The sequence below is a fragment of the Onychomys torridus genome, chromosome 16 (genome assembly GCF_903995425.1).
Source record: "Onychomys torridus chromosome 16, mOncTor1.1, whole genome shotgun sequence".
NCBI lineage: Eukaryota > Metazoa > Chordata > Mammalia > Rodentia > Cricetidae > Onychomys > Onychomys torridus.
Genome location: NC_050458.1, coordinates 7823494 through 7967672, shown reverse-complemented (window position 1 = coordinate 7967672; position 144179 = coordinate 7823494). Strand labels below are relative to the sequence as shown.

Sequence of the window (144179 nt, the reverse complement as noted above, 5' to 3'; positions counted from 1 at the left end):
GTACAGATTTTAAAGTATGACTCAATGAATCTTTGGATTTTCTAGGTGTCTTTTGTTAAGTCCCCCTTTCCATTTCTGATTTTGTTAATTTAGATGTTCTTCCTCTGTCCTTTAGTTAGTTTGGATAAGGGTTTGTATATCTTATTAATTTTCTCAAAGAACTATCTCTTTGTTACATCGATTCTTTGTATTTTCTTTGTTTCTATATTATTTATTTCAACCCCCAGTTTGATTTATTTCCTGCTCTCTACTCTTCTTGTGTCATTTTGTTGGGGAATTGAGTCCCATTGATATTGAGATATATTGATAACCAATGATTGATAATACCTATTATTTTGTTGTTGGTGGTGGTAGACCCTCTCTGTGTCTCTGTCTCTGTCTCTCTGTCTCTCTCTGTCTCTGTCTCTGTCTGTGTGTGTGTGTGTGTGTGTGTGTGTGTGTGTTTCTCTTCTTTTGGTTTTACTGGTGTGAGATTATTTATTTCCTGTGCTTTCATGGGTGTAGTTAACTTCCTTGGGATGGAGTTCCCCTTCTAGTTTCTCTTGTGGGGCTGGATTTGTGGATACACATTGCTTAAATTTGAATTAATCACAGAATATTTTGTTTTCTCCATTCATGATCATTGAATGCTTTTGGGTATAGTAGTCTGGGCTGGCATATAGTAGTCTTTGGTTTCTTAGAGTCTACAAGACATCTGTCCAGGCTCTTATGGCTCTTAGAGTCTAGTTTGAGAAGTTGGGTGTAATTCTAATAGGTCTGCCTTTATATGCTCTTTGGTCTTTTCTCCTTGCAGCTTTTAATATTTTTTCTTTGTTCTGTATGTTCAATGTTTTGATTATTATGTGTTGAGGGGATTTTATTTTCTGGTCCAACCTCTTTGGCATTCTATAAGCTTCTTGTACCTTTATAGGCATCTCCTTCAATAAGTTAGGAAAATTATTTTCTATAATTATGTTAAAAATAGTTTTCTGGGGGCTAGAGAATTGTCTCAGCAGTTAAGACCTCTGGCTGTTTTTTCCATAGGACCTCAGTTCAATTCCCAGCTACCACATGATGGCTCAAAACCATCCATAATGAGACCTGGCACCCTTTTCTAGCCTATAGGCATATATGCAGACAGAACACTGCATATATAATACATAAATAAATCTTTAAAAATATTTTTATGAGCCTTTGAGCTTGAATTCTTCTTACTTTTCATTCCTATTATTCTTTTGCTTATTTTTTTGTAATGTTCCAGATTTCCTGGATGTTTTGTGTCAGGAATAATTTAGATTAAACATTTTCTTTGACTGAGGTATTAATTTCTTCTATTATATCTTCTAAGCGTTAGATTCTTTCTTCCATTTCTTGTATTCTGTTGGAGATGCTTGCTTCCCAATCTCCCTTATGTAGATTTTCCATCTCCAAGATCCCTCTGTTTGTGTTTTCTTTATTGTTTCTAATTCCATTTTCAGGTCTTGAACAGTTTTATTCATTTCCTTCACCTGTTTGTTTGTTTGTTTGTATTTCCCCTTAGCTCTCTTAAGAGGTTTATTCATTACCTATATTTTTTTGTTTGTGTTTCCCTGGCTTTCTTTGAAAGATTTTTTTCATTCACTCTTTAAGGACCGCTATCATGTTCATAAAGTGGTTTTAAGGTTGTTTCCTTGTGCTTCAGCTGTGTTAAAATATTCATCGTTTACTGTAGTAGGATAGCTCTGGCGGTGATAAATTTCCCTGACTCTTGTTGATTATGTTCTTATGTTGGCCTCTAGACATCTGGGTTGGGCGTAACTATAAGTTTTAGGGGCCAATTTCTGAGTTTGCTTTGTTGTATAAGTGTTTTTATCCCTTGATTTATGTTTGCTTTCTTGTCTTCTGGCCTAAGTGACATGTGTTTCTGGTGACCAGTGAGTCCTTTGGTTCAGAAGGTTGCCTCTGCTAGAGTTCTGGTGGTCTGAGTGACCTCTGGGGTTCTGGGAACAAGGTAAGGGGCTGTTGGGAAAAGGATAAAAATGCTCTGAGAATGTCTTGGATGTCTGTGGGCTGGTGGGGGTAGGGACATACTTGGGGTCTGGGCAGCATCCTGGCTTCTGGTAGAACAGGGAGCTTCAGCAGGAGTTGTGGACCAGGATATAGTGATGAGGAAGGGGGCTGTTCTTCACAGATTTCCCTAAGAAATTTATTCATCTTCCCCTTTAAGGACCCCTGTAATAGGTCAGGCCCATAGGGTCAAGAAAACTGGCTCAAACCAGCTGCAAGGGTATGCATAGAACATACTTCCTTATGGGCCAACCTGGAGTCTGCCTGAGGACCTAGCAACAGGTGCTATCAGAGGTCCTGGTCACTGTCAGAGTTTCCTCCCAGCCAATGAGGGACAACAACACAATGCCACCAGATTGGGACACAGCTTGGGTGCTGGGAGGAGGGTATAGAAGGTCTTCCCCATTATTGAATAAATGAGTCTGCTGTTTGTCTTCAATTGACTCCTGTTGTCTGTGTCATTGACCTTGGGCCTTCTCATCCCACCCCACAAGGGAACTGTTAGAATCCAGCAACATTGGGACATGTTAGGAACCAGCAACAGACCCCTATCATATTCATAAAGGCTGTTTTAAGGTTTTTTTTAAATTCATTTATTTATTTACTTGTTTTTTTGTTTTTATTTGTTTATTTTTCTATTATCAGCTTGATACAGTACAAATTCTTTTTCCCCTTTTCTATTTTAATAAAAGGAAAAAAGTTATAACTAATATAAGAAAAACTATATACAAAAGTACAATAACTATATACCACATACACAAGCAATAAATACCTAAACAGTGTCTAGTCCATTTGTATTTGACAAATTTGGAGAAAATAATTCCATTATTTATCCTATTTTGGTAAGTCCAAAATGTACCTGATTTACTTTCTATCATAACTTATATTACTAACAGAACTATCTTATGACATCTTTCAAATTTATACACTTACACTTCTTTAGTGAGTTTGTTTTCTGAAAATCTTAACAAAGAAAACTATAACTATAACTATCTAATCTTCAACTATAACTAACTAATCTTCAACTCCCTCAGAGACCCAAGAAGGAAATAATATTACCTAATAAAAAATAAAAACAGGAAGGGCTTGCAAGCAGCTTTCAGAAAAAAATGTGAGTTGACAGAAACAGCCAGCTGCCTGGACAGTCACCTGAGGTTTCTCCACAGTGTTGGGGCATCATCTTCAGCCTATAGGCTTAGCAAATCTGACAGACTCATTTGTGAAGTAGGATGTACACAAGGTCAACAGTTTGACCTCACATTTGGTGATAGCAGTGCATGTACCAGAAACACATGAATTCCACTCATGTCATGTCATGATTCAGGATTTTAAATTCTGGAAATTGTTGATTTTTTTTTTTAATTTAGCTGTCCATTATTAGCTGTGTGTGTGTGCATCTTCATCTCAGCATCCCATTTTTCTGCATATCCCTCTATTAAAATGCCAGTCTACCATTCAGAGGTGTGAGCTTAGTTACTCTTCAAGAATAACTGTTTCAGCTGCTGTTCCATTGCACATCAGAAGCCATTGGCCCACTGCCTGTTCAGCTGCCTTCGAAGAAAAGGGCACTATACCTTTTTCGGATTGCAAAGGCCACTTCAGGGATGGTGCCATGTTGTTCTGGCCTCAGTAGATGCCTTTTGTTAAAGCCACAATCACACTTGTTTTGGCAAGAATTGGTAGTCCTTTGTTTCATGTCCTGTCTGTCTTGTTTGTCAGCAGTCAATTTGAGAATACTTTGTTGTTCAGTGGCTAACTTTTGCCACAATGAAAGTTAACTCCATATGCAGTTTCTTCAATGCCCATATTTTCTCTGAAGTAGATTGGTACTGCCAGGAGCCGATATGTCTCATAGTCATAACAAAAAAGAAAAATTTTCTAAGTTATTAAAACATTTTAAATGTCATATTCTATAGATCTCTGAAGGGTTTGAAGATGACCTGTCTGTCTAAAATATATCTGTTCGATCTTGAAAACACTTCTAATATGACTACAAGTTCGATTGTAATGTTTAATTATTAATTTTCATTTCTTTATGTCCTAATAGTTGGTAATAATAACATTCAAGGATCAGCAAATTGCATTATATTGTTTATTTGTGATTTAAATACGTTGGAATATTCAGGGCCTGCTATGATAGGGTTACTGGACTCTAGTGCAGACATATTCTCCTGGCTGTTATTGATTGTGTTTGTACATGACATCTCGGCATCTGGGTTTGGAAAATTTGTAATTTGGGTACTGATATCTGGTCTTGTCTTGGTTGGGTGGGTATTTTGTTTTTTGTTTCTGTTGCTGTATCTCCTTCTTAGAAGAGTGTGGTAGCTTTGTTTTTCCTGGTAAGAAATTCTTCTGGGATCCTTATAGACATGGCCACTACAGGTTCCAGGTAGAATGTGTTTCTAGGTATTGGGAGCTGACACTTAGGAATGTGGATAGACTGTGTGGGGTGGGAGGTTGTGCATATAGGTCCACAGGAGGAAGGAAAGCAGAGTATTCCACCAGGGGGTAAAGAGTGAGGAGAGGCAGCTTCAGGTAGTCTGATAAAGAGCTTGAGATGAGACTTGAGGATTGTGTAAAGAGCTTGGGATGAGACTAGGGCATTGGACTTGCAGGAGTGTAGAAAGAGGTAAAGATGCAGTTAACCTACTTGCTTAGCTGGCCTGTGTGGCCTATGGGTCCTCAGAGAATACTTATTGGAGTTGGGTGCTGGGATATAGCCATGGGTGGAGATGGTGTGGAGGAGAGATGGTCAGCTTGCATCAGGTGGTCTGTTACAGAGCTGAGGACTTGTAGTAGTTAGTTTGGGAGGAGTTTAGGGAGAGTGAAGATCTCCAGTTAGCCTACATTCTTCCTTGGCTGGAGTGCCTAAAGTTTATTTTCAAATATGATATGAAATCAGAATGTTGTTTTTTGAGTTTTCAAGACTTTTAAAAACAATCCATTTCCTTTCCACTGACTTGCAAAACTTTTTATGACTACATTTTAAAATTATGTCTAGTTATTTTGAATTGGGTAAATCAAAAGGCACATAAAATTCATTGTATGTTTAAATATAGTTGGCTAAAGAGCCAGGACTTCCTTTTTTGTGGTTTAGACCAATCATGGATCAAAACTGGATTAAACTAGGAAAACAAGTGCCTGTCTAATAACCTTAACCAGACCCTTCCCCTTCTACTTCTTCCTAAATAAATCAGTGTAATAACTGATTATATCACCTTTGCATCGCATTATGTCTTATGATTCATCTAGAAATGATGTAAAGTACATGAGTTGTTTACAATCAAATAGAGTGTTTTGTATAAGGAAACTGTGTGTCACCACTTGTTGACAACATACAGACACGAACCTCTAGAACCAGTTTCCCACAGTTTTCTACAGATGATGCATTCAACACATTAATAAAATGTATTAAGATTGTGGCATTTCTAAAAGTTTCCCAATGAAATACTATTTGCTTTTGTAGAATTTTTACCAAGAGTATGTGAATTCAAGAGTTTTGTTTTGTTTTTTGTTTTTTGTTTTTTTTTGAAGTAGTAGGTTTCTTGTGGTTTAACCTGAGTTAATCACCTTTAGAAAGCCAAAATATTCTAAGCATTGTGGCAAAGAAGGAAGTGATTGCTGCTTTAAATTGTGTCACTGTTCTATCATTATGATACAGAGATTATAGTGTGTTCCTGTATCAGCTCTTGAATCACCTGTTGCCATGATTCTTTGGTGTAGTGGGTAGCCATTCCAGTTTTGATCTGCAAGTACCATACCCATTGAGGCTTCGGTAACTGTCATGCCTACAAGGTAGAGCTGAGAGAGGATGATGAAGACCAGAGATTGGGATGCATGGGCTCTCTTGGTGCCCAGACCCTGGGCGCTGGAGGTAGACTGAGCAGAGTTCTCCAGAGAACACTGCCAGACTGCACCATACCTTTGCCAGACCCTACAACCTACCTATCCCTTCATTTGTAAGTTATGGCACAAAATAAACCTCCCTTTTAACTATGTGGAGTGGCCTTAATAATTTCACCAATACCTGGTGCCCAGCGTGAGACACGAACCCATGACCCTGAGATTAAGAGTCTCATGCTCTACCGACTGAGCTAGCTGGGCAATTGCCCTTGCCTCAACTGCTGAAAAATATGAGTGCTATCCTTCTGGACAAGCAAGACACAAGGAAAAGTGACTTCTGGACTCTGCCAAGGCACGGTAAGATGGTCTTTCAGAATTCTTGCTTCTGAAAATGGTCTGTCAGATACTCTAGGCCTGTAGCCAATTTGAATGTACCAAAAATACTGAGAAACATTAGGTGACTGTCCAGCTGCCAGCTGTCTCTGTCTACTTTTGCAAGATTCCTGAAAGTTGCTGGCATCCATCTTCCATTTCTCAGGTACCATTATATTCCTTCTCAGGTCTTTGATGGGATTGAAGACTAGCTGTTATAGTTACAACTTAGTGTACATATATAATATCTTAGATAGAACATATTAAGTATTAGATTCAGGCTCTTTAGGATAGGACACCTGTTGGAATGACCTTTGTAACATGCCATTTACCAATGCTCTAGACTTCTCTGGATTTTAGTATGTGTCTCTTGCTTGATATTGTTCCCATTGGTTGTAGTTCCATCTTATCTAGGTCATTATCCCTTATTACTCCTGGACAATATTTGATAATAATTTCTATTGTATATAGTATTGTATTAGGTTAGAACCTTCTTATTTAGACAAAAGGGAGAGATGTAGTGGGTAGCCATTCCAGTTTTGATCTGGAAGTACCACACCCATTGAGGCTTCAGTAACTGTCATGCCTACATGGTGGAGCTGAGAGAGGATGATGAAACCCGAGATTGGGTGTATGGGCTCTCCTGGTGCCCAGACCCTGGACACTGGAGATAAACTGAGCAGAATTTTCCAGAGAACACCTTTGCCAGACCCTACAACCTACCTATCCTTTCATTTGTAAGTTATGGCACAAAATAAACCTCCCTTTTAACTACGTGGAGTGGCCTTAATAATTTCACCAACACTTTAGTACCATAATGTGTAGACAAATAGAACTCTTAAGGCAGTACCTGTCAGCAAAGTTGCTTATCTGAGTCTTAGGAAGTCAAAATTTATCTCTTGAAATTAGGTTGATTGGGCCAGGCAGTGGTGAAGCACGCCTTTAATCCCAGCACTTGGAAGGCAGAGCCAGGCAGATCCCTGTGAGTTCGAGGCCAGCCTGGGCTACAGAGTGAGTTCCAGGACAGGCACAAAGCTACACAGAGAAACCCTATCTCAAAAAATAAAAAGTAAACAAAACAACAACAACAAAAAGAAATTAGGTTGATCATGGTCCATGTGTGCATAATTACAAACTCTGGAATCCTTTAACTTAGGCAAGAGGTACAATGATGCACACATGTATGAAGGTAAATAGAGAAATATATAAACACAGAATCTTAAAGCCCTTATTATGTTGCCTGCCTTGTTATATGCCATTTATTTATTATAGCCCATTTAGTCTTTGTAATAATCTTATAAGAAGAGCATTATTGTTATGAATTTTTGGTAGTTCAGGACACCAACTCTCAACAAATGCTGGTAATTTCCCAAGACCATATTCTTATTAAATGCTGAAGTAAAGGTGTGAAATCATACAACATAACTTCACATTAATTCTGTAGGTAGATTACTGCCTATGTTGAACATGAATGTTTGGAACAGAATGTGAAGTCTGTCTTAGATTACAGTGTTTATAAAGTATTCAAAGATATCCTGACATTAATTTCAAGATTTCCCTTTGCAACTGTTTTGCACAAATATTCATTGCATATTTTTAATGCTGTGAGTCTTTATGCTTATATTCCATGGGTGTCACTTGTTCTTGCCTGTTTCATTTGTGCCTACTTTTCTGACAGCATCATTCCATTTTTGTTTGAGATAAATTTATTACCCAACATAAAGAGAGCAACAACAAAAACAAATCCCTCTGCTGGACTCAAATGTGTTTTAAACTGATTTAACAGGACACTTCTCTGGATATTGACTGGAATGATGCAAGATTAAAAATCATCACTGATTCTAATATATGTCACCCAGATTTCACCCATTTCTTCTGCATTGTAGATCACTGTTGCTACTATATCAGCAACCCTTTGCTTTGTGGTCCCTTGGGTTTTTGTTTGGCTAATCCATGTCCTTTTGGTCATTTCCTTTATTTGGTCTTGTTGGTCTAAGTGCAATTGTTGCTTGTAAGCAAAAAATGGTCATCTTGTACAGATTGTAATGCCTACCTCAAAAGTAGATATTTCCCATTACTCACTGGCTTTAATGGGACAATTTATACATACAAGCTTTGAAGTAGACCCTTTAACAGTTGAAGCCAGATAGAAAACTAGCTTTGAAGGTCATATCATGAAGGACTCCTTAAGATTGTTCTTGGAGTTCTGCTCAACAAAAAATATAATAATTTAATGGATGTTATCATAAGCTTTCAGTCAATGCCAATGGTATAAATTCTTAATAGTTATCTAACATAGTAACCGAAGGTTGTAATACAGCATCTTTCCAGGCAGAACATAGTATATAATAATCTGTGAACCTGAAGGAAAAACTATAACCTGTCTTGTATCTAATGTCTTTGCCCTTCAAAGACCCAAAAGGAGGAGACTAGGAGAGCTAAGACCCAGTGAAGGCAAACAATGGATAGTATTGACCCAGAGAATTGAGAGATTTGATTTAGATACTTAGGTTGAGAAGTAACAGCCAGTGATTCTAAGCCTTTTAAAAACTATGGTAGACAGAAGGACAATTATCTATATATTTTAAGGGGTGGCTGATACCCAGGATTGTCTGAAACCCAGAATTGAGCACCACTGATAATGAAGAAAGATAACAAACTGAGAAGGCCAGTAGTTACAGTAAAATAATCAGGGAGAATAGCCAATAACCATTGGGACAGAAGATAATAAGAACTCTTAGATTTGAGTAACTATAAAATAATAATTTCCCAATGTATCTCTCTCAGATAAATTGGATGGCTATATGATCACTGTTGACTGACAAATTGATAACATTGAGATTAAAAGAAATATTAACATAAAAATCAAAAGGAAAAAGAGCACATTGTCTTGGCATATTATTTGAAATGAGACACATGAATATCCTAGACAGAAATCCAAGAAAAAAAAAAAGAAAGACCAAAGACAGCAAGTTATCTGCAAATCAAATTAATACAATTGCCATCAGACTTCTCCTCTGCCGTATTTGAAGCTAGAAAACATTATAAGTAATGTGAGAAAAGCTGAGTCCAACCATGACATCAGTTGCCTGTGAAGTTGAAGAGTATTTGTGAAACTTCAGAGTTACAGAATAATCATCAAGACTTGATAGAAGGGCACCAGGTAAGGAAAAAGAACACCAAAAGCCACAAATCCAAGAACCAAAAATCTCATAATGTAAGATGTTGATAAGAAGTAATGATGATTAATAAACTTAGCTTACTATAAATAGTTGTTGCTAAATGTCTGGTAACTTATAACATGACTTAATAGGCCTATGCTGAAATGGAATTTTTGATCCTGAAGATATAAGTCTTACATTCTTGGAAATAAAGTTTTGAGGTAGTTGAATCTAAATTGTCTATCAACCTCTATTCATTCTTTCCTTCTTTTCTCTTCTTTTCTTCCTTCCTTCCTTCCTTCCTTCCTTTCTTTCTTCTTTCTTTCTTTCTTTCTTTCTTTCTTTCTTTCTTTCTTTCTTTCTTTCTTTCTTTCTTTCTTTCTTTCAGTGCACTGATTTCTCCTCTAATTTTGTTTGGTTGTGATTTGATTTTTTTCCATTTTGTTTGAGATTAGCCCTGCTGGACTTGGTCTATTGCCAGAGTTATCTACAAACCCAATGAAATCCTCCTGCTTCAGCCTCCAGAAGTGTCTGATCAACCCCTGGAAGAGACAAGAAAATTGCAAAACTAGTAAGAAAAAAGAAGGGAGATTATAAAATACTGAGTAAACATGCTGGAGCACAGCCAAAGAGGGAATTCTGGACAATGTATGGCCTCACATGGTGTATGATGAAGTTGAAGAAGCAAGAGGAGACCAACTTAAGAATTAGGTTGACTGTTTGGAAAACAAGAGATAAGTGGAGAATGCAAAGTGCAAATTCAGACAGAGAGAGGAAAGCCAACTTCAGAAGGGATTGCTGGGATGAACATAGGGTGGAATGGAAGAGCTAAGAAAAGGGCAGAGGATGGGGACAGGTTGGACAAAAGGTACCATGGAAAGAACGCAGACATCAGAGACAGTGGAGCAGCATACAGACTTCAAAGGTGATTTCCTGGTGACCAGACTCCACATGCTATAGCTCTAATCGAACTCAGTGAATGACTTGAAATGTCATTTTGTCACTACCAAAAATATCTCTAGAAACTACCAGTGTATCTGACTTTGGCAAACTGTTGTAGATAAAATGTCTGAGATAATATGTCATTTGCTGTAGTTGTTTGTAGTCACACTGTAGGGTTAAGGAGATCCACTGCAACCCTTATATTCAATTCCTCGTTCATTTATCTTATATTTATTTATTTGTTTGTTTGTTTTGCAGAGCAGTGCAAACATTGTGAGAGAAGTCTGTTTAGAAGAGACAACATCATTAGGTTTCATTTTGTGTTCTTCCAGTAAGAAAGTATATAATAGCAGTAAGAGGAAATGGTGAAATTTGGAAACATTGTGTTAAATAAACTGGATTTTTTAAAATAATGCCTTCACATTGTAAAATTGCAGGATATAGGGGTACTAGCCAGCTCTTTAATTTTTATTAGATAACTATCTTAAGACCTGTTGAACCATTAACACACCCTGAAACCACAAGTTATTCTAGAAGAAAAAAAATGAGCAAAATGATTATTATTATCATGGTCCTATCAACAAGAATAGGGCAGTAGTTAAGCAATTGTCCCTCTGTTCCAGCTCATATGCTCCAGTTGACTTTCTGGTACTTGGGCTGATACACTGCAAAGGACATTTCTCCTTTGCAAGCCACCTCCCTGTTAAAGCCAACCATTGTTTGACCATCAGAAGGAAGTTTAAAAAAAAGTCAACGAATAATCTGCTCAATTCTCTTGCTTGCTCTCCTTTTAGCCTCTCTCTACCAATGCTTCTTTTCCTTGTTTACAAAAATTATTTGCTACAATTTTCAGCTTCTGTGATTACCAGAATTCACTTCACTGGTCTATGGTTTTAGGTGAAACCCCACCACAGAGTCTTGTCACCCTCTTAGAGGTCTGCTCAGACTGCCCAGGGTGCTCCTTTAGTTAGTCTTGAGGATTCTGGTAGTCCCAGCCACCCTTGCTGATGAGCAGGCTTAGGGATGGCAGCTGTGTTCACAGGTCCTCTCTGATTGCTCCAGTGTTCTCATTTTCATACCTAAACAGTACCTGGCCTCCAATTTCTTATATAATTTATTTCTGATAAATTAACTGGCTAGCGTCTACTCCTGAGTATATGTTGACCAATTGAGACATGCCCAGTGTTCCTGCACTGAGTTTTGTAGGAAACATCTTAACATTCCTTCTAAATGGACCTCTTTCAGGAGTGGTCTACTGTTGCAGTAGTTGAAAATCAGGCCACTTGTGACCCAGCTGTCCCAGCTCATGTTTCTCTTCTGGGAATCATCACCTTCCCTAAGCCACTGCACCCACCCCACGTAAGAATTTCAGAAACACAACTGCATGACTTTCTCATGCTTGGGAAGCCATATGAGAGGCATTGTCTACCTTTCCCTCAGAACATTTTATAACCTTTTTCCCACAAGTTATCACCAAGAATTCTAATAAAAAATAAATCGATCACCTTGTTAAACCATGTGAGGAGATCTTTATGGTCTCCCACGGAGAGAAGCATGATATGTGTTCATGCTGCATGAAGTCTTTCCTTTTGTATTTTCCCCCTTCTTCCTGTAAATAAGGCTCTTTAGAAAGCACAGCTTCATTTCAAATGGCCCAATAGCATCCTTCTGAGCTGACACATGAGAATTCGCATCGGCATCATGATTCCATCCCCATATTTCTGCTCATAGTGAAATACTGTTACTAAACAAACCTTTAACCTCCAGTAAGGGCTCGAGTCCACCTGAACGGAAAATGTGAAATATTTCAAACTGAATATCCAAGAAGTCCAATATTCTGCTAAAGAACATCTTCCTACATGATAGGAGCACAGTGGAGAGAGATCACCCCATAATGAACTTCCAGTTTTTATATTGTATTTAAAGGCATAGAAATTTTTCATCTTAGTTATTTACTTATTCATTTGTGATGACTTTAAAGATCTTGTCTGAATTCTATTATGGAGCAAGAAAAAAATCTTTTATGGTATAAAAGAGAGACTGTTCTTATCTTGATAGAAATGAAGAACAAGCTGTCATATTTCTGTGTACTTAATCCTTTGACTTTGAATAAAAGGGATAATTCTTCCCTGATTTTTTTTAGTCTAAAACTATTGTGAAAAACAATAGGGTTGAGGAGGCAGATTGGGAAGGATAAGATGAAGATCTTAGTGAGATTCCCCCCCCAGTACAATAAGAACCAATTGAAAATAATGTGTGTATATGGATTTCTCCTTAAATTCTCTGATAATGTCCCAAGGGCACATAGGAAATAAAAAGTATTCATTCCAGAAATTTTGATATAATAAAATCTTAGAAGACTGAGAACAGTTGGTATATATACATATCAGCACCTCCTCCCAATATCCAGCTCAATGAAAGGAAATGTCTAGTCTTGGCAGTTGTTTCCCATACACAAGGTTCTCTGTGTCCTTCTTATTTCAGCTGAGAAAAGTGATGGATCAGATGATGGTACCCAGCATTTCACTTTCACATGTAGATGTTCTCTTACAGGGGAGAGATGGTATGTCCATGGGATGTATAGAAGTTTTACTTAGTTGTATCAGAGAAGATCTACTAAAAGTAGGCCAAGAATTCTGGACCTTAAATCATCTCTCTGTAAGCTTAGTTTGGGGTCAGAAAAGGTGATTGGAGAAAGTTGGTGAATATTGTTCTTCCTAGCAGAGGTGTTATTTTAAGAGGACTGAACACTAACCCTCCTCTAGCTTTGGAGCAGTGGATCAGAAGTTTTATACACAAGAAATTCCTAGTATAAGAGCAGAATTTTTTTAGGAGATTCCCAGAAGAACTGACTTTATTTGAAACAAAAAGGAGGAAATTTGAACTGTAAGATTGCCTTCAAAGCAATAGATGTTTTATGGTAAGTAATTAAGAAACTGGTATGACTATGCTACCCAAATCAATTGTAGACAAGGTAAAGGTTTAATACAAAGAAACAGAGTCAGCTAGACATACTTCTGGGGCCAGGACAAGATATAAAGATTAGCTTTAAATACTACCTCTACCAAGGGCCCCAAATTTAATTGGATTAGTCTATGAAGCAATTTGTTTCCCCAGGCATTGTCAGAACAAAAGAGCAATGAACCAGCAATTAGTGGAGTCAAATTTGGTTTGATAATAATAGACACACACTAGCTAGAAGCTTAATAGTAAGAACTGAGAAAGAGAGGGACAGATAAAAGCCATTGTTAGTACAGGGAGCTGTGCACATGCCCAAGGCCAAATCCTCAGAAGAGCATCAGAGACTGTGGAAAAGTAGACATCATTGATGTGGTGCAGACAAATAATTAAACAAACTAAATAACAATAGCCCAGGGCAGGAGAAATTATCTAAAATGCCCAGTTTCTATAAGATAAGCAGAGAGACAAGAGTGTGAGATCCAGACAATAGAAATTGCCTATATAAAGGCTCAGATGTCAGAATCAGAAGATAAAGACTTCAAGGCAACTATTTTTCACACATTTCATAACCTAGAGGAAACAATGCTTAACAGGTAAATGAAGGTAAGATAACTCTGTATCATCAAATAAATATCAGTACTGAGATAGAAGTTATTAGAAAAAGCCATGTCACTATCCTGGTGTGAATAGCACGGTAGCTAATAATTTCCTACAGAAGCTCACCAGCAGTGAGAATTTGCAGAAGGAAGAATCAACACACTTGAAGTTACCACAAGAAAGCTCATACAACTCAAAGAAAGAAATGAAGAAAAACTTATAAGGCGTCAGGGAATATGAAACTTTGCTAAACAACTCAGCATACTATATGGGTTAATGAAATGCTGAAGGGCAGAGGAAAGGCAAAAATTGCCCCAAAAAGTCAAAATATTCCAAAATTTGATGCAAAATATAAATCCACTTATCCAAGGAGCTGAGTTAATATCTAGGATCATACAGTTAAGAATGTCACAGATGTATATGGACTACCAAGTGTTAAAGACACAGAAAATCTGGAAAGCAGAGAAAATGTGTTTATAGTGTACAAGAGAGTGTATGTAAGATTAATGGCCAAGTTTTCACCAAAAGCTTATGGAATTCAGAAGGAATGTGATGACATATTCAAGATTTGTAAAAATGTACTATAAATCATGAATCACCCATCTAGAAAAATCTTTCAAAAATAAAAAATAAAATCACTCACAAATAAAGAAAAACTGATAGAATTTAGGGTATGAATATGATTACCAAGAGGAGGAGAAGACATTCTTCAGATTGAAAAGAAGAGTTAGTGCATGCATATAAATGCACACAGACACACACACACATACACACACACTGCACAAATGAACATCCATCAGGTTGGTTGTACAGTTACCCCAAAACAAAACATGCTTAATTTCCATAACAACTTTTCTCAATGGGATTAAAATTAATTGTATAACATAAGGTGGGTATAATTGGACTATTGTTGCTGTAACATATTGAAATGTAATGCAGATGACAACAATGGCCCAAACAAATAAATGAGAATAAAGTTGTATTAAAATGAAGAAATTATTAGACAATAACTCAAATCCAGGAACAAATAAGGACAATCAGAAGTAGCATCTAGAAGACAAATATAGCAAACTATAAGTAAAACTTGTACTCCTTTATAACCAACTTTATAAAAAGACAGAAAATATTATAAAATAATAATTAGTACCATGCATCTTGATGTGTAGCATATACAGATATAATACATATAACAAAACCAGCTCAAAAATAGGTAAAAACACAATTATACATAAATATCTTCTTATGTACCACTAGAAATAAGACAGTATATATCTGAAGCAGACCTGTGATGAGGTAAAATTGTAGCCGTAACCCTTAGCAAACATTAGGAAAATAACTTTTAAATATAATGAGGAAGGGCATGCAGGGTTCCCAAGGCCATTTGACACATCTACAATGCAGCCCTTATTATTTAAATCTCAGGGAACATCACCACAAGAGTGGATGGAATGATTGTAAGGATGCTTGCTGAGGGATTGTGTCTTCTAGAGATTATGGAGAAGCAGCATGCATGAAATTTCACCAACATGATTACCTAAACAAGATCTGCAAGTGACACCACCAGCTGACATACCAACACAAATGGGAAAAATTTCACAAGGTCCTACACCTAGATGAAGAGTCACAAACAATCAATGGCTGCTGAGAGAATTTGCAGTATTTTTCAGGGATGAGCCCCCAGATACATTATCCAGTCCCACATGGTCAGCCCCAAGCACATGTACACAGGGACTCAGTATGTTGTAGATGGATTGTATCTATGTAAATATACATGTGTCTATGTATATGTGGGACTATAATAACTAAAGAAGTCATGAATTTGAGGAGTTGGGGGATGGAAGGAGTTGGGTGGGGAGAAACAGGAAATGAGATAAAATAGTATTCATGTATGAAATTTTTAAGAAGTATATATGTACTATATATACATATATGTGTGTGTGTGTGTGTGTGTGTGTGTGTGTGTGTGTGTGTGTGTATATATATAGTAATTGTGCTGTTGCCTTAGAGAGCATTCATATCATGAAGGAGAGCACTCACTTGCATTAATAAAACCACAACAGAAAGAACAGATGTAGCAGCCAAGGAGAAATAAAAACAATTAGGAAGCTTCAATCTCTGTGCAGCCATTTGAGCCCTGCTTAGTTGATTCAGTGGGCCAGCAGTTTACCCTACTTCCTCTGTGCATATGTCATGGCTGTTAGCTGGTGTTCTTGTGGGACTCTTAACAGTAGGGATGTGTGTCTGACCTTTTGCCTGCTCCTGTGACGCTTTTCTTCCTATTGGGTTGCCTTATCCAGCCTTGATACAAGGTTTTGTCGTGTTTGGTTGTTGTCTCTTGGAGACCTGCTGTTTTATAAAAAGGAATGGAGTGGGGGGTGGGTCTGGAGGAGAGGGGAGGTTGGGGTAGCTTAGAGTAATGGAAGGAGGAGAAACTGTGATTGGGATGTGTTGTATGAGAGAAGAATCTATTTTCAAAATTTTAGAAAAGACAATTATGAAGAAATGCCGTGTACAACCACATTCCAGTAGAACAAAATGGACACATTCCTGGAGACACAGAGATTCATAAGGATTTATATGTGCAAAGACCTATAATATATGAAGAGGTTGGCTAGTTATGTGATTTTTCAATGAAGAAAAGACCAAAGTATAGGATTGTTATATTATACAAACTTTTGAATGTTAAGTAAATTCTTCTTTTAAAGTAGAAGGAAGGTAGTTAATTCTAAGAAACCCATATTAGACTGACACTCAAGGCAAACAAAGTATAAGAAGTATATATGGCAATATCTTATGATTATAGAAAATATTACCAAACAAAATACCAGAAAAACAAATCCAGGAGAATATAGAAAATAGTTTGTCAAGTAAAAGTAAGATTTTTTTTCCCTCAGGAATATGAGTTAAATTTAATGCCCTAAATTAATTAATGTAGTACATCATATCAATAGAATTCAAGTCAAATATACGCAGTCTTCTTAAAATAAAAAAGTAAGTCACTAACAAAAGCCAACACCATCTTATGATGAAAATACTAAAACTGCAAGAAAGTGTAGATTCCTCGGGTGATAAAAGGCATCTGTAAAAGCAAGAGTGAAGCTAGGTAAAGACTGAGAAGTTTCTCCATCGCTGGTAACCAAGACAACATCGTCTGCTTTGGCTGCTTCCGTGTACCATTACTGTGGATGTTCTAGTCAGAGTTGTTGTTAAATGCATATGTCACTCAGGCTGGAGAGAGAGAAACTGTTTTCAGATGACCCGATCTGTATCTAGAAAGTCTTCAGACAGTGTTGAGGAGATGCTAATAACTGCTGAAGAGCTGGCCCTACTTGTGAGGATCTGCATTCCATCCTCCACATCCATGCGGCAGTACCTGCCTAGGTCCCAGAACTGGGGAGGTGGAGACAGGAGCGTCTCTTAAACTTGTGGGCCAGTCAGTCTAGGTGAATCAGTGAGGTCCAGTGAGACTCTGTCTTAAAAACTGAAATGGAGGGCATTTGAGGAAGACACTTGATGGAAGTCAACTCTGGCCTCCACATACAAACACACATGTATACACACACACACACACACACACACACACACACACACACACACACATACACACACGAGAGAGAGAGAGAGAGAGAGAGAGAGAGAGAGAGAGAAAGAGAGAGACAGACAGAGACAGACAGAGACAGAGAGAGAGAGAGAAATGAATGCAATAAAAAGAAAATTCTGAGCTATGCAGAAAGAAAATCCATTCTGACTACTAAGCTCAAGAAAGCCCCAGAGTGTACAACTGTATTTATGTATGCTAGCAATGCAAACTAAATCTGAGAATTAAAGAAAGCAATTACATTACAACATCAAAGAGAATGAAGCACTATACGTTAGAAGGTTAATGAAAGAAAACGATGTCCACCCCATAGAGTCTCTTGTTAAACTTGTTCTCAGCCCAGTTACCAGATCACTAGATGCTAACAGTGGTCAGTTCCAGTCTCACGCAATGAAAAAAATTTCCCAACTAGTTCAATGTCTGATTCTTAATCTTCTGACAAAAGGTTGAGAGAAGTGTTTTGGCTCCTATCAGTATATGTTTTAAATAAAATGAAGAAATGCATATTAATCCCCAGAGCATCAGCTCTGGGTATTAACATATCTTAATAGCTGGGTAGGTTATACTACCAGCTGTCATAGACATGGAAAATGTTGAAGGCTGAAGAAGATGCCAAGGAATGATAGAGACCCTTTTCAGCACATGTCCCATTCATCAGGACTGCCAGTTCCCTGCTTGACAACTGTTCTCCAGTGGCATGAGGCTTCAGTTGGTGAGGAAGAAGGATGTTTACATTTCATTCATACAATTCCAAGGAAACAGAAGGCAAAGTTCATTAAATAAATGATATCTGATTTTTTTAGATTTTTTTTGAGCTGAGGATCGAACCCAGGGCCTTGCACTTGCCAGGCAAGTGCTCTACCACTGAGCTAAATCCCTAACCCTAATAAATGATATCTAGGTAGACCTAACAGACAGTGAGAACTTAAATTACCATGTTTCAGGCATGGTTCTTGCCTATTTACCTCAGCTAATATGCTTTTAGTGTAAAATACTGTGAAATGCCCTTGTTTTCATATTGCTTAATCATTTTTAGTATTTTGTTATTTGTTTTGTTCTTTCAAATTAGGATTTTATATTGTGTGAATGTGTTAAGTTCAAAGAAAAAAAACAACTCTAAATATTTTTTAAAGATTGGATTTCTAAAACAAGTAATGAAAGAAAGAGAAGGGAGAAGGAGAGAGAGAGAGAGAGAGAGAGAGAGACTAGCAAAAAACTTGGGAAATGCTGTAGGTTTGTCTTAATCTTATAGAGTCTACAATCACGAAACACGATGGATTGCATCATCCCAAGAATATGAATTATTTTCTGATGGTTTTGGAGACTAGGCTTTTAAGGCAAAGTTGGCAACAAGACTGGTTTCTTCTGAAGCCTGTCTTCTTAGCTTGCGGATTGCTAGCATCTCCTTGCATCCTCACATGGTCATTTGTCCATGCACACGGGTTGCAGTCTTTTACTATGTTTTCTAATATTTCCCTCTCATAATGACACCAGTCTACACCACAACGTAATTGTAACTTAAGTCCTTAAAGCCCCTGTCTCCATATACAGTTTCATAAGGAACTGTGTCACTGCTTCAACATATTAACTCATGGAACTTACAGTTCAGCCTGCAACATTAGAAAAAGCTGCCCACATCCTTGGGAAGATAAGCTGCTGAAGAAATTTTAAGATAGCACTACCAGTGATATCAGCTGCCCAAGTACCAAAGTGGATGTTCTCCAGAGCTCTGGTCAGCCACTGCAGACCTCACGTCTGCTGTCTGCAGTTCCAGGAGCTGCCTGCCTGCCAGTGTCAGGGCTAATGGGGGCTTAGTCTTCCTTTCATCTTCTGTATCTTATGAAAGAGTTTCTTTTTAGAAGAATGTAAACCTAATCTTTGCCGGGAATGTACTATCAGACATACAGTTTCCAAACATCAAGCTTGTATGACATGAGAGACAACTTAGAAAGACTTGTAGGCTTTATGTTGCACATCCATTATTTGAAAAATCAGTGTCTGTGATGGGTTTCTATCTCATAAAGACAGAATTGTGCCTTTACATAACATGATGAGACTACCCTTTGTACACAGAAGTCATATAGTCTATCTCTCAACAACAAATTGATACTAAGGAGGGCTCCCTCAATCTGTTTCTGATTGATGGGTTTTTTTGTTTGTTTGTTTTTTAATCTGATACTCTACATATTTTAAGCACATGTGTATGCTCAAGTGAAAGCTAATTTTTCATTTTTGGTATGCATTCAGGCTTATGCTATGTAAAAAATAGTCATAAGCCTTTTGAATACAAACATTTTTTTTTTAATCTGCCTATTTGGGTCACATATAAACACTGTCCTAGTTAGGGTTACTATTGCTGTGATGAAAAAAAAAAACAAACATTACCAAAGCAACCTGTGGAATAGAGCGTTTATTTGGCTTACACATCTACATTACACATTTTTATCACTGTTCATCACTGAAAGAAGTCAGGACAGCAACTCAAGCAGAGCTGGAACCTGGAGGCTGGAGCTGATGCAGAGACCATGGAGGGGTGCTGGGTCCTCCCACATCAATCATTAGTTAAGAAAAGACTCAACAGGCTTTCCTGCAGCTGTATCTTAAGGAAGCATTTTCTCAGTTGAGGCCCCTCCTCTCAGAAGACTGGAGTTTGTGTCAAGTTGACATAGAACTAGCCAGCGCACACATACATGTGCATCTTTTAAGCTGCTATAACATAATATCATAAACTGGCTATCTTATAAGCAAAGAAAATGTGTACCCCATAGTTCTTGATGGCAGGAATTGTGGAATCAAGATTCCTGCTAAAAACCTGTGGTTCTTATGAAGCCGCCTATTCTCAGTCATCATGTAGCAGATAAACAGAAAGAGCTCAGAACTCTTTTATAAGGACAATAATGTCATTACTGAGGATAGGACCACCTCCCAGTGCCTCCACCCACCTCTAAGGGTTATGATTTTAATATCCCCCAAAGAACCCCCACAATTCTCAGGTACAGGCATGAGAGGCAATACTGAGGAGAGACATCTCTAGTTATCTTTTTTTTTAAGGACCTGCCCATCATGTGCTAAGTCTTCAAAAACAGTCTGCTGTTGTTTTAAGCTAACCAGTTGGGCCTAGGTGTTGTTAACTAGTCAATGCCATAAAAAGCTAGACTGAATTCATTTTATGATATGGTAAGTGTGTTGATCAGGAAAAATGCTGATATGGAAGCTACATTAATGGCTAAAGCTATGTGTGTTCATATATAATGTTAATGGAAGAGTTTTAATTCACAGGAAAATAAACTAGGAGATTAAAGGTCTATTTCATAACAAGGAACAAGTGTTTCAGAGTCTGTGATAGACAAGGTAAAGTGTGGCTGATCCCCCATTCATGGCTAGCCATTTGATCTGTGTATGAAATCTTAGAGGGGATTGGATGTTGGTAGAGAAGTACTCATCTAATATCATTGTCTAATTATCCTTGATGAAAGGAAATCTATGCAATTGAGCATAAAGACATTATTCATCCATGTCTCTACAAGACCCAAGTTACCGATTACTGGGAAGAAGAGCTGATGAACATGTAAGTTGTTCCACTAAGGTCCTTGGTGTGAATCACAAACGTGGCAATGTCCTGGGACTATTATAAAAGATCCAGTCACACACACACACACACACACACACACACACACACACACACACACTGCAAACTTTCATATTACATCTTATTTAAATGAAAGCAGGGAGGTGCAGATTATAATCAAAAGGTTATAACCTGTTCTTGAAAAATTCAGTAGATATATGTGGGAACTGGGCTTGAGGATATTTTATTGATTCTCACTGAATAACCATAATGTGTGGTAGTTTCTAATTTCTGTGTTCTATGTGTAATTGTTGAGAGCCCTATTTTGATTAGAATTCATCGACACTCAGCCTCGATGTAATAGTATAATATGCCATTATGTAATAGTACAGTACACCATGATGCAAGAGTTGAAAAAAAGTGTCAGCTCAGATTCTCTTCCCTCTAAAGTGAAGGCCAGTGATAAGTTATGTATATACTCAAACACAGCTCACAAATATCTCTGCTGTTAATTAACTGTCCACACAAGGCACTTGTTATTCCTTATTGATAAGAACTTGTCCATCTGAAAAAGATAGGCTTTATCACTGATAAAGTCTAAAATATAAATATTTCATCAAGATCTATAAAACTCTTTCAAAGTCATTTTACTCCTGAGAGTTCTGCCAAGTGGAATATGTCCTCAGTGTGTTCGTTGTTTTAAATTCTTGACATATATAACTTGATAATATATAAGATCCTAATTTTTAGTGTTGGATTCACTCTTTTTGTTTGTTTGTTTTTCGAGACAGGGTTTCCCTGTGTTGTAGCTTTGCGCCTTTCCTGGAACTCACTTGGTAGCCCAGGCTGGACTCGAACTCACAGAGATCCACCTGCCTCTGTCTCCTGAGTGCTGGGATTACAGGTGTGCGCCGCCACCACCCAGCCACTCATATTTTATTAAAATACAAATATACTATCATTTAAAGTGACCTTGAACATACATTCTATTAGCATCCTATGTTACAGGTAAAATAATAAGGTTTTTCTAGAAACAGAAGTGGCAGATCTCAGATGATATCCCCAAATGTCATTATCCATAGATTGTCACACTCAGACACTTTTATTTATATATGCAGACAGGATGCAACATGTCACGTGTTTGAGTGACCATGCCCCAGTGTTCTATATGTTCTGAGGTTCAAAAAAGCAGAAAATATCTGAGCATTTAAGTGTAGGTGTTTTGAGATATGTGGGAGCGGGCCATAGGAAAACATAGGACTTTGTACTGACAGCAATTCAGACAAACTTTAAACCAAACAAAAGTTTAGTTTGATAGACCTACTTGTGAAAAAAAAATCCCTCACAACATACTGCAATCCAGTGTGGTAACGGGACTATAATATAGAAAAGGAGAATGTCAAGAGAACGTGGTAAAATTATGGCCTTCAGTTGTCCTGAGGTGTGCAAGACCAGCTCTGTAGGGGCATAAGTGAAAATCTGGAGCCATATTGCTGTGACTTTCCATGTTTGTTTGCTACAAATTTGACTGTTTCAGCACAACAAATGTTTGTGTTTGTAATGACATAACACATATATGACAGTGGTCCCAGGTGGTTATTGTGGTGGCATCTATTACCTAGTGACATGCTGGGCAAAGGAGCCCAGTAGTGTAAAGTATTATTCATGTGTCCAAGGCAGTACTGATATAATGCACTGCCAATAACATACAAGTCAGATATACATCATAGTGTGTGTTATATAATAGTGGTAGTAAATCATTATGTGGTGAATATACATTTCTTAGAGTATTCCTGTTGTTTCAGAGTTTACTTCTCATTATAATGCATGAAGTATTTCAAGATTCTTTTGTGCTTAAGCATATGATACTGGAGATCAAACCAGGGCCTTATGTAGCTTAAGCATGTTTCCTGCCACTGAGTAACATTCTCACATGTTTTTGTTTTGTCTTGTCTTGTTTTTACTTCTCAATATCTATATCTATTTTTTTAAGTCAGAAGTGTAGCAACAAAATGACTCTTGATGACATTCTGCTATATCTATAGATCACTGTCTCACTCAGCCCTCAATAGAGAACCTTCTTCCTGCAATAGGAAAGGAAGAAATCAAAGTATCATTATTTGCAGATGATGTGATAGAGTACATAAGTGACCCCAACAATTCTGCCAGGGAACGTCTACAGCTGATAAACACCTTCAAGTAACTAGCTAAACACAAGAGTAACTCAAAAATCCATCAGTCATTCTCCTGTACAAATGACAAATGAACTGAGAAGGAAATCAGGGAAATAACATCCTTTACAATAGCCATAAATAATATAAAATATCTTGGGGTAACTCTAATCAACTACATGAAAGACTTGTAAAAAAAAATGTCAAGTCTTTGAAGAAAGAAGTTGAAAGAGATGTCAGAACATGGAAAGATCTCCCATGTTCATGAATTGGTAGGATTACATAGTAAAAATAGCCATCCTACTAAAATCAATTTACATATTCAATGCAATTTTCATCAAAATTCCAACACAATTCTTTTCAGACATTGAAAGGACAATACTCAACTTCACATGTAAAAACAAACAAACAAACATAGCTGAAATACCCCTATAAAATATAAGAATAGCCAGAGGTATCACCACCCCTGATTTCAAGCTGTACTACAAATAAAAACCATGTGGCATTAGCATAAAAACAGATATGTTGATCAATGGAATGGAGTTGAATACCCAGATGTAAATCTCTATAACTATGGACACTTGATTTTTGATAAAGAAGCTAGAAATACACAATGGAAAAAAGAAAGCATCTTCAACAAATTGTGTTGGTCTAACCTGATATCTGCATATAGAAGAGTACAAATAGATCCATATCTATCACACTGCACAAAACTCAAGTACTATTGAATCAAAGACCTCAACATAAAACAAGATACTCTGAACCTAATAGAAGAGAATTGAGGAATAGCCTTGAACTCATTGGCACAGGAGATATCTTCCTGAACAGAAGGTCAATATCAATAGAAGATGAAGAACAACCATCAATAAATGGGATCTCATGAAACTGAAAGGTTCTGTTGTGGAATAATGCTCTCGTACATTGGTTTAATAAAACACTGATTGGCTAGCAGCCAAGATGGAAGTATAGGCAGGGTGAGCATACTAAAGAAATGCTGGGAAGAGGAAGACCAGAGTCAGGAGTCACCAGCCAGACACAGAGGAAGCAAGATGTGAAGGCAGAACTGAAAAAAGGTACCAAGCCACATGGCTAAACATATAAGGATTATGGGTTAATTTAAGTGTAAGAGCTAGTCAGTAATATGCCTGAGCTAATGGCAGAGCAGTTACAATTAATATAAGCCTCTGTGTGATTCTGTGTCCCAGGCAAGACACAGCAAAACTTCTGACTATAAAGATCTGTAAGCAATAGTACAAAACAGCAGCCTACAGAATGAGAAAAGATTTTTACCAACTCCATATCTGATAGAGGGGTAATATCCAAAATGTATAAAGAATTTAAGAAACTAGACATCAACAGACCAAATAATTCAATTTAAAATGGGGTACATATATAAACAGTGAATTCTCCACAGAGGAATCTCAAATGACTGAGAAACACTTAAAAAATGTTTAACATTCTAAGCCATCAGGGAAATGCAAATCAAAACTACTTTGAGATTCCATTTTACACCTGTCAGAATGGCTAAGATCAAAAATGTAAGTGACAGCTCATGCTGGTAAGAGTATAAATCAAGGGGAACACTCTTCCATTGCTGGTGGGAGTGAAAACTTATACAGCCACTATAGAAATCAATATGAAGGTCCCTCAGAAAATTGGGAATCAATCTACCTCAAGACCCAGCAATACCGCTCCTGTGCACGTATCCAAAAATGCTCCATCTTACCTTAAGGGCACTTGCTCATCTATGTTCATAGCAGTTTTGTTCATAATAGCCAGAAACTGTAAACAATCTAGATGTCTCTCAACTGAATAATGGATAAAGAAAATGTGGTACATGTACACAGTAGAGTACTACTCATCCGTTAAAAAAAATGACATCATGAAATTTGCAGGCAAATGGATGAAATCAAAAAAGATCATCCTGAGTGAGGTAACCCAGGCCCAGAAAGACAACATGTTATGTACTCACTTAAAAGTGGACATTAGCTGTTAGATAAAGGATAACCATGCCACAATCCACACACCCAGAGAAGCTAAGTAACAAGGAGAGCTCAATGAGGGTGGAGGGATAAATGGATCTCCCTGGGAAGGGGAAATAGAATAGATTTTGCTGTTCGACTGGGGCTAGGTGATGATGGGAACAGAAGGGATCAAGCTGGAGATGGGAGTGTGGAGGGAGAGAGTATGGAGAGAGAAGACTAGAATTGGAGGGCATGTGGAGGATGATGTGAAAATCTAGTGCAATGGAAGTGTCCTTGAACCTATGAAGGTGACCCTAATGAAGACTCCTAATAATGGGGGATAGGGGGCCTGAACTGACCCTCTTCCTTAACCAGGTAAGGCGCCCAGTGGTGGGACTGGGACACCAACCCACCCACAAAACCTTTGACCTATCACCTGCCCTGCCTGCAAGATGTTCTGGACCAAGGGTGGCTCAGTGTTTGTGAGAGTGGCCAATCCCAATCGATGACTAACTTGAGGCCCAGGCCACAAGAGGGAGCACATAGCAGTCACTGCTTGCTTGGATAGACAGGAACCTGAAGCTGAATGGCCCAGATGTAGGGTAGAACCAAAAATGACTGGCAAAAAAAAAAAAAGTCAGTGAAATGATTCTGCTATCCTCATAGATCTGTGCCTGCCATCAGAGAGAGAGGCTTCCTCTATCAGCTGATGGAAGCAGATGCAGAGACCCACAACCAAACATTAGGCAGAGCTTCAAGAATCCTGCAGAAGAGGGGAGGAAGGTGTAGGAGCCAGAGGAACTAAGAACATGGCCCACAGAATCAACTAAGCAGGGGTTATAGGGACTCACACACACTGAAGCAACAATCACGGAGATTACTCTATGGGTGGAACTAGGTTCTCTGCACACATGTTACGGTTGTGTAGCTTGGTTGTTGGGACTCCTAATAGTGGAAGAAGGGCTGTCTCTGACTCTTGCCTGCTCTTTGGACCCTTTTCTTCCTTCTGGGTTGCCTTGTCCAGCCTTGATATGATATTTTGTTCTTAGTCTTATTGCACCTTGTTATACTGTGTTCAGTTGATATTCCTGGGAAGCCTGTCCTTTTCTGAAGAGAACTGGAGAGACAGTAGATCTTGGGGAGAGAGGTAGGGGGAGGAGGCTAGGAAGAGTAGAGGGAGGAGAGGATGCAGTCGGGATGCATTGTATAAGAAAAGAATAAATAAAAAGAAAAAAGAATAAATTAAATAATTTTGGAATTATGGTGTAATGATGAAGCCTCAGAACCTAGAAAATTTCCCAGAAATCAGGTAGAAAGCAAGTGTTATTGTGTACACACACACACACAGAGGCATATCTAAGAGAGGAGAGAGATGCACAAGTTAGTTTAAATGAGCCAAAGTCATATTCCTGAATAATTAATAAGGATAGGGATTATTTTGACATCATTACAGAATAAGAAATTATCAAGTATCTATGATAATAAGAAATAATTGGCACTATGTTGGGACTGATTTTTTTTTTAATGCTTTGTATATCAACCAAGGTATACATTAGAAATAAAGACAAAGCCTGAGAAGTTTCTGCTTGCTTGCCAGACTGCACAATTACAGGGTATAAAGCATGGTTCAGAAATGTGTTGGTTTCTATATGATCTTTATACAAGAATATTACTAAACTGCTAAAACATTTCATGATTGGCATACAGTCATGAGATGAGCATTGCAGGCTAAGTGGACACTCACAAGAAAAGAGAAACTCAGCTTCCCCCATCCATATTCCATTTAGTTTTCTGATATATACAAGAAGTTGTAGGGGGAAACCTGCAACTCTTTGGTATTTCAGTGGATTACATAATCCCTGCCTTCTCTTGGCTGATTTTTACTCTTCACTATCTACAAAGCTCCCACCTTTGACTGCCTAAGGGCAGGATTCTGTCAAAACAAGAAGAGGGAGCACAGGGTGCTATCTGCCGCCAGCTGGAGTGTGTCTATGCTTGACACATAGTAGTCTATCCAGAAAATAGATCTCCCGTCTCGAAAATGGGTAAGGTCTGATAAGTTTGAGGACTATGCATATGGAGTGCTTGTTAGAAGTGTGGTTGACAACAATCGAATTACATATGTGCTCAGAACAGATAACAAGGGGAAAAGCTTGGGTGGCCATAACAGCTCACTAAGATTTCAGCATTAATTACTGATAAGGATGTAGGAACAGAGATGCAGATGTACTTCTCTCCTGGCTTCTCCCCAAGGTCACTGATATTATCTCCAGAGATATAGCCGTAGTTAGTTGGGAATTCCCAAGAGACTACTGTCTATATTCTATGAAGGGGGATGGATGATAACAAAGCTGTCTTCCAAGTTTACCTTGTTAGAGCTGTCCATTTTCTTACCTTTGGCAAGTAGTCAGTTTCTCATTTGGGTGTAGAAGTGTAGAGAAAGGTATAATTTCTTGACCCCCTTTGACTCAAGGGGGTCTTTAATTTGTTTTTATATTGCCCTGAGATCATTTGTATGCTGTCTGTGACTGCCTGAGCATGTGTGCTCATGAGTGCAGGTCACTGTGGAAGCCAGAGGCTGGAGTTACAGCTGGTTGTCGACTGTCCAACATGCGGGCTAGGAATGAAGCTCTGCTCTGGAAGGGCAGAGTCACTCTTAACTGAAGAGCATCTCTCCATGCTCCAAAGACATTCTTAAAAGGAAACTACCAGGTTCTTTGGTCTAATACCCTCATTCTTTCTGCATGGGCATTTATGTGAAAAATTGGAGCTATACATAGAGAAGGCTAGAAATTGATTAGCTGAAGGTTAAAATAACAGAAATAAGGTTACTTGAAAGAATAATTGTAGTCCTTTTTAGACTATTTCAGGGCTATATTGTAGGGAAAGGAGTTTTTGAAGTACTTCAGAAAATGAGAGTTTGTGGCAAGCTAACAGAGGTTGTGAATTCTAAAATATAAGCCTGTTGAAAGTGTTTCGGGAAACTTATGATGTAAGGTTTTTGTACAACTGTATAAATACGATAAGTATGTTTAAATGACCTCCTTGATTAAAATGCCATGAGGCATGCTGTATATGTTAAAGGAGGTCAGTCAGTGTCTAATCCAACAGTTCAATAACGTCATCTTGAAGGTTTGTTAAAATGTAACTTCCTGGTCAGGTGGTAGTGACAGTGGCACACGCCTTTAATCCCAACTCTCACTTGGGAGGCAGAGGCAGGCAGATCTCTGTGAGTTCGAGGCCAGCCTGGTCTACAAAGAGAATTCCAGAACAGACAGAGCTACACAGAGAAACCCTGTTTTGAAAAACAAACAAACAAATAAAAAGAAACTTTTTAAGTGTAACATCCAGAGATCCAGAGTTTCCTGAAAACTCATAACTATAACTAAGTATATTCCTGTGCCTCACATCCATCAGAAATAATCTTTCCTTTGTATGTTTTTGTTGTTTCAAGGATGAAAATAAGTCATCAGTAACAACCACCTCAAGGGTCCTATATAACATGCGATGTGGAAACCTTCTATTTAAAACATGTGGTGAAGTTTGAATTAGTCATGTTTCTGTTGCTGTGATAAAGCACAATGACCAAGGTGACTTCCAAAAGGAAGTGCTGCACTGGGATTATGGTTGCATAGTGTTCATGTCTGTGATGGCAGAGTGGAGGCACGGTGGCAGGTGGCTGGAGCTGCAGCAGAGAGCACTCATCTGATCCACAGGCAGAAAAGAAAAACTAACTGAAAATAGCCAGAGTCTTTGGAAATCTCTCTCCAGTGACATACCTCCTCCCAAAAGGCCACACCTCCTGATCTTTGCCAAACAGTTTCATCAGCTGGGGGCCAAGTACTGAAGCATGTAAGCCCATGGGCACATCTTCACTCAGACCATGACAATGTCTTAGGCCTGTTGCTTGTCCACATCTCATTGTTGTAACCATCCTGTATTGTACAGCACTCTTTAATAATGAGTGTACAGAAAAGTCATTATAGACCACATCGAAATCCCAGGCTGTTCAATCTTAAAGTAGAAGTTGCCATGCACTGTGCTACTTAATTTTCTGGATGGATTACTATACTTTGAAAATGTGTCTATATTTAATCAGTCTTCTCAAAGTACATACTTAGAAGGTTTTTTGCCCCTGTTTTACAGAATGAAGATATTTATGAAAATACAATTTGGAGACTTATAGTTGCATGAAGATGTAGTAACGCGTGCCCCCCCCCTCCCAGCACACCTGCAAAATAGCTTCCCCTTGTATATGACTAAGGAAAGAATTATAGGAAGTCCTTGAATTGTTGAAAGAATGTAGGCTTTCAGGGGACCATAAGGACTGAGCATCAGTATGCCTATGAGTCCCCTCTGCTTCTGCATTGTGCCCTATATATCCTAGACAAGGTACTATGGAGGACCCCATACCTAACTTCCAGGGTTAGTGGAAGCCAAAGTCATAAGAGCAGATGCCATTACCAATGCAGTTCAGCTGTTAAGACACTTGCTAAGAACTTTAAAGTAGTTATCATTGTGTTGCTTAATAAAAAAAAAATTGTCTGAAGCCAGGTGGTGGTGGTGCACGCCTTTAATCTCAGCACATGGGAGGCAGAGTCAGGTGGATCTCTGTGAGTTCAAGGCCAGCCAGGTCTACAGAACAAGATCCAGGACAGGCACCAAAACAACACAGAGAAACCCTGTCTTGAAATACGCACCCCCCACAAAAAAAAAAAAAAAAGAAAAGAAAAATTGTCTAGAAATAAGAAATAAGCAAACCTGAATGGGAACAGAAATTATTTTAAAACCTCCAAAAATAAGAATAGATTTTCATGCAGTTGTGGGTAAATAAAAAATGAGTTAATATCGTGTCATTAGTATTCTGGAGAGGCATGACAGAGAAGGGATTCAAATAGTATTTGTGGAATATGAACCAAAACCCCTTTACTTTGGTGGAAGACATAAATCCAAAATTTCAAGGAACAAAAACAAGCTGTAAATATCTTTTTAAAAAAGAGAAAATCATTAGATTATACCTTTAGAAGCCAAGGCCAAAAGTCACCCTGAAATGAGGCAGTAAGAAATGTAGTAGTCAGACTTCATCTTACTATCAAGTCATGAAGACCAGAAAGAGAAAGTATTAGAACATTTTTAAGCAAGAAAGAAAAGAATCACTAGCTTTGGGTTCTGTATTTGGCAAAAACGAAGGTGAAAGAAAGAACTATGATAATTTGATTTTGGAAGAGCAAGCTTTAAGGTCTGGCTTGTGGTGGTATTGTGTTCCCTGAAATACTGTGCACTCTAATAAACTTATCTGGGGTCAGAGACAAAACAGCCACAGTATTAAACATAGAGGATAGGCAGTGGTAGCACACGCCTTTAATCCTAGCATTCCAGAGGCAGAGATCTCCCTCTATCTCTGTGTGTTCAAGGATACACCCAAGCATGGTGATTCATGCTGTTAATCCCAGAAAGTGAGCCTTTAATCCCAGGAAGTGATGGCAGAAATCAGAAAGTTATGTAAGGCATGAGGACAAGGAGCTACAGCCTGGTTAAGCATTCAGGTTTTGAGCAGCACAGTTCAGCTAAGATCCAATTGGATGAGGACTCAGAAGCTTCCAGTCTGAGGAAACAGGATCAGCTGAGGAACTGGAAAGATGAGGTAGCTGTGACTTGTTCTGCTTCTCTGATCTTCCCCAATAACTGGCACTGGGTTTGATTTTATTAATAAGACCCTTTAAGATTCATGCTACATCTGGCGCCCAATGTTTGTGGTACAAATTATCGGAAAAGCTACTTGCCTGTGGCAATGCAGGCCCCAATTTAGGCCTGAGCTACACATTGCTGGTTGTGGTGGCACACTGGTTGGATTTACTGAAGGAAGCAGAGGCAGAGGATCCTGAGTTTGAGTCCAGCCTAAGAGGCTTCCTAAGGAGAAGCTTCAGCCAGGACCTATCTACAAACGTTTGTGGAGGGACCCTGGAGGCAGTGGTTGTTGCTCCAAGTTGCTGGCTCCTTCTCATCTTGTTGGTGACTGCAGAGATGTTGCTACCTGGGATGAAGGGTTTACTAATGCTTGTTCAGAGAAGAATTTCCTGGACCATCATGTTCTGAGAAAGCATTGGCAAAGGTCAGTTTGGAAAAGTTTGGCAAGACAAATGGTGGGGAGAAATTGCTGTTAAGATTTTGTCTTCTAGGGAAGAACATTTATGGTTATGAGACACAGACATTTATCACACTGTGATTGCTCCAAACCACAGAGGAGGAAAAAAAAAGTCTAAAGGGAACCGTGACCATGCTTAACAGTGACTTTGAAATCTTTAAAAAGGTGACAGGATCCCACAAAGATAATTCCAAATAGACTATGGTAAAGCCACTAAGCTAATTAACACCACAGAAAGATCTACTCTGGACTACAAACTACTCAGGACAATTTTGAGATGGCTAGCTGAGAACTAGCTAGCCCTGCACTTTCTCATTATGCAGCGACTGGACAAATGATACAGGACTTGACAATTAACCCCCAAAATTTTCTTTTCAGGATTCCATAAATATGTCTTCACCCCATAAAACAGGAAGTAATTTTAAGAAAACAACGCCCACATTCCCAAGAGGTAGGGTGGATGTTTTTCTGGGTGTTTAATGTGTTATGGATATTGTCATTGTTTATGATAGTCAGTTACAAGTTGTTAATTGTTAATGGTCAGGAAAAAAGCTGAACATGGAGATTAGATTCAGAGGTTCTGTTTTAAAAAAAGGAAAAAGAAAGAAGAGAATATAGATATGAGGTAGATCATTGACTCTACTCTGAGGAAAAGATAAAGAAATAATAGGATAAATGGGTAGATCACTGTACCTACTCTAAAAAGAAAAAAGGGAAGATATAAAAATAACAAAAGGTAGATTATTGAATCTATTATGAAAAAAGAGAATATAGATATAAGAAGATAAAAAGGGAGATTATTGAATCTACTTTTAAAAAGGAACTACTTGTTTTAAATAGGATAAGTAATGAACATTTTTTTGTCTGAGTTTATCAAATGTTACTGGACTGGACATTGTTAATATATATATATATATATATATATATATATATATATATATATATATATATATATATATATAATGGAGTTTTTATCTGAATCTGTCAAATGTTAATGGACTAGACATCATTAATGTAATTCTTGACAGTATATATTGTATTTATTTATTGGATATAGTTTTCATGTATTAGTTATAAGCTTTTTTAAATTTTAGACAAAAAAGGGGGGAATGTGGTGGTATTGTGTTCCCCCAAAATATTGTGCACTCTAATAAACTTATCTGGGGTCAGAGGCAGAACCAGCCACACTGGCTAACAGAAATTCTTCAAACAGAAAATAACAAAAGAAGGTTTGAAACTCCAAAAAGTAAATGGGAGTACCAGTCTCCATAAACATAGAAATGAAGAGGACAACCCTAATCCAGTGAGTTTCTTAAATCATGAGGCTGAAACAAAAGCTTTAGTAATTGAGATGGTGCTATATGTATTAAAAAAATATATTTAAAGCAAATGGTTTACAATATGTAGAGAAAAATTATCCAAGAATAAATACATCACTATCAAACCTTGAATTTTAAAGCATCAACATAGGATATAAAGGTTTTCCTTGTCATGTTTACTGGTTTTAGAATTACCCAGGAGATTGGTTAGGTACATCTATGTACATGTCTTTGTGATCAGTTCCCAAGAGAATCAATTGATGCAGAAAGACCTACTCTGCATGTGAGTGGTGGCATTCCATAGGCTGTACCCAGGTGAAATACAAGCTGAAGAAGGAAAAAATATGGTGGATCATTACTATATCCTTCTGCCTCCTTGATGGCCATGATGGAAATTGCTCTGCTCCACTAGTCTCCCCACCATGAAGAAATGAACCTTTTAAACAGTGAGGCAGACAAATCTTCCCTCTCCTACATTCTTTGTCTTTTGGTCACAGAATGACAACATTCGCTGAAATGCCAAAGAACTGTAATCTACACAAGTGTACTGCAATATCTCATGCAACCACTAAGACTGGGATACAAAGCAACATCCTTAAAAATATTTTATATAAAGAGTGGTTTGTAAAAATGCACCCAATTTACCTACAAAAAGTTAGGAAATGGTGGAAGAGGAAAACCATGAAGTAAATAGAAACTAAGAAATTTGAGGCTTAAGTAAAAAATATCAATAATTAGCTTAAATGTATACCTTAAATATATAAAAACTTAAAGAAAAAGGTTTACATGATAGTAAGAAAACACAATAGAGTAATATGCTATCTATAGAAAAAATGTATTCAAAATATGACATGAACAAAATGAAATACAAAGAGATTGTTGTTTATGAAAACAGTAATTTAAAATAAAAATTGAAGTGACCAAAGAGGTATGACTTAAGTATCCTTCAAGTCAATCAGTCATAAGATCATACCAACTGATGGAGAAAAAGTACCTCACAAAAATTCAATATCCATTCAGAGTGGGAAAAAAATGAGACGCTGGAGATATGGCTCAGCAATTAAGAGTACATACTGCGTTTTTGGAGGATCTGAGTTCAATTACAGCACCCATACCAGGCAACTCATAACAACATGTAATTCCAGCTCTAGAGAGACCTGACACTTCTGACCTCTGCAGACACCTGCACTTACATGCATATACTCCCTACACACTTGCCCCATGCACACTCACAGAGTTAAAACTAACAAAAAATAATTTCAAAAACTAAAAACACTCCAGCAAGATATAAGTGGAATGTAACTTCTATAACTTCATAACTTGATACTAATATTATTCATAAAACACAAAATCATCACACTTGGTGGTAAAGGTTGAATGTTAGTCTCAGATTGAATAAAAGACCAGCCTGTCAATTGTCATCAGTTTTATTCAATAAAACACTGAAAGAACAAGACAATATAAAATTAAATGGCAAAGGATTGGAAAGGAAGGAATGAAATTAACCATTTTTTTGTGAATGATGTGATTTTTGACATAGAAAAATCCAAACCTCAAAAAAAAAAAAAAAAAGAAAAAGAAAAAGCATAAAAGAGGGGAAAGTGTGAAGGTCAACACTTAATATCTAGATTTTTGTACACTGAAAAGAAGCATGCAGAACCCGAACCTTGAAACATGATAGCATGTGTAATAATGCCACCAAAGCAAAATAGTTAGACTGTTTTGTTTAAGATCTGTATGGTAACAATGGCAAAAAAATATGATTAAGCATTCTAAAAGTTTTTAAAATATGTTTCATGCACGGAGAGGCTAATAGAGTCAAGATCCTAACCTTCTCTAATAACTTTAGTGTTTATTTGTCAAAATTTCTGAAAACATTTTTAGAAATAGACTTTATCTGCATAAGTAAACAGAATATGAGCCTACCTAAAACAATCTAACAAACAATGGAGAATGAGAAAACAAATACTACTCAGTTTACAGTTTGCTATTTAGCAACAAAAATCCAGACAATGTGATGATATTAGTAGAGTAATAGACATGTAGACCTAAACATGTGGGAAAGAACAGAGACTAAGGAAATGTAACAATATGAGGTTTTTTCCCCTAAAAGATTTTGACAAAGATGCAAAATAATAATTATTTAAGAGTGAGAATAGTTTTTTTCAAGCAAATGTACTTAAGTAGTCAATGAAATCTAAGCACCCCAGAGGAGATGCTTGATTTAAATTTTTTACCAGATAAAATTAACTCAAAATGCATTATTATATAATACAGAATAGAAACCCATCCCAAAGTGGGTTTAATCTATCTCCAAAATTTAAGATGCAAAGACTCCACCACTGTTCAAAAGTTCCTTTAAGACTCAAAGCACACTTAGCTATAAGTGACTGTTTAACAAAAAGCTAAAGATTTCTTTGAGCTGGTGCCGACCTAGAGTCTTCACACCTGAGTGCTGGTGACTTCGGTCCAGGAAGGTACTCTGCAGATTACCAAAGGAGAAATGTAAGCAGGAACCCAGGAATCCTTTGATCAGAGATGATGTCTTGCATGAAAGATATACTAGTGCAATGGTGGCACAGATCTGTGGGAGTGATTAACTGATGTCTGATGTGACTGAAGGCCCACTCCATGACTCAATACTGCCTTAGTGACCAAGAATCTGAGACTGGGAAGCCCAGGGGACGGGGATAAAACAAAATATTATTGTTGTAAACAAAACGAAATAAAACAACAGTTGTACTACAATGACACCTAATGACTTTCTACTATACTCATAGATCAGTCCCTTGCTCAGTCACCATCAGAAAAGCTTCCTTCTGCAGCAGATGAGAACAAGTACATCTAGGACCCACAGTCCGACGTTATGCAGAGAATGAAAGATCTTAGAACACTCAACCCTACGTGGGATGTCTCCATCAAATTCTTTCCCTTGGGGCTCAGGGAACTCCTCGAAAGAGGAGGAGGAAAGACTGTAAAAGCTAGTGGGGTCTAGGACGCCAAGAAAACAAATCCCTCTAAATCAACATGACTGATGTACAGATGAGCTAACAGACACTGAAGCAACAAGCTACATGTTGTTATTTGTTTGTTGTGATACGGATTCCATAGGGTTTGGACAGCTCTGTCCTTTGCATTGCTGTTTTCAGCCCACATAGTCCTCCTGGCTCCACTTACCACCTGCTGTGTTCCTTAGCAGATCACCTACATTCCTCATACCACCAGGATCATCCACGCGTCTTTGGGCTCTGTCTCACAGCTTTATATGTAGCTCCTCCTGTTAGGAGCTACTTGGTCCAGCTCTGATTTCATGTGCCTTCCTTTGAAATCGATGTGGAAGCATCTATGACTATGGAAGTCCTGCATGCCCCCAAAGCCAGCATTATGAGGATGATGACGAGGTATTCCACCAAACAGAGCCAAGCACCCCAGGATTATTGCTGTAGTGACCTCTGAATTTCTGGATGACTGGGTAGAGTGACATGAATCATGGAGAAACAATTTTCCTGGGCTGTCCTTTGTTATTAATATGTCCAGGGGTTCTTTCTTCTCATGGGAAAGTTTGTTCTTTTATACTATTCAGCCTGCAATGCACGTGGTCTATCCAGATCCTTAGACGACCTCCAAGATGGCCTTCCATCATTCTGCTTAAGCAGTACATGTAATTTTAAGGTGTCTCTGTTTCTGCTACTTTAAACAACCCTTTTCTAGACAAGCTACACTTCTAAACATATTTCTAACTCTGCTTTCCCTCTCAGTTCTCATTGTAAACCAGACTAAAAGCAACCAGTAATATCCATGCCAAAGCCTGCAAGCTAAATTTTGACATTTCCTCTACCAAATTAATTGACTCTTATTCTCTCATTCTCTCTCTCTCCCTCTCTCTCTCTCTCTCTCCCTCTCTCTCTCTCCCTCTCTCTCTCTCTCTCTCTCTCTCTCTCTCTCTCTCTCTCTCTCTCTCTCTCACACACACACACACACACACACACACACACACACACACACTCCTCTGTCTTAGAGAAAAGGTTGTACTATGCAGCTAGAATAAATACATAGCCTAAGTTTTTCAGTTCTACTGCTTCTATCGCCTGCCACCTGGTCTGAGCTCATAAACATGAAACACCATACCTCACTAATAGTTAATTTTAAATCCACCCTCAGTCAAAAATCTAGGTACATGGTCAAAATATAGGTAAATTCTTTCCAGGATGTAACATGAATGGCCTCTAGTTCAGTTTCCAATAATGGTCTCTATTGCCCTCTGAACCCTCGTGAGCTTGGCCTTCACCATCCACACTCCTATAGGGATTCTAGTCTTCTGAACTTCCACCAAAATTGCCCACTAAGCACTGCCACTCTGTTTTAGAACTTCTGCAATCTGCTTGCCAAGTTCCTCCAGTTCCTCTTGCAGGTCTGTTCCGAAGGACTGGGAACCAGGTACACCCTGCAGAGAAATGGAGCAGTGAGTGGCCTAGGTCTTTCAGTTAGGCTCCACTCCCTAAATTCTCCAGAATACACAATCCTGTACTGTGTATTTCATATTCAAATCATAACACAAGCTGTGTTAGGGAACTTTCAAAAAGTACAAGTGGCCATTGCCGCTGATATAGATAAGCATACAAAAAGTCATCAGAACCACTAACTATTAATTAAATGCAAATTAAACATAAAAATATATTGGTGTACACTTCTAAAAATTGGTAAAATAAAAATTATGATACACGCTAGCAATGACATGAAGCAACAAGATCACTCATTTGTGCCTGGAGTGAAGAAATCACTTGAAATGCCCAAGGTTCATATCTGTAGAGTATTTCCTTGTCCTTCACCATCCACACTCCTAAAGGGATTCTAGTCTTCTGAACTTCCACCAAAATTGCCCACTAAGCAATTTGTGAGAGGAACGTTTGTCTCTTCTCCATCTAATGATCTCACTAATTCACATTTTTGAATATCAATGAAATATTTCCAAAATCTATAAATTCCATTTCCTATATATATACACACACATCCCCTCCAGAGTTAATCTCCCCAGCAATGCTGGATCCCAACCTCCTGTCTTCTTAGGAACTTCACTCTATCAATTATCCACTATCTCTCGGTAGTTTTAATTTCTTTTCTCTAATAGCTTTTAACCTACAACCTACCCGTTTGCTGAAACCTTCCCATAAATTGTGTTCTATCCTCCAGCTGCTTACTCTCTCCTACTTACAGGCAAGCCATGTAAGACTAAGATCTACTTTTCCTCTCCCATGTCCCTTCTGTGTGGTAACACTGTAACCCACAAACTGTCTGCTTTTTGCCTTCCAACACTGCCCTGAAACTGTTACCGCTTAGGTCCCCTATAATCTCTTAGTTGCTAAATTCAACTCTTCATTCTTATCTTTCTTAACTTTTAACCCTTACTGAACAGCAGAATTTGACCCATTGACCACAGTCTTTTTCTTTACCTTCTCTTTCCTTGGCATTTGTTATCTCTGCTCCTTCTCCTCTTTTTAAAAATTTTAAAACCTATTTGTCCCATTCTTTCTCAGTTTTCATCAAAAGCATCACTTCTTTTCCTTCCCATTAATGTTGATATTTTCCAATTATTTATGAAAGAACCTTCTTGCTCTCTTATTTTCTCACCTTATCTACCCCGTTGTACTATGTTCTCACTTCTGCTGGGAGTTCTCAAACACGTCTTTCCAGACCAGATGTCTCCTGCGGCTTAAACCCATGAGGCATTTTGGTGTTCCTTCCAGATCTTAATCTCAAATTCTCACATTAAATCCATCACTTCCAAGCTGCTCTTCTCTCATATTCCATACTCTAGCTCTCAATCTTGTATTCCTTCCCAGAATCTTAGAAATGACATGATTTCTTTCTTCTTTCCTTCACATCCTGTTATTTGCTATACATTTCTTGATCATCTCAGACCTCCTCCTTTCATTTCCAACATTCATCTTTTCATGGGAGCCACCACACCCATTGCTATTTCCTTTCTTCTCCATTAGTTTTGTCCCATTTCTTTGATGTTTTAATGTTACAATGGCTTTAGTGTTATTTCTCAAAAATGGACTCCAGCCCTGTTGTTCTTTTGCTTTGAATCCTTAAACCCTATTTTTTTAAAAACATAAAATCCAAGCCACTTAGGAAATAACACCAAAATCTTTGTGACCCTATTCTTACTTTTTCTATCAGTTGGGAACACTTTGCAAGTAAAATAAAGTCAATTCACAAGGATAAAACACAGAGATTTGTTTTATTCACATAGCAATTTAAAAAGAGATAATGCATAATCTGCCCAAAGCTGCCATGGTTTTCTCATTGCTGTGAAATATTTGACAAGAGCAAATATGGAAAGAATGGTTTACCTTGGCTAACAGCTTGAGGATACAGCCCATTATAGCAGAGAAGGCACGGTAGCGGGAGTGTGAGGCTATTGGTCATATTATGTCTACTATCAGGAGGTGGGGAGTGGATAGAAAGTGGGGATTGGATACCAAACCTTAACTCCTGCTCCCCAGCAATCTATTTTCCCCAGAGAGGTTCTACCTCCTAAAGATTCCACAGTTTTCAAAAATATCTCCACAACTTGGAGACTAAATATTCAATCACATGAGCTTCTGGGAGATGTTTCATGTTCAACTTATAGCATGGGGAATCCCATAACAAGGGAAGCTGGTGCAGGGGAATTGCAAGTTTGAGGATAACTTGGGCTATACAGTGATGTCCATCATTGAAAGAAAAAACAATTCCACTCACTATCCACAGTGTTTTGTCTTTCTTCTCCATCTACAGTCTGCTGGCATTCCACCCGAGGGTTTCAGCAATTACATCAGCACCAAAGGCTAAAACACGCAGAAAATGGGTAGCTGCACCTGAGCATTCTGTCAGGAAATGCAAATGGCTTGCTAAGAGCCTCGCCAGTGTTCTCACCATTACTGAGTTATATACTTCCTAGTTGAAATAAATTCTGAGAAAATCACTTTAGCCTTTCCGATCTCATGGAGCGAGCAGTCAGGGAAGGAAAGAACTGGAAACTGGTAAGGCAGCCAATTCCTCCTAGTTAAGTGATCTCCTAGTGCCCCTTTGTTCTTGTACATACTCAACCCACTCCCCTTGCCTTCTTGAACCCTTGGCACTTTTTACTCTCTGCCTAGAGTGCCCTCCCAAATCTTTTCTGACCTCTACTTGGCTATCCCCTGTTTATCTTACCCATTTCCCTACATACAAGAGTTTCCTGGTGTTTCCTATCAGATTAAGTCTCTAATAGTCTCTGGTAACACCACTGAATTTCTTTTAATGTTTGGATCATCTAGCTGGTTCTTCCTCCCTAGGATAGTTTTCCTTAAAGTTATCTTCAAGACTGATTGCTTTTATACTGTGTTAAATGTCTCTCTCAACAAGCTTGTGACTTTAGGGTTTCAAGTATACATTGAATGATATTTATTATGTTCAGAAGAGTCACTACTATTTTCTAAGTATTTTTACCCTAAAACACAGTAACTCTCTTTTATTTGCCTTCAAGCCCCTGATAATCTTTTATCTACTTTCTGCTTCTAGAATAAAAAACATATTCCTTATGTGTCGTGTTTTATTTAACATGATATTTTCAAAATTCATCCATGTTATATTTTATATTGGGTTTACTTTTATCACTGAGTATTTTGAGCCTTAGAGCCAGAGAAGGACGAAATTATTTAGAAACTTGTTAAACACTTCATTTTACTCAGACCTCATTATTATTTCCTTTGCTAAATTTTCTTATGTTTAAGTCTTAGCACAAGACATACAGATCATCTAGGTACTCACTAATATCTGTTGAATTAATAAATTCCAACTTGCTTATCTTGACAAAAATATATGAAATATTCACTTTAAATAAAAAAGTAACATTAAAATATTAAACACAAAAATAAGGTGTGAATGTCTATTATACAGAAAACTCAAAATATGAAACTTCAAGAAAACAAACAAATCAATTATAAATGGTTTTATTCTTTGGAATTCAATAGAGAGTTCTCAAAACATAATAATGACTAATGAACACTTTATAAATAATATATATGATAAGCTTATTTTGTGGTTTATTCCATGTTGATGGGAATGTAAATAACTGCAGACACTATGGAAAACAGTACTGAGATTCTTCAAAACCTGAAAAGGACAACACCAATAGATGTGTTAACACAGAAGGGGAAAGTCTCATTGGGGCCCTCTCCTAGACAAAGAACTAGGCCACTAAGGAATGCTGAGAGTGGGATAAATTGGTCTTCCTCAGGGATAAGATTCTTAATTAGTTGTCCAATACCAAGTAGTCAGCCCTGAAATTATAAATCATATAAGCCACACTAAATAGACTGTGTAGAAATTATATATTTCATATATAACATCTATATGTATCATATAAATTACATATATGGATATATATTTCATATGTATATGAAAAGGATATATATGTATGTATATATGTAAAAGAGCCCAAAATTTGAGGAGTGAAGGGGACATGATCATTCTTGATAATAAAAAACACTATAATTCTAAATATATTTAATATGTTTAAATTTTCTTTAACTCTCTTCATCATAAAATGCTATCTTGACTTCATGCTGATTAGTAAGGAAAGAAATGAGGGTGACACATTTGCATAATGCATCACACTAATACAATTTGTTCTTCCTGAGGAATTGTTAAGAGACTCAATCAAGAAGGCTCCTATCAGAGGACCAGCAAACAGGACCTGACAAAAGAACTTCAAGCTATGATGCACAGTAGACTGGGTATTCAAATGGATTTCTTCTCTCTTTGGGCCAAAGGTTAAGGAGGGGATGACTGTGAATAAATGTTTGGACATTTATTTTAAACATTGATTCCATAAAAGCTAAAGTTACCTTTTTTTTTCTTTTTGTGGAGCTGAGGATCAAACCCAGGGCTTTGTGCTTGCTAGGCAAGCGCTCTACCACTGAGATGAATCCCCAATCCTCTTTTTATAAGCCGGGTGGTGGTGGCACACGCCTTTAATCCCAGCACTCAGGAAGCAGAGGCAGGCGGATCTTTGTGAGTTCGAGGCCAGCCTGGTCTACAGAGTGAGATCCAGGAAAGGCGCAAAGCTACACAGAGAAACCCTGTCTCGAAAAACCAAAAGAAAACAAACAAACAAAAAAGCTAAAGTTATCAGTCAGTGTTCAAGTAACCATCTACCATGGCTATTATTTCTCCTCTTAGCCAGGTTCAATACTGTCATCCTTAGTGTCCTCTTCTATTCATACAATATCCTGCTTATTTTAATGACAACTCTTTATCATACATGTTCTTTGACATTTTTCAATTCATACCTGAATCACTAAAGAGATTCTCAATGAATTCCCTGCATGCCATTGACCTATCTGAGCTTCATCACTTTGGCACTCAACCCAAGAACATACTTTCTACTTCTTGTGTGATTAAAAATATAACCAATACACATCACCCTGCTTTATCTCATGCCAACAACTAAATTTTATTTTTTTCCATGAAATAAATCCTCATAGCAGTCATTCTCTGTATCTTTTCCTAGCATGGAGTTTCTTCCGATCAGAATCTCATAGCCCAGATGACGGTATCAGAATATTTTCCTTCATCTTCTCTGGAATCTATATTTTGATCATTTGATGAGGAAGTCTGTGATTTACTTAACATATGACAGTGGTGGACTGTATCCCAAAGGAATATGAGAGTATGTTTTCTTTAGCATATCCAGCCATTATTCAATTATAATATGAAATATAAGCAAAACCATTTATAAAATATGGAAGGATTGAAAACAAAATAAAAGGTTCCCCTTGATGTTAAGATGTAAGTTCATTAAAATGGCTATGTAAACTTGAAAGCCATGTGTGTCCTTTTCTCACATCTGGATCATTACCACAACTTGGACATGCATAGCAATCATGGTTTCTTCATTTCTCTGTAACTAAACTGGTATCTGAAGGCCCACCTCCCCACAGATTAATCAGAAATAAAATCATCAATGAATTGCACTAACAACCATTTTAAATTATATGTGCTGTTTCAGATAATAAGAACATACAGGGTTATAATTGAGGCTCAGAACATGTGGCTAGATAAGTCATGGGCCTGAAGGGAGAGCCTACTATTATTCTGCTAAATAGATAGAGCCATAAAATGACACCTAATGACTTAGTACTATATTCCATAGATCAATGCATTGTTCCGCTTTCCTCAGAGAAGCTTGTTGCAGTAATAGCCATTAATACAGAGCCACCCAACTGTTCAACCTGTAGAGAATAAGAGACTTCAGAGTAGGTAACCCTAAATGGGATGTCTTTATCAGAAAGGGATGTCTGCAGAAGAGGAGGCAGAAAAGTTTGTAAGAGCTGGAGATGAAGGATGCCTTCCATGAAGCACAAGGGAGTAGATTCATGTATGAGCTGACAGAGACTGTGACACAGGACCAGCACAAACTCAGGCCAGAACAAACAAACAAAATCCACGAAGGAAGGGAGATGGGTACAAAGTTCTTGGCCTTTGATGGCTGGTGGGAGAGAGTCAGTTTTCCTTAATGGTGTGATCCTAGGTATTTTGGACACACTCCAGGTCAGATCCCCATGCCAGGGAGTTGTCAACTTAAACAAACTGAACTCATTGGGAGGGTCAGAAGATGGGAAGAAGAGAGACAAGGGAGGGAAGTAGGAAGGAAGGGAGGAAAGGGGGAGGGGGAGAGGGAGAGAGAGCAGTTGGGTGTGTAGGGAGGCGGCAGATTTAGGAGGGGTGAGAGGGGGATGGATATAATCAAAAGACATTGTGTGAAATTCATCACATCAAAGAAGAAAGGACCTCTCAGATAACATCCTTTTGCTGCTTTTCTCTCTAATATGATGCCTTGAGTCTCTGATGGAACCTGTGACCTGGCCACTTGGTAATTCTTGGCCTTGGATGTCTTCCTGGATGACTGACGTTTCCCAGTTCTGAGGGACAACAGTACAGAATTCTCTAGAATGCAACTGAGATCACATTGGCCCCAGCTGCTCAGCTTTGTTAGTCAGAGGCTCTAATCCCAGCTCCACTCTCTTATCTGGAAAGATGACTCATAGCTAATTCTGGAAACAAGCATGGGGATGACGAGGTCAGCATTTCAGGGTCTCTTTCCCAGCCAAATCATAATCAACTTGATATAATGCAGCCTTTAGAGGGTCCTCCTATTAGACTCTTAACTAAGAAACAAGGGTTTGGAATGAGTGCTCATTGTACCTTAAAGCATTTCTCAGACTTTTGTATACAAGGTTGAAAGGTAAAAATCAATTATACTTATTAATTAGGTACATTTGTACATTCTTTTATCTTTTCTTACTTCCACTGAGCTCAAAGTTTGAAGCGATAGCTCTTTCTCTACTTATCCACTTTTTCCAAATTAAAACTAAGCTGTAATGGTGGCCAGCAGTATCTCCTCTTGTTGGTGAACTCTGATGCACATGAACCATGCAGCCTTGACTGCTAGTGATAACAAAAGAAATAAATCCAGGAAGTTGCTTTTCTGGATAATAATCATCCTTCTCTCTTAATTCTATTCTTACTTTCAAAAGCTGGGCTCATCTTGTTTCCATCTCTCTTTGAATGCCTCATAAGACATTTCCAACACTTCATCCCCAGCCACAATCCCAGACATGGCTGCCTTTGGCCAAGAGAATAAAGGTCATGTACCTAGAAAGTGGCGAGTGGGGGGAAATCACATTAAAATTTAAAACTATTATCCTTGGAGGAAGGATTTAAGAATGCAGTATATAATTTCCTACTCAAACTTTTAAGATTGAAATTTCCCATACTGTACTTAACTCTAAAAACAGCCTTCTATTTCATGCCCATTATTTAAAATCATCTCTCTCAAATCTTTCCTCAAACTTTGTCTGAAACCTTTTTTTTTTTTTTTTTTTTTTTAAGGGAGACCGAAGATCTTTTCTTGAAGACAAGAAAGGAAGCTGAATTTAATGAAGGACATAATAAGATACACCAAGCATATGGGAAGAAAAAAATTAATAAGCTCACCTCTTTCAAGTAGCTTCCTCCACCAGGTTTGTACATTTTAACTCCTTGTTTTATTGTTATCTCTAGAAGAGAAATATTCATGGATTTTTAATGCTTTCCATTTTGAAATGCGTCAAATTCATTTTGGCCTCTTCTAATAATAGCTAATTTAAAATAAAATACCAGTAAGTGTCACATTGAATTTCCTCCTTTCTCAAGTGGAGATGATAATGCATGTCTAAGACCTCAAGAAATCTGTGAGGACAAAATGGATAAGGTTTTAGGATGATTTAAGCTTATTAGGGAAACAATATGGAGTACAATAATTCACATCTCTTCAAAGTCCATACTTTCCCCAGACCACTTTCTAATTTACTGTATTTGGAGGGACTTGGGGTCTATTCTGTGTCCACAGACATTTCATTTGAATTTGTAAAATGAACAAAGTAGTTTGGGTGGTAAATAGATTTATTAAATAGTTAATACGATGACAGCAGAAAATAGAGCAAACAAGTACAAAATTAAAGACTGCATGATCTTTGAATTATTAATTTTATAGCTGACAAAATTATGTTTGTATAGAAATGTAATTTGTGATATTTGGATTTGTTCTTTTAATTTTTAATAGATGTTTTTGTTCAGAAATAAATGTCTATAACACTTATGTAGCTTATGGCAAAATTTTAAGTAAGTTCCATGTTATCACAGCAGGTTGTACTGCCTCTCAAGGTTACTAATTTTAGGCCATACAAAGGCAAGGATGATTTTCAATTTCAAGTTTGCTAAATCAGTGGTACTATATATGAATTACATCTTGCTTTTTTGTAATAGAGAAGTGTGAACAGTTTGCCTAATGTATTTTATGATACCCTTATTATGCTGTATCCCAGGGCATTTTAAATAATTTTTAAAAATAGATAATGTTCTTTCAGCATCTTAACAACTTTGGGAACATCGTGGTCTTTCTACAGAATGATAGAAGATGCCACATGGCAAGGGGTCTGAGTGTCCTGTTATTTACAGCAGATTCATAAGTTAGATTCTAAAAAAATTTTACATAAGTATGTAAAAATACAGATGAATATGTCATGAAACTTTGATTTTCTTCTTGTTTGTGATCTATTTGACATATAGTTTAGAAGGAAATTAAAGAAGAGAGTGTAGACTTGCCATGTCCCTGGCCCCCTTGTAATAGAGAAACACCTTGTTAAAACCCCCTCTTTTTCCCCTGATTTGTGATTCTTTCAGACCAAACAACATACTGGCAGTCACCAATCTGGCATCATGCTTCATTCTGGGCCAGTACTAGACAGAGAGGAATGGGCAGCCTTTTCCAAGAGGACCCAGAGAACCTTGTTTAGCAGGATTCTATTCCCCACTGAAGAATTGTGTGGCTAAAATGCCAATAAAAATAAAAACACTTTAAAATCCCGAATCTATTTTAACACGAATGTCTGTGAGCCTCCAACTCTTATAAAAGTATTCAGGAACTTAAAAAATAAAAATAAAAATCAGGTGATATGTTGGGTCATCTTGGTTTTGTTTGCTTGTTTGTTTTATTTTGTTTTTGTTTTTGCTTTTAAATCCAGGAGCACCTTTTAAGAGATGGTGCATGTGAATTATGTGCACTTAAAACTCACACATCTCATAAATCATTTTGGAAATAGTTGACTACGACAGCAGCCAAATATCCATTGCTCGAGTGTTTATTTCCTCTGAATAGACAGCAAGGCAATTTTTCTTTCTGTTGTTTGTGTTTTTCATGTAGTAGCTGATGACACGATATTTAAAATTTGAGTTGCATTGAGAGCATCATATGTCCTGGCTCCCCAGCCGTGTCTCCTTTGTGCTTATGCTCTGGTGTGCTTTGTCCCCCTGGTTCTGTTACCGACATCCTGCTTTGCCTCCCATCTCAAGAATCCTGAACTTGGCTCTTCCTTCTGCCTAGAATGTCCTTCCCATATTACATCATTCAGATCGCTGCTCAAGTATCAGCAAACCAGACTGCTCTTCTCTGACCATGTTTTTCTCTAGTCCAGACACTGCTCATGATCATTTGCAGCGTCTGTTGCCAAAACTGTATTTATATCTCTTTAAGTATACTTTAAACTTTTCTTCCAGTTTTTTCTCACATGTGGGTCCCATAATGGCAGGGATTTCTATATGTTCTTATATCCCCTATATAGACAGTAGGTTCTTCATAAATTACAGTCTAATAATGAGGTCTCATTCATAAACATGGATGATTCAGATGTGTGTTTGTCAATTGTTTTTACAGTCATGTAAATATCCATGTGTCTTGTAACTATGACTGAATATGAAATGGATAAAAAATATGAATATGGATATTAAAAAATATAGAGACACAGTCTGAAAATCTTTACTAAAATTTAAAAAGAGACATTCTCCATATTCTAGTTTTACATACCTTCCAGTTATTTTTAATGAGAAATTGTTGGATGAAGTACAAGAGAGTCTGCTGTGTATTCATTTCTACTTATTAGGAAAAAAATGTTAAAGCTAATCTCTAATGCAGCCAGCAAAGGCCTTTTAGTTTTGAAATAACCTCATTTATAAATATTCCTGCAAAGAAGTTATTTTAAAAGATTTCAGAACTTCCCTTCTTCAAAGGACATGGAAAGAAGTGCCAGGCTCTGGGACAAATCCACTGCTTCTGATGTGTGGATGGGGCAGGATCACCAGGGATACAGATGAAGGTGGAGGCTGTTATTACTGACATGAGGTTGGCCTGGCAAACACAGTAATGTCAATAATCTGTCATGGGAGATTTGGAAGCTTTTATGTTACTGCAATGTGCCCCTCCTCCCTCTTCTGACATCTTTCGGGACATAAACTTAAATCACTTACAGTTTAATGTCACAAGGATCCAGACCAGCCTCAAAAACAACCTTAAAAATATTCCCATCAATTCCAAGTACATTCCCCACAGAATGTTTTCTCCATGTCTGTGACAGTTCATAAAAGCTGCTATGAAGTTATCTTCCTGAGACATTTATTACACGGTTTGTTTCTTACAGGTTTTTACAAAATGCCTTTTGATGATCATTAAATGTGATCATTTGACACTTAAGATTTAGGGATATGTTCAAATAGGTTATCATGAGCATTCTCTATTTTTTAAGTATTTTTACAGTTGTTGGTTCAAGGTTATTCAGAAAATGCAAATGCATCAGTGAGATTTATTTCTTACATTTACAAGAAAATAGTCCGTGCAGAGTCTGTGCTATTCACACAAGTGCAGCACACAGAAACTTAGATAATCAATTGTCGATATCAGTAGGAACACAAGAAAGAAATTATTGAAGGCAGAAAAGACACCCAACATAAATCACCATGTAGTAGTCATCATCAACATTTTGTGCTTCCTGCCAGTAATTTACATGATGCAACTCATCTGTTTATCAGGATATACATATAAATACAAATTTATATATTGCACATATATTCCTGGTCACTTACAAGCAACACACAAAATATATATTTACCTAGTGTTACTGCTGCCATTTTTCTTTTAAGATAATATCATATCAACAGAATATACTTAACCATTCTCATTACTGGATATTTTTATTGATTCTAATAACAGATAATTATAAATAGGGTAAAAGATAATTACAATTACAATTACAATTATCTTTTCCCCTAGAGATTTTTTTTTTCACCTGTAAGTTTGTTGAAACTACTACTTTCTGAAGAGGTTCCTATATTATTTGGTCACTAACAATAATGTACTTATCAAACTTATTGCAATATTGCTAAGTAACTTCATAAAACATGATACTAGCAGTCTTAAGAGCAAATTTCTCAATGTTTTTTGCCAGATTATTCCTTGCAGCTCTTTAGCTGTTAATCAAATTCATAATGGTGAACACCTTTCCATATACCTGCTTCTAGTTCCTCTGTATGTGTGACCTTGTATGACATGCCCTTTACCATGTTAGTACAATTTTTCATAGACTGTACTGTGGGTACAATGCTATTTCCCAGAATGCCCATATTAGTACTTAGAAGATAATTGACATCAAATATATAGAATGTAGTTCTTAACTATTTCTATAATGTTTTCATAAAAGGTTAAAATGTTTGTCCAGTACCTTCCAAGACCTATTTTGATTTTTTTTTTAACCTATCTCATTTATGTACCATCTCCTTCTGTAGGCCACACTAGCTTCCAACTTCACACTCTCCTGTCCCTGCCTCCTGAGCGCTGATATTATAAGTGTGTACCATATATAACATAGGTTCTGGTTTGGTTCCTATTACTTTATAAAGCTCCTTATGCATGAAAACATTTTCACAAGTTACTTCTTTATCGTGTAATGTAGAAAAAGGTAAAAACTTCCTGTCATGTTCCATTTCTAGTTTTCTTATTTGAAACATGTTTTCACCTTTAAATGTCCTTAAATTTCTTTGTATTGGTGAATGGTTTGTAAAAGAGGATTTTGAATCATATTGTGAATCAATTTTTCAAGAAGATTTAAATTTCCCATCAGTTTTCCTTGCCTCCATTGTCACATATTAAAAACTAATGAGCCAAAGAACCTCTAATACTTGTCTATTCTGTCTCATGAGCTTAATTACATCTTCTGGTCCTAGACTCTAGCTCTTTAACAAATAAAATGTATAATACTCAAACACCCTCCCCCTGCACTTCCATTCAGAACTTTCTTTTATAATCAATGGAATCACAGCCAACATAAAATTTAGAATCTCTTTTTTTATGTTTTGCTTTTACATAAGTAGATGCTGTTGTTGTGTGTGATAAATTAGATGCATTCAATAGAACTGTATCCCGTTCTTTCATTTGTGATGGTTTTTAAGAGTTAAAACTTGTTCTTATAGAAGAGTAGATAACATTAATTTATCTGACATAATAATTACAGGAGCATAAAAACACTCAGTAGCCTTATGAAATATAAAAATGTCATTACTTTCTAAATTCTGCAGCCCCTTTCCTGAGATGTTCCTTCTTTCTTCACCTGGGCACAAACACACCTGCCTTTTGTCTTCATTTCTTCTTTCTTCCTGATGGTTTAATTATGAGTATTTGAAATCTCAAACAACATATTTTAATTTTGATTGTTTTAAACTGCATGCAAAATTTTGATTATTTTACTTTTAACTCAATCTTCAATTTTAAAAAATCATTCATGCTTCTGAAAACCAACTTGAAAAGGATACAAGCTGAATGATTCAGCATTCCATAAAAGGCAAAACTGTGGAACAAAAACCTCCATGGTTACCAAGGATTAGAGCTGGAGAAAGGGTGAGGAGGAGGAGGAAATTTAGGACAGTAAAAATATTATACATTGTGCTATACTTGTGGACAGTAGTCACTATATACATGCCCAAACCCTTAAATTTTGAAATGAAATTAAATGTAAGCAATGGACTTTGAGTAATGATAATTTGTCAATGCAAATAGATGGTTTCTGCTGTGGGCTATTGACTATGGGGGAGGTTGTACTTATAAGGAAGGGTCAAGCCAGGCAGTGGTGGCACATGTCTTTAATCCCAGCACTTGGGAGGCAGAGGCAGGCAGCTCTCTGTGAGTCTGAGGCCAGCCTGGGCTACAAAGTGAGTTCCAGGAAAGGCGCAAAGCTACACAGAGAAACCCTGTCTTGAAAAAACAAAACAAAACAAAACAAAGGTCAAGAACTACTCAGAAACTCTGTAGTTACTGTACAATTTTACTATGACCACAAATCTATTCTAAAAGAGATGCTTCTGAATAAAAAACCTTAAAAATTCAGATGCAGTTAATAAATTGGTAATGAATTAATCAACTGCAACAAGTAGTAAATAAAACATAACATTACACTTTACAAGTCTGTACAATTCTTTCAATTCTGAGAAAAATTTTTGTATGGTATCTCTTCTTCCATATTCCTTGTTCTCCTTTCTGGTACTCTTTATTCTTTCAATGCTTTACTTTCTAGACAGCCTCTGTTATTTATTTATTCCACACTTTTTCTTCTTTCATAACAATTTTCTCTTGCTTCCCCACTGAATCATTGCCTTTTTTTCAATGCCCACCCAATTCCACTTTTATTGATTCCATGTTTCTACTATTCCACTGTTCGCTTTACTGCCTTTAGGTCTTGTGGATGGTAGCCTCCTCCCTGTCTGCAGTGTCTGATCTCATGGAGTAATGCCAGTGTCTTGCTTTCTTTCTGTAAAGATTTTAGCCCTGTGTTTTTTATTATTATATTATTCTGATTGGTGCTGCTTTTTAATCTATTGAAATTATTGTGTGGGTGCACTATATTATTGGATAACTAACATTTACCAACTGTCTTTCTTTACAATTTAAGGTTTGTGAAAACCAGATTTGTATATGTCTTATTCCTTTGTGTATCTCCAGAGCCTAGAATTTCCTAATAAGTAACAGGTATTTAATCTCTAGTAGTGTAGTGAGTACAGCAATAGGTGCTAGAAGATTTTCTCATTATCTTATCAGGTGATATTTGAATATTTTCATATATAATTTATTATCTATTAACTTTTCTTTAATTAAAATATAGTTACATCATTTCATTTTTCCTCCCACCAGCCCCTCCCATATCCTACCCTGACTCCTCAAATGCATTACTTTTCCTTGTTATATATATCGTACATACACAAACACACACACACGTGTGTGTGTGTGTGTGTGTGTGTGTGTGTGTGTTACATTTACTCTTGCTTTTATGTATATGATTTAGGGCTTACTGTTAAGCATTGGACAACTATTTAGGGGACTCATCCCTGGTTAAGACTAATTCTCTCTCTTTGAACATTTATTAAACATCTATATCTCTTCATCTAGGAATGGACCCTGGTGAGATTTCTCCCATCACGTTGGCATACCAACTTTTGTTGTCTTTTTATCAGATCTGGTTTAAGTGACCATATTTTTGAGATTTCATGGGTATAGATTCCTAGATGTCTAGAAGATGAAGTCTTATAGCAGCTTTCCTGGGACTCTGGCTCATTAAGATTATTTACATATTTTGACATAACCAGTGTCAAAAATGATGACTAAAACTCTGGTGGGACATGGGTCTTACCAAAGAATAAGAAGGAGACAAACTTCTAGCCAGATTAACCATGGGCTCTTACTATGAATATGTATGGTTTTCTTTTGAACAGAGTATTTCCTCTGAAAACTCACAAGACTCTTTAGGGGTTTAAATGTGGCTACTAGAACACTTAAGTTCAGCAGGTGAAGGGGACTTGCAACGTTTTGAATTATTACATAGATTTCTATTCAATCTACCTGTTGTTTGAATGGCACTGGTCTTCTCAACTGCATCTATGGCTATTACACCCAGTTATTCTGTGTCAGCCTCCCACAGAGAGATCTTCACTTGAGTGAGTAAAGGGCCACTCTCAGAATATTGAGTTGGGGGACGCAATGTAAAAGGTACCATTGCACATTTTTAGCCTGATGCTTTAACCTGAGGCTCAACGCACACCACTGATTTTATTTTTTTAAGACCTCTGCTTTTTTCCAGATTCTTACACTGCCAATCAGCTTGTTTCTTGGCAAGAAGCTTCCTGTTCAGATTTTTACAGTCTGCCATGTCACTAGTCATTCATCATTTTTCATGTCTAGTCCTCAGTTTGTCTGTTTGGATGGGATTTGTAGACTGAGCCTTCTCGTAGTCATACTGAGGAAGAATCAGAGAGAAGCACCTGTGTTTATTGTTTTATAAATTTAATAGAGCTCTTCCTGGAGTTTCAAGACCAAATCTATGGAGAATAAATAGACAAATCTTACCGCAAAACTTTCCTTTTTCCAAATCTCAGGCAGAAGAATTCACACATTAAATTCACACACATATAGTTTGAATTGTGAAAATGTACACACTGTGAGGCTGCATCAGGTTGAAGGAATACTGTAAGCTGCACCTGGCTCCTACGTCACTTGGCTGACACGTAAAATATTAGACCGTGATTCAGAATCAAATATAGAAACTAAAACAGTCATTTGAGCAGTACTAGTATTAATAGTTATCATCAAACAAATTCTTGAAATATATCCAAACAAATATATTAGATACATAATTAAATTCATTAAACACATATTATGTTGATACTATATTATCTCTAATATATATAAAAGAAAACACTTGTCCATTCAACAAATATGCTCCACACTAGTTCACATTAAATAATTAGGTGGTCTAACTCATAATAATAGTATATTTAAGCCACAGCTTAAGTCAGTGTTTTTGATTCAACATCATTTGAGTTAGTTTTCTCCAAAATTATCCTTATAAAACCAAAGTGCTGTGTATTCTGTTGAAAGCTACATGATTTTAGTGCAATTTACCTCAAAGCAAGTGTTATCTTGGGAATAGCCTTTATTTTACGTAGAGCAATACAGCATATAAGAGAGGAACACTAGATTCTAATCAACTGGGAACAATGTAGCAATTAAATCAGTGAGAAATAGGAAGGAACGCAATAAAAGTAGATGAAATCTTGAACGCTAAGGAAAATGATCCCCTGCCATGAAATGCTGTCCATGTCCTGATGTCCCGATTGAACACTGCATCAGAGAGAGCCCAAGGAGATGTGTTGCAGGCACAAATAAAATCCCAGTAGCAAAAACAGCATGGTGCCTGGAGGACACTGTCAGGAGAGAGGAACAGACCACCTTCAGACAAAGAAAATAGATCTTGGGATTGCCAATTCTGAAAGGAAGGAACTTGACACGGAAAGTTGTTGTGGGACCCTTTAGAGAAACCACAATTGAGAAAAGATTTAAAGAAAATCTCCCAACTCACAGAAAGAAAAAACTCCCAACTCACACAAAACCGAAAAACTCCCAACTCACACAAAACAAAACAAAACAACAACAAAAAAAAACCTTCCCAACTCACACAAAACAAAAAACAAACAAACAAACAAAAAACTCCCAACTCACAGAACTGCACACTATAAATACCTGATCTTGTGAACTTCGTTGGATACCTTATAAAGCCTCTTACAGATACCGACAATGAAATCTTATTGCTGAAAATTTTATAGTGAATATATGTTTGTAGAACCAATCTTAACTTTAACATTGAAATCAAGAATTAACTGATGATGAAGTTAGATGCTTTTAGTGTATGAATGTGGCATTATTTTTACATGTAAGTACACTGATTGCCATTCATTTTTGACTTTTAAATCTTTTCCTGCCACCAAGGGCATGCTTACTATGCTGCTGGTCACTTCTGGGAAGTATGCAAGCAAAGGCAACATTAGCAGACCAGTAGCCAACATTCCACTGTGGTGCTGAACAGGGACTGAGTTATGTGTCCTTTCTCTGGTCTGCAGTCATCAGATTAGGTTCAGGGGAGGAGGGTTGTTATGATGCACGCAATATCAAACACTTAAGATCTGAAACCAGTCATCAGTCTCCCCACAATTCACTTTGTTGCTCCCTGCTCCCCTCAATTCTGTTGTCTTTTCATTGTATTTGGACTAAAGCTTTCAGATTTTTGCTTCCTTTTGCCCCATTCAATTACTCTCTCCGTATCCTATATGTCCTGACATACAATTTCTTATGATAAGCATAGAGTCTTCTATTTTAAAAATCTAAACTTTTTAATTTTTTCGTGTGCTTATTTGTATTTTAAGCTGGGGCCTCATACACGCTAGGCACGCACTCTACCATTTGTAGATTTTTCTCAGTCCTGGAGAATGAACCCAGGACCTCACACGGGCTAACAAAGCACTCTACCATTTAGTGTATCCCTGGGCTCTAGACATTTATCTTCTTTTCTTTTTTTTAAATAAGATACTTTTTAAATTCGTTTTACATACCAGTCAAATATCTCCCTCTTCCCTCCTGCCACTCCAGTCTCTCCCAACCCCCCCCCCCCCGCAACCCCCACTCCCTCCTACAAGAAGGTAAGGCCTCCCATGGGGAGTCAGTAGAGCCTGGTAAATTTAGTAGAGGCAGGTCCAAGCACCCCCCCCCCCCCCCCCCCCGCCACAAGGCTGTGCGAGGTGTCCCATCATAGGTAGTGGGTTCCAACAAGCCTAGTCATGCACCAGGGAAACCTAAAATCTTTTTCGTATTCTAACTCAATATGTTAGAAATTATTTTTTGATACAGTTCAAGATCAAATAATTACAGCCTGTTACTTAATAACATAGAACTCCCTCTCAATAAAAGGGAGAAGGAATTGATCAGGAAGAAATTGGGCTGTTGACCATCCTACTCTGGTAAGAAGAGTTTTATAGTGTATTAGGGCATGTGAGGAATGTTTCGGGGGCTGCAGGGGAAGAACACTTGTTGCTCTTGCAGAGGACTAGAGCTCAGTTCTTAGCACCCCACTCATATGGGAAGGAAAGAGAGGCTTCCCTGCACCCTTATCACCAGCTCATCTGACCCCTCTTCACAGGTACCTTTCAAATGGTCATACATACATAAATGCACATACAAATCAATAAGTCTTTAAGAAAGAAATATTGAACAAAGCATATTTGTGTTCAGGAGTTATTAGATGGATTATTTTCATTTAAAATTTTAATTAAATTAATTCAAATGAAAATGTTAATTTTTTCTGATTTCATCTTTTACAGGGGTTAGCAAACAAAAATAACAGCATCATAAGTTTGGCCTCAGCAAAAGTGCAGCTATATACATACACTGCATCATGGTATCTATACTGCATCAAATTTTTGCTTTTACAAATACATGATTGAAGCAAAAGGAATAATCTGTCATGTTACTGAATGTGTTCATCCAAGCTAGAAATTTGATTGACAAATGGAATTCATTAAGAAGTCAAGACAGGAAGATAAAATGAGTTCAATTTTGCCAGTGTAAAATTAACAAATCAAACTGAAACAAAACTCTCTGTACTTTTGTGCATGAACTCCAAAGTTGTGTAGAAGGTTCTAAAATCTCTTCTACTATAACTGATACAATATAAGGTGTTTAATTATTCGTCAGAAAGCTAAAAAACTATCAGGATCCATTATAGAAAAAACAAAGCTTCTCTTAAATGAAATAGTGGTGTGACTGGAGAGAAGGTGCTCATGAGTGAGTGTAGGTGTGCATGGTCTTTACTTAGACACTGAGTGCTCCAGGGTAGTGAACACTGAGTGCCCCAGGGTAGTGAACACTGAGTGCCCCAGGGTAGTGGACACTGAGTGCTCCAGGGTAGAGGATACTGAGTGCTCCAGGGTAGTGAACACTGAGTGCTCCAGGGTAGTGGACACTGAGTGCTCCAGGGTATTTAGACACTGAGTGCTCCAGGGTAATTAGACACTGAGTGGTCCAGGGTAGTGGACACTGAGTGCTCCAAGGTAGTGGACACTGAGTGTTCCAGGGTAGTGGACACTGAGTGTTCCAGGGTAGTGAACACTGAGTGCTCCAGGGTAGTGGACACTGAGTGCTCCAGGGTAGTGGACACTGAGTGCTCCAGGGTATTTAGACACTGAGTGCTCCAGGGTAGTTGGACACTGAGTGCTCCAGGGTAATTAGACACTGAGTGCTCCAGGGTAGTGAACACTGAGTGCTCCAAGGTAGTGGACACTGAGTGCTCCAGGGTAGTGGACACTGAGTGCTCCAGGGTAATTAGACACTGAGTGCTCCAGGGTAGTGAACACTGAGTGCTCCAGGGTAATTAGACACTGAGTGCTCCAGGGTAGTGGACACTGAGTGCTCCAGGGTATTTAGACACTGAGTGCTCCAGAGTATTTAGACACTGAGTGCTCCAGGGTAATTAGACACTGAGTGCTCCAGGGTAGTGGACACTGAGTGTTCCAGGGTAGTTGGACACTGAGTGCTCCAGGGTAGTTGGATACTGAGTGCTCCAGGGTAGCTGGTCCTCCTCCTTGCCTGGAAGCTTAAACAGATTCTCCTGTCTCATGCTTGGAATTCTCCTGGCTCTTGGTTTAGGAGCACTGGGAATAAGGGCAGGCTGTCACATCTGGCTTACGTAGATGCTTCGGATTTGAAGTAAGATTTTCATGTTTTTCTAAGTGGTTTTATTTTTCTAATGACCTTACCCACTGTGCCAGCTCCCAGGCTCCTAAATGTGGGAAGATGTGCTGATCTTACAAGAGTCAAAAATGCCTATTTGAGAATTGATTACATGACCAAAATGAGGTTAACCAACTTTTCATTCCAAGCTCTGACTTTTAGACTGAGTTGTCTCTGACTTCCTGTTTCAGTGAGCTAGGCTTTCCACACACATGACCTCTAAAGTAATGTGATTGCTGATGGGAAAATAGTCATCAGAACTTTGAGGTGCTAACACACATTAAAATAATCTCAGGCAAAATGATATCTGTAAGAAATTGAAAGTTCTTCACATGCCATTAACATCTTATAACTGAATAAAAGTATCATTAAATAAATCTAATCTTCTTTATAATTTAAGAATGAAAAGAAAATAAAGCTAGTCTCAAGAGAAAAGTGCTGACCCAGGGACTTTAGTTCACTTCCAGACCCCATAAAACACATTCTTTTACTCCTCCATACATGCCATTACACGCATGTTCAACCCCACTCACACATCATACACACACACACACACACACACACACACACACACATACACAAACACACACACACACTGATAAATAGAATAAAGTATCTCCAGTAAATACTAATTGTTTTATTATTTATATTTATTTGTAATTTATTTATTTATTATAGAAAAGGGTGTTTTATACCCACTGATAATACAATGAAAATTGACTCTCTTTGACCTAGAACAATATTCCCATGTCTTTTCTCATGAAACTATTAAACAAAATGACATTTTCTGTGAGAGGTCTTCATTTTAAGTACAGTGACAAATCAAATATATTCCTATATTTTGTTTTGCTTTCAGTGTGTTCATCATTTAAATTTCCAGTGCAAACTTAAATCTTCAAACATAAACAACAGATCAATACATTGAATAACTCAAAAAATGTTGTCCACAAACTAATACTAAAAGTCTTCAACTGACTTTGTGTTTCTCTCTCCCCAGGACACTTGAACACTTAAGACATAAAATAAGATCACAATATAAGTGGGTTTAACTTTTCATACAGGTTAAAAGGGTATAAAACAGAAAGAGCTTTTTCATATTTCACAGAACATGGGTTGGTGTTCCCTGGAAGAATTGCGGACTTGCTGGCCTCCTTTCAACTTGAAACTGAAAGAACAACATGGCAGAAAATGTGTAGGAGTGGAAATGAGGCTGGCCTTGGAGCTAACACAGGCTTTTTCACTTGTTTTCCTGGGTTGTTTGACCTTTATTTAAAACAAAACATAACTAATAACAGTACTCAGCTTATATAAGTTGGGGGAAAGAGTTGCTTATTAAATATTAGTATGCCCCTTCCCTTCTTCACCTCAATTTCTGTGAAGACTGCATCAGTTGGACTTCTGGTCACAACTGAAAGCAAATACAATGAAATGTGGTTGGATTTTTAAAAGGGCATTTATTGGCTCTCATAAAATGACAAGACAGGATTCAAGGCCCAGAAAATATAATTAGGACTTGGTTCCTCTCCATCTCTTTACTCTGCCTTCTGTCATATTGGCTTCCGTTTCCAGCGTCACATGGTAGTAAGAGGTTGCCCAGAGCTACAACCTCAGAACACTCTCAGGTTTCAGGGCTTGCAGAAAAGAGTGGGCATCTTTTTCCTAGAAATTACAAAATAAGCTTTGCTTATGTTTGGTTAGAGTCACATGCCAAAATTTTGACCAGTAATTGTGGCTTATAGGAGTAGACACAAGGTCTGTTTCAGGGTCCTGTGTTCTGTACCAGAGATATCAGACACGTGGGCACCACGTGGCTGATGCCTTCTTACCAGTCCAGAATCACACAGGAGACAATAAGCACTTTTTCATCTTTGAAAAAACAATGATATTTCTTAATCACTCTGCTTTGATGCCTCAAAAATCCTAGGAACCTTTACCTCATCAATTCAAAGTATTCTTCCTTCCATCCACTGGATTTTGCTCATGGTTTGGTTCTTAAATCCTTAGTGTCTCCTAGTGACGCTCAAGTCTTAAGTGTTTAATCTCTAGGTGCTGTTTAAAGCAAGTGGTGGAACTTCAGGAGGAGGGGGGGCTAGTGGGAAGTCTTTAGTTCTCTGGGGGCATGACCTTAAAGGAGACAGTGAGACCCCAGCCCTTTGCTTCCTGGCCATGAGCTACACTGGTTTCCCCACCACATTCCTCAGCTATGACATGTTGCCTCATCACAGACCTAACAGGCCAACCACCTAATCACAGTCCGGAAACACCAAAACTGTGAACCACAACAAAGCTTCTATCTTGCTAAGTTATCACAAGAATTTGCTTGAGTAATGGAAAAGCTACCCTGCATATCCCAACCACTCATTTCAGAGCTCCCAAAGTATTCTAGAAGTCCCACACAGATTACACTGTGTTACACAAACTTTGTAGTGAGTTGTATGTTGCTTTCCTGCTTTGTGGATGGTTCACTTTAAGTCATCCCTGTTCAGCATGAAAACAACCAAAGAAGCATTGTTTAATAAAGGTGTGCTATAGGAATGAATGGATGAATGAATGAGTGAATAAATAAATGAAAGAAGACTCAAATGATAGAGAATGGGTATGTATGTATCACAGACTAGATCTCTAAATGTGACCCACTTGGGATTTGGAGTAGACAATATCAGTAGCAGTTAGATGAATAAAGTTTAGGATTTCCATCAGTTTTAGGCCCCCAGATATTTTTCTTGGAATATGAATAACTGTGGTAGCATTATAAAACTTAGATAGATCTTCCCCGTCTCTGCCATATTCTTCCTGTGTCTCTCTGTCTCTGAATGTGTCTCCCTCTGTCTCTGTTTGTCTGTCCCTCTCTCACCTCCTCTCCTTCACCCTTTTCCTCTCTTCATGCAAAACTAAATTTACCTGGATGCTTAATTAAAAATGATGTAATGCAGCTCCTATTTTTCAGGGGTTTTATATATAATCCCAAATGGTGAGCAACTCAGAGAAAGCAGTGGCCACATTTTTATTACAGCAAAATCTTTAGATATAGCACATTTCTCTGACAATTTATTTGACTACAAAGTATCTGTCAGGCTTCAGAGGGGAAAGAAAATCATCCAGAGTTTTCAACAGAAGGAACTTCTAAAGGTAGATGAAGCCAACTCATTTCAAGGGGGAAAAAAGTAGATTAGCCAACGGTGAAATCTCTACAGTCCCAGGAAGATTTTTTTCTTGCTTGAATTTTGCTGAAGCAAGGTTTTCATCAATTATTCCCATGAAAGCATAAAAGTGCTGTGGGTATATGATTTTCTCTCTTAAAGGCAAATGTTCTCTTTTAAATATAATTTCAAGACTTACTTTAAAAAAATACATGATCTGTATATGACTATGGTGTCATTATAAAATATGCAAAAATGTACATAACGTACAGAATATTTTAGTCTCCTCTGTGCTATCCGAGTCCTCCCACACTGGCAATTGCCCCTAATTCCTTTCATCTTTTCAGACATATTTTAACTTCGTGTACTTAGTCTTCAGATATCCTCCTCAATTCGTTTTTCGTGAACCTTTCTCCACACTACTGCTTTTTGTTGATCAGAGAACTTCTGATACTCAATTCCAACACAAAATCTAAGCTTCCCTGGGTCCCATATAGTTTTCTGGGTTGGCCTGAGGCAACCACAGCCAGATACATATTCCTGGGACTGTGAACTAAGAGCGAGGGAGACAAGGAATCCAGGCATCCTGAGGGTGGGAATCCTGCAGCGGCAGCCTCAGCGGTGATGACAGCAGGGCAGCTGTGACAACACACTGTCCGGGCTGTGCCTGCTGTGCACTGCAGCACTTCCTCCTTCCCGGTTTCCTCTGCAGCTTCCTGTGGCCAGCTATCTTCTTCCTGTTCCCATTGACACCAGATGTCTATGAAGCATGGTGTGACTGCTGTTGACACTGCAGAACATCTGTCTTCCAGTCACTTTCTAATATATACTTTTCTCTTTACTTGCATTCTCCCCAAGGTACTTCAGATGTGCCCCTTACAATTACATACTCTTCAAACTGAATAATATTAGACTTTTATAGATGAAATCTCAAAACCTCTTTTAATAGAAATTCTTTGAATCCAACTAATCAAATTCATTTTTTTTTTTTTACCTTTTGTCCTTTCCCCATTTTAATGGTCAATATCTTAATCAAATATGAAGTATGGGCTATGATAAGTCCAGTAAATGTATTAAACACTCAAAATAACTCCCCAAAGAGCACACTACAATGCCTGAAAATGTTAATCAGTGTCCCATTCTCATCCAGACAAGCAGCACAGAGGAGTGCAAGAGGAAGGTGAGGAGTCAAAATACCCACTTATGATCCAGTGAATTTTATATTTTTGGTTGTGAGCTTAGCCTTTAATGGCAAAGCCACCTCTTTAGCCCATAGTCATCTCAGGAAACCCTGTGGAAGATGGGGAGGAAGGATTTTAGGAACCAGAGGGGTCAAGAACACAATGAGAACATGGTCCACCCAATCAACTAAGCAGGGTTCATGCCCACAGAGCCTGAAGCGGAAATCATGGAGCCTGTACAGGTCTCTGCATACATGTTACAGTTGTGTAGCTTGGTGTTCTTGTGGGACTCCTAACAGTGGGAGTCGGGGAGTGTCTCTGACTCCTTTGCCTGTTCTTAGGACCCTTTTCCTCCTACTGGGTTGCCTCATCCAGTCTTAATATGAGGGTTTGTGCCTAGTCTTGTTGTATCATGTTATTCCCTGTTCCCCTGATATTCTTGGGAGGCCTGCCCTATTCTAGAGGGGAACAGAGGAGGAATGGTTCTGGAACAGAGGACACGTGGGAGGAAGGAAATGGGAGAAACAGAGGGAGAGGAAACTGTGGTCAGGGTGTAATATATGAAAGAACAAATAAATAAATAAAATGATCAAGTGAATTTTATAAGGGTACATTTTCAAGAACCAAGGATATTCTCCAACATATGGTACTGGGGAAACAGCCTAAATGAGAGATAAACAAGATAAACACAAGATATAGAGGATACAGTTTTTGTCATTGTTGTTGTTGTTTTGTTTTTAGACGAAGTCACCCACCAGGGCTATTAGCTAATGGGGAAAATTAAAACATTTCAAAATTTTAAATGATTTTATTTAGATAAATGTTACTGAATGCTTTTAAACTCAAATATGAATGCTTGCATATGTAGCAATTTTGTAAGATACCAGGAGTGTATTCCTATGAGCTACAAATTCTGTTTTTTATTTTCCTGTTTCTTTATGGACTGACTGCATAATGCACTATCCATGATATGCCACTTAAATGGTTTTATAAAGGTGAAAACAGAGAAATTGTGGGAAGCATTTTTACTCATCATACTCCAGAGAGAGATGATATTTAGTCACAAGTATTACAGTCTTCCGCCAAAGTCTGACCACAGCCTGATTTCCTGTGCTGTGCCTTTTTGGAGCTCCCTCAGTGTTCTGAAACTGGTCACTCCCACTCTGCTTCTTTGTTTTCTAACACCTTATTGGTTAGAAAAATCAAGATATTTATAAGTCTCTAATAATTAGAGACAGAATTCAACTGACTTTTCAGAATCAGGAACCAAATTGTGGTATAATATACCTTTAGTTGTCTTTAACCATTATTCAAGCATCCCATTGAGGTTTCTATTTCAATTATGCGTGTTTGTCACACACAAATATCTATATCTATATCTATACCTATATGTGTGTGTGTGTGTGTGTGTGTGTGTGTGTGTGTGTGTGTGTACACCTAACTAAGGGTAGGCTTGCAAAAGTATCTGTTTCAAAATAAAGTATATACACATTTAACTTCCAAGTATTTACCCTCATTTTTAGGCTATTTAATATTCTTATGGTATCCTACTGCTTCGTTAAGACTTCTATTCCTTTTTATATCTCTTCAATCATTTAAAATGCATTCAAATATAATAACCTTGTTTGAATTGTTTACTTCTCTCTGTTCTTTGCTACTTATTCTAATGTTTGTTGCAGCTGTTGACTCCTCTAAATCTGGCCACAGGGTTCCATAGAACTTTAGAGGGGAAAAAAAAAAAACTGGTCTACAAATCCTAAGCCCCCTTTTCCAAAACACTTTCTACTAAACAAAGACAGAACATAAAATTTACAGCCAAATCTAAAGTTGATATTTCAATTACTGCTAATGTGGGAAATGACTGAATACTGAGAATATTTATATTCACAAATAGACCAGTTAGAATGAAGGTCAGGGTCAAACTTTAGGACTGATGGTGTTGGTGTCATCAGGAAGCAAGAGGGGCATCCCAGCATACATGCTCTGTGTGAGTCATTGTCTGCATCCCGAGGTGGCTTCTTAGCGGGGGTGGGAAAGGTATCATCAGTGGGCATTTTCCTACTTTTCATAGCAACATCCTTTATCTTTGTGTTATGTGTTTTTTAAATAAAATTGATATTTAAAGGTTAAAAAAACCCTGAACTCTCAATTTTACTATTAATTTAATTCCAAACAAGATACATAGATGGAATCAATTTTATGAACAGCATATTTATTGTATAAGTAGAATTTAAACTTGAAGAAATATTTTAAGTTTTCTGAGGTTGCTCCAGTCACTAGATACAAATGACAAAGAGATTTTACCTCGACACCCTAACAGTAGACTGTTCTATTTTCCTACAACTTGTCAGGAAGTCCCTAGAAAAATTGAAAAGGATATTAAAATGTTTTTTTCCTGGCTAGTTTTTTGGGGTTGGGGTGGATGTTTTATAGGAGAACCTTCATTTCATCTTTTTGCATCATTTAACTACAGGTTAACTATTCTGTTCTAGGTCAAAACCCACATTTATTATTTTTTTTTAGTTTCCATACTGGAGTTTTAATTTTGTTCTTATTTATAGAATACATAATTTGTTAACTTCATATGCATGTCCTTGTTTTTTTTTTTAACTTTACTGTGTATTTATTAGTTTTTATTAGCATATTTTCCCCATCTGTTTTTGAGGAGGTGGAGATCTTAATGGAAACACCTATAGCCTGATTACCATATGGCTAAACACCACCTTAGGCTAGGTTTTCAAAAGTAAAATTCCTTGTTCAAAAAAGCAATTGCATTTACAATTTGAATTTCTCCCCAAATAAAATGTTCTTTTGTGACTTCTCTCTTACTGTGAGAGCATGCATTTTGCTTCCTACTTTGGACCATGTCATATATTATAGCTTGAAGAAAAAATCTTCCCTGCTGGCTAGTTTTACTTTGCCTCATGACTAATGATACTGAGGAGTCCTTCATTTTTATTTCCATTTGTATTTGATCTGTGCTTGCCTCCTTATGCTTCTCTACTTTCTCTATCTGAATGTATGAGCAGTATGTAATAACATGATAATGACATTATCATATTCTATACTGCAGGCTGATAAGCTCACATTCTATGCAGGCTTATGGTTGGTAAGAGGTAAATGATAACACCATTAACATCTTATAAGGGTAGGACCTACCTTAGAAAGAGAAGTTGAGTCATTAGAAAACCATGGCCAAGGTCACATAGCTCTGAAGTTCAAAAATCAAGTGGATTGTGATGAGCTAATGCCAAATACTACCCTGTACTTTGAAGCTACTCATAAAGCTGATTCCAAACTTTCTACATAAATAAGCAAGATATGATTTCTAAAATTAGGCATTTTGAATAAAAGCCAAATTCTCTTGATCAAACAAACAAACAAACCCTCAAGCTCCTTCCTCCCCAGCAGAAAACTTTATTGTGCTAGGCACTGGTAGGGCCAGAGTACCTGTGAGCACTTTCCAAGCTGCAGCAGAACCTGGTTCTATCAACTGGCACTATCCAAGGAAAAGGGTAGATTGTTTGTTGCAAAGGACCCCCAAAATGCAAATTCCAATGTCTACCCATATCTTTATCTAGCAAAATAGATGGTCAACCACACCTAAAATGCCTTGAAGCTCTGAATTAAGTAAAAGAGTGTGGACAATTTAGGGTACTAAGAAAGCTGTTCCCCAAACAAAAGCTTGAGCAATATTGACAGTGAAGAAACCTTTGTTTTCACTGGCCTCTTCTCCATAAAAGATTTTTTTTAACTTTCCCCAATAAATATTTATTGGAGCCATAGCTTATAGTAGATATAAAAAGAACACACCAGGTGGCAGGTTATAGTAGATTCAAGGGGTGGGTGAAAGGTGTGGTCCTTTGGCGCTAGGAGTAGCCTCCATTGTCATAATTAGCAAAATGATAGCTGGTGAACCTAAAATTTAAATAGAAAATTTCCTTTCTTGTGATGATCCCTGCCCCTGTCTTTGAAGATACTCCAAGTCTGACCATTGGCAGGCATCGGTTAGACCATTTGTCTCAACCTTTTCAACTGCATAATCTTTTTGCTACAAAGAATCTACAATATGTCTTTCATGTGTAAAGAAAATTCTTACTCAACCTGTAAAAAACCTAGCAGATGGCACAGTAATTTGTATATCCATGCATGCATACAGGATATGTTCTCAGAGAATGAATCAGATTCATGTTACACCTATTTAAATATTTCATTATATTTAATTTTAATTCATTTATTCATAGTTTTAACCTCTGTAAGTACAACCGTTATTTAAATTAATAGACAGGTAAATGGCATCAACAAAACTGCAGCATTTAATGTTTAAGATAACTGACATGCATGAAGTCATTGTATTAAAATATTGGTTTTCCCATTGTTTTCCACAGATGGTGCCAGTAATTAATATTATGCTACTTTTTCATCAGCTGGGTTTCCTGTTGACAAAATTCACATAGTATAAAATAAACTGTTATATTATACTACCCGATTATATTATGCATAGTTTAAATATTTATTAGTGATTATATATTTGTCATATTTAAAAATATGTAATACTCTCAATGGTCAATGAATTATTAAAGTTAATAAGACAGGCAGTGGGGTACACTCACAAAAATGTTAATTGCACAGTTGATCATAGATGTGTAACAAATCTGTAACAGGACCATCTGGCTTCTGAGAATGATATCAATTTCAAGATACAGAAAGTGTCTGGATGATTAAAAGTATTGAGAAATAATATAACATACCTCTTTTTAAAAGTCCTTGTGAAGGGAAGTGTCTCTTCTGAGTGACTAATAGATGCTTTCTTTATTATTCCAGAAATGCCAGGGGATCTCAACTGCTAGGTATGAGCACGTAATCTTAAAAATGACTTTACAACCTGACTTTTTCCAGCTGAGGCCCTTCCCCACCGCCAACTTAGCATCCATCCTCAGTAGGCTGACTTACCACATGAGGAGGAAGTGCAGTTCTGCAGCATCCATCTGGATAGGTCACCCAACAGAATCCTCCAACCCAATCCTTGGGAGTGCTTCTGGCTTTCACTAGCACCTCCAACAGACGGCATAGAAGTGGAAAATCAATACTTATAAATTTCCTTTCCTTTAAGACAGATAAAATATAACATGGTAGCTTTAGTTGCAGCATTTTATTCATTCCTTATTTCTAAAGTCCATAAAAATACTCTTTAAACATACACAGTTCTCAAAACTGTAAATTACTTCCCAGAGAATGTTTCATTAGCAAACAAAGCTTCCAAACAAAGAGACAAGAAAGTGAATAAAAGGCCCCACTTGTTCCCAGGCTTTCCCTTCTGATAATGTTGGTCAGAGTCCCTGTGAGGCCCTCCCCATCTGTGAACGAGTTGTTCCTATATTTTCTATCCATTAGTGCTAGTTCTTGCTCTAGAAACTTACCCATTTGGAGGCCAAGATTCAATGAAAGCCTTCCCATGCACTCTTTGGAGGGGAGCTTGAAAGACTGTAGTCTTTCATGTTACTGAGTATCACCATTCTAAATCCTTTCCTTCTTACTTCCATCCTGTAGTCTAATGTGGGGAACCTAGCACACTGTTCCATGCTAACAGGTTATCACGGACTAATTACAACACTGGGGAAGATATGGAGCTGAGGACACAAGTGAACTGAATGAGGTGGAACACCACATTTTCATTTAAAATCAAAGAGCCTGGTATCTACATCTCTGCTCTTGAATTTCCAGGCTGTGGTGGAGTCCTGTAAGCCAATAGTAAAACACAGCTTGACCACTGTGTCTGCAGACAGGTGATTGAAGATTCTGCATTCACGCTAGGGTTGACTTCCCTGGGGATCTCTCTCTTTTTTCTTAAAATATCATTTCTATGGTCATCAGGAAAAGAAGCTAACTTCATTTTCATTTTCAAACTAAATTCCTGCACAGACTGCAAAATACTAATGGCCTAGGAAAATCAGGATTGTAAAATTTATAATAACAAATCTTCTTGTCCTGGTGCTTTCATTATTACTAAATTGGGTCCCTGGTTTTCTTTGTTTTGGAAAAAAAAAGACAAATGTTATTACTAGTCCCTAAGTCCTCCAATATAAGTCAACTAAAAATGTGTGAAATTTCTGGTAAGGATGTTGACATTCAAATTGTACATCAAACCAGAGAACACATGGTGCAGAAATAAATGGTTTCAAAATTAACAAACATCCCTCATGAAATGTGAACATGTCTTTGAAAATTAAACACAAACCTATCAAGAGATAATTTATTAAGATACTGTCCTAACTTTTTATTTTTGCACATGTGTAGCATGAATCTTAAAAGGTCTTACTAATAAAAACACACACATAGCCAGGTATTGGGGTGAATGTTGGAAGATCAGAGAAGCAGAACAAACCACAGCTTCCTCATCTCACCAGCTCCTCAGCTGATACTGTTTCCTCAGACTGGAAGCCTCTGAGTTCTCATCCAAATGGATCTCAGCTGAACTGTGCTGCTCAAAGCCTAAAAGCTTAACCACACTCTAATTCCTGGTCCTCACACCTTATATACCTTTCTGCTTCCTGCCATCACTTCCTGGGATTAAAGGCATGTGTCACCATGCCTGGTTGTTTCCAATGTGGCTTTGAACTCACAGAGATCCAGAGAGGCCTCTGCCTTCGGAATGCTAGGATTAAAGGTGTGTGCGCCACTGTTTTCTGGCCTCTATATCTGGTGGCTGTTGTGTTCTCTGACCCCAGATATGTTTATTAGGGTGCACAATATATTGGGGAACACAGTATCACCACTCATATTCATATATGGGTTGAATACCAATTTCATTTATAAATTACTCCAAGGACTGTTAATGCCACTTTAAAAATTTACACTTGTCAATAATATTTGCTGTGTAAAAAAGTGCATCAAATAAAGGAGATAAAGTGACATAAATTCCACAACTAGGGTAAATCTTGATCCAAAGTAAAAATTTAAATTTAATAAGTATACTCATTTACACTCTAATACTCATTTTAAAATTATTTTCAGCTTTTGATATTGTATAATTACTTTTCTGTCGGTATGATAACATAACCATATCACCAAGCAACGTAGGAAAGAAAGGATTTCTTCTGGTTTAGGGTTCTGGTTTAGGAGTGACAGTCCACAACGCATGGGAGGCATGGCAGCTGGAACACACATTTGAAGCTCCCTTCTTCAGCCACACAGAGAAAACAAAGACAGTTGGAACTGGAAGAGGTCAAGGCTTCAGACTGTGCAGTTGTCTCAGAAGCTGTCCTCAGTGGTGCACTTCCCCACCAAGGCTCCACATCCCGATACAGCACCCCCACCTGGAGAAGACGAATTCCAATTCCTGAGTCTACGGGGAACATTTCTCATTCAACCCACCACAGCCCTTTCTATGACCCCATAAACTCATAGCCTTAATAAAATGCAAAATACATTGTAGTAGGAATCTTAAAAGGTACTTGTTAATGAAATCAAACCTGAGGCCAGTTATTGGGGTGAATGCTGGAAGATCAGAGACACAGAACAAGCCACAGCTATCTCACCTTGCTAGTTCCTCAGGTGATCCCTCTTCCTCAGGCTGGAAGCTTCTGAGTCCTCATCCCAATGGCTCTCAGCTGAACTGTGTTGCTCCAAAGCCTGAACGCTTAACCAATGAAATGCTTAACTACATGCTTTTTTCTTCTTTAGTTCCTGGTCCTCACGCCTTATATACCTTTTTCTTTCTGCCCCCACTCCCTGGGATTAAAGGCGTGGGTCACCATGCTTAGCTGTTTCTAAAGTGGCCTTGAACTCAGAGATCTGGCTAGCTCTGCCTCCCAAGTGCTGGGATTAAAGGCGTGCACCACCACTGCCCAACTTCTGTTATGGCTTACTCTTCCCATTTTCTAGCCACCATTTTTGGCTTATTCTAGTGGCTGTCTGTTCTCTGACCCCAGATATGTTTATTTCAGGGAACACACAATATTTCAGGGAACACAATGCCCACCACAATACATTAACTTCTACTTCAAATCTTCCCATAGGTTTGAACAGTCTCAACACCATTCAATAGCCCAGACCAAAATCTCCTCTAAGACTCAAGACAATTCCTTAACTGTCACTTCCTGTAAAATCAAACAGCAAATTACATGCTTCCAAAACACATTGGCATAGACTATACATTCCCATTCCAAATGGGAGGAATGAGATAGAATTCAGATATAGTGGGCCAAAGCAAGACCAAAATCCAGCAGGCAAATACCAAATCCTCTAGATCCATATTCAGTGAAGGTTTCATAAGGTTTAGACCGCCCCATCCCACCAGCTTTACTGCCTGCAGCAGGCACCTCTCTCTTGAGCTGTTCCTACTTCTTCTATGCAGTTTTTCTTACAGATGTTGTATGACTCTGGAATCTCCAAAATCTTGGGGTCTCGACTGCAGCCCCAGCTTCACTTTAACAGTTTAATGCACAGGCCTGGCAGGGGCTCCCCCACCACATTTTGCCTGGCATCAGTGATTCCATGAAACAACAGAGGAAGAACCCACAGCTCCCTCACTTTTAAGCCTCTGAAGCCAATACCATGGGCACAACACCACCAGTTTGAGATAAGGTCCCCCTCCCTGCTGCCAGCGTGAGTCATATTAGCAGGAGCTTTTTTCTGATTAAGCAACTGCTTTCTAAGAGAAGTGAGCTCCGGAAATTTCCTCCTTTCACAAGTTGGGGAGCATATCTGGATAGGATCCTACCTACAGGGAAGACTTTCCAATGAGGAGTAGGAGGTCTCTCCTTAATGATATTAATCTTCTTAACTTTGTCATCTTCTCTTTAGTTATAATGTTAAGCTTCATACTATTCTTTTTCTTTCCAAACTTTATACTCTGTATTTCTTTCAGTCCTACTTGATCCTTTTCTTGTGAACCTGCATATGGGGAATCAGTAATAACTAGATCACAGACTCAATATTATACTATCTTGTATTTTCCTCTACCAAAGAAATTATCCCATTGTACTTTAGTTTAGCTTCAAGGATGTTCTTAGGACACTGGCAGAAGGCAGAAAAATTCCCTGCCAAAATATTACATCTATGGTCTGCAGCCTAGCTGTTTTTCCATTCTTTGTTTACCCCTGAAACATCTGAATCCAGACCTCTATCAAAACTGCTGTTTTCCAGGCTCCTTCTAGAATGGCCCATTAAGCTCTGCATTCAAACTGCTTTCTAGTCCAAACTTCCAAACTCTCTATATTCCCCTAAATAGCAAAATTAGATTCTTCACAGCAGCAACCTGACCCTCTAATACCAATGTCTTAGGTAATGTTTGTTGCTGTGATAAAATACTATGACTAAAAGCAATTTTTGGAAGAGTTTATTTTATTGAGGGTTCTTGAGGTATAAGTCTGTTATGGCAGGGAAGAAGCTTATGAACTCCAATTATAGGCTATGTGTTCTACATGGCTTATAGGCCCTGACTTTAGAAATGTTAACAGAGTACAAGCTAAGTACTAAAGGAGGATGGCTAAAAGGAAAAGAGGAAAGGAATGAGGGATGAAGAGAGAGGATGAGGAGAGGCAGAAGATAAGTGATAGAATATAGTATGTAAAACATAAAACAAAGATTGACTGACAACCTTTTCCTTGCTTAGTAAGAATGCCATGTCAGTAAATGCGTAACAAGTGTGATTTCTGTTCAAATCCAGCATTAAGAATTCATTCTTGCCATGTGATCCCCCCACTTGCCTTTTCATTGAAGTCTTTATATTAAAAATTATGACATCCTGCCTTGTGTGTGATCTTTTCTTAACCTATTGGAAGAGAAAAACCATAAAATAGGATTTGTCTTCCACAAATTGATGATCAGAATGACTTGTGTTTCAAAAAGTCCTTGCAAGAAACAGCAGATTTTAATGATCAAATTATTTACATTGAGATAATGACTACATCCAAATTAATTTTTTCATTCAGACACAGAGTAATATAAAAGTGCTGCCATTTCTCTTGACATTTTAATTTTTCTAAGACTTCTACCTCAGTTTTATGTTTAATTGTATTATCTGTTTCTGTTAAGGATTCTTACAAACTGAACAGTATCATACCACTGTGGCTAGTTTTGTTTGGGTCTTCACTCACCCTGAGTGTCTAAGCAATGTCCTCATCCTCAACCCATTCCCTGTGGAGAACCAACAGCCAGTGACTGGTTGGAATCACAAAAGTCCCACTGTGTGCTTCAAGAGAGCGCCAGCACTATACAACTCACCTGGCCTTTGTGAGTCACACAAGTTCACTTTCTTGTCAATGTCTGTCTCTCCCTTGTCTATCTCGGGTCCCTTAATCTAGCATAAAAATTTTCCTGAGTGAGCAAATTCAGAAGTTTCTTTTGCCAGTTTTGTTCTCAGATACTTCTAAGTAATATTCATGATAAATTCATAATGTTTAAGCAATGCTTTCAGTAAAATATCTAGCATTGACACATAAGAATAGTTTTCTAGAAGAATAATTACTTGTCATTCTCAACTGCAGTGCTCACTCCTATAAAATAACAATAATGGATTACTGGAACTCACAAATGTAAACAAAATACTTAAATGGATTATATAGCAGTAAGTACTTCGATTAACCACTAAAATGTCAGTTTTGTGTGTTTTTTAATATTTATTTTATTTTTTAATCTTATGTATGTGTGTCTGTTTGTGTGTGGGTATGTGTACAGAAGTATAGATGCCTGTGGAGGTTAGAAGAAGATGTAAGTCCCCTGGAGGTGGAGTTACAGGTGGTGGTCAGTCACCTGATGTGTGCTTAATGTGTGTGTTCCCAATCAGACTCAGTTCCTCTACAATGTCATCAGGTTATTTTAACAACTGAGCCATAGCTCCACCTTTTGTTTAATTTTTAATACATGAAATGATTTTTTTAGGAAGCCAGAAACATCACTTTATAGAACAGTTAGTCTAAATTACTTTCTCTTCCTTCACATGTGATGCTGAACATGAATTTTTCTGTTCTGTGAAAATGTAGTTGCCTCAAAACTGAATTGTTCCAAAGTTAAATAGATAAAAACAAACAAACAAACAAAACAGAATCAAGTCACACATATTCTGGAAACTGTCACTAAGCTACTGAAAATTGGAGCCTTATACATAGCTCACAGATGGAGGCAGAAGAACCAGCCCACTTATACAGTAAAACTTCCTATCTTTGTCTTCCACCTCCCAGGTACCTCCCTTTCTCTTCTCTTCCCCCTCCCCTCCTCTCCTGTCCCATCCTTCCCTCTCCTTTCTCTCTTCTCCTCTCCTGTACCCTCTAATCCCCTCTCCTCTCCTCCCCCTCCTCCCTTCTTCTCCCTCTCTCTTCTTCCCCTCTGCTCTCCTCTTTCCATCACACTGTGACCCTGGTTACTTCTCCCATATCTCTCTACTTTCCCTCTTTTCTTTCTCCTCCCATCCCCCCTCTCTTCCCCTGCCCCTCAGGCATTGAGTCCTTCCTCAGTAGAGGCTAACTGAAATAAAAAACTCTAGAGGATGGTACAAATCCTCCACCACTGTCCATAATAAGCTGAACATGGACAGAGATACCCGAAATGTCCTCTGTCCTCACAGTTCTAAAGGTGACAGATCTCTTAATATGCTCATGTCACAGAGAATGAACAGCACAACGCAGAGTGGTAGGAGTCATTGCAGTGGGTGGATGGGAACAGAGATCACTTGCAACAGGAACTACTGCTTCACTTTCACAGATGGCAGCCACATGAGACTGCTCACATGGACCTACAGGAGAGGGCAGCTGCTCTTTCTGAGGGAGTTGTCAGTGGTGGAAGGGGCTGGACAAACTCTTAAATAATGTGCACCACACCACCCTTAGGTAAAATCCCAAAGAGCAAGGGGGAAAACACTGTATAAGTAATTTAGTGTCTTATCGGTTGTGTGGTCACTAGAACCAGAACAGAAGCGGGGAAGCCAACTTGAGGGAAAGAGGGAGAACTCAAGAAGATTGCCCCCCACATAACCCATGTTCTTAGGACACATTTGGACTGTATAGGAGTGGGGAAGAGAACTCTGAATTGGAAATTTATAAAGTGGACCTGGACTAAATTTTAATAACCAGGAATAGCCAGAAAATTATAAACTCAGACTAAGATTTCATTAAAGACACAGAACCAGGCAATTCCATAGAGCACACATGAAAGAAGTGATTTAAAAGAATCAGACCATTTTATATCCTACTGAGTTCAAAATCCTCAGTAACTAGCTACATATCAGTAGGTAATTGGACCTGTGAATTATTTAAATTGAGTAAAACTGAAAAATATTAATGTCAATGAGAGTGGACCTGTACTAAATGCTGTCAGTGTAGGGAGTCTGTTTAGGGGCAAAAAGTATGGTGTTTGGTACCAAAACAAATTCACTGTAATCGAGAGTCATCTCCACTGACTAGCTGAGTGATCTGGGCAAATTCATGTTCAGTGCGGTTCATATGGACTACAGGGACTGCGGCAGTGCACAAGCCTCACACAGTTTCAAGCACAAAGGGGTCCCCGTGCTGAGTGGGGAGAGTAGAGAGAGTCCTGCCCTAACCTAGAAGCTGTTTGTGATTGATACCCGCTGGCAAAGAGAAAATCATTTTTCCCCAATGGATATTACTGGACATTTCAATCACACTCCAGGACGGGATCCATGCCCAGGAGGAGTTGGCCAACACAAAATGAACTCCATTTTATTTTTGGACTTTTTGTTTCCATATTAACAAATTTTATTTTGTCTTAAGGGTCTTTGGCTATTTGTTTTGATTTTCACTTTTGTTTATTTTTGAGAAAGTGTGAGTATAAAGTTTGGTGAGGTGGGAAGTTGGGAGGGTCTGAAGGTTTGGGGGAGGGGAAAACATGAGCTAAATGTATTATATGAAAAAAGTTTTAAATAGAAAATATTTGACTATTTGAAATTGGAGATAATGACCTGCCAGCTTGGTGGAGTGAATGAATGAAGCAACTAGGGGCAAACACAATGCGTGACACATGATAAACGTTCCAACAGCATATTATGATGTGTGCAAAATTCTAGTCATAGCTCTTATATCCTCAAACTAGATGAAGAAGAACTTAATTCCATAGTGGCTGGCACTGCACTGAACCAATCAAGTTTCTAGTGAAGGTTCTCTAATCCAAGCTATGGAAGTGGACACTTCCTCTTCTTTATTTGTTTTTAACTTCTAATACTTTAACATCTGATGCATGGTTAATTTTAAAGTCAAGCAAATAAAAATCAAGAAGTATTCAGTACTGGAGAATTAGGCCCTTTGTAAACCAACAAGAGGTAACTTCTAAAGTTAATTTACTGGTAAAAATATTTCCTAACCACTACCTTTCCAAACACATAGTTAGAAAGGAGCTGACTTTCTAACTATGTGCTTATCTATTCATTTAACACATTAGGAGGATGCATATTTTGAACAAAAGGACATAGAACAACCAACCTGCCCTTGATTTTTCTCCCAAGCTCCAAAGAACTTCCTTGTTTTGTGGATTAGACCAATTGTAAATATTTCTCTCTCTTATTTCTGGCACAATCTCTGAAGGACACACTGACCAACTGGAGTTCACCAACCCCAGCCCTAGATTACACTCTGGCTGCATCTATTGGTGTTTACATTGTGGTTGTTCTGCTTTTTTTCTTAATAAACATAATGTTTTTTTTTTTTAAAAGGGGTATTTTTTTAGGTAATATTTTTGTATATTGTGCTGGCTTGAGTTTTAGGAAGAATGATGTAAATGATTTCCTGAACAATCATTCTTCAGGAACAGAGGCTGCAGCTTCCTTGCCTACAATACGTGGTGAATGGCACTGAGTGGGTCCTAGGAATGTAGAGAGATCCAGGAAAGTATGGCAGGTGCCTCTGGCTGGGCTGCCAGGGTAGTGAAGGCTAGCAGCCTCCAAGTCTTACCTTTAAAGCAGTGAAATGAGGCCTGAGATGTACATCAGTGGTAGAGTGCTCAAATTGCATATTCAATGGGTTTGATTCTCAGCAATTAAATAATGGTGATGATGATGAAGATGATAACGATAATGATGATGATGATGATGTGCTTACCAGACTGGCAGTAACCCTGATAATTATCCTAAATTATCCTTAAAATTCCAGGCTACTGAAGCTGAAGATGTTTTCAGAACCTTCTTGCAACTTCTTTTATGAACCTTGAAGAAAGACAAGACACACACACACACACACACACACACACACACACACACACACGTGTGTGTATAATCATTATATGTATTATATATACAAATACATATGTACATTATACATCTACATACATATATGTGCATTAAAGTAATAGTGAAGCTGTTAGGGGGTAAGGGGGACTCATGGGAGGGGATTGATGAGAAAAGAGAAGTCATGGAGGTGTGGAGAACACATGTCTAATGCACAACATATATGTGTGTAAAAACTTAAAAAGTAAGTATTTGGGGATTCTTTTATTTTATTTTATGTGTGTGAGTGTTTTGCCTGTGTGAATGTGCACTGTGTGTGTGCCTGGAACCAATGGAGGTCAGAAAAGGGCATAGAGTTTCATGAAACTAGAATCACATGTTTTGCCTGTGTGAATGTGCACTGTGTGTGTGCCTGGAACCAATGGAGGTCAGAAAAGGGCATAGAGTTTCATGAAACTAGAATCACAGATGGTTGTGAGCTACCACATGGGTGCTTGGAATCAAACTTGAGTCTTCTGCTAGAACAAGTGATTCTAACGGCTGAGTTATCTCACCAGCCCCATAAATAAGTAAGCAGGTTTCTGACAATATTGTGCCATCAAAGAAAGAGAAACCTGAGAAGGGAGCTGCCAAGGGGGAGATACACATAACCTAGAAAATGTGGCACTGCACCACCCACAGAAACAAATATGTCTTTAAAAATGACTTCCCATGATATCTTTTAAAATGGACGTGTCTACTAAAACATTTGTTGAACCTGCTTCTGCAACTATGAGGATGCCCCTTTCCCATGAGATGGGTTATGGCAATTGCTACACAGTAATAATCTGTAATTCTGAGTCAAAATAATCAGTGTGTTAGTCCTCCACGTTCTCAGTATGGAGTGGACAGGGAAACCTGAGCAGCTCATTATTCAGACTTTATGTTAATGAGCATATAGACATGCTGGTAGGAAGAAATGCAGGGAAATACTTATACTTTATTTTTAGACTAAACTGAATGGGATTGTGAATAAAGAAACAATAACAATGTCTTACTATTTAGAAGAATTCATTTTAAAGAGTGATTAGAGCAGCAGTGTGACTCCTCTGCCATAGACAACAGGTATGCTGCAGAGTGGGGTCAACAGTAAGGACAAACATGCTTAGAAAAATGTAACAGAACCATTCTAAGTACATCATTTGTATTCAGGGTCCTGTATTTCAGTGCACGGGGTACTTTTAATAATTGAGTGTAAATGACTTTATTTAATATGGCAAAAATATTAGAAAACAATCTTTCTAGTGATGAGATCCCTGGAAAGAATTTCTTGTTTAATACCTTATTCTCTAAGCTTAGAGACTAGGTCTGTGTATGCTTTCTGAAGTGAATGTTAGTCTTCCTCATACTTCCATACTTCTTACATCAGACAAGAGTAAGTATACACTTCATGTTTTCCCTCACAGTGAATGTTAAAACCATGATGCAGAGACTATGAGTGGGGGTGATGAATAGTTCTAGAAAGAAGATAAAACCACACAGAACATAAGGCAATATGGGATACCATTACAAGTGCATCACTGTATCAGACTACATTGTCTATAAATGGCTACACACAGACTATCAGGGCCAGGGAGTCCAACTACCTGAGTTCAATTGCAGGGACCTACAGGGTAGAAGCAAAGAACTAACTTCTGAATGTTGTCCTCTGACCTCTCCACACATGCCATAAGGGCACATACAAAACATGAGTGCTCCAAAGAAAGAATTTTTAAAAAAACTGGAGAAATAAGATCTTTTCCCCATCCTCTCCCAGAATCCAGTAAGAAGAGGATAGGGCTGGCCACAGGCATGACTGATTGCGCAGTTCATGCGTCTTTGTGTGCTTTAGTCTCCCTTGTGTGCTCTATATCTCCTTCAGCCTCCATTACCAATCAATGTTTTCCATATCCCTTCCTTCTCTTCATCATTGACGGGATCCTTATATGTGTTCAGTGACCAGGATAACACAGCTTCTACCTGACTCTTCATCTGAAGAAGTTCAGTAATGGAGTCCATTTGCCATTTAGAGGGGAAAACCAGATCCTGTGGTGAAGCAAAATGTCACTAGTCCAAGCTAAAATGTGAACAAATATGTAGTATGAAAGATGAAGCATGGCTGTGGAGTAAACCTTCAGATGCCCTGACTCTCTAACCTTCAAATGAGGCCAAATATGGTGGAAATGAAACGCGATCATACACCCTTACACAAACTGCAGAGATGTAAGCAAGATCAGTACCACGGTTTATTTAGCCATCAAGCTTTGAAAGATTTTGTTACATGTTGATAAATAACCAGGACAATCATAAGAGACATTAGACTGGTCAAAAGAGCTATGGCATTACTCAACACAGATGATAATGCCACAACACTTGAAAACTACTGTGCAATGTATAGGAAATTTTTGTTTTGTGTAAGTCATTGTGTCAGCATCATACTGACCTAATAAGGCATGGAACAGAATTTATTAAGCATGGAAATCATATGCTGAGATATCAAGGCACCTGAATCTTCCATGCTTCACTGCCACTTAGAAGAACAAAGAGTCAGTAAGAGTAAAAAGATGACTATTCTGTAAGCACACACAGCAATCTTTCTCCATTTTGGTAGTACCATTCAAGTTTCATTTTTCCTAATTATTTTTTGTAGAATTATTCTTTATACAACCAAGTGCTATATAACGTACTTTGGACAAACTTGTCACAAGTGGTACTTGGGTGGCTGGCTGCATGGGTTGGGGTGGCTAAGAATGAAGCCTGGCCAACACCATGTAATAACTGGCCAGTGTCTTTTCTAATGTGGAGAAAGGAGAGTTCATTGATTGATTGACTGATTGATTGAATGAATGAATGAATGAATGATCCTTTGTGTTAACCTCTAAGGCTCCTAGCAGGCTTTTCACAAGTTATCTAGAAAAATTTTGATAGAGAATGGAAACTGGTTGAAGTGGAGACAAGGCATGAAAAAAAGGCTAAGTCCAGAAAGATGATACATGGAACTGTAGGGACACTCATGCCTGTTGTTAACCTCATCATCATTTTCCCCAGTAAAATGTTCCTCTTTTGCAAATATTTCAGTTACTTTTCAGCAACAAACCCAAATAGGTCTTAATGGAAAAACTGTTCAATCAAGATGAATCATGTTGAGAAGTACACAGAGTAGAAATCTGAAGAGACTTTTGCCAAGTTTTCCAAAAGTCAAAATACTTGGTAGAGACATAGAGAAGTGGCTATCCCAGAGCCAGCATCTGAAAAATGAGCACCACACCACAGTACTAGAAAATCCTAATGAAAGAAACGCCAGCTTATAAATAATAAACACAAAGAGCCCAAGAGAAGTGAAGCCATCTTCTTTTTAAATGAAGGAAAGCAGCCTTTCTTCCTTGATTCTAAGAATGTTACCATCTGTCTTGTTATAATGTGATAGTTTCATTTCTCTAATTTGCTTAAATGTAAAAAATACTCTGCAAAATTATATTTTAAAGGAAATTAAGCTTTTAGACCCTAGACAGTGATAGACACACCATAACAGATGTTTTCCTTGTAGATATTTCAATGGTAAATGGATTCTCTAGTTAAAAGAATATTTTGTACTCAAGCTAGAACAAGAGGAATCAACACAAAAAAGTTTTGTGAATGACACAATATTGTCTCAGAAAACTATGATCCAGAAGGTACCAAGACTTTCAAACATGCCAAGGGTGATGCTGATGACTATATGGATGACAAGGTTCTCTTGGTCCACACACTAGATCAATAGCCAGGAAAGAATTGGTTCATTTTGCAAAACAGAAAATCTAAAGTTAACAGGTGATTGAAGTTAGTGCAGTTCTATTTCATTGTGGATGACTATCATCACAGAGATCAGCTTTCAAACTGGTGAAGGTAAAAGAGATGCGGTTTCAGAAACTGGAAGTTAAGGTTGGTAAATATAAAGATACCGTGAAGTGCGGTTGTAGTTGGTTGGTCCAGAAAAAAAATAAATAAATAAACCCCAGCACTAACAATCTCTGTGGAATCTACAATAAGAGGGATGCCAGAAAGCTTTAGACTATTACAAGAGCTGGGAATGGGAATCAACAATATGTTGTGTGTTTAACATGCCTGAAGCCTCAGAGTGGAACACCAGCATCCTTCATTAAATCAACAGACAAAAAAAAAAAATTGAGTTGCAAAATTAGACACTAGCAACTTGGGTTTTGATCTATATTCAGGTAATTATCCAGTATTTAGTAATAAATTAGTTCAAAATCTTCAAGTGAAAAAAGCATACGGATGTTGTGGCAAATATCTTTAATTTCAGCACCTGGGAGGCAGAGACAGGTAGATCTTTCTGAGTTTGAAGCCAGCCTGGACTGCACAGGAAGTTTCAGGACAGCCATGGAAATGTAGTGAGAGCCTGTCCCTAAAAAATGAGAGAGAGACAGAGACAGAGAGAATAATTATCACTCAAAGCTAGCAGAGGTTCATCAACAATAAATTCTGTATCACCAAAGGAATTTCTGTTTATAGATAAATAGCATAGAAAGGAGATACAGGTGCATGTTAGCCCTTTCACTTCCTAATTATATGATGGATATGCACAGATATAACAACATATGGATGCTATTGGACACACAACATGAAACTTTTCATACAAATTAGTATGAAACAAAATGTCACTACAAAGATGATGGCATTGGTACACCTCTTACATTATGTTTACACTCACAAAAACTGTGAAAGGGGTCAGTGTGCGCCCTGTGTGCTTTCCAGGTTTTCTCACTCCACGATGAAAAGATCAGAGGATTTAACCCACCAGTTAGATAAGAGAACTAACATGATAAAGCAATCAACTTTCAACTGAGCCATCATACACTTTCGGGATGTTTAGTAAATCAACTCGAATCCTCTTACCAATTAATTCATAGTGATTGTGCTACTAATTTCACATGCTTCTTCAAATGTGTGAATTTTAAAAGTGTATCAACCAATATTTAGCTGTTTCTTCATTTTGAATTCCTTTGACAAGTGGAGAAAATGAAATTGCAGAATGAGTGGCATGTTATAGTCTGTGAGTAGTTCCAACATGGCAAGTGACATTGGAATTTAGTTAATTAACGATGAGCATAGCAAGGAGTGATGGGGTGTATAGCATTCAAGAGGCTGAGGCAGGAGGATCATGACTTTGAATCCAGACCAGGCTGGTCTCAAATAAAATAAAACAAAGCAAAACAATAGTGAACATAAACCCAAATATCAGTCAACATGCAAATGACCATTGGAGAGCGATACATAGAGCCAGAGATGCAAATTTCTCTTGAAATTGCCTGGCATAAGGCCAGCTCTGGACTCCGGAGCTGGACAGCACTTTTGAAAAGGAATGCTGTGTGGTTGTGCCTACTTGCAGACGAGAAGACTAACATGCGGAGAGGAACAACTTGCCTGCAGCATTCAGTGGCTACATCCTACACATGAACAACTCTTCAAGTGGACCTTCCAACCCAGCACTACAGTCCAGATGACTAAACCCAAACGTCAATGTAAGACCAATAATAAAAAACGCAGCAATCAACTAAAGTAAGGAATCATGCATATATGTGGAAAATTGACAGTAATGGTGGAAAGAACTAACATAAGTTTGTAAAATGAATTTTTAGATTCAGCATTCCAAAACATATGAATTTTTATATAAACCATTTCATATGAAGATCCATTATTGGTAAGAAATACAAACTAAAAATAAAAACTTACTGTATAATACAAAATTATTTTTCTTTAATGAAAGCAATATGCTCAGGGTTGGGGATTTAGCTCAGTGGTAGAGCGCTTGCCTAGCAAGCACAAGGTCCTGGGTTCGATCCTCAGCTCAAGAGAGAGAGAGAGAGAGAGAGAGAGAGAGAGAGAGAGAGAGAGAGAGAGAAAGCAATATGCTCTAAGTCTTCCTACTAAGAGTATGTTTTATACATTGGCCATTTTATCCAACTTGGCAGTGTATAAGTAAGGGGGACTCACAGTATTCTTTTGTATTCATAACATAGGGTTGTGGATATTTACTTTCTTAATGTCTGAGAGTTATACAGTTTAAGTCACACTCCTTCGGTTTTAAATTGTATTTATAAAATTAGTGTCTTGTTTAAGGCAAACACATGTCCATGTTCACATATTCCTAATCAGCTGCGGCGTCATTCAGTAAACAGCAGCTCCAAAGTGGTGCCTTGTGGTTTCATTCTTGCGTGGGTGCGGACTTTCTGATAGACCTCACACTCAGCCTGTGTCTCTCCTCCCCTCTACAAGCAAATGTGAAAACCGTGTCTTCAGATCTCCTGGCCTCTTTTTTTCCTCTATGCGTTTATTTACTTTGTTCCCTCTTTGCCTTGTAAGGCTGAGGTTCTAGGTGAGCAAATGAAGACTCGCAGTACTCTGTTGCCTTCTCTCTTGAGACGCTGACTTAACTCCATGAACCCACAATATGGCTCCTTCTTCTCTATAAAACCTAAAATGGAAAGCATCCATTGCACAGTTTCTGATAGCCACAGCCCTGTTTTTAGTTCTCTCAACACAAGATAGATATTTCTGCTCATCTGTGCTCTTCAAACTAAATGTTCACAATGATGATTCATGTTCACAGTGGTGATTTTGAATATACAAAGGACACATCTAAATGTCAGCTGGTTACCGGCTTTTTCCAGTAAGATTCAACAGAATAATTAGAGATGGACAGAATGAAATAATAGAAGAGTACAAATTCTACAACATTTAAGATCAGCCAACATTATAAAGTTAGAATGTGAATTATTGTGAGACCGGGAAATTATTGCAATGTCTCCATTGTAATTAAATTACAAATTTTCTATTATCCATACAGGGATTTACACATGGTAGACACTCATTAAATATGTTTATTTGTGTTATAATTATTTTATTTTAATAAACATTTTCAATTGAGAATCTATCTTGTGGTGGATTTATGCTTTTAAGATAATAATTGTTTTAGATGAGGTCATAAGACCAGGAGGTTTCTGTGAAAGGAATCAGTTTATTATAACCTGAAGCAATAAAAGCTTAATAGTAGTAAGAGATATAATCAGTCATCAAAATAACACCATTATCCAAGAATTGAGAAGAATCTCAAAAGGTCCCCCTCTGTCTCTCTCTCTCTGTCTCTCTCTGTCTCTCTCTGTCTCTCTCTCTCTGTCTCTGTCTCTCTCTCTCTCTCTCTCTCTCTCTCTCTCTCTCTCTCTCTCTCTGTGTGTGTGTGTGTGTGTGTCTGTGTCTGTGTGTCTCTGTGTGTGTACTCTCGTGAGTATCTGTACATGTGGGAAGTGCTCATATATGAAGGTGGATATGCACATGTGTGGAGATCAAAAGTCAATTCCACATGTAATTACTTAGGAGCCAAGAACCTTGTTTGTTGCAGCATTTTTCACTGGACAATAGGACTAGCAAATTATGCTAGGCTGACTGACAAGCAAGTCCCCAGTGTGCTGCTGTCTCCATCTCCCAAGCACTTGGCTGGATTTTATACACAGGCCACCATGCCAGCTCCACCCCACCGCCAGTCACCTGGGTCGGGATCAAACTCTCACTGCCACATTTTCAAGGCGTTACCAACTGCGTTATCCCCTCCAGGCTTAGACAGATCACGTATTTAATAAGATCTTTACTCAGTGTGAATCACATCTTTATAAGTAAAAACACACTTTTGAAATAAAAACACACTTTTGAAATAGCTAAAGGGAACTCTAGTGCATAAACATAATGGAATAGTCCTGAGCCTTTAAGAAAAAAGGAAATAACATCTTTTGTGATAACTTTATTGCACATCAATGTGGGGGCCACCACGGCCATGAAATTAATTCAGGAATCAGAAGACAAATTCTATATGATTTCACATATTTAGGGAATGTAAAAAAAATGATTAAGCAAACTAGAAGAATGGCCTTCCAGAAGCTTGTGGCAGCATAGTGGGAGAACTTCAAGAGTATAAATTTTGAGTTAAACAAAAACAGTAATTCAAGGGGTTTATTAAACATCATAGTTCCTTTAGTTAATAACAACATACTATGTACTTGAATATTCTGAAGAGAAAAGACTTTAATTGTTCTCTCTTCTACAAAAAAATTATAGACACATTATCTTGATTTATCCATTCCAAAAGCACACATCATAAGTATATGCAATTTTTGAATTGTAAAAATAAATTTAATTGTGCTTTGCTTTTATTTCTAATACAATTAAGGAGATACCCATTTAAACATGTGCTTTTCTGAAAAAAATATGTATATATATTTCAGGAAATAAAATGCTTTAATTGATATTTAAGTTCTTATTTCTCAGAACAATGTATTTTTTGTCAACATTCATGATATTACTTAAGAACCCTGGATTCTCAGTCTTTGATCAACCAACCATACATTGATAATATATAAAAAATATGAAATATTAACTATATACAAACATTTTTCTTGCCATTATAAAATGCATTATTCCAAGCATTTACATGGCAGTTGCATTGTATTATATATGTTACAGCACCTAGAGATGCTTTAAAGTATGAAAAAGGATGTGCAAAGGTCCTGTGCAAATACTATATCACTTTTTATAAAGGATGTAGTTTCCTAGGATTTTGGCATCCATGGGAATTAAGGAAGCACTCTCTGGCAAACATTGAGGGGTGAGCAGGCTCCTAAACCACAATCTCTCACCTAATTGCACCCCACTGCTTTGGAGTTTACAAGTCAGAAGAGAATACCCATACAGAAAGCTCCAGAACACTAGAAACTTTCTTACATGTAAACAACAATCAATAAATTCTTACTCTTTTCATTTTTTAATTACAATCAGATTTACAATGGTGCATGCCTTTAATCCTAGCACTACAGAAGCAGAGGCAGGTAGATGTCAGAGTTTGAGACCAATATGGTCTACGGAGTGAGTCCCAGGATAGCCAGGGATGCACAAAGAAACCCTGTATCAAAAAAACAAAAACAAAAACAGATTTATATAAAATGTAGAAAGATTATTTTGAAATATTACAATGGTTATTTAAGTACTTAGAAGGTTATAACCAATAACCAATGTTTGAGTTAGAAATATCTAATACATGTAAGTAGTATTTGTGTGTGCCTGCACACACACACACACACACACACACACACACACACACACACACACACCTCAATGCCTCTTCTTCACTCAACTCTCTTCTTCTGGTATTTGTTTATAATAAAAATGCAATGATGCTAGCTTCATGATGGTGCCTATGCTCCTTGGACTGTGCTGAATGCTTTCATGTTTAGGATTGTGACAACTCTTTGAAATAGGTATTGTTTTCCTAATTATAACAAATGAAGAAACTAAGGTCCCATTATTAATGTCATCAAGAGGATAAGTGATCAGTCAGGTACAGCAGCTATCTTTGCTTTAAGCTGTTTCCTTGACAGCTTTGAAGAAAACACCTAAACTTCTTTTGATTAATAAAGACTATAGTTAATGTCTAGAAAGCTGAGGATTGTTGTCAAGGGAGACATTTATGATAAGTAATCATGTTAGTTTAAATATTATTCCCCAGGTAGGGAATGTCCTGAAAGGGCCCTTCTTCCGCTGGATTCTTTAAAGCACTTGGTGCTCTCTGAAGGCCTGTAATTCAACAATCTTAAACTTGTGATGCCTGTGACACTCACGTAATCCTGACTACCTAGTAGAACTTAATGATGCCTTAGTTCTTGATAACCACCAATTTGGAAAACACCTGTGAATTTATAAATGTGAACTCTAGATTAATATAAAAAATTAATGGGGAGCCACAAGGATATATTTTCCTAGAACTAACCAAACTGATGATGTCTGAAAGCAAACTGGTGTTGAGGAAAGATCACGTCACATCACATATTTTGACAGTGCAGGACAAAATTTTCATCTCCTTTCAGTGACCAGAGCAATGTGAAGACAAACAGAAGATACTTGGTGACTTCCTTCTGATTGATGGGTACCAATATCAGGTGACCTACAGTGATATCTTGTAAGGGAGCTAGACCAGAGAACAATTATCTTGGAAAGTCTGAGCACAGACTCAAAACTCAAAAGATGAAAGTCTATTTGAACCTTACATAAGAAACACCTGACCCAGGAGGACTGAAGAGAGAAGGGATCTGTGTAAGATCCTTGGAATTAATAGCCAAAAAAAAAAGGATAAAGAAAGAAAGACAAAAAGAAACATATTCTGTGAGGAAGATGTCATTGGCACATGTGGCTACTGGAACAAGCATCAATGGGTTTAAGTCTTTAAGATTAGTGGTAGTTGGTAAGCAAAATCCAACTTCAAGACTGTAAATAGTTCAATACAATACAATCACAAAGATAAGAGGAAGAAGAGTGGGTAAAAAAAATCCACACACACAACACAAATAAAGAGCTGTCACTCATTTTCCTAAAGCAAAAAAAAAGAGAACTATTTAGTAATTTTTGACAGCAAAGAAATCATTTGTAGCATCCCTTTTTACTTTTCAGTTCAACCTCAAATTTAAAAGAAAGAAAAATACTGGCACTCAATTGTTTCTATTATAAGTCAGTTCATCATTTATGAATCCATCTCAGTGTCTTCAGTTGGCAGTGAAACAGCTCATTCACACCGGAGTCGCAGTCACCACTTCATAGTGCATCTCTGCTGTTGGATTTAGCCTGTCATATGACACAGAACATCTCAAATCCATTTGCACCACTCCCCCTGCTCTGATCTTCCTTCATGGTAATCATTAGGGACACGATTCTTCAAGTTCATTCAAAATGCCAAGTGAATTTACAATGTAAGAGAAATACCAGCATAACTCATAAATCACAAGAAAAATTGTGTTGAACTGTATGAACTTGGTTACAACAATTACTTATATGTAGGAAAACTATAATGATTTCAAAGCAATGATACAGAATTTAATTTTATGAACACATATAAATTCCAAATTGATTTGACTATCTTATATAGAATAGCCAAAATATGAGCTTAATGCATTCTATAACATGTACTTGAGTTTTAAATCACATTTTCTCTTTTCAGCTCACAATTCTCAGACATTTCCTCTCCTTCAGTCTTAAGTCCTTTTAATTCATGCTTTCAAATAAAAGATTACATATACAAGGTCACTGAAATTGTTGTTTATGATTGAAATGGTTTTACTACATCTGTTTTAAGAAGGGTCATTTTTCATTTCATTTTTAAAATTGCTTTAAAGTGTTTGGCTGACTGTACAAAATTACCTCATGGACAGCTAACAGTCAACTCTGCTTTCAAGCTCTATGAAGTCTAAGAATGATGTAGGATTCCAGAGAAAAAAATATTAACTTAAAACTGTAGCATTTAATTCTTTATAGTAATTATCACTCGGTTGTTTTTCTGAATATAAAAGCATATTGATCTTATGTATTTTTCCTATCCATTGATATGTTTTGGCTTCTTCCAAGAAAAGAAATACAGGTAAATATTTGAAATCACTCTCTGATAGTACAGACCTTCATATTCTGATGTCTGTGTTTTCTGGTATGTAGGCCTATGGCTTTGAAATTGAAACAAATGTCTCCACAGAGTACCACTGCTCAGTGTCTCCCTCCTTTTCTTTTTATCTTGTAAATGCACACTTCAGCTAAACTGGCACTTTTTTATGTTTAGTATGTTTGCTTTTTGATGATCTACCAAATTCAAAAGCAACACAGTGTTTAATGCAGGCTTTCTCTCCTAACATAGCTTCCTCATGAGCTGAGAGCATGTCTGCCTTGCTATACATACCAGCTTTGGCTGCAAGCTGGTAAGCCTCTGTCCTCAAGATGAAGGCATTGCTCAAGCAGAGTTCCAAGGAAACTCAGTCTTGGCCAGTCTCCATTCCTGGAGCCAGGATATTAGCATGCACTATATTTGAGGATTAAACAAATATTAACATCTAAGCAAGACATAAATTTCAGGAGGAAATTGCAGGGCACCCAGACCCAGAAGTTTTTGTATTTGTGGTTCTTCACTGCACACTTTGTAAAATGACTTCCTTGTCTAAGTCACAGGAGATTTCAAAGTGTAGTGATTTGTATGTTAAAATGAGAAGGAACTGAGTTTCTAGAAAAGTAAAACTTTATTGTAAGACTGATAAACTAGTCAAGACAATAACTACTGATAAATTATTATGATTATTACATTGCTATTGTCATTATATGAACACTATTTGAGAAAAATCAAACAAAAATAAATATTTCCTTGTATATAGTCTTGAAAATAAATTACTAACCTTGACGTCCGCCAGCATACAAGTCCTACACAGCCAATGAGTTTTCATTGTTTAAAGACTACTTGGGAACGATTAAGAAAATAATGATGTAATCTAATATGTGATAAAGAAAGATATAATATTCTCTACTGGAAGGCTTTCCTATCATGTCATATCAAAGTCTAGCAAAATGTTGAAAGTTAGAAATGTTATCAAGCATTAGCAGGCATTTAAAGAACGGCACTTGAATATTTCTAGCATAAAAAGTATTTCATGTGATGTAAATGAATGGTAATTTTCTGACTTTAAAAGAGAGCCATGCCAGTACATTTCAGCGTTCTGGACCCAATTCTGCAAACATGGAGAAGCTTTCAATTTGCTCTGCCTGCCTTCCCGCCTTCGATGGCTGCGATAGCAGCGAAATTAATCCATTTAAAAATCTGCGGCTTAAACTTAAGGATTTTCAGTTTTTCCCCCCTTCTCTCTCTCTCTTTTTTTTCTTAGAATATCAATAAGTTCCAATTGAAGAGCGGATTCTTTTGCAATTCAGGCATGTGCCGGCGATAACGGGCGAGTTGGCAAGCAGAGAGGCAGAGATGGATTAATTATGCAGAGAACATGGAAATTCTGCTTATCATCGGCTAGCAAAGGAGCCCGGCTCACATAATCAGCAAACGAAGGGAGAGGGAAAAAATAACAATGCAATGGCACCTTCCAGCCCGTCATCAGGATTTTTTCTACCCCCTTGTAATTAAAAAATAACATACACTTATAGCCCTATCTCCTGTGCAGGCAAGGAGTGGATGTCCACAAAATAATTGCACTGGATATTAGAGCTGGCACCACTGGCTGTCCAGCCTTGCCTGCTCACCTTCTTTCTCTGTTGGCCTCTCAAGGCACTTTGCTTCTGAGCGCAGTCCAATCAGACGGTGTCTCAGACGACGACGCTCTAGTTCAGTTTCCAAAAACCTTAAATTGGCACCTTATCATGATCCACGCAAATACACATACATATATGATAAATATTTACAGGGCTGACTCTGGAGAAAGCTTGGGACCTGATCACCTGCAGATTATCTGCTCAGTTTCGGAGTTCTTTTCCTTTTTTCCCCCACTCATGAAACATGTCCAAAAAGCCTTCAGTTTGCAAGTGGTTGGATTAAAATGGTGAGCCGTGCAATGACCACGCTCTCTTCTCAAATGATACCACTTATTTACAACTCTCTTTTCTACCCCCTTTGCCAATTGACTTCATACCTTCTAGTATGCACTGATAAAAAATTAAATCTGTGATTCCAAACCAGAAGTCAGAATTCTGTATTGTTAGTGTGAAATATGACAGCTCAAAGCTTTCTATGTCTCTGAATGCCAAAACACTACAATAAACCTAGTTCCCTGCTTTAAAGAAAATCGTGTTTAAGCTCACATACGTACCCAGGTGTTTCTCTACTTAGAATACTAACAGGCGTGTTAAATAATGATGCTTAGCAGCAGAAGCTATAGAGCTAGCTAGGCTCCCTTTTGCAATCATAACTCTAATCATTTGACCTAATTAAGGGCATAAGCCCAAGAGGCTCTGGACACATCAGCGACCATTCCTTCCTGCAATGTTATTGTTAAGCTACAGAACGATAAAATAAACCAATAAGACAAAAAAAAAAAAAAAAAAAAACAAAAACGCAGTATCAGAAGGAAAGCTGTTGCTCCGAAGTGCAGTAAACTGGAATTGGAAAGCTGGCAGGCTCTAGAAATGTAATTTATTCAGAGTTCCGCCAAAGCAGGGAACCAGTGTGGGGCGCAGTTTCCACGCTTGTGGGATGTTTTAAGTGACAGTAATAGACTGATTTTTGAAACTAATTACTTCCATGTCTGTGCATATGGCACAATACACATATGCAAGACATATGAATCCTATAGAAAACAAAGAGTGGGTATATGGAGCAAGTAAATGTTTGGAGGTGTTTGTGATTACTAACTGCTAGATTCCATAGTGGGGAAAAGGGGGCAGGAAGACAAAGAAAGATGCACAGGCAAGGGAGAGGTGAAAAGTGAAGAAAGAGTACGATAGAAAGACACCCTCAATAAAGGGAGAACAATGAAAGAAGGAATACAGAGGAAGTTACAATGGTGTCAGTAGAAACCGCTCATGTTCAATTTTGCTTGAATGGTGTTGCACAAAGCGTATGTGAGTTAAAATAGCATGTATCAAGAAATGTGGAGAAAGCAGTCAGTAGATGTCCCTGCACCAAGAAATGTCAATATTTAGAAAGAGAACTCAGTTCACAGAGCAGAATCTAATTGACCAGGAACTATGGTACAACCACACCAGCTAGAGACATGTAATGGGAATAGTTTGACAATTCATTACTATTGAATTCCTACCACTCTTCTACTATCTTTTCCCTTCTAATACTTTTAGTATCTTTTCAATCAGCATCTTCTCAAGGCCATAATTGTACTTGTTTGATTTTAAACCTTTTTACTAATAAACAATATGAAAGTAAATACATGGTATGATTGACTCCCATGTGTTCATTTCTCATCCTCATAATTATCAATACATGACAGTTCATGCTTATTTATGTCAATTCCACATTCTCACATTTCCACATTCCAGAATTTAAATTTAGTTTTAATTTATAATCAATAACTGTATTTTTATGCTTGCTAAATGAATTCTTGGTGTAATAGAATCTACTCATTTAAGTGTTTCAAAATATAAGATATTTAATAACTAATGAGCAGTAATAAGTAGATTCTGCTTGCTCCAATTATTATAAAATAATATTGATAATAGTTGGAGAAATAAAGTGAATTATAGAAAAGGTGACTATAAAGTATTAAATGAAGTTGTATGTTCCTTGCAAAATTACAAAACTTTTTGCATCTTGAGAAATATTCTTTTGTGACTGAAACTGTATAAAGCTACTGCAAGTGAGTCAGATCCTAGGGATGAAGTTCCTCAGTTTACCAGAAGAGCTGAGGATCTTTCCAGTTACTACCTAGAGCACTTGTTCTATAAGGAATGTTCATATTGGGTGATATGGGGACATTTAACCCTGATTGAACAATAGAAATATTAGTGGATCTTTCAAAATAACTTATGCCCGAGCTCTATCCCAGACAAAACTCCAGCACATATTATATATCATATATGTTTTTGTAAAATCACAACTGGGGATATGTGGGGCATACAGGATTAGCTCAATTAATTTAATTCATGAAAGGACATAAATTTATATATACAGATAATAGATTAGATGAGAGACAGAGAGACAGATAGATGATAGACAGATGATAGATAGGTAGGTAGATAGATAGATAGATAGATAGATAGATAGATAGATAGATAGATAGATAGATGGACAGATAGACAGACAGATGGGCAGACAGACGAACAGACAGATGGATGGATGAATGGATAGATGGATGGATGAATAGTTGGATGGATAGTTGGATGGATGGATGGATGGACGGATGGATATATGGACAGACAGATATGAGATGGAAGTAAAAGTGAAAGGTGAATCTTAAATGCTCTAGGTGATTCTAATACATACCAAGAACTGAGGACTGGTTTTTCTAAATTTATTCATTGAATCACCCAATAAATGGAGTTGAAATCTGCCTAAGGCTCCAGATCTCCTCAAGATTATGGAAGTCATCAGTGTTATCCAGAATGTGGAGCTGGAACCATACCCATGCTGTCCTAGATGTCCACAGCATCTGACATATAGACAGAAAAGGCACCTGTAAATCCTTGCTTTGCCTGAAAGGGTGGAGTGAACAGGAGCTGGGAAGACACGGGGCTTTATGCCCACCTCTAACACAGCCACCAATTCTGTCACCTAAATCTTCACAGTGTATAAGCTTTCTAAGGGTTTTCTCAAAACCTGAGCTCTGAATGCTAAAGCTCAGCATACCTTTGCAATCTTTTATGTTTCCTGAAAATATGTCTTAACATCTTTCACAAGAAAAGAGAGATAAAAGAATTCTCAGTAACTGTAACTATACATGGATTTGTAATCTAGCTATGATTAAAATTATTTTCATCATGAAGTAGAATTCTCGTTAGTGTTGCAATTTTAATATTATCAACTCCAACGTGCCTTGGTGATTGATAATATAGACAGTGAAACCCTATATTATAGTAATTGAATTTAAAATGAATCTGCCATCTTTATATGTCTCAGTATGGTACCTGGTTATTAGAAAACAATTATTTTTTTATGTCTTCTAATGCCAGATACACTTGGACCTTCACCCAGGTTGTTCTGGGTCAAGTTGCTGTGTATATAGACAGCAAGTGTTGACAACTGTTTCTCTATTAAAATATCTGACTGCCACAAAAATGAGCTACAACCTATGAAGTCCCTGAACTTGGGAAACATTTGACTATGGTTTTTATGCTGAAACATGCCCTCAACCTTTGCATCTCAATGACTTCCTCTAGGAAACACCCAGCAGTCTAAGAGCAGCTGTCTGACCCTGAGGATGATGAGGTTTCTGTCTTCTGATAGGAGCCAGGATGCCATACATGGCACTTCCTTCTCTGCAGGGACAGTCTTTTGAAGGAAGTTTGTCCCTTCCTAAATGCAATTACTTGAGGCAGCCGTGCATGTCCCACTGGTGTTCTCTATATTCCTATTTAAGTTTTTACAGGATCATGCACTACACAACAGCAGAAGGGACTCATCCTCTTCAGCTCACACTTTCCCCCCTTACAATCCCTTTTGTTGATGAGATTCTCTTCCATGGATGCCTCATCCCACACCCTCCCCATACACATTTTGGGAGGAAAAAAATAGTACAAAAAATTCTTCCATACTTGGCTCATTTGCAGATTTCAGCAGGCTTGCAAAGAGCACACCTGTTGTGCTGTCTGGATTTCCTTTTCTGATCATAGGCTTCTGACAAAGAGTGGGGGGAGAGAGATCTTTATCAGCCACTCTTCACTGGACAATGAATTTTCTTCACCATTTGAATGTATCTGTGGAATGCCTGAGTGATTCATTACAGCAGATTCTGAAGTATGACAATGGGCCGCAGAAATGACTGATGGTATCTTCTTCCTGATTTCATTTCCCTGATCCTCTTCATCCCCTGGCCTGTGTACCTCGATTAATTAGAAACCAGGGATTTTCACTCATCAGCTGATGGGTTTCATGCTCCACTCTGTCACAAATCTGCTGCCTTCACTATCTCTTCCAACCGCGGGCTGCTTTCAAAACTTCCCCCTTTTTATTTCCTCTTTTTTTTTTCCTTTTTGAACACAGTGCTTTGTCATTACAGGTTTAGGTCTTTTAGAGACTCAGGCTTTTTTTTTTTTTTTTTTAAAGAGATCGAAATTAAAGTAAAAGAGATTCAAAATCTCTGATTAAGTTAATCCCCATCCAGATGATACTTGCCCCAAAATGAACTTTTGGAGGAGATAAAACATGATGTTTCACAGCTCTCCACTTTGTAAGTTCTCTTCTCTTCTTTCAAGCTACAGTAATTGAACCAGTAGGAAAGACTGGAAATATATGTGAACATGATTCGTGTGTCTAAACACAACAATGCTATATTTGTTTCTGAAATACTTGGGGACACCTGCCTTACACATTTAAAACATTTGTATTCAAATTCCAGCTAAAATAGCTGTGTTATAAGGACTTTCTAAGATAAACAATTGAACTATATACCAAAGTAAAGCAAAGAAGGGGCTAATCCTCAAGGAAGTAAACCATTAAGTAGGGTTGAAATGCATGGTAAATTTTAGACTAATTTTCCTCTTAAATATAAATAATGTATAATTCAGAGGTAAAACACACATAAATTATTTTTTGAAAAATAATTTATTTGCAAGTTTTCTATACATATGCATGTATATGTATGCATACACAAATACACACACACAATACTCAGAACCTACTGTCACAGAATCTCTTTCTGAAGTGTTTTCTCAATAGTAACTTAGACAATATAAGTTTTCAAATTATATCCAGAGTTAAAAGCAAATTCCATTATTTTTAAATTTCACAGCCACTAGTCCAGAGGTGATAATGTCGTAAGGAGTGTCCATGATTGTAGAGTTGTTTTTTTCTAAGAGTAGAAGATAGGGAATTAGGGATTTCATGCTACATTTCAGGTTTCTATGCATTTTAGAAGTTAAAATATGCAGAGAAAAATAAGAGTCATTACCATTAGAGGATTCATGCTCTTCTGCTGTTCTTGCCAAGAAAGCTGTACACATGAGTGCTAGGAGACTTTCATGAGAGCCCCGGGTAGACCTGAGGGCAGTTTCATCTGAAGGAAGGAAGCCATTGTCCAATTGGTGATTCTTTTTGTTTGGGGGCAAAACAATGAGGAAAACTACCTCGTCTATGACCTAGAGCAGCAAGAAGTGCCACACTCAACTGCGCTGTCTGCTGTCTGGTCACTGTGGCTTCTTTACTCTCATATATTGGGATCCAAATGATCAGTACTGTTGGTAACAACTCTGGCCAACAGAATCCAGAACTTTCCAGAAAGCTATTTTTTTTCCATTGAGCTCATCTACCAAAAAAATAAAAAATAATAATTAATATAAGACTTACAGATTTAAAAGTTAAGTGTATTTCATAGGCTCCAGGTAAGTTTCTTTTCCTAATGTGTTTTAGAAGCCATGGTAATATAGAATATGGACTCAAGAAAGAGGCCAGGAAAACACCATATCAGTTTATACAGATGTGAAGAGAAATTTGTAACTTCTTTGAGATCACTAAAAACTACACCAGGGGGAATGTGGCTGCTGAGTCAACTAAGCATGGCGCATATGGACTCACAGAGACTGATGTGGCAAGCACTGGGCCTACATGAGTCTGCACAAAGTTCACTGTGTATATGCGATGGCTGTGGGAGCAAGGTCCTCTGTGCATATGCTAACAGCGGGAGCAGCATGTCTCTGACCCTTTTGCCTGCTCTTGGGACTCTTTTCCTCCTGTTGGGTTGCCTCATCCATTCTCAATATGAGAGCTTATTCCTTGTCTCATTGTATCTTGTTTTGTTGTTTTAGGCTGTTGTCTCTTGGAAGTCTGTGAGGATATATTGTGTAGCCCAATAAAGCTTGCCTAGGATTCAGAGGACAGAGCCAGCCACTAAATTAGACATAGAGGTCAGGCAGTGGTGGCACACACCTTTAATCCTATCATTCACGATGCAGAGATCTGTCTGGATCTCTTTGAGTTCTAGGCCACACTGGGCTACATCAGAGAAACAGAACCAGGCAGTGGTGGCACACCCTTTAATCCCAGGAAGTAATATGGCAGGACACAGAAAGGTATATAAGGCATGGGGAAACAGGAACTCGCTCTCTTGAGGCTGAGAATTTTGTAGAGGTAAGCTAGCGGCTGGCTGTTTTACTTCTCTGATCTTTCAGCTTTTACCCCAATATCTGGATCTGGGTTTTTGTATTATAAGACCTTTTAAGAAGTTATGGAAGTCTGCTCTTTTTTGAAGGGAAATAGAAGAGGAGTAGATTTGGGGGAGAAGGGAGGTGTGGCAGGAGCTGGGAGGAGTGGAGGGAGGGGAAACTTCTTGTCAGGATATATTGTATGAGAGAAGAATCAATGATAAAAAATAAACTTCTACTAAACCATAGTTGGTGTTAAGAGTGCTCTGAGAGTGAAAATCATACTCTATTTCAGGGAACCTCCCTTTGAAATTAGGAAATGGGGAAAACCTAATAATTATTATATAAATCAATATTGTTAGTAGGCAGCCACCTGTGAGTCTACCTTTAAAATGGACAAAACACTGTCATTCCACAACTGCATTTCAAGTGGACCCTCCCAAACACACAGAAGTGGTGGGAACAGTTGGGAAGTATTTTATTTAACAACAACACAGGGTGCTGATAATCTGGAGTATCAAGCCCATCTGCAAGTTTCCCTAATATCTTTCCCTCACACTATCAATATTGTGGTAGAGACACATGCTCCTGAATACCTACTGGAACCAGACACAAACACTGAGAGTCAGGATGAGGGAAGATGAGGTAGGTAGCCTAGTGTCCTAAATTAGGGGACCAAGGTGTTATTTCTAAATTAGCCTAACTTTTGACATCTCACAATGTTTCCTTGTGACAATTCAGGGGAGCCACCGATTTAGATGATGTATGCTGGTCACCTATTTGATTAACAAAAATCTATTCAGTCATTATCCTAGAATAGTGCTCTGCCTAAACATCCCTTCAAAATAATTTTCATGGTCTATAATTTGATGTCTAGCTGGTCTGAGAATCTGGAAAGTATTTCTTTCTTTTAATATAACAAATTAGAGGGGAAGAAACTAAAGCACTCTCAGAGTAATAATGAAGAGTGACCTTTTTTTGTCTAGCAAGAGAATGTAAATGGAAACAAGATTGCCTCAAGTGATAATTTCTGGTGGAAACACAGGGCTTTGCTTTCCACACCTATTAAAGTAACTGACTGGCAGCATAAGGGACTTGGTACTTCCATTTGCCAATGGAGTCTGCACTTGCTGCTTGAAATCTTGGCTACTTTCTTAGAATGAGCAGTTAGCACTGGAAGTATGTGCATTCAACACCCCAATCTCAGTGTTTGTGATAAGAACCATGTAGGTGTTTTTTGTTTTTGTTATTTAATTACACACAGTAAATGAAAGATCTTGACAGTCTAAAGAAGACAAAAGTAGTTCCCTGCTTTATCCTACCATTAGATTGTTTTACAGATATTTTCAAAATGTGTCATCTGGTTTCTATCTTATGGAAACATTACAGTGTTAAACAAATCATCTTATATGACACCTAAGGTCTTGACTTCGATTTTGAAGCTTCCTTACTTTGGATTCTCCATGCCTTTTAACCTTGTTTCACAGCAGGCCTGTCTTGAGCATCTAAGTTGGGGCTCCTTTGTCTCTTTGTCTAGTAAGAGCTAAACCCATCTGATTCATGCTTGCTCTATTTGGTTAAAAGTGAACAACTGCATTTGAATCGCGCAGATCTCTACTACGGTCTCCTGATTTGTTCGTTTGGGTCACGTGCTGGGTTTAGACCCCTCCTGGTCGTGCCGCTTGCTTCCTCTTCCTCTGTAAAGCTTCTTCTGCAGCGTTCACACGTTCTCCAGCCCACACTCCTGAAAGTCTTTCAGAACTGTTTCTTCTAAACGTGCATTTACCGAACATTTATCAAGGGCCACTCCAAGTTCTGTCAGAGCGATTGTTAGTCTGAGAGCCGAGAGGCTTGCTGACTCCACCCAGCTGGTTGCTTCAGTTGCCTTGTATTATATTTAATACTGCCTTTCATTGTGTATTCGGTTTCATTCCAAGCAGATTATATGCAGCCAGAAGTTAAGAAACGGGACTTTCTTTTTATTTGGCACCTCTGGCACTTAGCTCACCTCAGTACACAGAGATGTTTAATAAGTTTGTCTGTCATGTCTATCAGTTGAACTCCTTTCTTGATTCTAAGGACGTATTTGGAAGTTTACCGTGTTTCAAAAATAAATTCAAAATTGGACACCGAAGATGACCCCTCTATTAATTATCATATTCACCCCCATGTTTCTCTGCTGTGTGTTCACTGTATCTTGGAGAGTGGGAATGCTGCCAGCATCTGGATTTCCCACCTTTGGTAACCCTCATTAATCTTTGTGATTATGGTCACCATTTACTAGAAGTTTCTGAAGTTACACCACAATTACTAGGAATATTAATTGGCAACTAGATTTTTGGTACTTTCTGTCCTTTTGTTTGTTGTAAAGCTTTTATAGTAACAGACAGAATTAAAATTACTTTGGGGCTGTGTCATTTTCTCAGAAAAGTACCACAAACTAGGAGCAGGTATATGTCTTAAACAAAGGGAAATGTTTATATTTACATTCTTTTACAATTTGTGTGTGCTTAGATTCATAACGTTAACAAAGCTCTGTGCCATAGGAAGAAAAAGAAGGAGAAGAGAAATATGCATCCATTTAAACATGTGGTACCCACTCTTCAGAGCTTTCCTAAAGAGCATTGTGCTGACCCACACAACCTAGCAAAGCAGGGAGAGCTGAGAAGAGGGCATGTAACAGTCAGCTGTGATGAAAGGACAGACTCATACTTCTCTCTATTTCCTTGGCTCCAGCCAGTGGCAAGACATTCTTGCAGCTTTTATTTACTTTCTGTCAGGCCTGATGAGGACATTATGTTCTTAAGACTGTTCTGAAGGTTGTTCAAAGACAGAAAATACTAGTGAGTAGTGATAAGGATTATAATGACAAAATATTTACCTTTATCTTTTATATTTCTCAGAATGTTCTTGAGAGATATGAAGGAGAAGGAAAATACACACTTTCCCCTCAGAATATGATTTTAGATCATCGTTGCATTTGTTTACATATTTTTGAAACTTCTATATTCTTGAGCAAAATATGAAAGAAAATACAATCTTTAAAAAATTGTTTTTTAAATGAAAGCATATGCCAAACTTTGGCTCAGGTTTCTTGGCAGAGATGAGAAAAAAACATCAGTTCTGAGAGTGTGAGCTGTCGGCACATCTCTGCTTGTAGCCCATCTCTAATCAGAGGCATGAAAAGGTTTTCATTCTTGAGGTTATCTTGAAATCCTTCCGAACTCCCCAGTCAGATCTGTATGCCACATGTTAGGAATGAACCAGGGAAGGGTGATCATGTGTAGTGCAGTCTTAAGGTTGATGTGAAGGGAGGCAGAAATAAATTAAGACATAGGAGAGTTGTTTCATGGACAAAGGCTGAATCTGGAGGGAAACACATAAGATGTAGGGACAGTAATTCACTTACCCAAAGCAGGCTGTAGAAAAGACACTGGATTGAGAATGACCAGGCTGTACTCACAGTCATGAACATTACGTTCACTGTAGTTCTTTAAGATCTAATTGGGAAAAAATGTATTTTTTAAATTTATTTATTTATTGCACGAGAGAGGAGAAGGTGAAAGAACACGTAATTGTTAACAATCGCTAATTACAGGACAGTTTTCTTGAGAACAGGCCAGTTAGATGTATAGTCACAGTTCTGGATGTTCCATACATGTTTACTTTTAATGGATAAATAAATAAGTAAATAATAAACCACTGGCTAGTTGGTAACAGGTGAACTAGGACTATGTATTAACCATCTCAGTAGAAAGTAGAGTGTCACTGTTGATTCAGGGAAACCCAAAGGAGAAGGCAGCAGAAAGGCAATGCCTGGAAAATCAGTTGACAAGGGTTCTAGGCCCTGGAGAAGCAACCCAAAGAAACTAGGCAGAGAAGAGCAGGGTGCAGGTTGGAGGGTTCTGGGATTCAAGGAAATACAAAGAAAATAATAACCAAAGAAGGAATCGAGTGTTGTATGTACCCACAAGGGATGGAAGCAGCTCTCTGGGGTAGCACAGGCTCTCAGGACTCACGGACTAATGTCTAGCTCCCCTAAGGTGCTTTTAGTCTGCTTAGAACCCAGGGGAAGAACTGAACTCTACTTTTGTTTCTACTCTATTTCAGGAAGTTTGCATCTTTTTTATTTACTTGGAAACACCTTTTTGTAGGCAGACTTTTCTGTCCCACCAGCCAATTCCCAAATAACCACACAGAGACTTATTATTAATTATAAATGCTCACCCGATAGCTTAGACTTGTTTTTAATTAGCTCTTATAACTTAAATAAACCCATTTTTATTAGTCTATGTGCTGCCCTGAGGCTCATTTACCTTGTCTATAGACTTCCCATGTTGCTTCTTCCAAGTCTGGCTGGAGACTTTAATGACTCCCTGACTTTCCTTTCTCCTTCCAAGCATTCTCTCTGCCCCCCAAATCCTGCCTAGCTATTGGCTAATTAATTTTTTATTAACAATGAGAATAACACGTCTTCATGGTGTGCAAAAGGGTTAGTCTACAACATATATTATACCTTTGAAAAGTGTTAATGTGGCTTGAGCAATGACCAAGTGTAGTGTGGGCTTCTCTTTCAGAGGGCCTGAATTTAATTCCTAATGCCTACACAGAGTCATATAATCCTCTGTAACTCCAGGTCAAGGAGAGCAGGAACATCATGGGCACCCTGCATACAAGTGGTGCAGATGTACTTGCAGGCATACACATAACAACCATACACATAAAATAGAATTTTTAAAAATTTTAAAAGATTTCTTAAGGCTTAACTGGGAGAAATCATAGTAGATGAGTAAGATAGTGTCTTTCAGAGGGAAAGGAAAAAATTAGAGGGCATTTTGAGAAGGGTCTTAAGTTGCATTTATTCAGTTGCCATCAGACAACACCTCCCTATTCACATTAACATCAGTGAGAGAATTAAATTAACATATCCAACAACCTACATGATAACAAAAAACTAAATATTTTCACCAGAGTAATGTGAAATATGAAGACTGTGTCCTAGTGCATAATACAGGATTTATAGAGAAGATTAAGATTATTATGCTTTTATTTAATATCACTACAAGAATGTTCATGTTAGTGATGCAATATTTAGACAGTGTAAAAATGAAAGTAAAATGTGGTCTTCCTCATTTGTCTAGTATCATCTACAAGAATATTGAAACATGCCTTATATATTATTTTATAAATAAACAATACATAACTTTTCATTGTTTGGACATGAGTCGAATCATGGCATAATAGATGTTTGAAAATGCATTTTCTGTGATGAATATTCTATAAACTTCATTGTACAAAGGCACAGAATGATGTATAAGTGTCTCCTATGTTAATGGTGGGGCTGTGTGACATTATTTTAATATCTGTGTTTACCTATGTTATTATGAAAAAGGATAAGATTCTAAAGAGACATAAAAGGTTATAGAGACTGTTGGACACTATAATAAATACCTGATATATAGTTTAGATTTAACTTCACTATTTAAATAAACACAATATTTCATTATGCAACATTTACCAATATGCTAATACATTTCAAGTATAAACTTAAAACATTAATCATGCAGCTATGGCTAATTAACAAGCATGACCTCCTTACCAGGTAACAACCAATAAAAAAAATTTGATCTCCATCTTACAACTGCAGAAAAGAACTCAGGGGAAAATAGACAGTTTGAAAAAAAAAAAAAGCAACATTTTCTCTTGAGAATCCAAATTATTTGTAGTTGAAAACAGTATTCAGCTTTGCAGGCTAATGCTTTTTCTTTTTCTTTTTCTTTTTGTGGAGAGGGAAATTTTAGAGACATAGTTTCTGTGTGCAGTTTTGGTACCTGTCCTGGATCTCGCTCTGTAGACCAGGTTGGCCTCGAACTCACAGAGATCCACTTGGCTATGCCTCCTGAACACTGGGATTAAAGGCATGTGCCAACATCGCCTGGCCTGCTAATGCTTTTCCTAAGACAAAGGAAAACAATGGCTTTCACATATATCTTAAAGTCTTTGTCTCTCATGGTATTTGGATGTTTGGGCAAATCCAAGATGCTGTGTGATATGAAAGAATTCTTATTGCTAAATGGACAAGGGACAAGAGGATTCAAAAAGAGCTTGAGTTGCTATTTCTGTTGCATTTGCCAAAATGAGGTGTAGAAACACCCAGCGTTAGCTTCTACCAAATGAGGCGAAGTAACCCTCTGTGCCATGAAAAAATCCTGCCATTCAGTGAGCCTTGCTTAATATCTTTCCCCACTAAATTTCTGAGTGGAACAAAAACAGGTGTTTGATGGTGTATAGCAGCAGGGATGTTGGCTGTGAGGATAATACACTGAAGTAGCTGCAATTTAAAGAAGACATTTGTGATTCTAGACTGGGCTCAGCACTATCAGGTCATAGTGCTGAGAAAGTGTACAAGGAAGCAAGTAAATTTCTATCCCTTGTCATGAACAAAGTGCCCCAAGAGACTGACGGTAGGTCTGTGGTGAAGAGGGAACCTAGAGTTCTTCTGCTTGAATGGTAGAGACAGAGTTGGTTTTGTTGTTGCTAGTTGTGCAGTTAACCCACTTTACCAACTTCAGTGGATTTGGAATCCTAGAAATTATATCTCTAAGCCTACCAGACAGTATTAACTGAGGGTCAAAATCTACCCTGGATAAGCATGGAACCATCCCATGGAATGAGAGCCTAGAATGAAAACAATTTAAAAAGGAAAAAAGAAAGTCAGAGGAGGACCATTATTCATCTGTCTCTGTTTCCAGGTTTGCGGAGATGGTAGTAAACAAAACATGCTTCTGCAACCAGAAATACAAACTGTTACTCCTCCCATCCCACCCCAAACACACACGCGCCATGAGAGATTGTATCCTCAATCCATAAGCCAAAATCAACACTTGCTCCTTGAAGTAGCTTCTCATCAGATATTCAGTGACAGCAAGAATTAAAATAATTAATGTTAAAATTGATACTGAGAAGTGAGATCATTGCCATAAGAACTGAACCATGTTATCCCTAGGCCCTCTGAACTAATTTGTGGGAGGATTATGAAATAATGTGAAGTTCTTGTCTTAAAAGGCTCAATAAGTTGCTCCAGTGGGAGTGATAGAGAGCAGAGCTGGGGTAGATCTGTGGGTAGAGAAGCCCACCCAGCTCAGGAGGTTTCACCAGAATTGGGCTACAGTCACTTACATTATGTGTCACAGGGAATCAAGCAATATTCTTGTTTTGTTTTGTTTTGTTTTGTTGAGACACAGTTTCTCTGTGTAGCTTTGCGCCTTTCCTGGAACTCACTCTGTAGACCAGGCTGGCTTAGAACTCACAGAGATCCACCTGCCTCTGCCTCCCTAGTGCTGGGATTAAATGTGTGTGCCACCCCCCACCCCCAGCGCAGTATTCTTTACAGACTCTAAGCACCAATCTGACTGTGTTCAACGTGATGGAATAATTTGCTCTGTGGAGGAAGTTTCATGACAGTACAGCATTCAGGCTTTGGTGGTTATTGATCATGTCATTGACTCAGATTTACAGAGAGATAGAGAAGAAAGCAGAGCAGAAATATATGAAAAAATGTGTGGTTTGGTAAGTAGAGAAGTATGAACCCATTAAAAATTGTGCACAAAGGTATGGAATTTGACAAGAAAACGAATAAGAATAAGGTTGAGGCCTAGGAAGCTGAAGACAAAATAGCTGTACTGGCGGCTATAGAGATCCGTTCCTACAGGAAACACATGAGTTGGCACTCTCCCTTGGAAAAGAGGGAAAATATAAGAATACAAATTTATGTAAGGCTGGCTGAATTAGAATATGTAGTATTTTTACATGGTTTCACAGTTGAGAGATTGAATTGTCCACATGTCCCTGGAATTTCAGAAGAAGGAAGAATGAAATGATCAAGGAGTTTGGTTCCATGGTTTCAACTGAAACTAGACAGTATGTGGCAAGGTCAGTGTTCTAACAAGAAGACCTCTTATAAGTCCCCACTACATGATACTGTGAAAGTCATGAGCTAAGTTCAACAGAGACACCAGGATGTTAGAGATGCCAGAGAAATGGAACCTCCTCTGAGGAAATCTACATGCACAAAGCAAAGTTCAGCCAGTAGTGAAGCTATGTGTCCTTCACTCAGCAGAGCTGAGAGTTGAGACCACACAGACCATTAGGAGACAAGATGATTCGATCTGTAGCCAAAGATGCCTGACATAGAACTGAAGGATTTGGTATTTTCCTTGCTGTGTTTTGGTCTTCCTTTGTCCTAATCTTTCCTTAGAATGCCCCTGTCACCTTTTGGAATATGAAATTTACTTTATGCCATTGGATATTGGATGTATACATAACTTCTTTGTGTTATAGAAGATTACAATTAAACCACTGCCTTATGTCTCCAAGGAAACTTTGGACATTTCAATAGTGTTGAGAATGATAAAGACCATTGGAAACCTTTGAAGTTGGTATTAAATGCATTTTACCTTATGAGTTGACCATGAGCTATGGGCACAAGAGGTAGACTGTATGAATTTAAAGTGATATATTTATATATTCATTTGATAAGAGGTGGAGCTTTGAGAGTTAAAATTGATTGTTAACAATATATAAATTCACAAAGGAGGCAAACCCACAGTCATGTCTATTATCTAACTAGATTACATCAGCCTCCACTAATGTTTATAAGGGTTTACCTTCATTAAAGTAATTGAGTCAAGGAGATCCACCCTGTATATGGGTGGTGCCATTCCATGGGCTGGGGTCCAAAATTAAAAGCAAATGAGAAAACTAGTTGATTATGAGGATTCAACATTATGCTTCTTCACTAGCTGCCTCAACCTTTTGCTGCCATGACTTCCCTATCATGATGGACTATTTCCTGGACCTGTGAATCAATATAAACCCTTTATCCTTTAAATTGCTTGTGTGATATTACTTAATCACAGCAATAGGAAAAGTAACTATGATACCCATACCTATAAGTAATCCCAGTAAATTCATTGCTTCACCAAGCTAGACTTGGAAGAATTTGCTTCTTTTATCTATCATTGGTACCCTATCTGAGAGACCCTATTTGAAGTGATGTTTGCTCAAATCTCCCCAGAAAATTCCCATAAGACTGAATACAGGACCTTGTGCGTCTAACAAGATCCTCTGCCACTAAGCTACACTGCCAACCTTTGTACACCTGTTCTTATTAAGGCAACACAATAACATTGGCCCTCACTTTTCTCCCAGTAACAGGGTCCAGGTGTAAGAGCAGATGAAACAGAATCTGTTATGATGGTTAAAAATCTAGGTCCAGAGAAATGTGTCATTGGAAACTATATTCACCTACAGAGGACACTGTTGATGCTCTTGGAAGAGAAAGAAGGGCAAAGGGGATGCCCAAGCTATTGGGTACCACCCAAAACAAAATCCATCACTAACAGACTACTTGCCACTAGTGAAAGTTATCAGGCTGGCTCAGATAACTGATTGATTAGTAATCATTCATTGTATCTCTATAGTAGGTTTGCCCAGATGTGTGTGCACACGTGCACTCCAAGCAGCATTTAGTTTTTTCTTGTGCCACCTGACTCCATTTCTCGGAATTTACTTTTATTTATTGCATGGCTTTTAGAAACTAGAACCTTGATGAGGTCGTGGTCTCCTGCCCTCACCTACCCTTTTTGTGCTGCCTTGAGTTCTCAATCTAAGGAGATTCAGACAACCCTCTAATCAAGCAGTAACAAACTCAAATACAATTATGACAAATTCAGGGTCTGGAACCCCTGCCTGGTAATTGACATTGGAAGAGACTTCAAGCTTCTCACGGAATCAAGCCTATTGTAATGGGCCATATATCATAATACCAGCTCCATAATTGTCCACTTCATTCAGAATTGAGAACTACTTGCACACACTGAATATGCATTTGGAAAAAAAAAGTATTTTAACTCACTCTACAAAAACTTACATAAAACTAAGTTCCCCAGCTTGCCCAATATTGTGAAAAAATATCCTATATTACACTACAGAGTTTTTATCGTGTTGAGAAAACTCATAACTTCTAGTCATGCTAAGAGACAAACCCTACCACGTACCAGTGTGGTTTTGTCCAAGCATTCTGTGCCCAAACAGAACTTACTGTTTTTTTTTTTCTGTGAATAAACAAAGCTCCTACCTACTGGTTAAACTCTTAAAACCATGGAAATTCAATATCTGTTTAAATATGAGCCCTCATTTTAATGGTTACCAAATCTAAATGATAAAAATGCCATTCCCAGTTATTCAAATGGTTCCTTTATTGTTAGACTCTCTTTGGTCAGAAGTTACAAAGCACTTCTTTGGTATAAACAGTTTTTTTAAATGTCTACATAATAATCTTTATCTTGACTCACAAATTAGTCATTTGTGGAACATTTTCAGAATCTCTGTAATTTCTTAAACTCTCTGCTGTTCTTTTAATTTAAAAATAGATATGAAGCCAGGTGTTGGTGGTGCATGCCTTTAATCCAGCACTTGGGAGGCAGAGGCAGGCAGATCTCTGTGAGTTCGAGGTCAGCCTGGGCTACAGAGTGAGTTTCAGGAAATGTGCAAAGCTACACAGAGAAACCCTGTTTCAAAAGAAAAAAAAACACCCCAAAAAAAAGAAGAATAGATTTGAGCTTGCTAAGAGGGGCTTGTGAAAATGGGGCAAGCCTTAAAAACAAAGAGGGATCCTGCATTTCGTTAGATAGAGGGTACCAAAATTAGAAATGAGTTTTATAACTCACAAGATAATCAGTTTCAGCTTTTAGACTCTCAGACTTTAGGGGCGTATTCACAGGACGTTAAACACCTCAAAACCTCACTGTAAACTTATGTCCTGCTTGAAGATTATCTTAGGAGGTATGCCACCAGCAGTAGTTGAAGGATCATGTTACAATGCAGTGGCTTTTATGACACATCACAGTGTACCAGAACACTAGCTGTGCAGACTCCACATGGGAAACTGTCAGCAGTCTCCCTGCAGGCCTGAGACAGTTGCAGTCTGATGCAGTAAAATATTAGAGAAGCCAGGCAATTTCTTTGCTGATACTGTGTGGAAAACATTAGCTTGTTTTCTTTAACTGTTATCCCATCTATTTCCCAGTCGGGCTCAGAAAATGGACTGACTCCTTACTACTCCCACATGATATACAAGCTGGTTTCCAAAGAGCAGAGAAAATTGACTAAGATCCATGAGTAGATGACAGATGGATTCTGTCGCATTGCCAGAGACATGAAATTGCAGGTGACACCTGATATATGATAATAAAGAGCACCCATCCAGTAATCAGCCCCTGGCCTTTATTTTTGTGATGTCATCAGCATGCAGGTGGCTTACCTGAGATTCTGAAGAAAAGGCTGAGCATTGTCAAGGGGCTCACGTGGGGTGACTTTTATCTCCCCATCTGTGTGATCTCCAGGGTGATGAGTTTGGACTGCAGCCATTTCCAACTCAATTTTGGTTTACAAAAAGTTATCAGAAGCTTGTCTATAGTCCTTTTCTTTTTTTTTTTCCTGTTCTGTTCTTTGTCTTAAGAGATTAATATGAAGCCACTAAGATGGGTGCTTCATATAACTGCAATATTAACAGTATAGGACTAAATTTACACTACTTACAACAAAAATTAACAAGAAATGTGAGAAATTACACAGCATCAACCCAGATTTAGATTATTCATGATATTAAGATTATCAGTTACTAACTCCATTCATGTTTTTAGATAAAACATGCATTTCTTTGAATATGTTTGCATATTGTATAATACCCAAGAAAGTGGTATTTCTGTGGCTTTATTTGGGGAGCGTGTCCACCTATTGTTATATGCTTCTATACAGTTCAAGTACCTCTCCTTAAACACTGTAAGAAATTCATTTAATTTGGTTACTTCACAGTAAAACTACTACCACCCACATTGAAAACAGGAAGAATTAAGAAATAAAATTGATCTCAAGACATAGAATATGTTCTGAATTATAAACAGCTTGCTGAATAGCTTGCTTTTCATGGAAAATTACTATTATACTGGGATCTGCCAAAGCACCAGGCTCAGGTGCTATGGGACAAGAAGACCATGGACTGTTTTAAGCTCAGGTCCTATCTGGGTGGTCTATTTCATTATTGACTATTCATCAATAAATAGCAACATATAGACACAATGTTAAGTACTTAAGTTTATACAATTATAGATTATAGGGGCAAAATTAAATGCAGGCCTCACTGATTTCAAAACCATGTTCTTAGGGAATATTTTATAACACCTGTACACAATAGTCAACTAGAACAGGGCTGGGTGCTTTATTATGCTATAGCTCATTTTTCCAAGATAAGGTTGAATGTTCTGAGAGTCTGAGACATAAAGACAATGTTGGTCACAGTATTACAGTGCCATCCTGCCTGTCCTTGTCAGCTTCCTGTCCCTACACACCTGGGGTCAGTAAGGGAGAATATACATTTTGGCTTTCATATTTGGAGGTTCCAGTGCAGGGCTGAGGGGTTTCATTCTTTTGGTATATGGTGAGACAGCACATCATACAGGAAACACACGGTTAAGTGCAATCATGCTAGGGAACCAAAAGAGAAAGAGAACAGGCCAGAACCCTCCAATCCTACAGGGCACATCTCCAGTAACTTAAAGACCCCCTCACCAGCAATACCAACCTGGACACAAAGCATCTAAGATTTGTGCCCCGAGGAGCATCCCACATCCACCCTGGCCCACTCTAGTTTTATCCTAACTGTGTTTGCTTCCTCATGATAGCTCATGAGCCATGGCCATCTAGTCAGTCTCTTTATTAGTGCTGGTTTTCACAACCCCAAAAGACAGTTGGCTGTGGAACTGTAAAGAACTTTCATTGATTAAATCATTTACGTAGTACCAATTACATTGTTGGTTGTTGTGTCTATTGTTTTACCTCTCATTTAGAGACGTGTTACCAAATAGATTTGTGAACCATGTGTAGGTGTCACCCACTCTCAACTGTGGTATTTGAGAACCACTCGCTCACAACGTACAGACTGTGGTAGATGTTTCTGTGGCTGACAAAAAAAAAAAGTCAACTTCTAGGCTAAGCATCTACCCAGAAAATGGTCTGTAACCTAAAACTTCTCACGGTGGCAGCATTTTGTGTCATATAATTAAACATCTTACACTTATATGTATTATGACATATAACACAATGTAAATGCTATGCAAATATATTCGTGTAATTATAATATGTAATAAAATGCAAATGTTTTTAAATTACAGTATAAATACATAAGTATATTAGAAAAGTTAACATAATATAAATGCTATATAAACAAATTTATATATATGTTATAATATCGAATACAATGTGGATACTACTCTATATAAGCTCTGAAAAATTAACGACAAGGAAAATGCAGATCCCTCCTGCTGTTCTTCAATTAGCCTGCATGTGTTTCTCCTGCTATATACACCTACCCCCAACAATTCTCCCTCCCCTCTTCATATCTCATGTCTTGTTGCCCTTTCAATATTCACTTCTTTTCTCTTTTCTTTTCTTTCTTTTTTTCTTTTCTTTTCTTTTTTTTTTGTTTTTTTGTTTGTTTTTCAATACAGGGTTTCTCTGTGTAGCTTCGGGGCCTGTCCTCGATCTCGCTCTGTAGCCCAGGCTGGCCTCAAACTCACAGAGATCCGCCTGGCTCTGCATCTTGAGTGCTGGGGTTAAAGGTGTGCGCCACCACATCCCGGCTTCAGCATTCACTTCTTAAAGCCTCTCCCCGACCCCACCTTATGGTCCCCTTTCTAGCTTTCTGAATTTTTCCTACATTTATTTCTACTTAATTACAAAGGAATGAAAGTAACGCTACTTTCAGATCTGTCTCACCTTAGTTAAAATGAGCATCATCAAAAATAAATGACACAAAATGCGAGGGAGGATGCAAGGACATGGGATCTTTATACACTGATGATGGGAGTGTGAGCTGGGGTAGCCACTACGGAAGTCAGTTTGAAGGGCTTCTCAAAAATGCAAAATAAATCTACTAACTATATGACACAGCTAAAGCACTCATGGGCATGCACCCAAAGACCTTACTCTATTTCTAGAAGTTATATTTAAAAATCACACATATGTGTCCTTACATGAACGTACAGAAGAAAACAGTGAAATGAAATTTAAAATATTATTTCTCTATTAAAGGTAATAACTTCCAAGTTCTTATTATATGTAGTATTTAATGTATGAAAGCATCTCAGTGGTCCATCTCAGTGGTCTTATTATGAAACCATAAAATGGTTTTGTAGTGATAATACTCAGTATTTGAAGTGCTTTTTGTCATTCCTAACTCACCAGTTGTTACAATTGTAAAATGTTATTTTTTTATCTATTTGTGTAGTAGCAATGAATTTGGAAAATTCATTAATGAGAAAAAGTCAACAGGCTTTATTCCAGAGGACAATAAAGAGAAATGATTAGTACAATAATAAAAACAAAGAGAATGATGCATTAGTCATATAAAATTAATCTGGTTTTGTTGTTTGTTGCCATTTTGAAACAGGGGCTCACTGTATAGGCCAGACCTTCCTGAAATTCACAAACTATTTAACCCAGACTGGCCTCAACTAGCCATCTGCCTTGCATCCTAAGTACTGAGATTAGATTATTAGCTGCCATGCAAAGCTTAAAATGTTTTGATTATTAAACTAAAATTTTAAATTGACATTTCCTCATGTGTGTGAGTGTGCATGCTTGTGTGTGTGATGCATGTGCACTTACTCATTGTACCTTTGTAGAGGTAAGTTTGTGGGAATTGGTCCTTTCCTTTCATCCTGTAGCTCTTGGAGATGGAACTCAGACCACCAAACTTGGCAGCAAGTGTATTTAGATGCTGAGCTAACTCATTAGACCATATGCTACTGCATTTTATTTTTATATTTGAACCTTTTCATGTTTATTAAATCTGGCAAAACCTAAAGATACCAAATGTTTTGGAAATATTATAGGATTCCATTACTGCCCCTTGATGAGCTTAGGTTATATACATGATATATACATAACATATAGACTTATTGTAGTCACTAACTAGAAATTAAGCATTTGAAGATTGATAAGGCTTTTTGTCCTAGAGTCTATCTGAAGGTCACAGAAATGAGCATGTATAAATAAAGAAATAATGCATAAAACTGTCTTATGGTACACAATTGACAGGTGAAACATACTATCTACTTTAAAGAAATCAATTTTATGAAAATCCAGTTAAATTACTAGCATTCTACTAGAAATAAGTAGAATCGTGCTGGTGTTGAGTTGGGCAATGAAACTTTCAAGAACATCAAAGATTTAAGAACATTAAGGGACTTAAAATATGAGTGTCTTCCATGTAGACTTCTATACATATGCAGTTCTTTTCCAGCTCAGAGCAATGTGATAAATACTTCTGCAAATATGACCAATTCAATCTCACCAGAGACCCAGGAATTACTCTCTAACAATGCCCTTGGAAAGGTGGCACAAAGTAATATTAGCAAGCACAAAATCTGACTTCCTATCTGTGTAACTTTCTTCATGGATGGATTCTTAAGAACTTCTAATGACTTTTCTTATCAATTGGATAAGTCACAGAATTGTCACTAAGTTAAATTTTAACATGCTTGATTCAGACAACCTTGGCTCTCAGAACAGTCCACAGTATAAGGAGACTAGGCGTGTGGGTGTCAGATTGTGTGTTCTTTAAGTTTGAACAGATCTCTTGATCTAATTCCTAGCACATGTATCACCTAGGAAGGATCACTACCATTTCCCAATGTGAATTTACAGAACTGATGATTTTTTCAGAACCTCATGCTTGTGTAATATACACTTGAACCAATAACTGTATTTATTGTTTTATGCTTAACTTGTATCAATTTTAGTAATTAAATTTCAAATAATTCATTGGAGTCAGTAAATAGAAATAAATAACTGTGAGTAGATTCATTAATTTAAGCACTAAGTGTTTTAAACTAATATAAGTTGAAATTAAACAACTATTTTGGAATAAATGAACTATTTTAGAAAAATGTCTAGGAAAACAAATGTGTATATTTTTGCTACATATTTTATATTTGAATTAATATATACTATTTTTAAATTCATATTTTTCACACATTTCTGCTAGAATGCCAAATCTAGCAAATGAGAAGGGAGATATGTCTAGAAAAATACGAAAATAAAGTATATGATCTTATTTTTCCTTACTTATTTTATATTTGAATTTAATACAAAATTATGTAAGAATATCTTACTTTCAACATGAGAACCAGGTGAGTCCTTCTGTCTTCCATTAACACCCTCCATATCTCTTTGTTCTGCCGAGAACTCCTCAAAACCCACATCCTCCATAAATACATCTCAGATTGATCAGAAGGAGATTAATGATTTATCCTGAACCCAATTCATCTTAACCTTGAAGTCTAAGTTCCACTCCCCTTGGTTTTCAACCCTAGCAAAAATTTGATTTCTTTCTAACTTGTAAATGATTAGAACAAAGTATGAGTGGGTTTTTTTGTCCCTGTATGCATCTGGTAGCATTATTATTGCATTGTATAAGTTCTTTTTCCATACCACCACAACTTTATCAAAATCTCTGAAAGACAATAATCTTCAGACAGAAAATACAACTTTATGTAACCAAACTCTATCAATTTATTGACAAGACAAAAGCCCTACTATATATTAGAAATCGATCAAGCTATTGAGAATACAAAATTTAGTGATACATCCTCACTACCCTGAAGATACTGAATTTAGTGATGTCAAGGTACAGTATGCAGTCAACTGTCTCTAAGCTTTCATTGAGTAAGTTAGAGTTACAAACATCCCTGACTCTTACTATCCAGCTTTATTTAGCACATTAAATACAGATCTGGTGGCTACGCCTCTACCACAGCTTTGCACTACATACATTTTCATTCAAAAATTGAGATTGAAAAAGAAGCTTCTAGCTAGACCTGTCATTTTTGTATGAAAGAATACAGATGTTTAACAAGGTTTCTCTGTCATATTTATCATGGTAGGCAGCACCCACTCAAATTCCATTAACCAAATCAGGTCATGCAGCCAACCCGTATGTCAACAAAGGAGCACGAAGATATAGTGATCCCTTAGAAATGGGCTGTAACTTATCGAGCCACAGGTAGAAAGAATTATCCAGTAGGGTGAAATTAAAAAGTGAAAACAGAGACTGAGAAGGTGATTCAGTCACTAAACTGTTTGCCGCCCAAACCTGAGAACATGGGTTTGATCCCTAGAAACCATGTGAAAATGCCAAGCATGGCGGTGGGCACATGAATTCCCAACACCCGATAAGGACAAGATCTTTGGGGTTCCTGGATGGCCAGATTGGCCTGATTGATAAGTCCAATGACAAGGAGAGACACTGTCTCAAAGGAGGTAGAGGATGTTCCTAAGGTTGACACTCAAAGTTGTTCTCTAGCATCAACACCGACACTACACACATGTGCATCGACACTCCGACACATGAACATGTATATACACACCTACATGCACATACTATGAATAAAATTAGAAATAAAATATGGTTTATAATTATGTGCAAAAAAAGTGTGAGCGTATATGAAGTTTGTTCTGGAACACAAAAATGAGCTGATCTTAAAACACTTGGCAGTAATAAGAAAAAAAGTGAAAAAAATAAGTAGTTGAATTGATCTTGCATATTGAATAAATGTTTGCCTGTGTAATAAGATAGAAACTGTATTTCCATATACTAGACACAATATAAAAATATATATTCCCATTAGGCCTAAGGGAATGAAGAAATCAATAACAATCAAGAAATCAAAAAGCAGAGTGTTCATGGTAGAGAAATGGCTCATCAGTTAAGAAACAGAGCATTGTTCTACACAGATGCATGAGAGTTGAGTGTGGCAATAGTGTTCTGAAGGTAAATTCCAAAAGGCTTTGACCTAATCACATATTTGAAGAGTAGAGTCGCCACTAAGGCAAATATTCTTAGCAGAAAGATGCCCCAATATCACCAATGACTGAGTCTCATATTTTCAAAGCATAAAACAGAATTTGAGCCAAATTACATGTCCATTTTTCCCTATGCCTTAAGTTCTATGATTATATAAACTTCAGTTAGTCAAGCAAGATAAAATTCATATGTAAATAAAATCCTCAAGATTTAATTTCAAGGTTTGCATTTCCCCTAACCTCAAATTTAAAGAAAAAAATATTATCTTTTCTTAGACAAAGAATCCATAATAATAATTCAACTATTTCTGTTTTAATGGAATCTAGAAAATACGAAGCAAAATATTTCTAGAAAAATACTAGAATAAATCATAGTATTTTATTTTTCCTTACTCTTTATTTTTAGGATAAAATGTAATAGTTATTAAAACTGTTTCCATGTCCTATTGTGTAGTTAGTAATTTAAAAAGCAAAATGTGTATTTTAAAATAATTCTATTTTAAACTCTCCAAATTCATTTAAAATAAAATGTATCAGAAAAAGATATTTATTCAGAAGTAATTTTCTTAGATTGTGGATCCAAATCATTCAGTGTTTACTTTTTACATGGTGCAAATCTTCTATTGTTTATTCTAAGTGGTGGGTATTCTACTATGTATGCTACTTATACAAATGAGATATTAGCATAAAATTGAATTCAGCAATGGAATTCAAGATTGACTAGAGTATATTGACGCGACAAACAAATCTCAGATATCAGTGGATCACAATATCAACAATTTGTTTTGGTTCACTCTTCAACAGTCTCCTCTGAAATTGAAGTAGTCCATTCTGCATGGAAGCTTCCCGTTTGCCTTCAGGAAGATAAACAACTTAAAATAGTTTTAAAAAGTCCCTGAAACTGACCAGAATCACTAGACCCCTCCCTAGTGGAGTAAACAATAAAAGCTGATAGTCTCACTGGGATGGTTGAGCTTCAAAGAGAAGACTCTCAGAAAAGAAAAACTGCTAAGAAGACTCTGAAATCAGAGCACCGGCCTCAAAGAAGCAAAAACCAGCCAAACCACAAAGTGAAAGGACTGGATGGCCAAGCCAAGGCCCCAACAGGCTCCGCTCACAGCCTGGCCATGGACCAGACCTTAGTTTTCGCTTCACTAGAATGAGCTGGAGCTGAGCAACCAATTCTCAGGAAAACCACAACTTAGGGGTGACCAATCAACAGGCACCCCCTCAGCCTCCTGCTGACTCAGCAGGAGCCCTGAAGCCCCTTCTGCTGGCTCAGCAGATGCCCCCCAGACTTCTGCTAGCTAAAGATACTTTTCCCTACCCTCTCGTCAATAAGCCCCTAAACACTCGACCCCCCCCCCACCACCAATGGGCCCCTAACCACTACAGCCTCCCACCAGTCAACTCCCAGACTAATCTTTCCTCCACTAATCAGCACCATATTAATCCCTCCTCTTTGGAATTCCCCTAACTCTGCCTAAAGGGAGCTTGCAACCCCGATTCGGGGTCACTATCTGCCACCCCCACTGTTGGAAAAAATAAACGCACTTGCTAAAGTGCATAAGTGACTAATGGTCTTTTCTTGGGGACTTCTCTTGGACCCTAACCCGTGGAAGAGTTTTAGACAAACAGAGGTACCTGGAAAGACACCTTCCAACCTGTTAAGCTACCTGCAGGTATGCAGTGCACTCCAGGTTCCCTGCTTTATGAGCTCTCACTATGCAGGGGGGGACTTTGATGAGGCAGCTGTCTTTGAGTCATTTCTACTCCTGAAAGTACCCCTCACCTGCATACTTGTAAGAAACCATAAAACCCACTGGTTCACCAAGTTGGGCTCTGATGGTTTCTGTACTTCCATCTGGGGGAGTAGAAGTGTGTGTGCTACGTCTTCATAGAAAATAGTTTTGTCACACAACAGTCACCCAAAGCCAATTTGAATTTCAGGTAATGCTCCTGAACATACATGCTAACGGTTTGGTTCAGCATTTCCAGTGGCTTAGCCTTCTAAACTCTTGTATCTACACAAATTTCACTATCACCTATGCAGGATAAAGCATAAACTGGAGCCTGGATTATCAGAAATATGTGATTTTACCCAGAAGTGATTATCTGATGCTAATACAGAACAATCCAATGTAGATTCTAGCATGAGCATCTCATAGAACATCTGATACATATCAATCTTACTCATTTGTTATAGTATCACCATTTTGCAAAAATCAAATAAACAGGCAGCAAAAAGTGGATAAGACATCTTAAACCCTCTACCAAAGCAAGGAGGAACTTAACCTATGCATTTTTATTGCATAACCTGTGCTCTTTCTGAGTTCTCATGTTACATATGAAAGTTTCCATATGCTTATAAATAACACATAGTAATGATTATTATACTTGTCACTAAAGAAATCAAGTAGAACTTCTTGTAGTTATAATTTGCTTTTTTTCCTGGAAAATAAGGTTTAGGGAAACATTTTATTAAACTAATTAAATATCATAGATTGTTTGATTCATATGCAATTGAAGAAATCTCTACATTTTGTTCTAACTTTTTTGAATGTTCTGAATCTGCTCTTTCAGTAATTATAAACATCAGACTTGCTGGCTAAAAATTCATTCCTTTTTGTGTCTCATCTATCAATGGCCATAGGAATTAAAAAATGGAGCCCAGTTCAGCATAAAATGTAAATTTAGTTACACGAGCCTTTTTTAAAGCTCAGTGATAAGTAAAGAGTATTCATACCCATTGAATATCTTATCTCGGGGTTTCAATAAGGTAGAATGATGGTCTTGCAAGAGAGATTATTCAACATGCTCTATAGATTTTACTTTTAAGTTGAAAAAGTAACCTGAAATATGGCAAGGATAATGATTTCTATATGTGCCTGGAGCCAGTCAATAGTTCTATTAAAAAAAAAGGGTAAAGAATGCATTACCCCTTTCTTACCAAAATGACTATTATGATATTTTAAACCTTGAACTGACAATAGATTTAGTTTGCATATTTTAATATTCACCCAAATTATCTATTTTGGATATTAAAAGTAAGGATAGGGTTTGTGCATAAGAAATAAGTTCTTTCTGTGTTGCAAAAATTCTTGAATAAGCTCCACAGATGGTAACTGTCTTCCTTTGCATCAGGATATCTAAGAAATATGGAGCAGGAAAGATATCAAACATGCAAATTTTCTTACAAATGAAAATACATTTTTTAATTTTAAAATCATAAAAGAAAAATTATAAAAAATATAATTACTATTATTAAGAATTTCTAATTGGTATTGTTTCATAATCATTGATCTGGAATATTTCTCAACAAATGTTTTGTGAAATAAAAATATTCATATTAATATATTGATTGATAATCTAAAATAAAGAAAAACAGACAGAATTTTTATTATTTATATATTTATTGAGATTATTTGTAAAGAAAACTTAACAAATGTTTGGTGTGATCGTTTAGAAAATTTTGGCAATTAACAAAAGATATATAGAAGTATATTCCAACAAAGTGTTTGATACAACACACAGAATACACATTGAGATAAACAATAAAATTGGAAGTATTAAATTTCTTACCATGGGTTGAAGATTGATTTAATTAACATGACACAACATGAAAACACTAAAACACTAAGTCTTGATATTTTAATAAAAACATATTCAAAATGACGGCCATAGATCAAGAAATTCATTAACTGTCTTCTTCGAATCACTGAGCTAACTGTACTTGATCACTCATTGCATGCTAAACAGTTATTAGTCATGATTTCTGATCTTTCTGACAATTTTGGAAGGTAACTTTTCTATCCTCAGTCATGACTAGCATTAACTGAGGGTAAGAAAGATGAATTACCATTTCCAGTCAAGCTTCTGAGTGAGTCTAGTTAGTAGCATTGAACTTTTTGAAATATTATAATCTATGACAGATAATGTCATCTTAAGGATCAGATGTTTAGGGTGAGTAATTTCAGGTATTCTATGGACTTAATCTCTATAGAAATTCTATTTTCCTCTATAGAAATCTTAGACATAAATCATACCCTTATTTTTCTATCAATACTGTTTTTAACCTAATTTAGACCCTTGTTATATTTTGTTCCAATTTTAATCTAATCAACACTATGTTGATTATCAGTGTTCTCTATGTTACATACTGAAAACTAAAAGATAGTAAGATGGCTAAAACTCTTTTTTAATTTGTTATGTTTTTCCATCATTTCTTATTAGTTCTTTGAGAATTTCTTACAAAGTATTTTGACCATATTAACCTTCCACCCCAACTCTTCTCAGCCCAATTTTGTGTCATTCTTTTTCTAGAAACTTATCAAGTTCTATTTGTACTACCCACATTCTTGGTTCCATGGCTTTGTCTTAAAACTCTAAGACATGTTCACTAGTGTAATAGTGGCATGAATATCATAGAAGTAAACAAGCACTTTCTTACTAGATTTAATTCTGCCCCACCCCAGGATAAATCTCATACCTGACATCATTATTAAACTGAGAATTTATGGCTAGACAAGTCATAGGCCCTTAGGAAGAACCTACCACTATTATGCTGCTAAATGAATATAGTATTAAACTGTCTCTTAATGATTTATTGTTATAACCATAAGTTGGTGCACCTCTCTTTCCTTACCTGAGAAACTCCTATGTATAGCAGACAGTGATTAACTCAATGGCCCACAACTAGGCAAGGTGAAGAGTAATAGACTGGAGAGTGCTCAGCTCTATAGGAAACATATATTCTATGTTCTTGCTCAAGACTTAGAGATCATTTTAGAAGAGGGGACAGAACAAGTGCCAGAGCCTGAAGCAATAGATGACTCCAGGGAAATATTATCTTCTGGACTCAGCAAGGAAGCTGTACATATAACTCACAGTGATTACAGCATCATGTACAAGACCTGTGCTAGTTCAAATCAGACTAAAACCCAGCATGCAGATAAGAGTGGCACACAACTCCTCTCTGAAGTTGTGGAACTATTAGCAATTGTTCCACTGGGAGAGGAAGACAAGATATAACCCTTGGTAATAGAACATGCTACAGTAGTAGACCACACATTCAACAATATATGAACATTTAAATGTGTATTGATATGTGTATAGATGCACAAATATAAATAAAACACACCAAGTCTATTTGTGCATACATGCACTGTGTAATTTCATAGCTGATAGTTTTTATTGAATAAGCAATCAGGTGGGCTTGTCCCAGGGAAAGTATAAGTTTGAAAAGGAGACAGAGGTAACCTGTGAGGAATTGGAGGGAGGAGACATGGAAGGGGTTAGAGAGAAGAAAGGGAAGTAGGGAAAGATGTCACTGTATTTTAATTAAGAAACTGACATGAAATTGGGAGGGGAGGGAGGGGTTACAGGAGGTGGGAGGTGAGTATCATCAGAACACATTCTGTGAAACTCAAAGGGCTAGTAAGGAGTTAAGTGGAATCTGTATCCTCTCTCCTTGATCAATAGTCCATGGTAGAAAGGAGTGTGATTAAAATTTTAAAAACTGGGAGATCACATGGAGAGGCCATGAAAGTCTTAGTTGAGATTGAAAGTCAGTAACTAGACATGTTACACAGAAAGTCTCTGAAATGATTCCAGCCCAGAGCTATAGAACTGAACAAGGTTAACCCCCAAAGGTGTGAGGGACGATAACATGATGGTTGTTTTACAGTTTGATGTTGATCTGTTACACAGAAATAGATAATGAAAAGAAGAACTAAAATTCAACAGCTTTGGCAACATTTCTCAACCTCAGGAGAAATGATGAGCAAAGTTTCCTGGTTAGATGGTGGGTGGGCATATTTCAAGAGGGCTCATGTTTTAAACATGTTATTAGCGGTAGGATGGTTTGAATGATTGATTAGATTTGTTAGAGTAATTCAGGTGCCTTTCTGTTTTTCGAAGAAACACATTAAAGGTCCCAGCCTCACCTAGGGATAAATGCTAAATAAATTTGATTTTATTTCTTTTTTTCCTTCTTTTCTTCCTTCCTTCCTTCCTTCCTTGGAGCTGAGGATGGAATTTGGGACACTGAACATACCAAGCAAATGCTCTATCCACTATAAGCACACCCCAATTCCCTTCACTAGAACTAACAGTTCATAGGAGACTTTACAATGTCTCTTTTCTCTAAGCATTTTAATTCTTTTTAAGCTAATGATATGAGAGACTTGAAGAAGGTGGAGAATTTCAGGAATGAAAACAGGTGCCACAGAGGAAAAGGCCCACACCAGTGGAATTTCTTAAGGCTGAATTATGTCTTGTCACGGTGTATTTTCATGTTATCCTAATGTTGATTTCAAAGAACTCAGAAAAGTATTTAATCTTTTACATATCAGAGTACTCATTCAATAAAAAAGGAGATGTGGACCACTGTAAAACATAAAGATGTATATTGTATTGGTATGTGACTTAAATAAATTCTGAATAAAAGTAGTGATTTTATTTTAGTCTAATTATTCTGCATCATATACATGACTTTGCTGATTAGAGAGAGAAAGAATGAGAAAGGTAAAGCCATCTGTCCCTCAGATCAACAGACTCTAGCTCCAGCATGTCAGGTACCAAAGATATATTTTCTTCATGAGAGCTAGGACCTTGTAAGTAACTGGTTATTATTGTTTCAAAAAAGAAAATGCCAAAACTACATTAAAAATCAAATATTTAATTGTATATTATATTAAATATGAATCTTGGAAACATAAACAAATTGGTAATTAAAATTCATTTTGTATTTTAACTAAATCTGCCTCATTCCATACCATATTCCAGTATTTTTAAGAAAGACACATGGGCTGAAACAGCGTAAAAATTCAAAGTCATAGTTTATGCAATTATATTGAATCAGAACTGTCCTGTTGCTCTGTGCATGGCTGGGGAAAAGGCCCAACTTAGTACTGAAATGAAGCATTATTACTGCCTCACCTACTCATTCTTGGATCTGGTCTAGTGATTATGTCAATGTCGACATCAGTGGAAAACATTTGACATGTGGCCTAGAAAATCAGACAGTCGACCACAGAGACTTTGATTAAAAACCTTCATGTAATTTTCTCCAATCAGTAGGTTGGCCTGTTCCTTTATCAGAGTGAAGGTTGCTCTCATCACCTGCAAATTTATAAGAAGGCTTTAAACAAACAAGCACAAAAGTTCTACATGGAAACGCCCCTGAAGGAACACCTGCTGGGGAACTTGGCGATTAGTTGAACTGATGATCTCAGTTGTTCGGCATAAAACAAGTAAAACAAGGAACTTTCATGGAGTTTGTTGTTGTTGTTGTTATTCCAGTTATAGGTAGGCATATGTACATGTTTAGCCTTCCTCTCAGGAAGCATTTAGAGAAAATCCTACATCAGCCACAATTGCTTGCTGGACAAAGAATGAAAGAAAACAAAATGACATCCCTTTCACATCATCTGCGTGCCAGGGGCTAGACTGGTCAGAAATCATGTGGGGTTCTGTATGTTTAACCTCCTGTAGAGCAGAGCCATTCCCGTTACTGAGAAGAATGAACCATCGGGGACACAACAATAGAGATCCTGAAATGAATTGCATTGCAGTATCACCATGAATTAAAGTCTCCATCAGAGGCTGTGGCTCCTGGCAGGAGAGAGCAAGGGCTTCGATGAAGTCGAGCAGAGAACTCTGCATAAATGAGACAGCCTGCTGCCTTTCCTCTTTAAAGACAATTTATATGATGAAATTTGATAATTAACTTATGTCCAACAAACTAAATCCAATGTATCTATTTTCAGGTCAGAGGCTGTGACTGTCATCTCCTGGAATATGCTACCCCATCTCCTAGTTCCATGACAAGGACATAGTCCAAGCTAATGCAATGTCACAGTAAATTTGCTTATCTCTTAAGAATGATGAGACATGCTGTAAAATATGTATGTACTATCAAAACATTCATAATAAAATCCTAATAAAATTAGCAAGTTAGAATAAAAGGAAGTCATTGTCTTCAATTGGTGTCTTGAAATTGCCTTCAATAATGGCTGATACATTGTTTATACATGTGTGTATGTGTGTGTGTGTGTGTGTGTGTGTGTGTGTGTGAGAGAGAGAGAGAGAGAGAGAGAGAGAGAGAGAGAGAGAGAGAGAGTCTTCAATCCATAAGCACCCACTTCATTTCTTAGGTTTGGTTTTCAGGAATGAAGATACTATAATGAAGTTACAAGGAAAAGAAAAGGAAATAACAAACAAACAAAAAACATAACTCTTGTCCATTTTACAACTTTATCTAACATAGTTTATCAATTGTTATTGAACTATTATACCCTAGAGAATATAAAAATCTACTCAATTAGACACCCACATACACACTCACATAAAAAAAGGTCTTTCCATTTGGAAACTACCTGAAATAGCCAAGCTTTAAAAAAAAAATACCATACAAGGTGAAAAAAGGAAACACTTGGATCATTTTTCAAAATGTCAATGTTTTATTTCATCCTGCCTGGGGCTGATCTTTGCACTCGATCGTGCACATGGCGTGGTTCTGGAATTAGAGCTCTTGGATGGAAAGAAGTACAGGGCAGGTTTTGCATCACAAGTTGTGACCGTTTCTTGACACATACTTACAACAGTCATTTATTGGTCCATTGGCCTACGTCCTTGTGAAATCAGATTGCATTTTTGGAAATCAGGCAAAGAAATAATAAATAAATAAATAAAATAGATAGATAGATAGACAGACAGATAGATAGATAGATAGATAGATAAATAAAAAGATTAGCTCTCAGTGATGGGTATCTTTTGAGAAGCACTTTCATTATGTGATCACCACCAAAAGAATTCTTCTGGAAAAAAGTGATTTGTTCCATGAAAAAAATGCATTGAGAGGAAATTGATATTTAGTTACTCGTATCAACCATGCTTATGAAAATGAGATTATGTTTTTTAATCATTTAAAAACATTATTTTATTAGTCTTTCTTGTTGTATTTATTTGTAAAGTGCCTACCATAGGATGTTTAAATTGCTTTCACAGTGATTTCTGTTAAATACAAAATTTATTGCTGATAAATTATTTAACCCCTCCCCTTTTTTATTTTACAATTTTGGGTTAACCCATTAACCTAGAAGTAGACAATATATTTCTAAGCTGTCATAACTTGACATAATTTTCTTGAAGTTATTACTTTTGAAATTACAGTTATGATTATTTTATAAGAATAGTAAAATGTTTTATGATATTTTGGAGAATCAGTTACACTGTGTTTTCAGAGGTGACTAGCTATCAAAGCAAACTAGAAGTTTAAAAAATGTCTTCATTCATGGGCTTTGGTAAGCAATTGAAGGAAACATACCGGTTTTAGAAAAAGAAAGCATGAAGTGAGAAGTGGTTGTATTGTACACTGTGCTCTTGTCTGCATTTAAATGTAGCTGCTTATAAACATTTGGTAGCTTACAATGTGAGTCAACAGGCATAGACAACACTTTCCATTTTACACCATACGTTTTTCATGATCTCTGTAAACAATTGCATAATTTATGAGGCTGTGATGTGTAAACATACTGAAACCTGTTCTTCTTTCCTTAAAATTGCTCAAACACAAAGGTATTTTTAAAATAAACCAGTGGAAGTTTAAAATAATGTGTGTGCAGGAAATAAATTGTGTAAGTATGAAGATCTTTACTTTGTTCTTAAATGCATCCTAAGACTTAGAACAGAATCTGGTCTTATTCAATGTGTTCAATTATATAATGAGTCATGAGAAAGATGACAATGCTACATAAGAGCAGATTTTGGGGTGCTGCTGACCTGCTGTTTGAAGGTGCCTGTGTAATATGTCTTCTGCGGAATCATCTTATTTTAAAAAAAAAATAGGGTTTTGTTTTGTTTTGTTTTGTTTGTTTGTTGTTTTTGTTTTGTTTTGTTTTTTTGAGACAGGGTTTCTCTGTGTAGCTTTGCACCTTTCCTGGATCTCACATTGTAGATCAGGCTGGCCTTGAATTCACAAAGATCAGCCTGGCTCTGCCTCCAGAGTGCAGGGATTAAAGTCCTACCCCATCACCTCCCAGCTGAATCATCTTTAATTTAAGCTTGGTTCCTTGGAGGCAGGGTAGCCCATGATTGCTCAGAATTTATTTCTGAGAAGTCCAGGCTATATAAACAAACAATGAAACTTTTGAAAAAGACTAACAGCATGGAGACAATCAAATGCTAAGTTGTGAGAAAGACAATGAGAGTTTACAGAAGGGAAATTTTGTTGCAACTGGAGAAACCAAGCAAATGAGTATCTATGAGAGCCTATGAGTATCTAGGATCTAACAAGGATCAGATAATGTTTACAAAGAGTGTGCTGTTTCTCTCTCTCTCTCTCTCTCTCTCTCTCTCTCTCTCTCTCTCTCTCTCACACACACACACACACACACACACACACACACACACACACACACATACACACACTTGGGCATGTACGCATTACTCTAAGTTCAACCCTGTCCCATTTGCTGCTTGAAGAAGCAAGGAAGACCTCACTGAGAAGATGACATCTGAGACGGAGCGACTGTAGGAGGACATGGGCCAAATGGTGAGGGTACCTGGTATGACACATCCCTTCAAATTGAGAAAATAGTAAACACTGCAGAAAAGTGTGGTTGCCTGGAACAAAGACATGGCACATTAATTGTTGTTTCTGCTGAAATAACCACAAAATATTATAACTTTAAAATAATGCTTGTTGCATTATTTTTGAACAAAAACCTGAGCATAATAAATGGAAGACTGATCCGTGAGGTTCACAATGTAAAGCCAGGGTCCTTCAACCTAGGCTCCCAGCTACATGACTTCCATATTACTTTAAGAGCTGCTTAGACACGCTTTTGTGACTGCATTCCAGTCTGCAGATGGTCAGAAGACACAAAGCCAGGTTCCAACACCCTTAACAGTATTCCCTCCAAGCATCCTAACTTTCTATCACTGTCAAGCAAAACCACTTCGGCTACTGCCTCCCTCTGCCGTTTTCCCATTGTCCCTTCAGACTCAAAGCCCTGGAACTTTAATGCCACTATGGGCTGAAGGGACTGGAAACCTGACCTCTTGGATCACCTTTATATTCTCATAAACCTTCCTTCTTTCACATCACCTACTCCAGGGAAGCGCAAGTAGGAACTGTGCATAATGAGAATCTCTCTAGCTGAAAGGATGCTACTAAATGCCGATGTGAAGATAACATGTTAATTGGTAGTCCCTGCTTGTTTTCTTACTCCAGTTTCCTCACAGCCTTGACAGCGATTCTCCATGAACTGCAGTCTTCTGCATTTTGACATAATACAGTCAAGGGAATGACTGAAAAAGAGGCACAGAAGTCCCTCTCATGGCAGATGCCATGTTTACAAGTTGCAGTTGATTAATGAAACTGTATTACAATGGCCATCCTGGAAGCATCAACCTAGTTCCTCTGTGGAAAAGCTCTCATCATGTCTGTCTGGTCTCTCGTGAGGAAAATAGCCAACTAAATTCTGACTTGAGGATATTCATTATTGGAATGATATTTTCATCGACATGATACAACATGATTCAAATGCACTGGGCTGGGCTTTCCGTGGAGAAAATTGAAACTAGAGTCAATTTGTCTTCTACCTGAAATAGCTGTTGGGGAATGAAAAGAAACAAGAACTGTTCTGAGAACATTGGTCACCTTTATTATTCCAGACACTATCTTTAAGTCTTTGAGAAGAGCTGGACCACTGTAAAGGTAGTTTGGGCTAAGTTAATAGAACTTAAGGGAACTGTTTCCAAGACCTGGCACATCATAGGGCCACCTCTTGGTACCTTTCTATGCTTCCCTTTAATTTGTTTAATGAGATATTATCCCAATGAAGAAAGAAAAAACAATTAAAATAATTTCATGATTTCTTTTAAAAGTCACAAGTTTATTTGAGTTGCACATTTATGTTAATGATATGTCTGTGTAATTGAGGAAACAAAAATGTATTGATATAATCAAATACCAATACTCCATCAGTAGTATTATCATTTATACACCTTATTATTGGTGTTATATTACACTGGCTGGTTTTGTGTGTCAACTTGACACAAGCAAGAGTCATCAGAGAGGAAGGCGCTTCAGTTGAGGAAGTGAGGAAGGATCATGAGATCCAGCTATAAGGTATTTTCTCATTTAGTGATCAATGGGGTAGAGTTCAGCTCATGGTGGGTAGTGTCATTCCTGGGCTGGTGGGCCTTGGTTCTATAAGAAAGAAGATTGAGCAAGCCAGTGGAAGCAAGCCTGTAACCAGCATCTATCTGTGACCTCTGCATCATCTCCTGCCTAGAGGTTGTTGCCCTGTTGAATTCCTGTCCTGACTTCCTTCAGTGATGAACAGCAATGTAGAAGTATAAGCCAGATAAACCATTTCCTCCCCAACTTGCTTTTGGCCATGGTGTTTTGTTGAACAGCAACAGAAACCCTAACTAAAACAAATATTGATATGTTTTGATACCTACATTTAATATGTAATAGCTTACATTTAATAAACAGGATAATTCATAAAACTAGGCATGAGAGGTAACCAATCTAATACCTAACATAAACCATTCTAGAAGAGATTTTAGTGTCTAAGAGAGAAACTATCCTTTTAGCCATACAGCATAAAAAGATACAAAATATAGTTTATCATATTTTACTTAAATTGTTTACATACACATACACACACATATATACACATAAATACATACATACATGCACACACACACACACACACACACACACACACACACACATGCACACATGTTCTCACTGTGAAGTCCTGGATATGACAGGATTCACCACATAGACTCCACTGGCCTTCAATCCACAGGTATCAGCCTGTTCCTGCCTTCCAAGTGCTAGAATTAAACGTGTGTCGCCATGACGGTTATTTTTGTTGAAATTAAGTGCTTCCTTAAATGTTTTCATCACTTTGTTTTTGTTTCTGATTTTGATATAGAGTCTCCCTAAGGATCCCAGGCAGACCTTGAACTCATGATACTTCCTCCTTAGGCAACTGAAAGCTGGTGTTATCAGCATGCACCACCACACACACCATCTATTCACATATACTTAACATTACTTATCTATGCTTCCTTTCTTTAATTTGGATCCTAGTACAATGAAATTTAGAAATATGGACAGGGTCCATATTCTCTCTCTTAAACAGATCCCGATCAGGATGCCAATACTTGAGTAGAGATCTTTGTCTGACACTTTGCTAAGACTTCAGCATTCACCATACTTACCCTTAAGTAAACGTACTCCTTTTCATGTTGAACAAACCGAGATTTGGAGAGGTGGATGTGTTTCTCGAGGTGATACAGCTGCTCCGAAGAAAAGTGAGGGTGGCCGTGCAGATAAACCCATCTCCACCTGAAATGCACTACACAGTACATCAGCACTTCTCACTTTCCGGTCCTAGCCCTCAACACCAGCACATTACAAACACCAGCTACAAACTGTTGGACCTTGTGATGGATAGTGGCAGCGGTCAAACTAATGGAACCTAGAACACCACCTGAGCCATTGGCCTCTTGCCTGTGAGGGATTATGTTGATGCTGTTACCTGGTTTACCAACATCCACCTTAATTGTGAGTAGCGCTGTTCTCTACAGGGGTCCTGAACTGCATAAAATGGATGGGAGAAAAAAAACTGATCAGCAAATTAGAGTCATCCCTCTCTGTGTCCTGATCAATGAGCTGTGACTAACTGCTTCAAGATCCTGATGCCTTGGCTTCCCCAACATGGACTTGTGTCTTGAACTGTGAGCTAAAACAAATATTTTGTCTCTTGCTTTTGCCAGAATGTTTTACCACAGCAGTGGGGGATGGGGGAAAGGGTGCTAAGGCAGACGCTGCGATATGAAGAATCAGAAGCTCTTTGAACTTGAATCCAATATTTTATGTATCAATAAGCCTCTAAGATAGTTTTAGCTGAAGTTTAAAAACTGAAGAATTACACTGTACTTCCTCCCTAACAGGGATGCGTTTAATGTTCATAAATAAGTCATATTTATAAACCACCATAATGATCTAACTAGTGGGTTCAGAGCTAAGGAAATTCAATAAATAACATCAATGGCTTACATCCTTATGATATTGGAAGGCGAGAAACCATCAGAATCCAAATACAGCTTACTCTTTCATGTATCATTTTATCCACTTATTTCATGGGACTCAAAACACTTTTCTAAGAGCAAACAAACTTGTCAGCTGTAACATCTGGGAAAGCAAAGTCTGCATTACCTGATTGATTCGGCTTTGCCAGTCAGGTCATGAATGAAAACATTAACACGAATAAGGAGTGTGCAGAAAAATAAATTCTCAATTGACTTGGTTGCTTAGATACTTAAGATCTTGGTAATTCTGCATGGTAAGAGATGGAAGTAGGGGTCAGAACTTAATGAATTTAACTATTAGAAAAACTGGCAAGATGAGGTGGGAGATAACTTCTTTCAATGCAAAATTAAAATTCCAGTTTCCCTGTTGGGCATGCATGCTGCACCTTTCAATCAAAATAACAGTCTGGGCAGTGCACTGAAAAGAACCTATATTAACATAGGGAATTTCATGCTGCAAAAGTGGGTTTGGAGCAGCCACTGTGGTGTTTCAGAAAATATGAGAGAGGAAACTAGAACATAGTTTTAGTGGGAACTTGCACTGTCTATTAGGATTGTGCTTACTGATGTGAAAGGTCTGGAAAAACTATGTGAGATATCACATTAAAACAGGAAACAGATGGTGCTTAACTGAGTATGCAGGTGAGGAAGTGGCAGCTTCCTCATTTGGCTGAGAGATGCGCAACACGAACAGCAGCCGCCAGCTTGTTCTTTAGCCCAAGTCTGAGAAAGCTGGTTCATAGATTGTCGTCATCATGTCTAATATGTACTAATTCATGTACATAGAATCAATCATCATAACAAGACTATAGCTGGACTGAGTTTCGTGACTGTGCTTTATTCCTATTATTCCAGTTACTTCTGATTATTACAGCATGCTGGTTTTTAGATCATGAAAGATAGCCCAAATTTTAACCATTTGCAAGTCAGGTTAATGCTAGAACAAACTAAAATAATTTATAGAATGTACTAAAATTGTATTGCAAGAAAATTTATGGAGGGTAGTCACACAATAATAAAAAGAAAGATTAATTAACATAAAAATTCTAGCTGTCATATTTCTCTAAGTAGAAATAATTGTAATGCAATTTTATTTCACTGACTGAACCTCCATCTAGTTCTGTGTGGAAATGAGGGGCTATGAAAGGCACCTCTAGGAGGAAGACAGGATGTGATAATACCAAAATTATAATCACTGAATTGCTTGTTACACAAGTACACATTCATTCACAAAAACATAGGTCTATCTTTAATAATAATTTACATTGTTTCAAAAAATCAAAAATTTGAAAGTAAAAGAAAGGCTAAAAGAAAAGCTACCCAAGATACCTTTGAAAATTATCTATCAAACAGATAATACCTTGAGATTCATTTTTTAAAAACTAAAAACAAATACTTCATTCATAATTCCTTAAACATCAAAGTGTTTGAGGTAAAACAAAAATCTTTTTAGAAATTATAACAAAAATGTTAGATCACTGAAACAATTTCAATCATTTATAACTTTTTCTATGTCCAATCTTGGGAATTCCACACTATTAGAAAGCATTTGGATACTAAAATAATTTTTTTCATTTTTAAAGTACAGGACTTTGTGGTATTACTAAGTGTTGACACTGTGCAGACAGCATTTCCTTCCCATTTTATCTTTCTATCCTTGGAACATAATTTCTCCTGCACTATGTGTGCTCACTAAATATTGATGGGATGGTATGAGGAAGTTCTGTAGTAAGAATTGACTAGCTTGGTTGAAGGAGGAGCAGAATGTTTGGAATAGAGGATGAAGGTCATCCTCTTGGTATTATAGGCATTGCTCTTTCAGGAAGAGGTGTCCTTCTGTTTCCTCTATCAGTGCTGAAACACAGCTTTTCCAGACCACCAACATGTGGAAAGAACAAAGACATTTTATGCAGTTAAGAAAACTGTTGAAAGACTGTGTGGCTTGACTGTGCTAATTACCACTGTTGATATACATTTCTAAAAATAGCATTGTAGACAATGCTTAACTTTACACAAATTTCATAAAAGAAGAAAAAGTGTAATTTTCTCTTTTATAATAATTACAATAAATACACTTAATGATCTCTAACATCTTTTAAAAAATAAGCTTATATGTAATTGGAATTTTCTTTGAGCTACCAACCAGCTCCCAAATAAAGACACAGAGACTTATTAATTACCTGTTTCTATTCATCTACATTTTGCCTTGGGGCTTTTTACCTTTCTCTCATTCTGTATGTCCTACTTTCCTGCTTCCTCCTTGTCTGTCTGTCTGGTCCCTGTCATCTCCCTGATGCCTCCTTTTCTTTCTACCTTTTTTAGCCTAAATTTCTCCTCATACTTACTCTCTAGGCCCAGAAGTTCCACCTGTAACTCCTCCCTTGCTATTGGCCATTCTGCTTTTTATGAGACCTTTCAGGTGCCTTAGGCAGGCAAACAAAAACAGCAACACATTATATAACTAAACAAATGCAGCACATCTTTACATAGTTAAACAAATGCAACACATTTGCATAGTTAAATATTCCACAACACTTACATTCTCACCCTAAATTCTAAGACATATCTCTTAATACAACTGTTATTTTATGGAGTACTAGTAAAAACTGTAACAATTAATATTTATGATATTTATCTATGATGGTATTATAAATAATAATATAATATATACAAAGCTAGCCAAATACCAAAGTCTTCCACAAAGAGTTAAAACATTTTGAAGATAAGCTATTGAACTTGGAATTATCCGGAACATCCCAGAATGAAAGTTCTAGGTTACATCACTTCCTAGTAAACAAAAACAATGGCTTTTTGGAATCCTGAGATAAATCAATTTATTCTCTTGTTCTCTCTAAAGAAAATAATTTTAAGATTAGGGGGATCCTCTACCTCTTTAAGAGAAAGTACAGCTACAGATAGCATGAGTCACAGGGACAGGCTAAGAAGATCACTCAGTGGGGAAGGCGTGTGAGGACACCAGTTTTAACCCCAGTTATGTGTGATTTTAAAGAATTCACACCTCAGCTATCTCTTGAATGATTTGTAAGTTATCATTACATGCTTTATAAAAAGCACTCCACAAAGGCTTTGATCCACCAATGAAGGAATTCAAGATTGCTTTCCACAGTTAACCCACTTTCAGTTTCCGGCTAGCTTTTGAACAGACTATAGAAATATCTGCTTCTGACATCAGAAAACCATGTAGAAATTAGGGATTAAAGAAGATACACCTGTTATATGAATGTGATAAATATCCTTACCAATGTAATGTTTCATCATACTTGCTATCATGTTTGCCTTCTTAGAAATCCTATTTACCCTTTTTTCAAAATCTGATGACAAAAATATAATTGTATTAAAAAATTCAAATAAACCATCTCTCAAATACGTTATATTTGTGTATTATTTAACCAAATTAATAAGAATTTCAATATTTGAAAAGCACTACTGAATGAATGCTAATGTGCTAAACCACAACTTTGTAAATAAATAAGTAGACTTAAGATATCCATATAAATCTATCTGGCTGTGGCATTCAAGCACACCAAATCACAGAAGACAACTGAACATTAAAATAATAACACAGATTCTACATTTGCTCACAAATATGCTACAAAGTTAATATCAACCCAGAATACTATACCTTGCAAGTCTCAGCATGTCAAAACACGCTGTATTTTGAAATCTGTATATTCAGCAGTGATGAATGTCATCAAAACCAGCCACAAGAATGACCCTACCAGGAAGCGTATTCCCCAAATGGTCATGAACAATTAATCTATTTGTCTCCATTGTCTGCTGACAAACATTTCCCATCAGTTCTCTTAAAGCACACACTATTGATACACTTACAGGTAGTGAAGATAGCCTAAAACAACATATCCTAACCTCTTCCTCCAGGTCTTCCTTCACAATAAAATGCAACTTTTAAAATTCTTGTAAAATCAAAGCACTGGAAATTTTAATTGAGCTAGAAGCTTCTAATTTTAAAAATCAGTATTATATTAAGCAGATTCATTTTTCAAATTTTTTCAGCATTTGTTATTCCATTTTTTTTTCTTTCTGCAGCGAAAAGCCACTAAAAAAAAAAAAAAAAAAAAAAAAAAAAAAAAAAAGCAATTCTAACAGCCAGTTCAAAAAGAGTACTTTATTAAGTAGAGGGTTTTTTTCTAATTACCTTAATTCTTAAAGATCTTACCAGTGTTTCCAACCCACCTCACCACAAGTTATCAGCAAACAACTGATCTACAAATTCATAAAGCCTCTTGTCTCCAGCCTCCATTTGTCAATCAATTTACCTACTCTGTATTAACCACAAGCTTTGTGGCCAATGTTTACTATGTCAGAGTATTTACTGACTTAAACAAAGTTGTCAATATGATAACAACCTTATGTCATTAAAATTGACTTACTATACCTCCAAAATATATTTTAATACATTATCTTTCCTTTACTGAGAACATAACATAATGTAAAGTTAATACAATATAAAATCAAGAAAATCCTCACCCTGTTCATTATATGAAAACACTAGCAAGCTGAACAATAGAACCATTCTACCAGTATAAACACTACTCTGTATTATGATAGAAAATTGGGGGATATTCAGGAAAAAGGATGGCATGAATGTACACAATTTTCTCTGCTGTAGAGGGCAGCTGTCAGCTGGACCTGTGGTTTGTTGTTCATCATGAATGACTTGACGAGAAATCTAACTCTTTAGTTACCATCCTGTGTGACAGTCTTTAATTCTGATAGTGGTTTTAAATACACATAAGGGCGTTCAATAAAGGCCTTAATGAAAAATGCAATGCCACAGCTTAGTCTAGAATACAACAAATTTGTCCATGGGGAATGAAAATTATTACATCAACAATTTTAGCAGTGAAATCAAGTTTTCTTTAGAGCCTCATCTGCATCAACATCCAGTAGAACTGTTGGAATCTTTACCTACTTTAGTCAAGCATGATGCCAATAAGCCATGGGGTTCCTGTTCTGTATATTTCCAGGCATGTTAAGTTCAGAGAGTCTCATTTTAGCTGTTTCTCAAAGTGATGATAGCCCAGTGGCTAAGTCAATACATTTGGAGACCTGATAGAGCTATGTGAGCATATGTGGAAAGGGTATTTGAGTGTTCACGCTAATGTGTATGCATGGGCACGTGTGTGGAGAGGTCAGATGTTGTCAGATGCATTCCTCTAGCTCTCTACACATTATTTTCTGAAGCAGAGTTTCTATAGAAGCTAGAGTTCACCAACTGGCTAGCCTGGCTGGCCAATAAGCTCCTGGGATCTTCTGTCCCTGTCTCCTGAGTGCTAGGATTAAAGATACATACCGACACACCTGTATTTTCAGATGGAGGCTGGAGTCAGAGATTAGTTCTTCATAAGCTTGCATGGTGAGCACTTTATCAACATAGCCATCACCTAACCCCCTGAAAGATGCTTTTTTTCTAACTTTCTTTTTATTTATTCTTTGTGTCTTTCAGATTATGCATCTCCATCCCATTTATTTCCTATCACTTCATATCCACCTTCTACCCTTGCAACCCCTACCTCCAAAATAAAATAAAATTTAAGAAAAGGAAAAGTCTTCTCATGGAAGCTGTAGTATGACATAGTGAGTCATGTAGTAAGCTCCTTTATCATGTGTTCATAGCAAAGAGTCATTGGTCTGGTTCGAGGCCTTGGTTTTCTGCTACACTATTGAGGCTGGGCCCTCACTGGGACTCCTCTTGGATATCCTGTTGTTGCCCTGGGTCTTGGGGATCCTGTAGCTTTGAGTCTGCAGGACCAGTCCCTTTCAGTGTTCCAGCAGATCATAGATGAGGTGGATGTTGGGGTAGGCCAACTCATGACCCTAGTTTGGGCCTGGGTAGTTGCAGGGTTGACCAACCTGCCAGCTCTTCCCTGTCCTCACCACCAAGGTGATCTCTCCAGCTTGTTTTTTCACCCCTTTCAGTGATGAGCAATGGTCGGGGCCAGTTCTGCTTTCACACACTCAGAGTTGGCTCTCCCACAACTACACCTTCAGGGCCAGCCCTATTGTGTTGCCTAGGTCAGGTGCAGGGCCTGCTCTCCTAAGTGCTGCAGCTGGTTGGGGCCAGGGACAGTTCTCCCTGCTCTTATGACCTCAGGGGCTGCTCTCCCACCTGCCTCAGGATTTGAGGGGGAGCAGGGGAGGCTTCTCTCCCCTGCCCGTGCTGCCATAAGGCAGATAATGGGAGGGGCCAGATCTCCCACATTCACGTTTTTGGGCCAGCTTACCCTCAACAGGGTCAGCTCTGCTGTGCTGCCCTGAGGAGCTGCAGGGCCTGTTTTCCCAAGTGCTGCAGCTGATAAAAGGGAAGGTCAGGTCCCTCACCAGCTGGAGGCAGTAGGGTCAAGGAGAGAAGATCTTAATGTAAGTACTAATTTCACTTGCTAGATAAGCAATCTGGAACATTTTTCTAACACACTAGTATTTAGTTTCCAATATTGAAAAGACAGGGGTAAAATGACACCTTTGAAGAATCACTCTTCCACTGGTCTTGAAACCTAGGAACTACTCAAGGTTTTATTATTATGTCCCAATCCAACATTCTACAAAGCGAATATTCAGCGTGTTTATTATGGTTTCATTGTGTCATACAATTCATCCCAGAAGTCTGAGTGGCGGGTTAATATCATGAACACTTGGCAAAAATTGAGATTATAATGGTGAACAACACATTAAACTCATTCTAACCTTCCAGTGCCACTGAGAGGAACAGAAGCAAAATCAATTTCAACACTAAGTACTGGTGTTAAGCTCTGTGACCTGGAGACACATGGAGAGGGACCAGATAACCTTGGTTTGGGGGTTGATGTGTATGGAGTGGAAGGCTTACTAAGGAGGTGATATGAAGATAAGTAAGAGCAGAAAATGAGAAGGCTAGAGACAGATACACATTCGAGGTCAGGCCTGGGAGAGATGGCAAGGAGACATTGCTTGGGAGTAAGTATGGGGAGAAAAGAGTCAGTCTAGGGGTGTAACCTTAGGAATTCATTTTCCATTAATTTTGGATAAAGTATAAGTGCTGACATTGGTTGAAGACTGTCTAGGTACTTACAGCATCAAGCCAGTACTTAAACCCAGTCAGGAGTGATGCTATGCTTTTAAAACAAATTACAGTTTAATCTGGTGTACACATTTTCATTGATATGCCAAGATGCATCTTTTGGAAATAAAATGCCAACACTTTAAAAATAATTTTGCTAGATAACAATGACCTCATCATGAGCATATTGAGTATAGTTACTCTGTAACCCAATACATTCAAGAAAACTAACAGAAAGAAATGCAGAGTTTGAAACTGGCTCTGTTTTTTATTTAAATATTACCCATTAACATTTTGTGCCTATTGTCCAGTCCCATCTGACTATCAAATAGTCCTTCAAGGGAAGAGTGAGGATTAAGAAATAATAGATACAAAATGAAAAGACAGAAACAGGATAGCATTGAAGGGCTCTGGGTCAATACTACAGTGGTCCCTAGTTTATTCTTCATTGGCTTTTAATACATCAGCAAGGGGAGAGGCAAAAGACCTCCCCCTCTCTAGAACACCACTGTCCAAGGTACAAAGTACAAACAAGAGTAAACACTTTCTTAATTCTCAAAATATCTAGTAACCATGTCCTATTACCCAGCTTTGAGGAGCAGGACATATGGCAGCCACACCTTTGGCCAAACATCCTGCCATACAGCCTAGGAGAGCAACACAAACTCTGACTCTGACTCTGACCCTGAGTCAAAATGGAAACAAATTTCAAGTTGGAATCTTTGTGGGCACCCACAGTCTATCCCTCAGAATATATGCCCATGAACAAAGTTACAGGAATCATTTATTCTTAGCCAGTACCCAGGAGTTGAGCACAGTTAATAGCATGCAAAATTTCTGGGAAATATGCCCCACTTTGGTTAATAGGGAAAGGTTCCTCCAAATTTATTTCTCTAGGGTCCCTACTACACTATGGTTTTTGTTATGAATATTTGCTTTTATGAATAGTAATGGTTCTTCTTCATATGAGTTATCTCCCCATTTCTACCTATGAGCCTCATTTGATTTGAAGCAGATGGAAGTAAGGTTCATCTTCCATTAAAAAAAAAAAAAAACCAGAAACTATTTTTACTATACTTTATATTCACTTTTATTTTTCCTAGAGATGAGAAGAGAGCCCTTGAGCTGTTAACTGCAATACTCCCAGCCTTTATGACCAGCCTTCAATCTTCCATGTACCTTGCCATTCTAAGCCTTATATCCAGAGACTACAGACTCTTGACTGCCCTTCAGAGAGTTGAAAATAAAGATGTTGTCATTCTGTAGAAAGCCATATATTTTTTTCACATCTGTGGCCTATGTCTTGATGGAGGTAATGATAAACTCAAAAGCAATACCCAATCAAATTATTAGTGAGCTGAATAGTCTTTGAAGCTGGGATTGAACCACTAGACTATGATTAGACACTTCAGCTAATAGTCTGCATAACCATCCAGACAAAATAAAACAAGCACATTTTTGTAGGATTTCTGAAAAAGAAAGAAGAAATGCTTAAACACTTATTTCTGATGTTTAAATAAAATTCACTCAAAAGGTACTATCACACAAATATCTTAGCTTTACTTATCAATCAATAAATAACAACCCAAGTCTCTAGCACAGAACAAAAGCGTCAGCACCTACAAGCAAGCAAATCCGCCAAGAAGGAAAGTAAAAATATCAGAGAGAAGGTGGCAATATCTCCCAGGCATCTACAAGGTGTCTAGAAGTGAATGTCATTTTGTCACCAATAATCTACACTTTAATCTTACATGAAACAATTTTTCACACAAAAAAGTCTCTGTTCTCTTATATTTGATAGAGAAAGAGAATTAGAAATGGGCCCAATTTCTTTAGAAAAGTAGGTTGCTTCAGCTTTCATTTGGCCTTTCCCATAACCCCCCATACAAGAAGACAGATAATAAATATAATGATTTATACGGGGAAAAAGAGCACCGAGGATAATGGCCCAAGCAGTGCTGTCTTTTATTATGTTACCATAGTAAATAATAGCAGTACCATTCACACCATCACATTTAAGGTGGTGGCAGTGATTCCATTATAATTCCTGTTTTTCGGAAGTTTATAACTTGGTCTTGACAATATACTCCAGCAGACACTAGCTTTTTATTTTTATTTGTTTATTTTTAGTGAAAGGCTGTTTTTCCCGATTGTCACACTATTAGTAAATACTCAGATAGGGGTTAAACATCATTTCAACTCTATTTTTCTGTCTACACTTTGCATATGAATCTTTACAGCTTCTAAAATGCACAGACACAGATACACACACACACACACACACACACACACACACACACACACACACACATGCACAGGCATGCATGCACACGTGTGGTTTGCATATACAGTCAATTCATATTTAAAAACACTGGAGACCATTCAATTCATTCAGTGCTAATTAACTGGAAGACCATCCAAATGACTTATTACAAAATAGCAAAGAAACTTATATTGACAATGTTTGAGAGGAATTTTTTAGTTCTGTACTGGATATTTACTTGATTAAGGTAGCATCTCATTTGAAAATAGAAAAAAGTCAGTGCCAATCAAATTCAAGAAACACATTATTAAACACACTATTAAGTATCTTGGAATGGCAGGAAAGAAATCCAGCAATTTTCTCATTGTGATTCTTTTGAATCTTAATATGAGGAATAGAATTTCATTTAGACTCCAACTAGCTTGCTTAATTTTTTTACTGTGTGTGTAATTTACTTAATGTGCTTTTGCTCCTCTTTGCTTAAAAAAACTTCTATTCAGAAAAAAAATTAAAGATTGCAAATAAAGAATTACAAAGAGCAAATGGTCTGTATCAGTATACCATGACTCCCACCAGTATTATGAAAGTTAACCAGTAGGGAGAAAACTTCCACGTCAGTATCAACTTGATTTCTCCATTTCCTTTGACCCAAGAATCTGGTGTCTTCAGTAACAGGATTTTGTAAAGTTCTGGTAAGCACCCAAGAGCAGTGGTAACAGCCTGTTTTGTTGGGATTCCCTCCACTGGGATCTTGAAGGGAGGTATCCCATGTCTGGCTCTGAGCTTTGTATTTGTTGATTTACAGGTAATATGTTGGGGTGTTGTTCTTTATATTTTAGCTGTAAATTTTTTGTTTTTGTTTTAAATTAACTATGTATGAGTGTTTTGCCTGCATGTATGTCTATGCACCATGTGTGTGCCTGGTGACTGTGTGGACCAGAAGAGGGCACCAGATCCCCCAGGAAATGAGGTTTCAGATCCTTTGAGCTGTCTGTGGATGCTGGGAATTAAACCTAGATTCTCTAGGAAAGCACCTACTGCTCTTAACCACTGAGCCTTCTCTGTAGCCTATCTCTTGATTTTGTTAAGCTAGGCAGTGACAAAGAAGAGATCCTGACTGTCTTTTACATAAAAATGCAGGGTATTAAAATATGAGAGTGAATTAAAACTGCATTATTTAATAAGAATAAATACATTTTTTTCTACCTTAACTGGTATATTTTATAGTTTGCAAAGGTACCCTTTCTTTTGTAGCTAGAAAATTCCCGTTGGAGTATTGTGGAGAATCGTCATTTCTTTGCCTCCCTTCATGGTGCCCACACCAAGTCCTGGTAAGGCTCATGGATAAATTAGTGGGCATAATGGAAACACTCAGCCTAGACACATCCCAAGTGAGGCTTTAAATTCAGGAGTAACAATGAGATTAAGTTAACAAAGAACCAAATGCCCAGGCAGAGAATAGTCAGAAAGACACTGATCTTTAGAGCCATCAAAGAGCAATGTCTCATGAGTGATACAGGGTAGAGGAGAATTTCATCAGAAAACTCAGGATCAAGGCAGAAGAATTCACTTTACAGTGTGGCGTCCCCGTGTCTCAGTTTAAAAAGCAGAGTATTTCCCAACACCTTAGTCAAAGCACTTATCATTTACACTCTTTTTGTTTTATGTAGAGCAAAGTAATGATCAAGAATTGTTTTGGGATCCTTTCTGATCCATATGGCAAATATCACAAACTGGAAAGCTTATAAACAACAAAAAAAATTGTTTTTAGTTTCCTCTGAAGTCTAGAAGATTTGAGAGATGAGGATGCAGGCAGACTCCATGCCTTCTGAGAACCTTCCTCCCCACAGACAGCCTTTGTTCACTGTGACCTCTCACGGGAAGACCTGGGCAGCCTCTTCTTCTTTGAAGGAGGTACTACTAATTTCACCCTTGAGGGCTTTGCTCACAGGACTCACTTTCCCATAGCCCTGTTGCTTAAGGCCTTTATATCGAAGGTTAGAATATCAGCATACAAATTTTAATGGCATATAAATATTCAGACCCTCGAAGGAAAGAAAGGTATTTGCTTAATTTGTACAATTGAAAGAGCAGAGTTGGCACGAAGGTTGCAGCCCTATCAGACTCCAAAGACCAGAAACTTCATGCTCCCCCACACTGCCCATTTTTCCTTTCTTTCTTTCTTTCTTCCTTCCTTCTTCCCTCCCTTCCTCCCTCCCTCCCTCCCTCCCTCTCTCTCTTTCTCTCTCTCTCTTTTTCTCTCTCTCTCTCCCTTTCTTCCTTCCTTCCTTCCTCTTTTTCTTTCTTTCTTTCTTTTTTTTTCATAAGACCCCAGGATAAACACAACTGATCCTTAGATTTCAATGTTTTCAAAGGGTTGGGCATAAAAGCAGAAAAATGCCATAAGTTGGGACATCCCAGGACCTGGAGGCCCAAAAGGATCAAACATAAGGTCATTCTGAAGGTCAGGCCTGTGGGAATCTTAGGTCAGTGCTCAGCAGAATACAGTTGCTAGCAATAAAGAAGCAAAAACTGCCCAATAGAGAAAAAACAATCATAAACTCACTAATCTATCTCCCCAAATAAGTGGTTATTCCTGACTTCGTGGCTATGGGTTTTTTACTTTCATTAGTCACATAATACTAGTAAACACCTTTCACCTAATACTTTAGGTGAAATCCTTTATGATTTGGTTAGGAAACACATTCCTACAGAACAACCCAGGTGGTTATGAATATATTTCTGCCACTGTTTTGATTATGTCATGTGGTATTATGATTCTTTGGGCATTGCTGCAAAGATGCACTGTGTTTTCAAAATGATCATTAAGATGGCATAATTACCATTAATTGTTCAAAGAAATGAATTGCTATTTATTATACAATATGCTTGCACATGAATGTGCTTTTCTTGTTCAATTTGGGTTGATTAAGTTCTTATTATATGGCCAGGATATTTATCAAGCACTTTTGCAAATGCCCTCAAAGCAGAGGGAGAATTCCTGTTTTACTTTTTACTATGACAAATTTCAATATGAAATATTTTGCCAGTATTCTGTGAACACTGATCGTATAACATGAACCGTAGAAATTTTCCAGGCTGTGTTGACATATTTTACGAGTGCCATGTGATGCCAGATTGGAGGTGTACATCTGTGGGGGTTGGCCAGTCACCCTTCTGCCGTCTGTAAATCTGTATGCTTAAATGAATTAGCTAATATAAAAGAGCATAAACAAGTTTAATGTCGTAGAATTTCCTTTATAGCATACAGAATATTCAAATCTGAGTGAAGAAGCAGAGACTTATGTACAACTAACTGGCTGTTACTTGGGATAGAGGAATGTGTAAAATGGAAAACACTGAGCACCCAAAACACTTCTGCATAGTGATTGGTTGTTTACCTTTTCACCCTTTTATAAGGCGTTGCCAACAGCTTTGCAAACTAGAATAGTGAGCATGGATCTCCTATAGGACTGGAGAAAACATCCAGTATCTGAAGCTTTCAGTGAGCATTCACTCCCTAGCTCTTTGAGGGAAAGCCGAGCCAAGAGGATTCACTCCTCAACTCTAGATTCTCATCTCTGAATTGTTTTTTGTACAGCAAACACTGTAGTTGCTTATCCAAAGCGCCTCCCCCTCTGGTTGCGGATCTAAGAAAAGAATGTTAGCAATGTAACATTCTTGTCCTAGCCTTGGCATTCACTGTGGCTCCATCTATAGCATTTCATGTCAACAGCCTGACAGTGAAGTCTCCCCCAGCCAACACCTGCCTTGCGTTTAATCCCGGCATGCTTCCACTTACTGGAAAAATCATCAAACTTTTTCTGATTTGTTAGTTGACTTTAACTTTCATTATTTTTTTTAATTCACAAATATGATTTTGCTTGAGGTATTATTTCTGTCTGGATTCATTATTTGCTAGTGTGTGTGTGTGTGTGTGTGTGTGTGTGTGTGTGTGTGTGTGCCTGCACGACAACTATAAGAAAAAGTAAAAGATCTCTAGAGAGAAACTACACTTACAATATACAGTAGATATAATCATTGTTAATTTCAATGGTGGGATTTTGAAGTTGGACAAGAAACAATAAAACGTTTATTTTTAGCTAACAGTTTGTGAGCTAATTTAGTCCTTGATTTCCTTCCAGGCATGATAGTTTAAATTTGCCCCAGATGGACTTTCTCTTCTGTTCAAATTGCTGGACAGCAACAGAACAGCCATTTGTAATGAAGCCTGCAGAAGTGGGCTGGTGCTCCTACTCTTCCAAATACATTGGTCTGTTTGTAAGGAGAGTTCCCCCATAAATCACCATGAATTAAAGCGGTACACACCCGCCCCAGTCCAAACATCAGGAAGAAACCATTGCCCAGTTGATAAGAACATGAACATGCGCAAAGCTTTTCTAGAAGACCCATATTTTGGAATAAACCCAGTACTGCTTCCCAAGCTGTACTTTCTTTAATCTGACTGACTCACAGTCTTGTGATAGGGAGATAAGCTAGGTAGGCAAATTTTTATAGAGTTGCAATTACTGAAATTGTCATTATGCTGCTCACTGTAAAATAAATATAGATAGAAGTGAAATTATGCACAGGCTAGAAGTAGAAAGTGTTTTGCTTCTGTTTGCTAAATTAATCTCTTCCTAAATGGCTGCAGGCCAGGTAGGTTAGCATTTGTGGTTTCAAAGGTTTTCAGCGCTTGCAATGAGCCATGAAATTACTGCATGCTGCTGAAAATGGCAGCTGATGAAAGGGAAAGAGTGAATCCCAAAGGCAGAAAGACAGGAGGGAGCAAAATTACAGGCAGAAAGTCTGATTTTTGATGTTGCTCATTGTGAAATGTACACCCAAACTTTTAATAAAACATAAAACATTAATAAACCTGCTAACAATTCCTTACAATTGCTTTTGAAGTCTGAGTATAATTTCTGAATACTTATTAAAACAGGCAGTGAGTGGTTCAGGGGGCAGTTAGCAGGCTCCTGTCTGTGGGACAGTCTCTGTGGGAAGGCACTCTGCTTAGGACTTCTGAAATAAGATTTTTATTGATGATTTTAAGTGAATCACACAATTGATTTTCAGTTAAGGAAAGTCCCCAGGGCCCTTTAGTTTCCATAAGGATTATCTTACCTCGGTTTTGATACAGTCCCTGGCATACACACAACCAAAGATGCTATCTTGTTTTGAATCATTTGAACATCCACAAGAAAAGGTGATAGCTATGTCTTCATTCATAGTTTTGAAAGCTCTCTAGGCCTGAGGGCTGTGTCCTAGGGGTCCTCACCCTTTTCTCAGGAAGAACGTGAGTGGGTTTGATTTTGAAAAACCACAAACGCCATACCTTGCTACAGACAGGCAGGCTATTCTTGTCAAAAGAAGGCATTCTCTGACTCCCTAGGCTTTGCCTCTTGAGAATCCATTTCAAATTGAAGGTTGTAACAGTTCTTAAATATATTTATAAAGGTGTTTCCCATCTTGTAATGAAAACCAGTCTTCAAAGCCTTCAGTCACTTCATAGCCAAGAGAAATTCCGGAGAAATTCAGGGATCGTCTTTAGAATTCCACATTTCTGGATATTAGACAAACTGTGTGTACAACTGCAGTTCATTCATACTAAAATAATCTTGCTACCACTAAGGAATGCAAAATAAAAAGACACACCTTCTTAGCTATTCTAAGCACTCACAGTTCCATGGTTTTATAAATTAATTACTAGGAAGACAGCATTGTAGAGATTTTTTGGATTAAATTCAGTTATAGGAGGCATAAATAATCTAATGATTACTATGCATGCCTGGTCAAATAGTTACTGTCATTAAGTTATTAGAGAGCTGTTTTCACTTCTAGCGAGGAAATGATCTGAAGTCAGTTCATCTGTACACGAAGAATTCTTCAGTGTAAGCCACAGAATCTGCAATAATGAAGAACCAGCAAAGCCAGGTAATAACTCACAGTTAAAAGAAGACCTTATGCAGGAGACATTTAGTGACGTACCTCAGTTCTTTGGGTGGTCACTTGTCATCAACCATAAAAGTCTCTATTTTATTCTTAGTGTACCCATAATCTTGCCTCTTTTAAAAAACAGTCAATTTACATGATTTCAAGTTAATGTGATTTGTTGGAAAATGCATTTGATTTGGAATTGAGTGCAGCGTTGTCTCCTTGCCATTAGTTGTGTGGTAAAGAGCACTGCTCCACCAGGTCTTAATGGCATTTAGTTTGCTTTTGATTTCAGCCCCTATGCCCCACGCCATCCCTGTGTATGTGTGTATATATGTGTGTGTCCTATGTGTGTTCCAAATAACGAAGAAACACTGAAGTCATAGGTTAAGATGAGTGCACACAGACACATTTTTGACATTGTAAACTAGAAACTTTACACAATTGTGAGAGAGATTCTTTTAAATGAAATTTGAGATATCATTAGCTTTCAAATAATTCTGTGGAAGGCAACCAAGAAATCTTTAAAATTAAAAAAGCTAAGGACACAAATGAAGTGGCCAGGTGTACCAAGGCTTCTTACAAAGAAAGTCGGCCACTTCATCTCATAGATGAATTATTTGCTGATTTCTAGAAGAAATGGTTCTTTTTTCTTCTGTATTCCTATTTCTACTTTAACAAATTGTGAATTAATTCAGATGAAGTTGTTGTAATTCCTGAATTGCTCTGAACAATGTCCATACCAAAGCTTCAGTAAAAAGGAAGATGGATGAGGGGATGAATAAAATATTAAAACCAAGTAGAATAAAATTATATCTCTTGCTCCTTGTTGAAACCACTATGAAAGCATATTTCTCCAAGGAATAGTCACATATGGATCAAGAAGAATGTTGATTTTAGAAAAATAAGGTATAAGCTTTATTTTCCAGTTTAATTTATTCACATAAATTCATACCTACTTTCAAATTTGATCTAAAGCCAAATTGTAAATCCAAGACCTGTGGAACTAAAGGATGTTAACAACACTGAGGATGGTGGGGTTGTTCAAAAACATACACGTTTTCTGTGTATTGTTCCATAGATACTGCCTTACTGTTCACAAGAATTTAACTAAAATTTTAGTTGCATCCAAAGAATCTTTGATATCTAAACTGCATAAAAATAAAATTTCCTAATAATTTCAAACTTACTGAGCACCAAGAAAATGTTCCAAGGAAGAGTGTCCACAAATATTTTATTAAAATGATATTGGGAATATGAAGGCAATTTGCATCTGCTTTGAAAAATATTCTCTGTAAATTTATTATTTTTCTATTCATTAACAAATATTCATTGAGTATCTACTATGTCCTAGGAATAAACAAAAGGATTGATGCCATGACTCACCAATTTTTTATTCTAATAAGCCTAACCATATGATAAGGACTGTAAACTGATTTCATTTTGGTTATTGTGTCCATCAATTGAAGAACTAAAGAACTAGAGAAAAAGAACTATGATAGTTGTGTAAAAATCCAAGAGTAAAGACTACTATGATTGATTAGAGATGTCTGTTATAGAGAAAAACAGAGTAGTACTGAAATGAATGTCATGCTTTAGCTTCTCCTCATTTTTAAGAAATTACCACAGACCTCAAGCCATCAGATCCAGAACTATTGTCTAAGGAAAATATCAAGGCTAATTGCATGTAGTACCTTCACCTACTTTGGGGGGCATCCTTTGCAACTTGAAATAGAGACAAAAGCCTTCTTGCTGTGGTATATTTCTAATCGTGTTTAAGGTATTATGTTTGTATAGCTCATTTTAAATTGAAATGGATAATTAAAAATAGATTAATAATTAGTCATCTATGATAATCATACTCGTAGCCATGTTAGTTAAGTCTTCTAGATATACATAGACATATTTCAGATAGATAGCTAATCTTCAAATACTTCAAAGACCTACAGAATATGGCATTTAAAATACTTTTAAAATTTAGACTTTCTGGACAGTGAGACATGTCTGCTCCTGGCAGCACCGATTTACTTCAGAGAGAAGGATGGACATTGAAGACACTTCATATGGAGTTTATCTT

General features: G+C 37.5%; 1 long non-coding RNA gene across 2 annotated transcripts; it reads left to right on the top strand.

The window, feature by feature from the left end:
• The first annotated feature begins 41111 nt into the window (after positions 1-41111).
• On the top strand, positions 41112-120624 carry LOC118597259. Of its 2 annotated transcripts, none has more exons than XR_004946789.1 (3): positions 41112-41431; positions 44589-44719; positions 120476-120624. It is a non-coding gene; the product is annotated as an uncharacterized LOC118597259 (long non-coding RNA). The 2 variants fall into 2 exon arrangements; XR_004946790.1 differs by lacking the exon at positions 120476-120624 and adding an exon at positions 87914-89045.
• Positions 120625-144179: the final 23555 nt, after the last annotated feature.